General features: G+C 38.3%; 3 protein-coding genes across 4 annotated transcripts; 1 reads left to right on the forward strand and 2 right to left on the reverse strand.

The window, feature by feature from the left end:
- The first annotated feature begins 1,199 nt into the window (after positions 1–1,199).
- LOC114362756 (short-chain dehydrogenase/reductase family 16C member 6) lies at positions 1,200–34,458 on the forward strand. 2 transcript variants are annotated; one of them, XM_028318273.1, is made up of 8 exons: positions 1,200–1,360; positions 2,247–2,313; positions 28,393–28,552; positions 29,260–29,411; positions 30,695–30,872; positions 31,314–31,499; positions 32,079–32,261; positions 33,130–34,458. In XM_028318273.1, exons 2-8 carry the CDS (start codon positions 2,255–2,257, stop codon positions 33,202–33,204), a joined length of 993 nt encoding a protein of 330 aa, XP_028174074.1. In that variant the 5' UTR covers positions 1,200–1,360; positions 2,247–2,254; the 3' UTR covers positions 33,205–34,458. The 2 variants fall into 2 exon arrangements, with proteins under 2 accessions (XP_028174074.1, XP_028174076.1); XM_028318275.1 differs by having other exon boundaries at positions 1,239–1,442.
- Positions 34,459–40,199: 5,741 nt separating this feature from the next.
- On the reverse strand, positions 40,200–75,686 carry LOC114362754 (oxysterol-binding protein-related protein 2). Its single transcript, XM_028318271.1, has 11 exons — positions 75,467–75,686; positions 61,914–62,134; positions 50,237–50,352; positions 48,535–48,625; positions 47,521–47,636; positions 45,869–46,011; positions 44,957–45,157; positions 42,158–42,353; positions 41,699–41,815; positions 41,265–41,479; positions 40,200–40,308 (listed from the first exon to the last, which is right to left on the reverse strand). Exons 1-11 carry the CDS (start codon positions 75,499–75,501, stop codon positions 40,200–40,202), a joined length of 1,560 nt encoding a protein of 519 aa, XP_028174072.1. The 5' UTR covers positions 75,502–75,686.
- Positions 75,687–97,262: 21,576 nt separating this feature from the next.
- On the reverse strand, positions 97,263–111,390 carry LOC114362755 (oxysterol-binding protein-related protein 1). Its single transcript, XM_028318272.1, has 16 exons — positions 111,264–111,390; positions 110,163–110,255; positions 109,981–110,050; positions 108,954–109,148; positions 108,441–108,478; positions 106,655–106,799; positions 105,815–105,960; positions 105,027–105,233; positions 104,679–104,799; positions 104,183–104,322; positions 103,670–103,780; positions 102,250–102,342; positions 102,074–102,143; positions 101,466–101,585; positions 100,453–100,630; positions 97,263–97,356 (listed from the first exon to the last, which is right to left on the reverse strand). The coding sequence occupies exons 2-16, from the start codon at positions 110,187–110,189 to the stop codon at positions 97,338–97,340; spliced, it is 1,680 nt and encodes a 559-aa protein (XP_028174073.1). The 5' UTR covers positions 110,190–110,255; positions 111,264–111,390; the 3' UTR covers positions 97,263–97,337.
- Between the last annotated feature and the right edge of the window lie 2,562 nt (positions 111,391–113,952).

Genomic DNA, 113,952 nt, shown 5'->3' on the forward strand with positions numbered 1-113,952 from the left:
AGCTATGAGAAAAATTTACACATTTAATTCATTTACCAAAGTTTATTTTGTTTTTTACTATTGAGGCATTTTGATTTCCAGGATGAGAACCCGTGACTTTAGAATAAACCAGTAGATTAAATTTATAATAATATTTCACGTATTTAAGCGTTATGAATCCTAAGAATATTAATATTTTTCCTCAAAGAGTGGGCAGTAGATATTATATTGTGCTGTTATTGCTGCATAAACAAAACTGGAGCAATGTTAGAATAAATAAAAAATTCAATGCCTAGTTTTTTTAACGCAATTTATTTTATTAAGCAGCATAAACAAGTATTTAGTTTATATTTATTTTGGCCATTAATGGCTAAACACGTTTTTTGTTTTGAATGCTAATGGGGTCACGTCTTCTTACTTTTTATTTTAATGTAGTTAGGTTAGTAACATTACCTTGGTCGTGTTAAGGTACACGTAAGGACTTCGCAGAATTTATAAGATTTTAGGGAAAAGGAGAGCTTGCTCTTTGCTTGAATTTGTGCATTAATATTAAAACACTATTTTTATTCTTTAATTATTTTAGTTTTTCATTTCTTTTTGAGGCTTATAACTTTCAAAAAGTACTTTTAGAAATTGTTATTTAGTGAAATGATGACATGATGAAAATCAATGCTGATTTCATTTTTTAATTTCAATCTTCAAGATGCACTGAAGGAGGCAATAAGATTTGAACTGCAGGTTTAAATTAAAGGAGACGTCCAATTAATATTAATAGTCTGGGAAACGTGTGCTCTATTTGTTGTTCCTATGTCTATGTCTACAGATCAGTCTACGACTTTATTGATCATTTAGTTTCATTCACAAGCCGGTCTGCGGCTGCCTTCAGTGGAATATTTCGGACCTTGAATAATAATAGACTAAGAGCTATGGTGAACGCCAGACCTACGTTATTTTATAATACCTGAAAGTTTGTCAGCGTATGCTCCTAATATAGGTTAAAATGTTGGTGCATTATGAAGTTTGGCTTTGGCAGCTATCCTAAAAAATTGTCTGGCAACGAGTTGGGACAGTCAAAACTATCTGGCTGATGAGGAAACAACTTCTCATCATTGCTCAAACTTCATGATGCACCAATATTCAAACCTTTATTGGGAGCATACGGTGACAAACTTTCAGCTTTTATAAAAAGACGTAGGTCTGGCGTTCACTAGCTCTTAGTCTATAACCCAATTCGTTTTCCGAACATCAGATCGCAACACAGACAGGCTGTTTAGTTCGACTGTCTTTGCGTCTCGCGCGGACGCGTCGAAAGCGCGCGAAACGCGTTCCCGCGCTCGAAGTTCAAGACAAGTTTTTTTTTTCAAGTTGCAGATTGTTTTTTGTAAGTATCTGTGATGCCAGTGTTATTACACGTATTTAAAAAAAAGTATTTGAAACTTCTGAACTGAAATAAGACTGAAGAGGTGAGATTTCGAGATAAACATGAAACCATTTTAAACAAAAAAATCATATGAATCGAAAATTTAAGATTTAATGGGTAATTTTATTGGATGCTATAGCTCATTTCAATATTTTCAAAAACTTTTAATCTCATATTATTAAATTTTTTTTTACGAATTCTATAACAACAAACACGTTATTATGATAGGTGAATAATTAAAATAAAGAAATAGTTATTTATAACATAATAAGTAAAAAACAATGAAACCACTCTTAATAAATATTGCTAACAAACTTCTGAACTTCCGGATCCGGACCGATACTCTTAAGAAGAATAGATAAGTAATTATTAACTTTAATTTTTAGCTTACATAATTATTATCATATCTGTTTTTATTAATTGCAAATTTCATTTGTGCTATGTAATGGAAAAAAAAATACAAATAAGTAGTAGAACCTTTTTGGAAAAATACCTATGATAGTTTGATTTGTTAGTTTTGTATTTTTTCTATTTATGTGCCAATTATTATGGTTTTCTGTTTGGTATAGCGCTTACTCCACTTGCGTGATGACCTTTAGACAGACACAGATTAGTACAAAATAGTTACTATCCTTTAGAATAGATAAAATTATTGAATTTCAAAACGAATTTAAAATTATTTATTGAAGAACCATCTCTGAAAATTTGAAAAATTACCGATTTTTTTTTTAATTTTCGATAAAACTTAGATAAAATCATTAGCATTTCGTCAAGTTACTGGACTATCTTAGACAATTTTCTACTTTTCCATCGTATCCGACTGTAATAAAGATTCAACCTTTTTCAGATTAAACAATGGCGTCAACAAGAGATAAGAATGGCGTGAATCAAAACCTGATGACGAAAGCTCCATGGTAAGTACTCAATTCAAATCAAATCAAATCGAATCTCTTACGGTTTGATATTTATGAACTATAATATAATAAACTTAGTTACCTATTTATTAAGATCACTCACACTTCATGTTCTAAGTAAGTCGGGCCTTACAAAGAGCTCCTTTTTAACGGGTAATAAGCAAATTGACTCTTAACACTATAAATACTTTATTTATTTTCAAAATTTTCCCCATAATAAAGAAAGTCCACGATAGCTGTTATATTGACGAAGTGAGAGGCCTGCATTTTGCAATGTCAAGGTCAGCCCGGTGCGGCCGGTTTGGTAACATACATATTCATATTTACTATGTATGTCATTTAACGTACCTACGTAGTAAGTAGCGTATTTGATTACCACACGTCCGAAGTGGAAGTACTCGTAGGTAGTCAAAATTACATTATTAAGGGTCCCGTGCCTCAAAAGAAAGAAATTAACGGAACATAGGATTTTTTTAGGACTACTATTCCGGAGGTAGCGGGTTCGATTCCCGCACAGTACAAACATTTGTGTGCATGAACATATTTGTTTGTATTGGACTGGGTGTTTTATATGTGTACCTAATAAGTATGTATTTACAAAAAAAAGTATTATATCCTTTGTCTAGTACCCATAGTATAAGCTTGCTTAGTTGGGACTAGAAGCGCAGTGTAAAATGTCCAAGGATATTTATTTATTATTTATTTTATTTGTTGTCAATCTGTCAAAGACCCTTTATCTCGGGAACGCGTTGATGCAGTTGAGGTGTCAAGTTAAAATTAAATCATACACTCCTAGGTCTATAGACCCTTGAAGCTGTAAAAAAATCAAACTTCAAAACTAATGTCATCGGTGAAGGGGTCGGAGTGGCCGACTCGAGATCCGAGGAACACGGGTTCGAATCCCACCGCCGCCGCTTGACTATTGTGGTGAGCCCACTCGTAACACAAGCTCATTTAGCTTAACACGAGGAGCTAACGGGACTATTAGTAATTTGTGTAATACAAATTGCTAATAATTAAAAAAAAATAATGTGAAAACGGAACCCTGGGTGTCCGAGACCGCACTTGGTCGGTTTTTAAATGAAAAAACTTACGTACGTACATAAACATGTTATAAACCTCATAAACGAGACGTGTTTTATAAATCTAAATGCTTGGGTACCTGCCGAAGTTACGTTACGATCTCACATAAAGTTTTTATAAAAAAAACTAGTGTTAAGGAAAAGAACTTCTCGTTTTCCTGACAAACTGGTTCGTCCCTTGCTCAAAGTGCTGGCAACCTTGCCTTTGTCCGAGACCGGGTTGTTTCCACTCTGTGTCGTTTTATTTTATACATTTTGAGGCTAACAATAAGGCTGGGTTGCACCATCTTACTTTAATTTTAGCAAACGTAAAAATGTGTCAAACTCCATACAAAAAACACCGGTTGTTCAATGAAAATCAAATCACGTTTATCGCCACTAGGCTTCCCCAAATAAAACGACACTAGACTGTATAGTGATTTGAAACAACATACAAAAATAACCCTCCTTCTGGCGCAGTCGGGTATAAGCGATGTTACTAAACAAAGGAATCGCTTAGTTTTTAAAACTATTTGTCTACTTCGTTTATGATATTATCAAAATTATCATAAAACAATGGTTACTATTTTGACAGTGGGCATTGTTACGATCTTATAAGTCTGGATATAACTTTTTAGGGTTCCGTAGTCCTGATAATTTTCTCATCTTCTACCCCGTCGAGTGGGGTATCGTTGGATACCTAGGTCTTTTAAAATGGTTTAGGGGTTTCTAAGACTATTTTTCCATTTAGGGATCTGTTTGCAAATTATTAAAGTTCAAAGTGCCAATTTTTGTTCGAGTAGGGCGTCGTCGTCGTCCCCGTCAAAATTCCTTAGAAGAAAATATTAAAAGTGACTTTAGATGAAGTAATTGCTTGCTTCTGAAATATATTGTGTTAACGACGGACAACTACGGAACCCTACACTGCGCGTACCACGACACGCACTTGGCCAATTTTTATTTAATTAATGAGTACCTCTCCCAAACTCAACATTGAGGCCAGCCGGCCTAAATCATATAAGTAAATCGTGTTGGTTCCAACCTATTTTGTTGGTGCTAAATGAAACTAAGTACATACCTAGTAAAACGCAGTTATAAAGCATAATAATACGTCCCAGGCATAGGTCAACCACCGGATGACGCGTCGGTCTCCTGAATAATTAAAATCAATTGATTACAGGCGGCGCGTATAACTGTGAAACAATGCACATGTTTATTTATTATTACTAGCTTTCCGCCCGCGGCTTCGCCCGCGTGGAATTTCGTCTGTCACAGAAAAACAATATCGCGCGCGTATTTGCTCACCGTTTAGACCTACAGTCCTATCAACTTAAGCTGAGAATTGCATTTGTGTGAGTGATCGCCAAAAGTACCGTTAGTAAAACACATACAAATAAAATTAATGTTTTATCAACCCTTTACACACGAGAATAAAAAAGTGTCAATATTTTAATAAAACTTTACTTAGGGGTTATTTTAGAGTTTAAATAAGATTAGAAAAATACTTTAAAAAATTTTGAATTTTAAGTTTTCCTGAAAGTATGCCCTCACGATAGTGAGGCTTCGGTATAATTTGTTAGTCTCACGATAGTGAGTGTTATACTATTTAGTTAATTTATTTAATGAAAACTACTAATTTATGAGCACATAAGTATTCATTTGGTAAGAGACCCCTATAAGTAAAGAGTAAGCTATAATTTAACAAGCAATTAAACCTCTTTTAGCAAATTGTCTTACAAAAATCGAATTAATTAAAAAATATCCACCTTTTGACAAACTTGCAAAGTAAAAACCTTTATTAGTTTGTTTGGTATCAATATGAGGTCCGAGATGATTATTAAGAGATTGTAAAATAGAACAAAATTACTTTATAATTAATAAATAAAGAAATAAATGTCATTTTTATGGCTTAAGATGATATGACTGGAAACAGCTTTTTTGCGAGAAAGGCACAGGTAAACATCTCACTTAGCACATTTAATTTTTGACCAGCTAGAACTTCCTTCCAACATGTAACACCTCGGTGCTTTTTAGCCAGGTAATCGTTCTCATCTGTGTTATCATTTGCCTTCTGACCTTTAAAGTCTANAGCTTAAGTTGAGAGGACTGTACCCTGGACTACGACAAACATTTTAAAACCAAAATCAGCTCAATCGGCCCAGCCGTTCTCGAGTTTTAATCAGACTAACGAACATCAATTCATTTTTATTTTATAGAAGATTACTAGCTTTCCGCCCGCGGCTTCGCCCGCGTGGAGTTTTGTCTGTCACAGAAAAACTTTATCGCGCGCGTCCCTGTTTAAAATACCGGGATAAAAACTATCCTATTTCCTTTCCCGGGATTTAAACTATCTCTATGCTAAATTTCATCAAAATCTATTCAGTGGTTTAGGCGTGAAAGCAAGACAGATAGACAGACAGAGTTACTTTCGTATTTTTATAATATTAGTATCTTAGACTAGCGGCCGCCCGCGACTTCGTACGCGTGGATCCCGTTTTACCCCCTTCATCTATCTTACGCGGTTTAGATTTTTTCATCCAAATGTTTTTTCCCGCTAACTCCCGTTCCCGTGTGAATTTTGCAATATCCTGTTGTAACTAAGCTTTAAGTTTACTAAGATACCTGCATGCCAAATTTCAAGCGTCTAACTTAAGTGGTTTAGATTTTTTCATACAAAAGGATTTTCCCGCTAATTCCCGTTCCCGTGGGAATTCCTAAGTATACTATAACCTGCCCAGGAGTATGAAGAATAATTGTACCAAGTTTCGTAAAAATCCGTCGAGTAGTTTTTGTTTCTATAAGGAACATACAGACAGACAGACAGACAAAAATTTTACTGATTGCATTTTTGGCATCAGTATCGATCACTAATCACCCCCTGATAGTTATTTTGAAAATATGTTTCATGTACAGAATTGACCTCTCTACAGATTTGTTATAAGTAATACCTATGTCGTCAGGATAACAGATAAAACATTTTTGTTGGAGAATAACGTCTATTAGCACCTCGTTATGATGATAGAGCTAAACTCTATTTGATGTAAGTACTGTAGAACCTTCCTAAAAATTAGCAACTTTTTTAAAAATAAAGGACAACGACCAAAAATGTATGGAGTGTGGTCCAAATTTCCACCACTAACGAGACCTATGTAGTAAAATAGTCTACTAAATACTGATTCATTATAACCAAACCGCAATCAAAAATATGCTGTCAGTAAAAAGTTATGACTGAATGAAAAGTCTGTTTTTTACCTTTTCATCCGAAAATAATGTTCATGATATCATTCTATCCATTGCACATTTTGGAGTAATCTACGCATGTTATGTCATGTCGCATGTGGCGCGGGGTTATAGATGAACTTTATTAGATATTATACTAGTTGTGCCTACGACTTTGTACGCGTGAGAATTGTTAGAATAATGTTTCCCATTTTTACGACATTTGTCTTTACTGCTCCGCCCCTATTTGGTTGTTGGGTGATGTTATTTATCTTAAAACCATCCTTGATAAATGGGCTATCTATAACAAAAATAATTTTTCAAATCAGACCAGTAGTTCCAGAGATTAGCGCGTAAACTACTACATTTTTCAAACAGTCATAACTTTTTACTGACAGCTTATTTTTTTTTCGTCCCATACTGAATGTTAATCTCTATTTAATGGACTATAAGCCAATATAGGTCTTATTGGTGGTGGACATTTGGACCACTTTTGGTCATTGTCCTTTGTGATTAGGTCTATTTCCCTCTATAGAAGTTTCTAGAGAAATCAATTAGTTATTAGTTAGTAACATACTCGTGATTTGTTGTTTTTACAGTCATGTAAACTTATCAATGAGTTCAGTGACCTATCCGAATTGTGATTAGGCTCGCCAACGCTTCCTGTTCAATACAAAATATATATTTCTCATACAAAACTGGCGATAACGTTATCACACAAAATATTCCATTCAATGTATCAAATTATATAGAGTCAAATCCATTTTTATACTCATTCAATCGCTACATTTACAAGTTCGGTTTGGAGATAGCTTCACTTCGTCTCTAGTTACGTGTCTCTAACAAGTTTGAATCTATACTTAACATTTGTTAGGTATCGATTCAAACTCGATACCTAATAAAACTATTTACACTCATCTTAAAAGATTATTGAAACAAATAATTAATTACAGTGCACCAACCATTTTAAAAACGTTAATCAGCTATATTTCTCTAATTTTCGTATTTAGAGGTCCACTAAGTACCTAAGTATTGCAATTGGCATGCCGTGGCAAGCTATACTATACTAATATTATAAATGCAAAAGTGACTCTGTCTGTTTGCCTGTCTTGCTTTCACGTCTAAACCAATGAACCGATTTTGATGAAATTTGGCATAGAGATAGTTTGAGTCGATGGAAAGGACATAGGATAGTTTTTATCCCGGTTTTTGAAACAGGGACGCGCGCAATAAAGTTTTTCTATGACAGACAAAATTTCACGCGGGTGAAGCCGCGGGCGGAAAGCTAGTTTATTATAAATATCTTATTTTTTGGAGTTTTAGATATCTTTGATATCTTATTATGATTAAACAATCGATCGATCTTTAATTACCTATAATTTAACACGAAACTCACGCGACTGACACACATTTTAAAACCACATTTCTTCTCTGCTCACGTATCACCTCGTTGTAAACCAAAAAGCATCTCTAATTCGCGTAAAGGAAGGAACTGTTCCTGATTAAGCGCAGTTTAGGTGCGCGTCTTACGCAACGTGCGCACGCGCGGCACATTGACCTTACGCGTACCTACGTGTCGACGCTGACATTGACTTTTTGATTTAAATAAGTGGACCTGCCGCTAAGATTATAGGTCTTCATACAAATGTCTTTATTTATTTTGGCCAAGATTTGGGAGCTATGAACGTCAAATGATAAATAAAAAAAGAATTGGCTCATAACGATCCGTATCTCCGTATATTTTCGGCCCTACAGTGTTTAGAGACTATAGTAAATGTCCGACGTGGTGTAGGTACCTTATCTATTCTTGAAGGTATCTTTTACCTATACCTTTGTTTGTCACCTGTCATCCTGTCTTGTCAACCTGTCATCCATCATTGCACTTGATGGAGGTCAATCCTCAATTTCGACTCCTCCTTTGCCTTCTGTCTGATTAACTATGTTGCAGGTCCAATGACAGTTTAACTTTACCCCCGACCCAAAACTTGTACCCTGGGCTGAGTGTGAGTTTGTTTACAACAAACGCGCTCACTATGTATGAAAATTTTAGTTTTTGAAAGTTCCCGCTAGGGGCGCTGTACAATCCGTGATACATTTTGAAAAAAGCTCACACTCAGCCCTCTGCTTTCAGGGTTCCGAGAGGAAGAGGGGAGGCTTTAATCCTTTACATGAAACGAATGTCGCTATGTGGACTTTCTATGTTTGCCTTCACGTTTCACGAAGCGAATGTTTGTATAGGTAGTGATCATCACGTTTTAGGTTTGAACTGTTTTTCGCACGTTTTTTCGGTCTTTGGGCGTAAAGTAGGAACATTAACGACTAAGTTTAAAAAACATTTTAATCGCTTCAAACAACTAAAAGACGATTAGATGCAACCTTGATGGAGTGTAAGTTATATTAATTTCAAAATAATGGTTTTATTTATTCATTAAATAATTTTATAATAGATACATTAATTAGGTAACAAAAAACTTTTAATTATTTTATTCTGTTTTGTCCACAAAATTGGATTCATGATGTATTGAAAAACCAATGAATTTTAATCATCAAGCGTCATCATCACAAATAGAGTCATCCAAGTACTTGGCAATATCCTGGTTTAAAAGTCATTATTAATTTTTAACGTCATAAGTTCATGTAAATAAAAAAAACACTAAATTCCAAGGACAATAATCGTCTATAGACTTTGGCAAAATATTTGCTGAATAGGCGCGATTAGTCAACATTGATTTAAAATTCAGTAAACGTACATACTAAATCAAAAGCTGGAATTTACATAAGCCTGAGTGTAGAGTAATTCCAGTTACACTCCGTGGTTACTGTGCAGCTCTGGCTTTGACTCAATAAGGCTGGGGTGCACCATCTTACTTTGACTTTAACAAACGTCAAAAATCTCCATACAAAATACACCGGTTATCGTTATAGTCACAGTTAAAAATTAGGTGGTGCAACTCAGCCTTAAATTTGGCTGACCGTAATTTACAATCAAATAGGTCAAAAACGGTCATTTTCGGTCAATTTGATTTCAGTAATACTCGTAGTTTAATACTTTTTTATGTTTTTCAAATCAANATTTTGTTGGTGCCAAATGAAAGTACATAGTAAAACGCAGTTATAAAGCAAGTCATAATAATACGTCCCAGGCATAGGTCAACCACCGGATGACGCGTCGGTCTCCTGAATAATTAAAATCAATTGATTACAGGCGGCGCGTATAACTGTGAAACAATGCACATGTTTATTTATTATTACTAGCTTTCCGCCCGCGGCTTCGCCCGCGTGGAATTTCGTCTGTCACAGAAAAACATTATCGCGCGCATCCCTGTTTAAAATACCGGGATAAAAACTATCGTATGTCCTTTCCCGGGACTCAAACTATCTCTATGCCAAATTTTATCAAAATCGGTTCAGTGGTTAGGCGTGAAAGCAAGACAGACAGACAGACAGAGCTACTTTCGTATTTATAATATTAGTATAGATGTAGGTACCTATGACGTACAGTTGTCAGGTTATCAGACAAAGACATTTTGTTGGAAAATAACATCTATTAGCACCTCGTTATGATGATAGAGCTAAACTCTATTTGATGTAAGTACTGTAGAACCTTCCTATAAATTAGCAACTTTTTTAAAAATAAATTTGTGATTAGGTGTATTTCCCTCTAGAAAAATCAATTAGTTATTAGTTAGTAACATACTCGTGATTTGTTGTTTTTACAGTCATGTAAACTTATCAATGAGTTCAGTGACCTATCCGAATTGTGATTGTGACGCTTCCTGTTCAATACAAAATATATTTCTCATACAAAACTGGCGATAACGTTATCACACAAAATATTCCATTCAATGTATCAAATTATGTAGAGTCAAATCCATTTTTATACTCATTCAATCTCTACATTTACGAAGAGTTTGGTTTGGAGATAGCTTCGCCACGTCTCTAGTTACGTGTCTCTATCGATTCAAACTCGATACCTAACAAATGTTATAATTCCACAACAGTTTATGTGAATCAGTGAATCAATTTTGTCGAGACGAAACAAATCGTTAGCAAATAAAACTATTTAATACTCACCTTAAGGGATTAAGAATTTCAGTGCACCAACCATTTTAAAAACGTTGATCAGCTATATTAACTCTCAAATTTTCGTATTTAAAACTCCACTATTGCAATTAGCATGCCCTGGCAAGCTATAATTTATTATAAATATCTATTTTTTTTAGTTTTAGATATCTTTGATATCTTATTATGATTAAACAATCGATCGATCCTTAATTACCTATAGTTTAACACGAAACTCACACGACTGACACACATTTTAAAACCACATTTCTTCTCTGCTCACGTATTGCCTCGTTGTAAACCAAAAAGCATCTCTAATTCGCGTAAAGGAAGGAACTGTTCCTGATTAAGCGCAGTTTAGGTGCGCGTCTTACGCAACGTGCGCACGCGCGGCACATTGACCTTACGCGTACCTACGTGTCGACGCTGACATTGACTTTTTGATTTAAATAAGTGGACCTGCCGCTAAGATTATAGGTCTTCATACAAATGTCTTTATTTATTTTGACCAAAATTTGGCAGCTATGAACGTCAAAAAATTAAATAAAAAAAGAAGGGGCTCATAACGATCGGCACACGATTGGTGTCTCCTCTTTTGGGCCCTACAGCGTTTGGAGACTATAGTAAATGTCTACAGTCCGACGTAGTGTAGGTAGGCCTATATCTATTCTTGAAGGTATCTGCCCCCCTAGACAAAACGCACTTTTTGATCGAATCGAAAATCGAATCCGTCAAAACTCCATACAAAAAAGGGGCTTTTCGACCACTTTTCGACTGGTTTGCGATTATAATTTGCACTTTGTCTAGACCCACTGTTATCTATACCTTTGTTTGTCACCTGTCATCCTATCCTGTCAACCTGTCATCCATCATTGCACTGGATGGAAGTAAATCCTCAACTTCGACTCCTCCTTTGTCTTCTGTCTGATTATTGCGGGTCCAGTGACAGTTTAACTTTACCCCCGACCCAAAACTTGTACCACGGCTTGTAACCTGTGGGCTGAGTGTGAGTTTACAACAAACGCGTTAGGAAGTATACAAAATGTATGAAACTTTTAGTTTTTGAAATTTTCCCGCTAGGGGCGCTGTACAATCCGTCATACATTTTGAAAAAAGCTCACACTCAGCCCTCTGCTTTCAGGGTTCCGAGAGGAAGAGGGGAGGCTTTAGTCCTTTACAAGAAACGAATGTCGCTATGTGGACTTTCTATGTTTGCCTTAAGTAACGCGTCATGAACGTTTTTATAAAAACCATCATAACACAAGTTTCACGAAGTGAATGTTTGAATAGTGACCACGTGTTAGGTTTGAACTGTTTTTTCGGTCTTTGAGCGTAAAGTAGGAACATTAACGACTAAGTTTAAAAAACATTTTAATCGCTTCAAACACCTAAAAGATGATGCAACCTTGATGGAGTGTAGATCAGATAACATTATATTAATTTCAAAATAATGGTTTTTTTTTATTTTACTCTGTTTTGTCCACAAAATTTTAACCACCAAGCGTCATCATCACAAATACTTGGCAATATCCTGGTTTAAAAGTCATTATTAATTTTTAAAGTCATAAGTTCATGTAAATCAAAAAAAAAACACTAAATTCCAAGGACTATAATATTCGTCTATAGACTTTGGCAAAATATTTGCAGAATAGGCGCGATTACAAGTAGTCAACATTGATTTAAAATTCAGTAAACGTACATACTAAATCAAAAGCTGGAATTTACATAGGCGTTAGTGTAGAGTAATTCCAGTTAAAAATTCTTATACATACTGGTTTCATACAAGAATGGGGTAATTTCTATTTCTGAATCAAATGTACCTACTACCTACTGCTTTTTCTATTTATTTATATTAACCGGCAGACAGTGGTGACTGAGTTTGTTGCGGCGCTTCTTCTCAGCACTTGCCAAATGTTGGTCTCGAAGGTCTGGTAGGGTAAAAAGATTATGAGACATGTAGAGGCTCCTTAAGAGCAAAATATTTGACGATTTGTAAGTACTATTTAATAGTACACTATACAAATAAAGAAATTTTGACTTTGATAAAGATTAATATTTTATTCGTATCGTAATTTTTTCTAATGAGAAAATATTATTTTCTCAGCGTTTAATTTTTTTCTGAACTACGACAAACACTTCAAAACCAAAATCAGCTAAGTAGGCTCAGCCCTTCTCGAGCTTTAGCAATACCAACGAACCTTTCAGAAAATACTTAGTTCAACTTCAACTTATTACCTTCAGCTACATACTTAAATAAGAAAGAAAACTTGACAATCTTAGTGTTTGCCTAAAAATTCATGCAAAATTACTATGTAGGCACAGTCAATAGCAAATCAAATTTTGTAACACTTCTTGTTTGTGCTGAACAAATTCCGTGGTTACTGTGCAGCTCTGGCTTTGACTCAATAAGGCTGGGTTGCACCATCTTACTTTGTCTTTAACAAACGTCAAAAATCTCCATACAAAATACACCGGTTATCGTTATAGTCACGGTTAAAGTTAGGTGGTGCAACTCAGCCTTAAATTTGACTGACCGTAATTTATAGTCAAATAGGCCAAAAACGGTCATTTTCGGTCAATTTGATTTCAGTAATACTCGTAGTTTAATACTTTTTTATGTTTTTCTTAGACTTTGTTAATGATTCTTGAGTTTTTATTTAGTAAAATCCAGCTGTGATTCGTAGATATTATTAGTTACAATAATATTATATTATAATTTCAGTATGTTTCACGAAATGTACGTTAAATATATTTTACCTACTGACCTGTATACCTTAACGTAATTAAAGGCAAGCGAGGATTACCACCTAACTGCTCATGCACCACTGCGCACGTTACCAAGTACATATTATATGGCACAGCGGTTTTATTACCAATGTTTCGAAGTAAAAAACTAACGTGTCAAAGTAAATTTTCAGAATCAATATCGTCCTTTATTTATGTAATAATAAAATGCATAGAGCTCTGAATCAATAATTTGTGCTACCTTTTGTCACTAGAAACTTAAAAGGGTGAAAAATCTGTTTTGGGAATAAAGTGAAAATAAAAGTTCCTGTAGGGGTCTGAAATTCATGCGAACGGTTGAATCTGCCAAAAGCCTTGTCAAAAATAACTGAACATTGCATAATTTATAACTGTCAAACATTTGGTTAGGAATATACCGTATTGAAGTGAAAAAGTTGTTAGGATGTATTGTCACAATAATACGTGGTTTATATCTTCACATTATCCGCGGAATCTTAGAGCGTGTTAGTTTTATTCACAATACAATTAGCTCACACAAGTAGTATCGGAACGAGCACACGGGCAGGAAACTCGGGCCGCATCCATAGTAGAGTAGATGCACAATTTTCAACATGCATCCGTTGGTGTTGCGCAACACCAAACTGCATAGAGCCGCTGCAACGCGCACTAGTGAAAGTCTGTTCTAACGCGTTGCCCGCGCGCACCAACTTTTGTAGGTAACAAAAGTTGACGACTGATCAGTCCTATATTTTCACTTTATGTAAAAGTGACAAGTACCGGACACTGTGACGATGTGGTTTAACGTTGCCTTCGTCGGGAAGAATGGGCGGAAGAAAAATTTGTTGTTCTTCAAGTAAGTGTAGTTAGGCTTAGTTGCACCATCTAACTTTAACCGTAACTATATCGATAACCAATGTCAATTTATGAAAAGAAAATTGTACATCGAAACATTTTGCGGCTTTATAAATTTTCAGTTAATGTTAGATTAAATTATAAGTAAGTACATAATTAATTATTTTACAATAATAGATCTGACAACTGAAAAACATTAAATTACTCAAATTAATGATTAAGTACCTACCAAACATTAACGATTTTGATTTGCTGGGCAAACCTATAGTGATTTTTTTATTAACACTGAAATGCTTATACACGTAGCATTATTATAGTTATGATGCAACTAATGTATTGTGTAATTTATGTATTAGTAGCGTGCGAGCTATAAATAAATATTGGTGTAACCTATTTACTCAAGATATTTATCCATTTACGACACAAAAATACCCGATTTAGAAGATGTAGAGTCAAATGTTTAATACTAAGTATACCTACTAACGACTGCATTCAGATTTGCTGATATTTTTGGGGTTCTTATAGAAACTTTTAGCCTTACATCTTTTCTTGTGTTACTCGTAATAGTTCTACTTATAATATCAAAATTGGTTCAGTACGCCTACCATGAGTTTACGTTAGGTGAGCTCGCTAGCGAATACGTCAAAAAATTCTATGAATATTTTATTTCTTGAAAGTAGCCGCTAGGGGCGCTGCACAATATGTCATACATTTAAATGTCATTTTTTTACGCAGTCGCTAGCGAGCACACCTAACGTAAACTCATGGTAGGCACACAGAGGCTCTTGCGTTAAACGTAACAAAGAGTTAACATTCGTCTTAATTACTAAAAAACAAACGAATTTACCTACCAAAACTTTATTTTGTTCAATAAATAAATCTTTTTAATTAAAATCATTGTAGCACTATGATGTTACATGGCAATCGCACGTAACTAGCGCTGAAGCCGAACGTTCGACGGATCGACTCGTGCGCAATGAAGAGGCGTGAACAGAACATTGCACGAACCCTACGCGTCACAGAAAAAGTACACAGTTAATTTGCACCTTACGTATGAAGAAATAGAGGTCAGACAATAATAAAATTCTGCTGTACGTATGCCTTGACTCCAATAACTTTCATGTAGCTAGCTAGGATATTCGAAGGTTGTTTTTTTATGCAAGGGCGGTCAATGTTGTTAAGTCCAGTTTTTTAACAGGATTCAGTCCCTAGACATGATCTTCTGTGTCACGAATGAGTAACATTCGTTCTAGATTTGACTTGGTGGTCACTTCAATACTTGAGCTCTAAATATAGCTACAAAACAGTAAATTAGCATGCCAGTTAATGCCCAAAAACAAATTTTTTTTAACGAATAGAGTCGCTTCTCAAACTAAATTTTAAATAAACAACTTGAAAAAAGTCGTTCGATTTTTTCAAGTTGTTTATTTAAAACCCAAAAACAATGTTCTGCTATCTACTTGCTTGCGAGATAAAGGCATGCTAGTTAGCGTAACCTATACGCATGACGTTATTGGCACGTACTAAGAACTGGTATGCAAGAATTGAAACCAAAATCATAAGGAGAAAAGTGTGTCAACAGAGATGGGGGATCCATGCAAAAAATGCAATTTAGAATACATTAGGTCTTGATATGTACACATTAATTTATTTAATTTCGATTATGAAAGTCTACGTTCGATGAGAAAATAATCCTTGGACGGGCAAAGTGCGCTATTTTAGTAATATTGTTATGCAAATTTTATTAAAGTGACCACAATTAAAGGTAAATAAGGAATTTGAATGATAATAAGGTGAATCAATTTACTGTCGATGGATTTTTCCATTTCTTTATTTTTATTACACGAGTAGACTAGCTGTGCCCGCGACTTCGTACGTGAAAATAGTTTGAATAATATTTCCCGTTTTCGCAACATTTTTCTTTACTGCTCCGCCCCTATTGGCTGTTCTTATGGCATGTAGCCTTCCTCGATAAATGTGCTGGGCTATTCAACACAAAAATATTTTTTCAAATCAGACCAATAGTTCCTGAGATTAGCGCCTTTAAGTAAACAAACAAACTCTTCAGCTTTATAATATTAGTAAGTAAGATACGTTGCAATGCGATTGTAAATAATGCTGAAATATTGAATTGTGTAGAAAATTACTATGATAGGTATCTAGTGGTTACCAAACCACACTACCACAATACTACATACCTAAATAAGTATTTGCTCATAAACATCTTTGTGGTCTTCCCTAAGTACATTGATCCTTAAGTTTTGCTAAGCAGTACTTACCTAAGTGTTCCACGAGATCGTTTACCTGAGAAACAGTTACGGCACACCAGGAAGCCGACTCGTTGGGCAACCTAAGCCAAGTCTATCTTTATAGCGCGATCAGAAGTGACATATTAATATTGACTAACATAATATTAGTACTGGGCATCTTGTGCCATCGAGTAGCACATCTCCGCTTAGGTATTTTTAAATTACAAATTCTTTGATTTCCTCTTCATACGTCGTAGGTACATTACATACAGTTGCTGTATTTGGATGTCTACAAAACCTCCTGTTTTTAATCATTATCAAATTATTTTTACACCTGAAAGAAACGTTGGTGACCTGAGATTTTGATTCAAGAATTGAATCTCAATTTACGTTCATTATAAAATGATAAAGATTTTCCAGGAACACTAGCTTTTCTCGTTATCATTCGCAGATCTTACATTTTAGTTCAAAAATTGAATGTCAAGTTACATTAATTAGATATACGGACATTGAAGTAATATTATTACGTAGTACCTACATTATAACTCAATGTATATGCATAGGCACTTAGCACTTATCTTTAATCTTTTTGTATTGTAATATCTTATTGTGATCCGCGGGTGGGGGACCTGGAGGCCTGAAATACAGGGTGACCCTAGTTTAGGATCCAGATCGCACACTCAGAACAACAATTTTATTGTTATCTTCCAAAAATTTTTAATGTACTATAATGAGTGTCTGATAAAATAAACAATTTTTATTATTTATTTTATTTTTTTATGTATACGGAATAGATTTTCTCGACGTCATTCCCAGATATGTTGACCCAAAGAGGTATCTTGGGTTAAACTTTACCATCAATGAATCTAACACAAAAGAAATCAGTTTACTTAGTATCGAGGGTTCAATCTATTACACATAATTGCTAAAAATAATATTTTTTTTTTGTATGTAGACTGTAGAGTCTATAAAATAAATAGTGCGTGCAGCGGAATTCACGCCCCAGCAATACCAACATGCCCTTACGTCACTGCTAAGATGAATTGCTTATAGAGCTACGATTAAAAATTAAAAAATAATTAATAATTTTTAGCGGCCTGCGTCCAGCGCTTCCCTGCTACCTTTACGATGTCGTCGGTCCACCTTGTGGGTGGATGTCCCACGCTGTGTTTCCCGGTACGGTATAACGATCAACATGGCAAGCATTGGGGGAGGCCCTATGTTCAGCAGTGGACGTCCTATGGCTGAAATGATTATGATGATGATGATGATGAATTAATACTTAATTATATTCAGGAATAAATTAATTTAATAATTTAACCTACTAAAGTATTATCATCATCAAATCCACAATCTTGCACAGTAGACTTCGAAACGCGCGTTTTGTCATAAAGGAGGCAATGCTGTCCATTAGTTGAGTGTAAATTATTTTATTATGATCTAAACTTTTACGTTAGTCAATTAAGGCTGGGTTGCACCATCTTACTTTAACTTTAACAAACGTCAAAAGTCTGTCAAACTCCATACAAAAACACTGGTTATGGATTTTCAGAATATTTTCAGGAACCGAACCGTAATTACAGTAATGCTTTGTGGTACAATTCGTATCGTTAAAGAATGAATTTAAATTACAGTAAAGTTGCCCTTCTGGCAGGGAGAGCCCTACATAACCCACCGGAACCCCCGGACCGGTAGGTATGCATTTCGATACATTTTCCTGACGCAAAAAAAAAGGTGGTGCAACTCAGCCTAAGTAAGTAAATACTTGGAACAAATCATTTCCCCTTCATAAATGTGATTTTGAAATAATAAATTAACAAGTAACANCATCTCATCTGTAGCAAATTGAATATGCTTTTTTTGGTTCAAAGTAGTCATGTCACTAGGACGCATAGTTTCCGAGGATTAAGCGAAAAACCGAAAAGTGGCACCTTTAAACCCCCCTCTCCCCGTCGGCTCAAGGGCTAAGGACAGGGACTTTTGCTATGTTCACCTCCTAACTAGTCTAAATAAAGTCCTGAAGTCAGAAATTGTGTTCTACAGTTTTCCATCTATAATGCTTTATTGACTGGACTATACACGAGTAGACTAGCTGTGCCCGCGACTTCGTACGTGAAAATAGTTTGAATAATATTTCCCGTTTTCGCAACATTTTTCTTTACTGCTCCGCCCCTATTGGCTGTTCTTATGGCATGTAGCCTTCCTCGATAAATGTGCTGGGCTATTCAACACAAAAATATTTTTTCAAATCAGACCAATAGTTCCTGAGATTAGCGCCTTTAAGTAAACAAACAAACTCTTCAGCTTTATAATATTAGTAAGTAAGATACGTTGCAATGCGATTGTAAATAATGCTGAAATATTGAATTGTGTAGAAAATTACTATGGTAGGTATCTAGTGGTTACCAAACCACACTACCACAATACTACATACCTAAATAAGTATTTGCTCATAAACATCTTTGTGGTCTTCCCTAAGTACCTTGATCCTTAAGTTTTGCTAAACAGTACCTACTTACCTAAGTGTTCCACAAGATCATTTACCTGAGAAACAGTTACGGCACACCAGGAAGGCGACTCGTTGGGCAACCTAAGCCAAGTCTATCTTTATAGCGCGATCAGAAGTGACATATTAATATTGATTAACATAATATTAGTACTGGGCATCTTGTGCCATCGACATTATTTGTTCAATTCTAGTAGCACATCTCCGCTTAGGTATTTTTAAATTACAAATTCTTTGATTTCCTCTTCATACGTCGTAGGTACATTACATACAGTTGCTGTATTTGGATGTCTACAAAACCTCCTGTTTTTAATAATTATCAAATTATTTTTACACCTGAAAGAAACGTTGGTGACCTGAGATTTTGATTCAAGAATTGAATCTCAAGTTACATTCATTATAAAATGATAAAGATTTTCCAGGAATACTGCTTTTCTCGTTATCATTCGCAGATCTTACATTTTGGTTCAAAAATTGAATGTCAAGTTACATTAATTAGATATACGGACATTGAAGTAATATTATTACGTAGTACCTACATTATAACTCAATGTATACGGAATAGATTTTCTCGACGTCATTCCCAGTACCTCTAGTACGAAAAACTTTCGAGTTCGTTTCGTTGCGTATTCAAAGTGTCATCGAAAAATTTTGTATGAAAAATTAAACAGCGCCCCCTATATTATAGCCGCCTTAGGCATCAGTACCTCTAGTACGAAAAACTTTCGAGTTCGTTTCGTTGCGTATTCAAAGTGTCATCGAAAAATTTTGTATGAAAAATTAAACAGCGCCCCCTATATTATAGCCGCCCTAGGGGGCGCTGTTTAATTTTTCATACAAAATTTTTCGATGACACTTTGAATACGCAACGAAACGAACTCGAAAGTTTTTCGTACTAGAGGTACTGATATGTTGACCCAAAGAGGTATCTTGGGTTAAACTTTACCATTAATGAATCTAACACAAAAGAAATCAGTTTACTTAGTATCGAGGGTTCAATCTATTACACATAATTGCTAAAAATAACATTTTTTTTGTATGTAGACTGTAGAGTCTATAAAATAAATAGTGCGTGCAGCGGAATTCACGCCCCAGCAATACCAACATGCCCTTACGTCACTGCTAAGATAAATTGCTTGTAGAGCTATGATTAAAATTTATTAAAAAATAATTAATAATTTTTAGCGGCCTGCGTCTAGCGCTTCCCTGCTACATTTACGATGTCGTCGGTCCACCTTGTGGGTGGATGTCCCACGCTATGTTTCCCGGTACGGTATAACGATCAACATGGAAAGCATTGGGGGAGGCCCTATGTTCAGCAGTGGACGTCCTATGGCTGAAATGATTATGATGACGATGATGATGAATTAATACTCAATTATATTCAGGAATAAATTATTAATTTAATAATTTAACCTACGAAAGTATTATCATCATCAAATCCACAATCTCACTCGGACTTCGAAACGCGCGTTTTGTCATAAAGAAGGGAATGCTGTCCATTATTTGAGTGTAAATTATTTTATTATGATCTTAGCTTTTACGTTAGTCAATTAAGGCTGGGTTGCACCATTTTACTTTAACTTTGAAAAATGTCAAAAGTCTGTCAAACTCCATACAATAACACATAACACTGGTATGGATTTTCAGAATATTTTCAGGAACCGAACCGTAATTACAGAATTGCTTTGTGGTAACAATTCGTATCGTTAAAGAATGAATTTAAATTACAGTAAAGTTAGGTGGTGCAACTCAGCCTAAGTAAGTAAATACTTGGAACAAATCATTTCCCCTTCATAAATGTGATTTTCCAAATAATAAATTAACAAGTAACAACATTGTAGGCTAAACAAAACACTGTGTCACGTTAAGGAAACTGGCATAATCAACGCGATTGCCTGTTGAACATGACATCAGTAAGCTATTAGTGCTTATTAAAGTGCCTGTAATTGTGTCTTATAATGGCTGGTTGTATGACCTTCATTTTTAGCGGTGGTCATACTCATGACTATACAGAAACTCTACCGTGGTCACTTACATGTATAGTGCTTCAGAGTAATGGACTTCTGACACGGTATATTACTTTAGATTTGTGCATCGTTCGTTTCAGCCGAAAGCCGTCCACTGCTGGACAAAGGCCTCCCCCCAAGGATTTCCACAAAGACCGGTCTTGCGCCGCTCGCATCCAGGCACCACCCGCGATCTTCACCTCATCGTTACATCTTATTTAATTAAAACATTCTTAAATTACGTTAAAATTAACTCCAAAGAACTTACTATACCAACAGTTTCAACTTAGTGAGCATTGCCTTGTGCAATATTTTTTTAAATCAGTAAAATGGGTAACATTTTGGAAACATGTAATTTATGGAAGAAAATCTCCATGCTTAAAACATTAGCAGTTAACATGAAATCCTATCTTTTAACAATAGCATAATAATTTATTGATTTTATGAACAAACTTAACAGTAGACAAGATGGTTTATGTGCATATTAAATACATTATACTCTTTCATGTTACAAAATTATCCTTTGTGTAAAATTTTTACACTATATTCTAGAGGCTTTAACCTCAACCTTGTGCTATTTAATTAAAAAGGCAATATTTACCTATAAGAAACTATTCTTCGACCAATTCATGCGTTCGGGCCATGCATTAGCGCATATCCGCCGGATGTTTATGTAATATGCGCCGGCGCTGCTCTATCTACGTAGCCTTGGCTACTTCATTGATCAACTAATTTCATTTTGAGACTAGGTACTGCTAATTTGTTGGGCAAATGCTTTCCGAAACATTCAACAAGAACATCTAAAAAATTTTCAAATTAATTTCGTAAATTCGGTAACATGTGCTTTGTTTATGGAAAGATTATAATAATGTTTTAATACAACTAAGTACTACTTAGTTATGTATCTACTTGTTTTTGGAATTAAATTTGTAAAATCTATGTTGAATCATGGAACTGAAAATCAGTTTTTGCATTTGCAGTTTAGTTTAGTTTCATTGTTTATCATCTATGTAGGGATATTAACAAATGGTGTTTCTTTCAATAAGTATTACCATAAGAAGAGAGCATAGCTACGCAAACGCGCGCAACGCAAGCATGCAATGTCGCAAACTGTTGCCCAAAGCATTTTGAAACGCACAAATATGTTTATAAACACTGCGATTGCAGACATGACTGTCATTTAGAATAATATACTATTAGATGCTCGAATGCTCCTTGGTATTGCAACAATCGTCTAAATTCAGCCAAACAAGACGAGCAAAAATGTTTATGTACAGTGAGTGCAATTTTTTATTTTATTTTTATTTTTTTAGTGCTAAATAGTTCAGTACATAGGCCCTTTCCAGCCAGGGTGCTTAAAATACTATGTCCCTAATATTTATAGCTTGCCCTACCACCATTTCGAGACAACATTTATGGGCTGGTGCTGAGAAGAAGTGGCGGAAGAAACTCAGTCACTTTTGTCAGCCTCTAAATACCACCCTAATCCAACAAAGACATGTTGTGAACGTTTTGGCTTCTTTGGCTATCATGAACTGTACCTAACAACACTTAGCGCATACATACTAAGACAGATACCCAATTTTAGCCTCCTAAAATGGAAACTTCCATTAAAATAAATTTATTCTCAAACCTGACATAATAAAATGTTTTCCTGTAGTTAGAATACGATGTCATATTATTATTTTCTGAGAAATTACACATAAGTACAAATTTTTTATAGTTTTATTTTGTTTCTTCTACTCATAATAGGTTTTTAATGTATGAAAACATTTAATTTTCTACTTTTTGACTCATACATCTAGGAAAAACTGTGATATTCTAGTCATTATGATATCGATTAGTAATATGGTATCATAAATAGTACGAGTAGTATCTAGGGGGTAAAAGAGTGCTATTCAACGGCTATGCAACATTATTTTAATAAGTTGTACTTAGAGTTTGTGAAGTTACTGCGAGAAGTTAAGCTCTACATGAGATGTGAAATTTCACAGTCCAAACAAAATGATCTTGTCTTGGCAGCATTTTACATGAAAATATTATTAGCAGGATTATCGTTAAAGGTAAATAAACAAATAGCAATTTTATCAGCAAGTAGCCCCACTACATAAGTTCTCTCATATTGCATATTAGCCTACTCCGTGGCAGTTTGGGATAAATAATTATATCCTCTTGTAAAAAACATGACAAACCAGTTGGACTTCAAAAAATAAACACAGACAGTGATAATCATGAACTGGTTTGAGTGCAATAAGAACTTGTTATAAAGTAGCAAGACCAAAGGTCTTTATTTTATCGGTGTGTTATAGTTAAACCTCGAAGTTCCGGCACTCCTAGGTTTGACTAGTCAATCCTCAGGTCTGACTAGAAGTCTTAGCCAAAGCCCAAACATTTCGGCCTTTGACTAAATAATGTTAGTCAAACCTAGGAGTAACTAATTTGGTCAGGCAAAGGTCGAAACTCAATTTAATGAAATCGGGGTTTGACTAGTCAAACCTCAATTATGACTTTAAACTAAACTATACTTAATTCTGATCTCGAACTTGTTGCATAGGGGTTACGACGGTCGGTTTACACGCGCACGCGCAGCTATCTCTGGTGAAGGTACGAGTAACTAAACTTATACAGTACTGAGGTTGGTTGTCAGTGTTTCTAGATCGATCTTGATTAATTACTAATTTTTAGGGTTCTGTTACCTTAAAGGATAGAGTTTAGACCCTATTATTATGACTTCGCTAAATGTTGTCTGTCACCAGGCTCGTATCTCATGAATCATTAACTTAAAAAATAAATAATTCAATAAAATACTTAAATATTTAAGGGGGGCTCCCATACAGCAAACGTGACTTTTTGCAGTTTTTTACTTGATATTAATTAAAACGTAAACAGTTGAACCCTTGAAATATTCAAATAATTTTAGTTGCATTTTAAAAATAAATCATAAAATTAAAATGAAATAAATATTTAAGGGGGCTCCCATACAACAAAAGAGTCGCACGGAACCCTTCGTGAGCGAATCCGACTCACACATGGCTGGTTTTCTATTTGCCGTCTACTTTTGACCGAGTCTGTCAGTCGTTTCTAGGATTGACTAGGCAAAGCCCGAAACAGATATTTTAGTTTCTACGTTTGACTGAACCGTTTAGGCACTTCTAGGTTTGACTTAGTCAAAGGCCGAAATAAGAATTTACTTCGGGGTTTGCCTGAAGGCCTTGGTCAAACCTAGGATAGACCAGTCATTCCGCGAAGAGACTGCATATCGACCTTTGACTATGACAGGTGTCTATAATCTTCGTGCAAATAAATATTTGAATTTGTTTGTCGGTTTGTGTATTCTTGACTCCAGTTCACGTTTCAGTAAGAGAGTTGATGTCTCTTAACTCGGACGTTTGATTCTCAGATGGGTCATAAAATCACAGTATTTGTTACAAGTAAGATTAAGTAATAATAACATACTACTTAGTAAGGAGTTATGGAAAATAAGTTAGTTTTTGTCTGGTTTCTCTAAGTTTTCATTTTTCAATTTTCATTTTCATAAGAAGAAGCGATAATTTTCTCATGAAAACGAGTAAACCCACGGGCAAAGGAAAGTCCTTTTATACCAGTTTGTTCATATTTGGATTTAAACTAATATTGCTATTCAAAACCAGTCCACTTAGCACATGTTTACTACTTGTGAGTTGGCCGCCCTTGACCTTAATTGGCGTGGTCGAGAAAATAATTGGCATTTTTTTTATTAACTTAACAAATAAACAACTACTAAAAGATATTTTTAATATAATTAATTCAGTTTTTAGTAAAGTCATCGACTTTTTGCATGGTTTTCCACTCATTTTGGCTTGCATAATGTAGCGGAACATTTAGGTACTCGTATAGTTCTCATAAAGTCAACAAGACAAGCTTGTTCTATCATAATTTACCCCTATTCCACCCTCTTTTACCAAAAAGTAGCCTATAGAGTGGTTCTTAACCTTTATGTCATGAGGGACCATTTTACCAAATGTCTGTCTTGTCAGGGACCACCCCATAATCATAATCGGTCAAAAGTAAACCAGTTTGACTGCAAAAATCTGTTAAAAGTGGTTTTGAACAAGATGTGCAAGTGCACTTCGTGGACCACTTGGAATGCTTCCAGAGACCACCAGTGGTCCGCGGACCACCGGTTAAGAACCACTGCTATAGATAGATACGTACTCCTTTTCTGAGGTTTATCACCATACAAAAGTTGATCAAAATTGGCTAAATGGTTTACGCCCGTATTCACAAACGATATTTGCTTAAGTGAAACAGCAAATCAAATGCACAGCGTTGAATAGAGCTCTGTGATTGGTTCGTGTGTCACCCTGTGCATCCACGCGCACTGTGAGACCTCATAGAAATGTTTGTGAATACGGGCGTTAGACGTGCAAAGAGACAGACAGGTTACAAAATATTCCTCAACACCATTCTCTCCTTTTTTGAAACCAGCTCACTCCTAAAGCGGCTGTCAAGATGACCAGCTGTCTGACCTTGAGGTCTAAAGACGATGGTTTCGAAATTAACCGCATTTAATCGAATCGATAAAACAATTTAGTCTCCGACTTCGATAATTAAAGACGTAAATGGCATACAATTATAATGCGCCAGGAAACCATGAAAGGAGTTTAAGCTATACCATCTTCGTCACTTTTTAAGGAAATGGAAATTATATTTTTTCACTCTTCTATGTAACTGAGGTGAGAGCCATGTCAGTATGTAAAACTAGAATGACTTTCAGCTGGATATAGGATTCCTTAAGCAGATGCGATCTTTTTTTTTTGTTGACACTGGGATCAAATTTCTATTTATGTGATGTGTTAGAGCTCGCATATATGTAGTACAAAAGAAATTCAAACATAACTCCAAGACTCCAACTACAACGCAAACAAAGCCACGATTTGTTAAAATTTAAATTTTTAGGCCAAACATAGTCCTGATGCAAGCCCTGCACTTAAGTGCATTCAAATTTGAGCTTGTTTACGGCGTAAAGTTGACCTTGTGTGAAAGATGATTGTGCCATGCTCGAGTTACACGGCTAAGTTCAAACCTGATCCGTCGTGTCACGGCCGCCGTGTGCGACTGGTTGCGTTTGTAGCGAACAAGACAGAGCAAGTTGAGCCATTTGAAGATGGTTGGATAGAGACATGATGACTGCTAATGTAAACAGTGCGAAATGATTGGCAAGATAGATAAAATGGCAACACCGCGCAATTTTTGGATGATAGATGATGCTATTTTTAAAATTCTTGCAAAATCCACTTACCTTGCAAAATCCACTTACCTTGCAAAATCCACTTATCCATGTAGACAAAACAGTATTTAAAATTGGTAGCCCGTTTCCCATCGCCAAAGAGGAATGAACAAGAAATGCTTAGCGGATCGGTTTCCATGTACCGTTCATCGCTACATATTATGCAGCAGCATTCGAAACTACGTAGGGGACCCGCATAATAGAGGCTTGGATTTTGATTTTTTAACCTATTTCATCAAGCAATCCCAATTTCGAGATCACAATTCCCTGCCTGTCGCCTTCTTCGATTTTTTAACGTAATCATTCGCACTTAGAAATGCGCTTGAAAGTGGAAATACGGGACTATTCCCACCTCTCGTGCCCACCACTGCAACTCCTGTGTAGCCAGGATCTAAAGCTTGACCGCCACAAAAACCCAACCAATGAAGGTCAAGTTTGTAAAATAAAATTCATAAAATTCATTTATTTTTGCAAATAGGCTTTAAAAAAGCGCTTTTACACGTCCCAATATTAACCCTACCCTCAGANGAAATAGACGTCGTAGGATTGTAATATTTTTTTGCCTTATTAATTATCATAGCAGTAACCATCAAAAAAAATTTCGTGCCTCTAGCATCAATGTCCATGTTTTATTAAATCGGGACCACTGTGCGCCCCATTGTCAATGTCATGGATAGGACAGTTCAGTATTTTGGAACTATAACAGACGCGATTTTTTTTTTAATTGACGCTTGGTAGATATCGAACTTCTATGTGTTAGAGCTCGCATATATTACAAAAGAAACTCAAACATGACTCCAAGACTCCAACTAGATCGCAAACAAATCCAATAATAGGTATTGTTAAAATTTTAATTTTTGGACCAAACATAGTCCTGATGCAAGTCTTAAGTGCATTCAAATTTGAGCTTGTTTACGGCGTAAAGTTAACCTTGTGTGAAAGATGATTGTGCCATGCTCGAGTTACACGGCTAAGTTCAAACCTGATCCGTCGTGTCACGGCCGCCGTGTGCGACTGGTTGCGTTTGTAGCGAACAAGACAAGACAAGTTGAGCCATTTGAAGATGGTTGGATAGAGACATGATGACTGCTAATGTAAACAGTGCGAAATGATTGGCAAGATAGATAAAATGGCAACACCGCGCAATTTTTGGATGATAGATGATGCTATTTTTAAAATTCTTGCAAAATCCACTTACCTTGCAAAATCCACTTACCTTGCAAAATCCACTTATCCATGTAGACAAAACAGTATTTAAAATTGGTAGCCCGTTTCCCATCGCCAAAGAGGAATGAACAAGAAATGCTTAGCGGATCGGTTTCCATGTACTGTTCATCGCTACATATGCAGCAGCATTCGAAACTACGTAGGGGACCCGCATAATAGAGGCTTGGATTTTGATTTTTTAACCTATTTCATCAAGCAATCCCAATTTCGAGATCACAATTCCCTGCCTGTCGCCTTCTTCGATTTTTTAACGTAATCATTCGCACTTAGAAGTGCGCTTGAAAGTGGAAATACGGGACTATTCCCACCTCTCGTGCCCACCACTGCAACTCCTGTGTAGCCAGGATCTAAAGCTTGACCGCCACAAAAACCCAACCAATGAAGGTCAAGTTTGTAAAATAAAATTCATAAAATTCATTTATTTTTGCAAATAGGCTTTAAAAAAGCGCTTTTACACGTCCCAATATTAACCCTACCACTGCTTCGGGACAATAAATGGGCCAGTGCTGAGAAGAAGCAGCGCAAGAAGTCCCGGGGGAAAGTTAAACTGTCATTGGACCCGCAACGAAATTAATCAGAAGAATATAGGAGGAGTTCGAAATTAAGGTTCGACTTCCCTCCATTGCAAAGCGGATGACAGGTGACAAACAAAGGTTTAAAACCTTTGAGAAAAGTTTATGCACCACGGACAATAAAATTAAATATCAATTAAGGGGGCCTATCTTATGAGCATTTAGCAACTACCTGCTAATAATAAATTTTTCACAAAATCGCTTAAAAAAAATATTGAAAGTGGAAATAACACTACCTCCTCCACTAACATAAGAGTGAGTTTAGTTTGCTTCTAGCCTTGTATTAATTCACAACTTTTTGCCTGCAGGACGGACGAGCGCGGCATCGGCATGAAGGTGTACAACTTCGTGTCGGTGGCCCTCGAGATTGCGGTTCTGTACGTAAAGATGACGGCCATGTGGATCTTCTGCGTCTACCAGTTCTTCTTCCCCAAGGAGCCTAAGAGCATCAAAGGCGAGATCGTACTGGTAAGTCTTATTGTTTTAATTCTAGAAATCGTATGTTTTCCTTCTATAAATAATGGACGGATTTGATATTCCTTCATGGAAAAATTTGCTAGATGTTTGATGAAATTTTACAACGTTAACGTTATAGCATTAATCGCAAAGAAAAACAAACGAACAGGCCTCGTGCGCTTAACAGGACTTTTGCCACCTCTCGTTCCCACTGCTACAACTCCTGTGTCGCCAGGATCTACAGCTTGACCGCCAATAAAAACCCAATTATTAAAGGTCAAGTTTGTCCCAAGGGGGAAAATTAAACTGTCATTGCAACGAAATTAATCAGAAGAATGTTCTTCTGTAGGAAGAGTTCGAAATTAAGGTTCGATTTTACTCTATTGTAAGGTAATCGCGCTTGATGAACCTATAGTCTAGAGAAGGTCCCGGGAAGCACTGTCCTGGTCCTTGTGGAAATCCTTGGGGCAAGCCTTTGTCCAGTTGTCCAGCAGTGGATGTCCTTTGGTTGAAAGGACGAGCTTATGTAGAATTTAATGCAACTAAGAAATAAATAGCGCTTAAATAACGGCTGACAAAGGTAACCGAGTTTCTTCTGCCACTTCTCCTAGGTACTAGCAGATTGGTCGTCCCAGAGCGGTGATAGGGCAAGTTTCTTCGGTATTGGGATATGTAAGCCCTAAAAGGGAACCTACTAATAATTGTGATACTTATTCCAGATCACAGGAGCCGGCCACGGCATGGGCAAAGAGACCGCGATCCGCCTGGGCGGCCTTGGAGCTACGGTGGTCTGCGTGGACATCAACCCTCGCGGCAACCAGGACACCGTCAACATCATACAGGGGAACAAGGGAAAGGCGCACAGATACGAGTGAGAATCATTCACGTTATGTCCATTGTTTTAAAAGCCTATTATTTGCTTACAGAGTAGGTACAGCAGCAGTGAGCGTCAATAGTTCGTGTCACCCAAAATAGCCAAAAAGTTCGCAACATGTCTTTTAGGGATGTTATGGATATGTAGTTTCGGTTATGGATACGGTAACGGATATAGGAATAATATTTTACCGGTTTCGGTTACGGTTACGGATTTTTTTTTCGGATATTCGAAAGTTTCAGTTACGGTTACGGATTGATTGATTACTTTAAAATGCAATTTGATATAGAATACGGTCCAATACGGTCGGTAAATAACGGTAAATCCATGGCCGCACACTACATCGAATAAAAAGTAAATAAAAAATTAAAATTGGTAGGTACTAGATGATGGCATTATAAAGGTAAATCAGGCTGTTATGCCTTACATTATAATGTAATACAAAAAACAATTTAAACTGCCTACATCTGAAACTATCCGAAACTTTTGAATCGGTTACGGTTATGGTTTCGGATATTTTTTTATTTCGGATATCCGAAATTTTCGGCTACGGTTACGGATATCCATAACATCCTTGGTCTTTATTACAATTGGAATAAGGTTGAGTTGTTAACTTTTTGGCCACTTTGGGTATTACGAACTTTTTGACGCTGACTGTACCTACTTAGGCAGATTTTAAAACTTAATACCAACCGAACTAGGTGTTTATTATTTGATATGGAATTAGCAGAGCGTGACGTTAAATATCACGCGCGGCGTGTTGTTTTAACATGTTAAGTGACGTCACGAGATTTAGAATATCGATTCAAAATGTTTTGAGAATTAAAAGATCAGTACCTCTAGTACGAAAAACTTTCGAGTTCGTTTCGTTGCGTATTCAAAGTGTCATCGAAAAATTTTGTATGAAAAATTAAACAGCGCCCCCTAGGGCGGCTATAATATAGGGGGCGCTGTTTAATTTTTCATACAAAATTTTTCGATGACACTTTGAATACGCAACGAAACGAACTCGAAAGTTTTTCGTACTAGAGGTACAGGTGAAGATTGTTTATTGTGGTCAAAAATCATGCATGCATCCAAAATAAGAGCTCTTTGACATAAGTCCCATACCTAAAACTGTAGGGTGGTTAGTAATGGTAGAGCCACGTAGCACAAATTAAATTACTTCGTCACGTAGGTGCTGATTAGTCGAGGGATGGGTATACATTCAACTTCGCGTTGAACTGCCTGCCAACAAGGTCCGTCCTTTTCATGCTCAGACTTTGTTTTATTATCTCCAGGTGTGACGTCACAGACCGCGACGCCATCAACGCCCTGGCCGACAAGGTGCGTCGGGAGGTGGGCGAGGTCACGATGCTGGTCAACAACGCCGGCATCATGCCCTGCAAGCCGATCCTTGAGACCTCCGAGAAGGAGATCAGGGCGCTGTTTGATGTTAACATCCTGGCTCACTTATGGGTAAGATCTTAAGACGTATTTCGTGACATATTGCATAACATTAGCACCTGAGGGTAGGCAGATTTACTGACAGGATTGACGAATCATGGAGATTGTTGCTAGAATTGTTATCTTCAGCGTGTTCAAGATTTATGATTTTAGCCGAAAGATTTTTTGCAGAAATGCAACAAAAGCAAATAATTTCATTTTTTTAAGTACGATAAGTTTCTTGGTCCAAAAAGTTAAGTATGAACTCGATGATAACTCTTTTGGGCCTTATATCAATGTTTTATAACTGCCTCACCGAAGGTACCGGTACAACGGTTAAAGCCGTCTTAACAACAGTTTTATGTCCACGTAGCTAAGTATATTTTAATTGACTCTATTTTAGGAGTTTTGCGACTAAGAAAACACCTTTTTTCTTGTACCTTAAATAAGTATCCATGGTTTATATCCCTTCAGCTCCTCCAAGCCTTCCTCCCGCATATGATGGAAACCAACCACGGGCACATCATCGCCATGTCCTCCATGGCTGGTGTGGTCGGACTCCGAAACCTCGTGCCGTACTGCGCCACTAAGTTCGCGGTCAGAGGACTCATGGAGGCTCTGCACGAAGAACTGAGGGAGGATGCCAGGGATTTCAGTGGCGTGAGTTTTTCTTGACTGTAATTCCATAGATTTATTTTTCTGGCTTAGACTTTGAAGTGGAGGAAATTGATTTTTTTTTTAGTATAAGTTAGTTGTGTTCATCTGATTAATTTGACCATATACTCGTACAGTTTCTGTGTTTCTGATTTTTTGTCAACTTTGATTTTCAACTGATGAAAATACATTAAAAACGTTTTTTTGAAATCTGTAATAAAATCATACACCGCCGTTAAACAGTAAAACTAATTAACAGACACATGAGTAGTTCTTTGCGTTTGGTACATTAGCATTGTGGCGAAGTGTCCGTTTTTTCGGAATGTCTATATTGGTTCTACTGGTAGCCGTAAAGCAATATAGCAGCGAGCCCAAAGAAATGGCGAAGTGAACGCAGAGACATAAAGAGTTTCATTGTCATTAACAGTGAGATAAGTGGTTCCAGGCAGCGTTATAATAAATCATAACACACATTAATTATTGTTCTGAAACGGTGATGAAACGGTGCTTTAGAAAATGGGACGTGTAAAAGCAGTTAAGGCCTATTTTCTAAAAATATAAGACTGTTTAACCTTTCGTCTTCAGATCAAGCTGACAGTAATCTGCCCCTACATCGTGGACACGGGTCTGTGCAAGAACCCTCGCATCAAGTTCCCAGGGCTGCTGAAGATCCTCTCCCCCGCCCAGGCCGCCGAGAAGATCGTGGATGCTGTCCAGCGCGACTATGACGAGATCACCATTCCCAGCTCGCTTTACTATATCAACATGGTGAGCTAACGATCCCGACGTTAATAATACCAACGGAATTGAGAACATCCTCCTTTTTGAAGTCGTTTAAAAATGTGCAAAAATTGGCCAAGTACGTGTCATGCCACGGGCAGTGTAGGGTTCCGTAGTTCTCCGTCGTTACCGTTAATTACTTCATCTAAAGTCACTTTTCATATTTTCTTCTAAGGAATTTTTACTGGTTAATACATGAGTCAAATGACTATTACTCTTAAACTAAGTGATCTATCTTAACCGCTATAGTTTTCCTTGAAAGTTCATGAAAAGCAGTATCATTACGAATTTTTCCAGATTTTTTAAGCCAACAGTTTAGTTTTTAGAGGGGGGGGACTACCGTTATGTCGACATACCTCCACAAAATTACAGCTCTCTAGTGCCAGTTGTTTCTAAGCAAAACCTCGGACAGACAGACAGACATATCGAAACTATAAGGGTTCCTTGTCAGGACTACGGAACCCTAAAAAGTAGTTATATCGAACTCTTCATTATACAAGGTACGATTGACGCCTACCTTCCTCACCACCGCCTTTTGCAATTTTTTACTGATAGTCCCGTTAACCCCTCGTACTAAGCTAAATATGCTTGTGTTACAAGTGGGTTCACCGCATATTCAAACGTCGGCAGGCTTCGGACCAGCAGCGTTCATCGGATCGCTGCTGGTCCGAAGTCGGCCAATCCGGCATCTCTACCGTTCGGCTATTGTAGATTTAAAGTTTCAGCCACTAGTGAACATAAGTGGAAACCTGAGTGGAACCATAATGACCGGTTAGTAGCGGCCTGAATCCAGCGCCTTTCTGCTATAGCTTTATGTATTTAGAAGATTCTAACTCCATGTTTATTATGTTTCCAGTGGTGCAGAACCATGCCCAGACGAGTGTCACTGTACCTAAAGGACTTTTTGGACTCGGGCCTGGATGCGGACTAACTTTGACACGTTATGTACAGTCAGCACTATTGACTGACAGCGGCAACAACACCGGTACAGTCAGGTGGATAAAATTCTATAAACACTTTTTATAACTGGAATTAAAAGTGACTACATTTTAAACAGAATTTCATATCGAAAATTTCAATACTGAAATAACTCAACTCTTACCCGTAATTTATATGAAGAATACTTATCTTGTTTCATTGAAATTTTATCACTTGATTGTACCTCTGTATAGAGAGCCAGCCTGTAAATTAATTTTGCTGACTTTATAATTATTATAAAATAAGGACTTCAGCTGACTCAATTTTATGATACTATAATTTTATTTTTATTTTTAATTAAAATACAATATAGTATCTATCACGTTTGTTTATGTATGTATAAATTACAATTTGTGTAATTTCGGTATGTTATTATTAACAAAGAAGCTCTAAACTCTTTAAAAAAAAATTATGAAATAATAATATTCATGCTGCAATTTTTGTGTGATGTTTTAAATGTGTGTAATGTATTTTTTACACAGATCATGTAAATAACAATAGATTATCACGTTTTATGATTGGAATTGTGAATAAACGTGTGTATAATAGTTTTGTAAGCCAAAATGTGCCTGGAATACCAACAATGGATGTTCGCGAGTCAACCATATTGTTACTTTTAAGTCTCTTTTTAGATACTTTATAAGTTACCACCAAATAAGTTGTATAATAGTAGAGTCGCCGTAAAGTCCGGTTTTTAATTTGTTTAAATGTCAATTAATCGATAAATAACTCCAATTATTCTTAGGACCAGTTAAAGTTGAATCTCACAATTATTTCATAAATTCATATTTTTTATAATTTAATTTTTAGATACAATAACAACGTTTCAAAAACCTTATTAAAAACCGGACGATAGTCAGTTGTGGACCCTTTTACTTGGAAATGAACTGTGAGGAACAGTTTTGCATAGAAAATAGTATTAAACTATTTAAATATAACTTAACTTTCCTTCAGTTTAATTAATCGCAATTTTTTTTTAACGTTTTGATCAATAAAACTTTTTCAAGGCAGGGTCCATGAAAATAGGTTATATCCATTTATACAAACCCACCCTAGCCTATGTCTGGCCTTTGTTTCAATATTTGACATATTTTAATGATAACGGTTAAAACACGTCAATGTAGGTGAAACAATTTATATACAAAACATCCTATTACAAATTTCTGCCCAGTTTAATAAATATTTGATGACAAGTAAAAACATTTTCTTGCCTCAACAATTACTACTACCACAGAATAAGTAATAGTACAGGTACAGAAGGATTACTCCGCAAGACGATTTAAATAAATGCGAGTCTTGCTACGACGCGATACAGTGGAATTCAGCTCGCACAGCACTACGTACCTACAATTTTATTCACCTACAAGTTTTGTCTCTTTCTATCGCGTGCCTCTGAACTCTTCTTACGCTGTTAGGGTTGCTGTCTAGTAGTGTCTAGTAAAAAAATAATTAATCTACTACTTATTTGTAATGAGGTACGTATGTAGGTAAGTACGCATTCATTATGGAAAACCTTGGGAGAGGCCTTTGTCCAGCAGTGGACGTCATTTATTTTGGCTGAAACGAACGAACGCATTCTGAGTAATAGTCATGGTAGGTTAGGTTCCTATACTATCCTAAGAATTATTGATTACCTACATGGTCAACATACCTTTCAGCATCTTTGGGAAGGGAAAAAAAAGATAAATCCGGTAGATTTCTTTTCGAATTTAAACACCCGAACGCCGCACAATAATATTTCTTTCTCTTTATGTCCATTTTCAAATAATACTTCGATCATAGAATTAGGTACTACAACGCACGCCAGCGTCCTGACGGGAGCGCGCGTGACACTCGACTGATATAATACCCGCCGGCGGGGCGCTTCGCTGTAGGTAATTATCGGATGTACCGCACGGAGTGAGCCAGGCCTGCTACTACTATTGTAAATAAAAGTACAACGCAAAAAAATACTTCATTAATTTTTAATTATTACCTACTACATTTTTATGTGTATAAGTTTACATAAATATTTTATACATTTAGTATTGGACAGGTTGTCGAAACCTGTATTTGACTTAGATTGGCTGGCATAGCATCAGATACCTATTCATATAAGTTTATAGTATTTGTTCTAGTATCTGACAGTAACAAAAAAAAGGCGTCTATTTATAATACATTTTATCGGCAACCTGACAAACATAAACCTTCTGTTTATTTTAAGAAAAGAATACACGTAAAGCTAAAAGCTGGTAGGTATTTAAGTAAACAGATAGATTTGTATAAATTATATATTTTTAATTTATATGTGCCATCTATAATGGAAACAGAGACAGGTGACCACAGTTTACTTTTTATTATAACCTTTTAAATACGTTTAGAATTTGTAAGTGTTATTTAGAAAATGTTATTGTTAGGTTGTGATTGTGATGTTAGTTAAGGTTGTTTATTAAGAAAAAATTTACTGGGTTTTAACTTACTTAATGACATTAAAAAATTTAACTTAGTAGCACGTTATTTTATTACTACATTTACCTACTTTCATTTCAACGTAGCACTGAGAAAACGAATATAATAAAAACAGGTTTGCTAGTGTTTTCTATTTATTTATATAGACAGATCAGTTTAACATAATACACTTTACACAGTCTCCTACACATGCTTAGAAGATAATAATTTGCCTACATTTCGTCTAATTACATTTTAACAACAGCTTTCACAGTAAACGAAAGAAATAACTATTTTTGCAAAGTTATAATAAAATTATACTTAAGTATCCTTGTATAAAACGCGTATACATACTTTATGCTTAAATACAATGTTTGAAGGAGGCAGCACATAGTTAAAATGGAGCTTATGTAATAATACTTAATATGGAAGAATTCAAGAATAGTATAGTATGCTATTACTAAAATTATGTTACATTTTGTGTTATTCTGTTTTTAAACAGACAAATATTTCTTTACGATAAAAATAGATAATTTATTTTACATATTTAAATTTTAATAGCTACCCGCGTATATTTGACTAGATATTCAGCATCTTAGTGTCTAATTCAATTTTACAACTTAATTTTGTGTTCAAGATCTGTGTGTTTTATTACAATATTCCGCCCGCGGCTTCGCCCGCGTGGAATTTTGTCTGTCACAAAAAACTTTATCGCGCGCGTCCCTGTTTCAAAAACCGGGATAAAAACTATCCTATGTTCTTTCCCGGGACTCAAACTATCTCTATGCCAAATTTCATCAAAATCGGTTGCGAGGTTTAAGTGGGAAAGCGTAACAGACAGACAGACAGACAGAGTTACTTTCGCATTTATAATATTAGTTGGGTATAAGTACAGTCGCACATTAAACTGTTTGGTAAGTGTGCTTTATATTATGTGTATAAATGTAATATTAACTGTCATTAAATCTAAGTTATGTAGGTTACAATAAAACGAAGGCTATGACAATATTGGATTAATTCTTGGCAATAAAGCGAGCTTTGGCATACTTATTATTTTAAGTATTTTGCTATGTATTTTACTGTGGAATATTTCTTTAGGTTATAATTTTACAGACATCGACTATTTATGAAAATATTATGTTGATTGGCAGGTTCTGTCTATTTTACCCGATTGGGTGATATTAAAGTAGAGTAGAGTATTGTGTTTATTAGGTATTGAGTTCAAGGCATGAAAATAATAATAATATACTAGTTATTATCAGGGATCATTTTTTCATTTCATCATCTAAATAACAAGCTACAACATACCTATACATTTTGAGAATAGCTGCTACTCTCTACAAAATCTACAACATATACTTATACATTATTTGATTAGTAATTGACGTCACACATACTCATTATAGGTACATAATATTAAATAATAATATTTATATATTTTTTATGTTAGAGAATAATCCAGCGCTGCAGCGTACAGTACGTCCCTGTTTTCTAAAAAAAAAAAATGAATGTTCTAAATTATATACTTATTTTACTTAAACATAATATGTATTTTAAAAGGAAACAAAAAATACGTCAGAGTTTTAAAGTTATTAAAATATTTAACTTGTTTTTTGAGTCAATATCCGAACTAACAAACAAATGCGAATATTCCTACTTTATTCAAATTTAAGAAATGGATGAAAAAGTCAACTTAATAGGTATTTATCAAATACAAATACTTATAATAATTAATATTATTGACTATTAAGCACTTATACTATTTATTCGCGCCATATAAGTCGCCACTACAAGAAAAATATTGCATCTTCGATATAGTTCCTTTGCGTCTGGTCCGCACATCCACTCTAATTCATACTCAAGTACTTCTTAGCCTCTGACTTTTCATATTTTACATTTACCTTAATAAAATACATTTTATTGATTTAAATTATCGCAAAAGCTCAGATATTTTTGCGGAAAATACGACTTCTGTCGTAGGTCTACAATGTTATTACATAATTCTGTAGGTCTACGTACGTCATTTTTCTCGTACATTAATGCTTATTTGCATGCACTGCAATAAAAATATAATTTAACCTTTCTTAAAAGTTATTTAATTAATTATTAATAATATTATTATTATACATTCTACTCATGTTTTATCAATCAGTGTCAATAAAAATAAAATTCCTTAAAATTATTGTTTAAAATACATTACATCCGAAGATCAACTAAAAATATTTAACCTACGCTCAACTTAATGAGGAGGAGGTACCAAAATCGCCAACTGAAATCAGTTCTGAATAAAATACTTATTCAGTATGATATTATATGTTTTGTTGTTGGAACTTTAATTAATATTTTGATTTATTTAAGTGTCAAGACCCCCCCCCCCCTCCTATCAACCATTTAAATCAAAACTTAAGCTAAGTGTAACACTTTGTGTTACTTAAATTGTCACTACTTTTGGGTAACCATGACTACATTTTCCTTTTGTATTTACACCTCAAAATACATACTCTTGTATACAGCGTTATTAGTAATTCGAAGGGATTTTATTTAAGGATAAGTCTTGTAATTAATTAAAATAATTTATAAATAAGGTTTTGTGTAAAAGACCTATCCATAGATCTTATCTGTAAATGAACCATGAAGTATAGGATTTTTATAATTTTAAATCCGAAAAATAATATACCTATCTTCAAATTGCTCGACAAAGGTGGTTTTAAAAATACTCTTCCATACTTACGAAGTTAGAAATCTGAAATGAACGCATTGAATTACTAGCAACCCTATATAATATAATTACATTATCTCTACCTTCCATGATGTAGACTGTAGAGAACACCATTATAAAAATAATGTTGGTTAAATACATACATTATAACAGAAAAAGAAAATGGGCGTTACTGCTATTAAGCTTATAATGCATTATGTTTTATATAAAAATCTTGAAAACAACTGAAAATGATATTCGATATGGATAGCTCCAAGACTGTAGGTACAGATTTTGTTCGGATTTTCATACTAGGCAGCCTGAACTAATATCAGTTTGTACGAGTATATCCATGGTAAGTATGTAGTAAGATATTTGTAACAAAACCTTCTTGTTTGCTAAAATTAATATTTTTATGTCCCTTGATAATATCCTAATAATCTTTACAGTAATTTTAGATAACTACTTTCCTTATTATTCTAACTAATTCTATTAAAGGTCGCGCCGCCTTAGGTCTGCTTCGTCACTGTGCGCCCCGTCATGTTCTCTTAGAAGAAACAGTCTACTGTCACCAAGTAATGCAAAAGTAGTCGAAGTAATGTTCAAAATTATCATTGCTGGTGTTAAAATGTGAAAAAAAAACCTTTTCTTATAATTTTATTGTAATTTTAATTTTATAATTTTTGCGAATTCAGTAAAAAAAAAGTAATTTTAGCCAATTTAGATAGGTAGGCAACTTGTGTTGTAACAAGTAAGCTAGACTGAAAAGTTTGATAATAGAGTCGCAATTAAGACTGTTTAAAAGAAGCGACAGTAGCCCATTGTGTCAGTGTCAATCGAGAAACGGTGAATCCACTCGTAACTTAGGCATTTTACCTAACCACAAGGGGTTATTGGAGACTAGGTATTAGAAAATATTTGTACTCGTATTTACAAATTATATTATTGTTACTACTATCACAGAATAATAATAAGTACTACGTACAGAAGCTTTACTTTGCGAAGGTATTTAAAAAAATGTATGCTCAATGTCATTAGCAATATGGTGTAATTTAGCTTGTCTCAAGTGTCAAGCACCATTTTGTAGACAAACTGCAGAAAATGGCGGAGGAAATACATGGTTAAGCATGAATTATGAATAATTTTAACCACTTATTTACCTATCAGTGTCTTCAGGCAACTTAAAAAAAAATCTGTGTTTTTATTATTATTTAGGCAGTTAAATACTGCACAGTATTTAGTTCACTATTTCCTTTATTTTTTTCTATCATATTTATTTATTTATATTTATTTATTTATTTATATACAAGAATACGCGTGCGTGAGTCAATGATCGCTCGTATGTGAGGCCTTGTCGAATAGTAATCCTGTAGGGTGCCATCGTGCTTGATTTGTTTTCGATGTAAACTCGCGGAGATGAACAGGCCTGCTACTATTCAAAACTTGACGAAGCAAACTCTTCCTTCTAAAAGCTGATGACGGTTTATGTACAAATAGAGCGCTTCTTATTAAATACAATAATAACTACTCTCTTAAATTATTAAATGCAATCTTAATATCACTCTGATACGTACAAATCATGTCATGATTATTTTACTATAGCTAACAACTAACATTCACTTATTTTCTATGGAATTTCCAATGCTGTAAATACATACATACATATATTATTTATATAAATATTTAAGTAACTAAATAATATAATATACCTATATAAATATTTGAGTAACTAATATAATATGTCTTTTAACGCTCTATGTCGCTGCCTCAAACTTATTACTAACATTTAGAAGAGTACATATTATTATTATTATGAAATTACCTTAAAATATATCAACGTCTTTAAGATGTTGGTAGTTGCGATCCCAGTACCCGCCGTTGTACAGCCAGTCCTCCTGCTTCGTGTAGGGATTTGTGCCTTGGCTGAACCACCTGGGAATTAGATTAATGGTGGTTTCAGTGGGTCAAAAACTCTATAAACTTTTAATTTTAAGCAAAATAAAGCCATCGGTTGTTAAGTTATAGAGAGTGATCTTTCCTTTGCTATAATAAGCCGATATAGTTATTATCCCGACATTATTTTGATTCACTGGACTCGTGAAATTCCCCCAGGAAAGGATAATAAATATTAGTTGACTACAGCCCCTTATGATCTACTTTCTACTAGTAAAGTAGCTTAATCTGTAAGCCTAGATATAGCACGTCACTACCTTGTTTAATATACCACGCAATTATGTATACTCATTCTTAAAAGATACACCATACAAATGGCATGGCATGGTAAATTCAGTGAACTGCTCCTGAATCGAATGTACCTTACTACTGCTATTTTTATTTATTTATATTAACCGGAAGACAGTGGTGACTGAGTTTGTTGCGGCGCTGCTGCGTCGATCTCACTTTGTTCCAACAGCCTAACGTCGAGTCGAAGCCGGCTGTCCGTCGGGCAGAGCTGGCCTTTCATATCCCGCCAGAATGTTGTTCATGCTAAACTCACCTTTATCTCTAAGCGCTAAAGTTTCAAATGGCACTTACGTCTTGGATGGATGTATATTTATGTACCCTGGTACTTAGGTAAAAGTACCCTGGCACTCAGGCATAAATAAGTACCCTGGTACTCAGGTATAAGTACCCTGGTACTCAGGTATAAGTACCCTGTCACTCAGGTATATTTAAGTCCCTTGGCACTACAATCTCACCTGGGCTGCCACCCATCCGGGCTCTTCTTCAGAGCCTTCCTAGCGGTCCGCTGCTTCTCCTCCAGCCGGGTCTTCTCTGCACTAAAGTTTCAAATGGTAGTCTTGGATGGATGTATATTTAAGTACCCTGGTACTCAAGTATAAGTACCCTGGTACTCAGGTATAAGTCCCCTGGCACTACAGTCTCACCTTGGCTGCCACCCATCGGGGCTCTTCTTCAGAGCCTTCCTAGCGGTCCGCTGCTTCTCCTCCAGCCGGGTCTTCTCGGCTGCGGCCGCGTCGATCTCGCCCTGTTCCAACAGCCTGACGTCGGGCCGCAGCCGGCTGTCCGTTGGGCAGAGCTGGCCTTTCATATCCCGTTCTAGCTCGTTGAGGGACATGGCGAACTCCGTGAATTGGTAGTACTGGGGATTGAAAAGATATTGAGTGTTTTTATAAATTGTTTGACGTGTCTCTCTAGCTGGTTGGATTTTTATTGGTGGTTAAGCTGAAGATCCTAGCTACACAGGAGTTGCGTTAGTCTCTCTTTAAATATAACAAATTCATTTACCTAAGTACTATTTGATATACTTATTTGTATTAATTGATGCAAATTTAAAAGAATAGGAACAGGGATAACTTACTTGTGCGCTATTCGTAGGCCTGGGCCGTGCCTCCCAAAGCGTGACCGACCCGGGAATGTCGATATTGAACGAGTCGTCAGGTTTGGGCACCTCATCCGTGTTTTCTGGTTCGTCATTCTGAAAATTATATTAAGTTGATTTTAGTATCTAGAAAGATCTTTGCCTTTAAAGTCAGTTGAACGAAAATAACAGTCTCATAGTCAGAATGTTTTTTCGAGGGCGTCACAGCTCCTGCTAAACTTAATTTTGTTTTTGTGCACTTAAGTTATAAATAGGACTTACGTCTTGAATGGACATGGAGCGCAGGGCCCCGACCTTGAAGTTGTTGCGTTTAGCGAGCACTTTCTTGGGCGTGTGCGAAGGTGTCTGCCCCGTGGCTTCATCACCGCGCTCTTTGACCCACTGCTCAGTCTAAACTTACCCTTGTTTCTATGCAATAAGGTTACAAATGGCACTTACGTCTTGGATGGACATGGAGCGTAGGGCTCCCACCTTGAAGCTGTTGAGTTTAGCGAGCACCTTCTTGGGTGTGTGCGAGGGCGTCTGCCCCGTGGCCTCATCACCGCGCTCCTTAGCCCACTGCTCGTGAGCCGCCGCGCTGCAGCACTTGATGTACTCCGTCCACTTGCCGTATAGGAAACGGAGCCGCTTTTTGCTAGAAGAAGTTGAATAGTTAAATATTTCGTATGCTACTGTGGTTCCCATCCTACTGCTTTAGTAATGTTGTCCATGCAATACGAGTACCAACCTAGATACTTATAGGATAATAAGAACTGTGGTGTGTGCCTATAGAAGTTGCGTTTAGTCGATATTTTTTATTATTTTTTATCTAAATAAATAGAAGTCAAGCTGCCTTACAACAAGGTAGTACCTAACTCAATCACAAAACAAGACTAAGTGTTTCAAGAAATAACTAATAATCTATTCGCTTTTGGTTTGATAGAAAATAGATAGAAGTTCAGATACAAAGCTGCGAGAGTCCTAACTAAGTTCACACTATAATTCGGGTTTATTTTAACAAAATATCATTATTAAAACATTCATTCTGTACTCAAGTTCTCTCATGTATTTCAATTCCCCTGCCACAGGCACGTTAAGCGCAAACTTTACAGTCAGCTTTTGGCGGCTTGCCAGCTTTCCCTGGATATACCACTTTCATTCTCATCGGCCAAATAACACTACTATGACCCATATAGTTTACGTTCATTGGAATATGATGGACATGGATTTTGTGTTTTCCGTATCCCAACTAATATTATAAATGCGAAAGTAACTCTGTCTGTCTGTCTGTCTGTTACGCTTTCCCGCTTAAACCTCGCAACCGATTTTGATGAAATTTGGCATAGAGATAGTTTGAGTCCCGGGAAAGAACATAGGATAGTTTTTATCCCGGTTTTTGAAACAGGGACGCGCGCGATAAAGTTTTTCTGTGACAGACAAAATTACACGCGGGCGAAGCCGCGGGCGGAAAGCTAGTACGAAATAAACTAAATTATGTGGCTGGTCTTTTGTTCTATGGTGTAAGTTGTGTGTAATCTTATAAGCAATCTTAAAAGCCAATCAGAAAACAGAACACCTGTATTTTTGGAAAAATAACAATGTCATATGGAGCTGAGTGAGAGACTTAACCCTTAAAGTATCAGGGAAACCATACAATAAAAATAAATATCCAGATTCCAGACTGATTATTCAGGATTCAAAAAGTTAAGGCTAGCTTATATCGATTAAGTAATATACGCTATATCTATGTCCTTTATTGTTAAGTCCATATGAACCAGGGCTACAAACTTATTCCTAATACACAAACCTGTGGCTATCATCAATAATTTATCATGAAACGACTAGCTTTAAATGCAAATAATATAATAATATGAAATTGCAATCCGCCCGCCGCATTATTCTGCAGTTCGGTTCGTGCAGAGCACTCTCAACACAGAGTCAATAAAGTTGCGGGTAGATAGCGCCTGCAGTGGACAGATATAATATGCAATAAAGTCCGCTTTCAGAAATATTTTTCAGCTTTGGTGGTCAATTTCATTTTCTGAAAAGTCCTTAACGTAAATTGTTAAGAGCGAGATACACGAGTCAACATGGGAATTAAAGCCTAAACCTCTTAGTTTCGAACTGCTCTTGTTCTGTTCAAATATGGTGGAGAGTCTAAAAACTTCTTTCTGGGACAAAACTTGGCCTTCACTGACCCATCCAGATCGGGCAGTAGGTTACACGAGAGTTGCACCAGTGGAAACGATATGTGGGGTTGTCCTCACATATCGTTTCCACTGGTCGTCGAACTTACAAAAGAATGCAAAGTAGATTTAACAGACACTATATCTTATTCGAACTTACTTAGAGTCGGAAATGAAGCCATCGACGCGGTGTAGGTCCCGGTTGTTGAAGCCAGCCGGCTTGAAGTTGAGGCTGGCCTTCAGTCCCGTGCCGCCGTGGCACACCACCNGACACAGAGTCAATAAAGTTGGGGGTAAATAGCGCCTGCAGTGGACAGATATAATATGCAATAAAGTCAGCTTTCAGAAATATTTTTCAGCTTTGGTGTTCAATTTCATTTTCTGAAAAGTCCTTAACGTAAATTGTTAAGAGCGAGATACACGAGTCAACATGGGAATTAAAGCCTAAACCTCTTAGTTTCAAACTGCTCCTGTTCTATTCAAATATGGTGGAGAGTCTAAAAACTTCTTTCTGGGACAAAACTTGGCCTTCACTGACCCATCCAAATCGGGTAGTAGGGTACACAAGAGTTGCAAGAGGTCATTATTAGCGACCAGGTACCTACAGGCGAACTTGCAAAAGAATGCAAAGTAGATTTAACAGACACTATTCTTATTCGAACTTACTTAGAGTCGGAAATTTTGTTGAAGCCAGTGGTTCAGGCCGGCGCAGCCGTGGCAAACCACCTCCATAGGCCCGTACTGCTAGTTTACACCTTATTCCTACTTACTTAGAGTCGGAAATGAAGCCATCGACGCGGTGCAGGTCCCGGTTGTTAAAGCCGGCCGGCTTGAAGTTGAGGCTGGCCTTCAGTCCCGCGCCGCCGTGGCACACCACCTCCATGGGCCCGTACTGCTAGTTTACACCTTATTCCAACTTACTTAGAGTCGGAAATGAAGCCATCGACGCGGTGCAGGTCCCGGTTGTTGAAGCCGGCCGGCTTGAAGTTGAGGCTGGCCTTCAGTCCCGCGCCGCCGTGGCACACCACCTCCATGGGCCCGTACTGCTAGTTTACACCTTATTTCAACTTACTTAGAGTCGGAAATGAAGCCATCGACGCGGTGCAGGTCCCGGTTGTTGAAGCCAGCCGGCTTGAAGTTGAGGCTGGCCTTCAGTCCCGCGCCGCCATGGCACACCACCTCCATGGGCCCGTACTGTTCGATCCACAGCTTGCCCACGATCACATTGTGCACGCAGCAGTTGACGTTCGTCCAGGTGTAGGCTTCTCCCCACCTGTTTATTGGGGAATCATGGCTCAATTTACTGCAGACACAAGGAATACAATTATTCTCAAAATTAATAACACATTGCTTAATGATTTCACTCTACCTGTAGAGTGAAATATTAGATTGTCTCTACCTGTAAGTACTTTTCATATTATTTGGGACCTAAATCAATAGCTGGTCGATCGGAATTTCGTGGCAAAATGTCGTTCCGATCGACCAGCAGATCAAGCGCCGCAAGTGGAACTGGATTGGCCACACTCTCCGAAGGGACCCCGATCACATCCCTAAGCAGGCTCTGGATTGGAATCCCCAAGGAAAACGCAAACGTGGTCGACCCAGGCAAACTTGGCGGCGCACTGTAGCGGACGAGGCGAAGAAGATCAGCAAGACCTCGAGCGAGGTCAAGCGAGAAGCTCAAGACCGAACGAGATGGAGGACTGTTGTGGACGCCCTCTGCCCCATCTAGGGGACATAGGACCATAAGTCAAATCAATAGCAATTTTTTGTAGCATTCTAGAATACTATCACTTGGGTGACCACAGAAGCCCAGCGTCGTGGCATTATCTACCTAATGAGATGCTACGACATCATGAGTGACTGAGTGTATACCTTTTCAGTATCATTGTGTACATAAATTTTTAATGATCTGTGTATGTTAGTACGTGTAATGATATTGAATAAATATTTTTTCTTTCTTTCTTTCCCTCCAAACACTCACCTCGGCAGTTCAACGGTGACGTGCCCTTTAGGCTGTATCTCGACGCTCTTGCCGCAGAACTTGAGCTTAGGATGCACCGAGCCGTGGAACACGAAGTGCGGGCTGTCCGCGTGGAACGCAGACACCGGCGGGTGGTGGGACACCTGGGTTAATATAGAAATCATCATCATCACTACTCCAACACGAGATAGCAGGAAACCATACGAAGAGCTGTATTCACCTCTAAAATTGATATGGACGCCTCAACATCACTACGACCGCTCTGCCAAGAGCAAAAAGACTAAGAAGAAGATCATCACAGGTCTCCATTGCAGGAGGACTATTCTGTCTAATCTACTAGAGGTGTAGGATTTGGACTACACTCCTGACCACTTTGGTCAGACGGGTTGGGAATGTTTTACGCACGTGCACCTCCAATGACCGGGAGAATAATGCCCGTTTTACGTTCACCATCAATCCCTGATTTTTAAGTGACCCCTATCTTATGGTAATGGTAACGAATAACAGGAATATTGTTTACATAGGGGTCACTTAAAAATTTGGGATTGATTTTGTAAACGGGCATTAGAGACCTAAATCATGGACAAAATTTTGGTATTCAGGTTCAGAAGTGGCTAACAGCTATATTAGCTGGCGTTGATATTTCTAAACTACATCATAAAAAAAATGAGCCAGTCGCAGTCCACTTACTCATCAATCATGAGAATGAAACAAGCCCAAATAACCAAATAGCTTGATGTATTTTTGATTTTGTCAAAACTGCTTCCTCAAATGAACAATATAATAGCCAAAATGTTCTATACTAGCACTTTTCGCTTTAATAACACTTTTTTGGCACGACTTTAACTCTGAACATTGGTTAACATCTTGGCATTTTTCCAAATTACAAATGTTCGATTTGTACCAATAAATACCAGTCACCTGGTAAGCCGTTCTCGTTTTTCGAACTGTCAAGAAAAACTAAAAGCAAATTAATTCAAGGGGAATTCCGGACTATCTGCTACTTCACTCGCTAAAATTTAATACAAGACCATTAGGGAAATCTAGCCCCAATTGCTAACATACATAGTAGCTAAAATTGAAACATGAATAATTGAACATGCACTTTTACTCCCGTTGCACTGCGGCGGGGAAACAATGTCGATGTTGCTCGTGATTAAATCCTATTATTAAAGTATCTAGCATGTATTCTGATTTGAAGAGCGATAGCGAATATCTCTTCTCTTCAAACAAAGAAAATGAAACAGGAATGAAAAAGCGATCATCAAGTGTTCTAATCTTGAATAGGGGACCGGAGGTTTGTAGTTGTGGATTAGACAGTGTGACTGTGTGATGAACCCAAAAAACAAAGATTCGCGAAGAAAAGAACTTACGGTCTAGTAGGTATACTCGTAGATAGTTTCTCGGTGCCTTGCTAAATTCTTGGTGTGGAGAATGGAAGCTTGAACAGTTAGCCTGTCCCAAGAGCTTTAAGGACGCCATTGTTTCTTCCTAAACAAGTCTTGACCTTCATTAATTGGGTTTTTATTGACGGTCGCTGACGATCCTGGCTACACACGAGTTGCAGTGGTGGGAACGAGAGGTGGGAATAGTCCTGTCCTCAGCAAGTCTCATTAACATAACCTTCTAATTAGAAATAACATGTTTCTAACCTGCTCGCAAACCGCTCTAAACTCCTGACGCTCCAACTCGTAGGTCTCTCCCAGCAGTGGGTTGAAGGGCTTGCCCAGCCGCTCCCAGTTCGAAGCTAGCGCGCTCACGGCAAACGCTGTGAAAATAATCATACATTACTGATGATTACATTGATATTACTTATTATCTGTTACATAGATGGAAATTTTACAATATTGCAAATAAGTTTAAATATCATTTTATTCTTTACGAGCTAAAGGCTTCTGGAAATACCTTTCTCAAAGGTTTCCACAACGATCTGCAATACTCTGCCTACATACTTGTGCTTCTCGTGACTTTTATCAGATGATCGGTCCACCGAATCAGCCTGCTTGCTGCTTTATCTTAATAAACGGTGTGTAACGGCCATAATGTTGGGTTTTGTGAGTGTAAAAGGAATAGGTACTCAAGATACGATAAAAACGTTTTAAATATGTGCGAAATCAAAACAAAAGAACATTGACATTGGGCGATGAAAAATGAAAATATTTCTTAGTGGCCAGTGTCACATGGCCGTGTGCGTTTTTAAACAAACCTACTATGTTAAAAAAACGTGAATAGGCAAAACAAAAGAACATCGATATTGGGCGATGAAAAAGAATGTAGATATTTTCTTGGTTACCAGCGCGCGCGGCCAAAGAGGCCGTGTTCAATTAAACGGACCTACTGTGTTTACTTGTTATTGTGACATGCGTTGTTTCAAACTAACTGAAGGAAACAACCATAAAAGTTAACTTTATTTGTTTTGTTCGCCAAACTTGAACTGTATCCCTGCGATAACGATGTCAAACTCGGACCAAGTGCGATTATAGAGTTAGACCCATGAAAGAAACCCGCCAAGTTTTATTTTATGTTTTATTATACAGTGTGAGTCACGTTAAAGTGTACATATGAAAATAGATAAAACTAGACTTATTTTTATCGACAAAAAAGAGGTCAAAATTTTTTTGAGATTTTTTTTTAATTTTTTATCGAATTTTTTTTCTTCCAATTACTTATTGTAAAGAANTTTGGATGCACCGAGCCGTGAAACACGAAGTGCGGGCTGTCCGCGTGGAACGCAGACACCGGCGGGTGGTGGGACACCTGGGTTAATATAGAAATCATCATCATCACTACTCCAACACGAGATAGCAGGAAACCATACGAAGAGCTGTATTCACCTCTAAAATTGATATGGACGCCTCAACATCACTACGACCGCTCTGCCAAGAGCAAAAAGACTAAGAAGAAGATCATCATCATGACATTTGGTCTCCGTTCCAGTAGGACGATCCTGTCTAATTTACCAGAGGCAAATGCAGGATTTAGACTACACTCCCTGCGCTGGACAGTCGGGTTGGGAATGCTTTACGCACACCTCAAATGACCGGTAAGACACCTAAATGATGGACAAAAATTTGGTTTTCAGGTTCAGAAGTGGAAACGAGAGACTAACATAAGAGCTATATTAGCTGGCGTTGATATTTCTAAGCTACATCATAAAATGAACCAGTCGCAGTTCACTTAGGTACTCATCAATTATGAGAATGAAACAAGCCCAAATAACCAAATATCTTTATGTATTTTTGATTGTGTCAGAATCAGAAGTGCTTCTTCAAATGAACAATAGGCAAAATGTTCTATACTAGCACTTTTCGCTCTAATAACGCTTTTTTGGCACGACTTTAACCCTGAACATTGGTTAAAATCTTGGCATTTTTCCAAATTACAAATGTTCGATTTGTACCAATAAATACCAGTCACCTGGTAAGCCGTTCTCGTTTTCCAAACAGTCAAGAAAAACTAAAAGCAAATAAATTCAAGTTGAATTCCGGACTATCTGCTACTTCACTCGCTATTTCACAAAGGACCATTAGGGAAATCTAGTCCCAATTGCTAACATACATAGTGGCTGAAATTAAAACATAAATCATTGAACATGCACAATTTTACTCCCGTTGCACTGCGGCGAGGAAACAATGTCGATGTTGCTCGTGATTAAATTCCTATTCAAGCACTACCGCATTCACTGTGGATCTATTATTAAAGTATCTAGCATGTATTCTGATTTGAAAAGCGATAGTGAATATCTCTTCTCTTCAAACTAAGAAAATGAAACGAAATAAAAAAGCGATCATCAAGTGTTCCTATCTCGTAGAGAATGGATTGAACAGTTAACCTATGCCAAGAGCTTTAAGGACGCCATTGTTTCTTCCTAAACAAGTCTTGACCTTCATTGGTTGGGTTTTTATTGACGGTCGCTGACGATCCTGGCTACACACGAGTTGCAGTGGTGGGAACGAGAGGTGGGAATAGTCCCGTATTCAACAAGTCTCATTATCTTAACTCTGACTGTTGACGATGGCCACCAGAAGTAGGTACAACTTAGCTAGATTTAAATATTATTAATTAAAATGGCTGCTTATGAAACTAACTTACTAATACCTTACTAGATTTGCCTTTCATTTGTATGAATATGTAACTGATGGTGCCTGAATGTAGGCTATAGGTATTATTATTGACCTACTTAACTTACCGAAGTCCTGTGACTTACCTTGCATTTTGTTGCGTCACCCTCTGCGAACGTACTAGTGCGCACACCCGGACGCGCCTTCATTTTCAACGTACCTACCTGGACTTTCATTTTCATTCATCACCTACGTTCACCCATCGACCTACATCGCCTACACTGACCAAAATCAATATGTTTCTAACCTGCTCGCAAACCGCTCTAAACTCCTGACGCTCCAGCTCGTAGGTCTCTCCCAGCAGTGGGTTGAAGGGCTTGCCCAGCCGCTCCCAGTTCGAAGCTAGCGCGCTCACGGCAAACGCTGTGAAAATAATCATACATTACTGATGATTACATTGATATTACTTATTATCTGTTACATAGATGGAAATTTTACAATATTGCAAATAAGTTTAAATATCGTTTTATTCGTTACGAACTAAAGACGTCCGCTTCTGTAAATACCTTTCTCAAAGATTTTCACAACGATCTGCAATGCTCTGCCTACATCATGTGCTTCCCGTGACTTTTATCAGATGATCGGTCCACCGAATCGGCCTGCTTTATCTTAATAAACGGCGTGTAACGGCCATAATGTTGTGTTTTGTGAGTGTAGAAGGAATAGGTACCTACTCAAGATACGATAAAAACGTTATGTGCGAAATCAAAACAAAAGAACATCGACATTGGGCGATGAAAAAAGAAAATATTTCTTAGTGGCCAGCGTCGCGTGGCCGTGTGCGTTTTTAAACAAACCTACTGTGTTAAAAAAAACGTGAATAGGCAAAACAAAAGAACATCGATATTGGGCGATGAAAAAGAATGTAGTTTTTTTCTTGGTTACCAGCGCGCGCGGCCAAGGAGGCCGTGTTCAATTAAACGGACCTACTGTGTTTACTTGTTATTGTGACATGCGTTGTTTCAAACTAACTGAAGGAAACAACCATAAAAGTTAACTTTATTTGTTTTGTTCGCCAAACTTGAACTGTATCCCTGCGATAACGATGTCAAACTCGGACCAAGTGCGATTATAGAGTTAGACCCATGAAAGAAACCCGCCAAGTTTTATTTTATGTTTTTATAGTTTATTGTTGCGTAGACCGTATAATACTCGTAGTCCTTCTTAATAAGTTCATACTTTTGATGACCTCATTTTATGGGACGTGGACCAAATTTTCTTAAGAGTAAAAATAAGTTTAATAATCATACCTCACTTATGATTACCTACACCATAACATTTTTATGACTACTTTCAGGGGACATCCAGTATTTAATGCTAGACCTGTAATTGAAGAACCCAGGAGTTTACCTATGCAGCCTTGATGGTGGTCTGAATTTCTTTACAAAACTTTTGGTATGCTGAAGGTTGTTTCCCCTTGGAAAGTCTCAATATAAATCTTTTGTTTGTTATTTTAAAGCTTCCTACAGCTTATAAGTTCCTTTATAAGTAAAGGTCTCTCTTACATTAAACTAGCGGCCGCCCGCGACTTTGTGCGCGTTGATCCCGTTTTACCCCTTTAGGGGTGGAGTTTCGGAAAATCCTTTCTAAGCGGATGCCTGCGTCATAACATCTACCTGCATGCCAAATTTTAGCCCGATCCGTCCAGTGGTTTGAGCTGTGCGTTGATAGATCACTATGTCAGTCAGTCAGTCAGTCAGTCAGTCAGTCAGTCAGTCAGTCGGTCACCTTTAAGTTATATATATTTAGATACAATTTTGTATACCTAGTAGAGTCAAACTTCGCACGCCAACAAAATTACCTCCCAATCCGCTAAAGGTCTGACCTTTCTCGAGTTAGTTAGTGAGCAATCTAATTCCAATAGGCTCTTTGATGATTATGGTTAATTTGGACCACTATTCCCCTTACCCTGCCATTTGAAGTTAGTTTATTAGGTGTTTTGATGTTTGATGAATGTTGTTGGGGAAATGTTTTCAAGCTTTTCTAATTTCCGTTCATTAGTTGTGAAAGATTAAGTTCAGGAAATAATGAGAAAAAATGTATTTTATGTCAAAGATAAGCTATTTTGGTTTGAAAAATAATAGCTAAATAGTCATCTCATCAGATAAAATGTTTAGGAATCCCAACAACGAAACTGGTAACAAATGTAGGACGCAAAATTAGTAGAAGGAAATTCATTCTCTAATCATTCGGTCCATTTTTTGCATCTCTGGCCTAACTGCAAAAGATAAATTTACATTAAATTGAACACCACCGGTATGGTGATCTTGAAGCGTAGTCCTATGGCTGGTAATGATGATGAAGCAGTTGCTTAAATGCAATATACTCCATCCTGGCCACAGGGTCTGTCAGCTCCGAAGCCATCCTCAGCAGATGCGCGTATTCCAGATACTTCAGCATCCTCTAAAGGAAGGACAGCGGCTTGAACACCACCGGCTTGGTGATCTTGGAGCAGAGTCATATGGCTGGTAATGATGATGAAGCACCCGCTTACCAGCAATATACTCCATCCTGGCCACAGGGTCTGTCTGCTCCGAAGCCATCCTCAGCAGATGCGCGTATCCTAGATACTCCAGCATCCTCTGGAGGAAGGACAGCGGCTCGTTGAACATCCCCGGCATAGGGATCTTGGAGCGGAGTCCTACGGCTGATATTGATGATGAAGCACCCGCTTACCAGCAATATACTCCATCCTGGCCACAGGATCTGTCTGCTCCGAAGCCATCCTCAGCAGATGCGCGTACTCCAGACACTCCAGCATTCTCTGGAGGAAGGGCAGCGGCTCGTTGGACACCACTGGCATGGTGATCTTGGAGCGTAGTCATATGGCTGGTAATGATGATGAAGCAGTTGCTTACCAGCAATATACTCCATCCTGGCCACAGGGTCCGTCTGTTCCGACGCCATCCTCAGCAGATGCGCGTACTCCAGATACTCCAGCATCCTCTGGAGGAAGGACAGCGGCTCGTTGAACACCACCGGCATGGTGATCTTGGACAGCTCCTTCCCGACGCAGTTCTTCAGCACCGACCAGAGGGAGAAGTCGCCGCGACTGAATTGGGCCACTGGTAGAGATGTCCTGGGGACAAAGGGAACTAAGATTAGATGATAGTCCTACAATATTCATACATCTTAGTAGTAGGAGCACAGACTAATGTAGTAGTATGATAGTCAATACTACCATAGATTTTAATATACTACAAAAGATTGAAATTCATTTACGGCCTCTTTCTTCACGGTCCTATAGCTCAGAATTTAGAAAACTCGAAAAAATGTAGGTACATTATCTAACTGAGTAGGTATAACACTTACTGTTTCATACATTTTCCTTCTACATAGAAGACATAAATCACATGTACAAATATCTATATCCACAAAAACTTCGGTATTCCATTAACCTTTAGAAGTTGATATTCCATTAAATCAGGATTCATAATAGATGATATAATAACGTTCGACTTTTGTGTTGACCTTCAACGTTCAGCATGCACGAGTAATAACGACAATCACACCCCGTGGAGTCCTGCAAGGAGCCGTCCTTGGCCCATTTCTTTGGGTCGATATTTTCCCCTGGATTCCCCATTCACCCGTATACTTGATGCATATCTTTTTATTTCAGCACCCCCGAGAACTACCCTTTTACGCTTTCCTGATATTCTTAATATTTTTTTGATTAAGTCATCTCCTCCTTTTATCTTTCTTGATTCTGCTGCCAAAATAGTAATTTTTGAACCATACTTTTAACTTGCCAATTTTCAGCCTAAAGTTGTAGCTGATTACGTAAGTTACCTCTTCCAAAATATTTAGCTAAAGCGACCATATTTTAATTTGAACACAAATATCACCTTGTTAAGTGATTACTAAACGACCTAATCCATTAACTGATTAGTCCATTACCAGCTCGTTAAATGATTATTAACTGCTGATTGGTTTACATAAGCCTAATTAACCACTCCGGTAAATTAATTTAATCATAGTGTAATACGGCAATTAAGAACTGATTAATTACTCTAGAAGTACCTACTATCTCCAAGAATTCTCTTTTTTTCATAGTTTGTTTTACGTTTTTTTGTGTATTGTTCAGAGAGCTGAATTTTAAGTGAAATTTTTATGGTTTCAATTCAATCAGAAGTATGCAATGTGGTTTCAAATAGTTTTTAAATACAGTCATATTCATTAATGATAGAGAGACGTCGAAAAGCGCTTTAAAAAGGCTAATTTTGGTCAGCTACATTTCCCTGGTTAGCCCTGACTTTCTCCAATCAAATTGCAAAATGATTTCTCCGATGTAAATCCAATTAGTGCTGGTACTTCGTATAAGCCTGGGGCAGACGTAATGCAATAACTTCTGCAGATTGGACGGGAGTAGGCTTCGACTTAATTTCACCCCCACCCGCGCTGGGGTATGGGCGTAATGAGGGGAAGCAGGTGTTTAATCCCTGTGTGCCATCAACAAATACGTTCAGCCTTGGACGTTGATTAATTAGGTAAGGTATACAAGAGGAAATGGAGCATCGTAAGTACCAAAAAGGTACCGAACGAAGCTACTTGATGTGACATTCTTGTAAAAATGAACAAAATATGAAGAATCAAAAGATGAACTTAATATAGTCATAAATGTATATAATAGAGGTCGCAGACTTAGCTCTCATAAAATTCGACTCTCTTTCTCAAAGTTGTTCTCGGAGAGAAAGAGCAAGGCAATTTGAAGCGTCATCAAAAAAATCTTACTGATAATGATATTTGTAACAATAAGCTAAAATCATGCGAAAAACGCCCGAATACCTGTATGACACTAATTAACAAACAACCTAACAATTTTACCATTCAATTTAATCATTCTTAAATACATAGTAAGTAACGCTATTTAAAGCTTATTGTCTAAAATAATGTACCTGTTTATGTAATTTAATTTAATTTAATTTATGCGGCACGAGTACCTATTTAACATAATAGCGGTAACTTGAAAGTGTGTTTTGATGTTTCAGATCAACCCTCTTGAAAGGTGACTCATTCAGTAACGAGAGGGAAGATTACAACCGCCCCTTTCATGCCCCTCGAAGTTCAAGAGCGGAAACGGATGTCTCAAGTAGGGCTACCATGTAGTTTCAGTAAGCCGGATTTGGCAAGACAGGAAATAATCGTAAAATAGATGATGACTTTTAACTTTATCTACTCAATTAATGACTCTTGCTAAACTGATGAAGATATTTCTCTGTCTGTCTGTTAGGTACGCTTTCACGTCTAAACCATTGAACCGACTTAAGATCTTATACTCGTAGTAAGTACCTACTTTCGTTCGTTCGTTCGTTTCAGCTGAAAGACTTATTACAAAGTCAGTACTTATTACATAATTATTATTATAGCCTCATTATTTATGACTGTATATCTATAATGAGTAGGGGGGGGGGAGCTGAAATAAACGTGAAGAAAAATAATTAAGAAATAAAATAAATTTTACATAATTAATCTCTATTCGTACGAGGAGGTTCGAGGTACTTAAAGAAATATGGCCGCATGGATCTGTCATAAAGGATTTTGGAGCTACCTCAGAAAATCGATCGCCGCCAGATGCTGCAAACAGGACTCGTCCTTGAATGCTGCAAAATAGGGGGTTCCCAATCCCGCTGTCGGCTTTTTGGGTCACGGCCGCGGCGTCACCTTGAAACCGTGAGATCACAGCTACCCTCCGGATGATGAGGGTTTCCCGAAAAGCTTGTGAACAGTTAAATGTTGCAAGTTTCATCCAGAATCCACCTTTCGGGATTAGGCTTAAGAGTCGTTTTCCCTTTGAGCTAAGCCATGTATTTTGTTAACAGCTATCTTTTTTTCAGTGACCAGTAAATTGATTTATGTAACTTACTTACAATACACTAAAAGACAATCTGGATCTTCCTATAGTACTATTGAGCATTATTATGGCTTGCATTTACCTATTTTCAATTATTTTTAAGAAGCTTTTTAATTCAATTATTTTGTAGGGAACTCATGAAGGCTTCCTCGATTCTTTCAGCTTCAGTTTTCGCCCCTCCATGGGACTATCTCTCTAATTCTGTGCCCTATAGAGAGTAAATGGGTTTGGAATATGGTTAAGAGAGAAGCTTTTTTTAATTGAATAATTTTGTAGGGAAGGACATGAAGGTTTTCTTGATTCATTCAGCTTCAATTTTCACCCATTCTTGGGACTTCCCCCTTAATTATGTGCCCTTTAGAGAGTAAATGGGATCGGAATTAAAAAAAAATAAGGAACCTATAAAGGCTTCCTCGATTCTTTCAGCTTCAGTTTTCACCCGTCCACGGCACTTCCTCTTTAATTCTGTTCCCTATAGAGAGTAGGAAATGGGGAAGATGCTCAAGAAAGAAGCTTTTTTAATTCAATAATTTTGTAGGGAAGGACAAGCTTTCTTGATTCTATCAGCTTCAGTTTTCACCCCTCCATGAGACTTTCCTTTTAACTCTATGATCTTTAGAGAGTAAATGGGATCGAAACTAGGCTAAAAGTGAAGCTTTTTTTAATTCAATATTTTTGTAGGGAAGGACATGAAGGCTTTTTTTGATTCTATCAGCTTCAGTTTTCACCCCTCTATGGGACTTCCCCTCTAATTCTATGCTCTTTAGAGAGTATATGGGATCGAATCATGGTTTAAAGTGAAGCTTTTCTTAATTGAATATTTTTGTAGGGAAGGACATGAAAGCTTTTTTTTATTCTATCAGCTTCAGTTTTCACCCCTCCTCGGGACTTCCCTTCTATGCATTTTAGAGAGTAAATGGGATCGAAACATGGCTAAAAGGGAAGCTTTTCTTAATTCAATATTTTTGTAGGGAAGGACATACATAAGGCTTTCTTGATTCTATCAGCTCCAGTTTTCACCCCTGCACGGGACTTCCCCTTGTCTGTTTGCAAAGCACTAGTCCCGCCCGCGACGAGGCTTATTTGCCCTCGTCTTTGTCTGGGTACTTTGCAAATGTTTGCGTTTCTCGTCCGTGACGTTGTCACAATTTAATATAGACGTTGAGCTCTGGAAATTTAGCATTTGACAGTCAGTACAAATACTAATAAAGCTTAGGAACTTAATTTACCTACTGCCGATTTAGAACTTATTATTATTTCCATTAGGTACTAAATATAAGTCAGAACTTAATAACTCCAAACACTATTATGCTTTAAGTACCTATCATTTAGTAGGTATCTAAATGATAGGTACATTATTGGGCTCTTTTAACTCTTCTCTTCTAATACATTTCTCGGCTGATCTAGGGTGGTCCTCTTCTCTCCTAATGCCGTGCCCTACAAGGCCCATAATGTTCTAATTGTAAGTAATGGATGCAACAAAATGTTGAGTATTGAGTGTGATATTAATTTAGATCCCGCCTTCTTGTTCTTTTCAAGTATTTTCATCAAGTAGGTACTTCGTTTATAAGTAAAATTTTCTGCAAAAGACAGCCACAAGGGATCATTTGGTGTTTCAATGGAACCCTAAAGACAAGAACAGAATTATATTGGAGATGGTTTCTTTAAAAATCTTAAACCAAAAGTCAATAATGACTCCCTTTGTAACTGTAATCCTAGGCCTTTTGAGTAAGATTAAGCTTTTGATAATCTCGAGTTTAAAGTCCAGAGTAAAAAGATAATATTGTGGGGTGTACTCGCGATCAAGGTCGGCCGGATCAATACCGTCGCTGGGGCGGGATAGGGTGACCAGCGGTCTGAGTAACGGGGGACTCGCACCAACTCACGCCACTAAAGAGAAGGTATTTTAAGATTGGAAGACTGTGTGGAATTTATTCGCTGTGGATCTTAAAAGTATCGCACATCCCTAGTGTAATTACCCGTGCATTTAGACGCCCTTAAGTAACTCTTTCCACTCGTAAACCACATTCAAGTACTTAATTCTCAGTCCCACGCACCTCAGTTCTGCCTACTAGGCTATTTCTTAGATGACTTCAGATCTAGACTTCACATAGAATTAGTACCAATATTTCAACTAAGTACATAGTAGGTAACTATAATTAATCACATTCTGGTTTTGTTGATGTTGTTGATGACTTCAATTCTCAGATCTCCTCATTTCTAATTCCATTCTGAACGCAAAACCTTTTTTATTATTATTTTCCCATTTGAATCTCTCTGATGTTGATACGTAGTATTTGTACTGTGTAGGGTGTACCCGCGTTCAAGGGCGCGGGACGGATCAATACACGCTCCCGGGACCGGGACCGGGAATGAGTTGCAACGCGGCTCTGCTGATGTACGACCGGTATTTATGCTTTCTACCCACGCTTCTCTCTAAACAAAGATGTCTGTCTTCCCCTGGGTTTTAATTTTATGAAAAGAAACTTTAGGGTCTGGAGATAAGATTGTCTTTTGTCTAACGAGTACAATAAGGGACAACAGAAAATTTAATAAAATGAAAGACAGAGTAATTTTTTATGCACAGGTTAATCAGTCAGGTTTTGTTAGGTAACAATAATAATATGTAGGTACTGCGATTGGCTGAAATGTTATGTTTTCTTATTTATTTTCATTTAGGTATTTATTATTTATAGAAACCAACAGCGATACATTGAAAATTTTAGTTATTAGATTTGGATTCATTCACTCATTATTTCTACTCAGTTAAATATACCTACAGTTAAACACAAAATGATTAACTTTAAGAAAGTATATACCTACCTGAGCACCTACTCAGAGCTTTTATAACGTTACGTTGAGCTTACAACAAAGTCCTAACTTTTGTACTTGTCAGCTTGCAAAATAATAATTTAAAAGTTGAAAAGTGTTTCACACAAGTGCTTAAAAGCTGTGCAATCAAGGAAAGACTGTCAAAACAAGGTAATGAAGACCCGATGTTTAATTAAATCAAGATAATTTCATAACTTGCTGTTAGGAGCTGGGAAAACTACTGGCTAAAGTTATATTAAAGAAAAGTCATTTATTCATTATGCTGCAGAATGTAGAAACTGCACTAAATGACAGTCATGAATAATAGAAAGAGGTAGTCACTAAGTAAATTGAATTCATTGTCCGACGTCAAGTCTTAATTTATTTCATTGCAGAACTATTTGGAGAACAACGATTCTCTTACGGAATTTAGATGTACAAAAACGAACCTAAATAACTATGTCTTTCAAATTCAAATTATTTGTTAGTATGTAGATTGTAGGCCCTTGCACTTAATCCCGTCCCAAAACTGACCCTACCACGACTTCAAGACAACATATTATAGGTTGGTGCTGAGAATAAGAAAAGGAAGAAATTCAGCCAGTTCAGTCATTCGTCGTATCGTCATATCATCGTATGAAAGTTTAAAAAGCTTTAAAGTCATGCTGATACTAATTAGCCATTACTTTGTTGGAAAAGTCAAGCCTTACATAACTCAGGTTATTAATATTTTTTCTAAGCTCAAATAACCATGTCAATCAAATTTATCAAAATTCAGAATTACTTACTTAATCAAATCAAAATAACGATGAGCTTACCCATAATGATGGGCACTAAAGGCTACCCACGTCACTCGTAGACATAAAGTAATCAATAAGAGGCTTTCAGGCTTACACAAGTCTAGCTGATATGGCACCAACGTATCAACTTTTATTTGACAAAGTCTCACAACTTAGGTCACTATCTGTTTCACGTATGATTCTGGCATAGGGTCAGAAATTGTTCGTGTACGAAATCAATAATCAGTTTAACCTTGTTTGGAGCCGAAATTCCCATCCCTTTTTAGATATTCGGAAAACCTTTCATGTGAAAAGCCTCTGGGTCAGGAAATTAGAGTGTTTTTTCACGCTATGCCGGACCTTTTCTACGTAGGCTACTTGGGCGGGCGGTTTGGGCGGGCGTGCTAGATCATGCGCGATTATAGCAAATAAAGGCTTTTTTCTGGGAAGGGCAACGATCATACTCATTCCTATGGGATAGAAAAGGATTTTTTATTAGTTGCTAGTTTTGTCCTGTGTTTTGTCGCGAGATTTTTGTTTTGTCACAGTACAAGACTTGATAGCACGCGAAAGCAGTTTATTTTTACCAAAAATTACCTATAATAATATTATGTTGAGTTTTATGAGCCTACTTATTCCTTATGAATTAAAACTTCAAAAAGTCAAAATTCATCAAANTTCGATAAAAAATAAAAAAAAAATCTTAAAAAATTTTTGACCTCTTTTTTGTCGATAAAAATAGGTCTAGTTTCATCTATTTTCATATGTACACTTTAACGTGACTCACACTGTAGTTTATTGTTGCGTAGACCGTATAATACTCGTAGTCCTTCTTAATAAGTTCATACTTTTGATGACCTCATTTTATGGGACGTGGACCTTTGTAGAATTTTCTTAGATAGATAAAGTTTTATAATCATAATTCAACTGATTACACCATAACATTTTTAAGATTACTTTCTGGACATCGGGTGTAAATATCTATGCTGGACCTGTAATGGGAGAATCCAGGACTTTTACCAATGCAGCGTCGACAGTGCCAGTGGTCCGAATTTCTTTACAAAACTTTTAGTAATCTGAAGGTTGTTTCCCCATGGAAGTCTCAATATAAATCTTTTGTTTCTTATTTTAAAGCTCCTACAGCTTACAATAGTACCTTTATAAGTAAAGGTTCCTGTCTTGAATTCCATTTTGTAGAGTCAAACTTCGCACGCCAACAAAATTACCTCCCAATCCGCTAAAGGTCTGACCTTCCTCGAATTAGTTAGTGAGCAATCTAATTCCGATAGGCTCTTTAATGATTATGGTTAATTTGGACCACTATTCCCCTTACCCTGCCATTTGAAGTTAGTTTATTAGGTGTTTTGATGTTTGATGAATGTTGTTGGGGAAATGTTTTCAATGCTTTTCTAATTTCCGTTCATTAATCGTGAAAGATTAAGTTCAGGAAATAATGAGAAAAAATGTATTTTATGTCAAAGATAAGCTAATTTGGTTTGAAAAATAATAGCTAAATAGTAATCTCATCAGATAAAATATTTAGGAATCCCAACAACGAAACTGGTAACAAATGTAGGACGTAGAATTAGTCGAAGGAAATCCATTCTCTAATCCTTCGGTCCATTAGTTGCAACTCTGGCCTAACTGCAAAAGGAAAATTTGACCGTAATCAAGCCTTTACTACAATCATTCACCTAAAAGGTAGACAGACGACCTAATAAAGGTAGCAGGAAGGCGCTGCATGCAGGCCGTTATGAACCGGTCAATCTGGAAATCATTGGGGGAAGCCTATGCTTGAAATGATGAATTATTTAACCAAATTAAGGGTAGAATTTAGGACCCATGAATCAACGAATTCCATAGATGCGTTCGGTCCTTCAGTCGCTTGTCTCCCGCCTGAATGTAAAAAGAAAATTTTCCGTAATCAAGAAATTGCTTACCAGCAATATACTCTATCCTGGCCACAGGGTCTGTCAGCTCCGAAGCCATCCTCAGCAGATGCGCGTATTCCAGATACTCCAGCATCCTCTGAAGGAAGCACAGCGGCTTGAACACCACCAGCTTGGTGATCTTGGAGTGGAGTCCTATGGCTAATAATGATTATGAAGCAGTTGCTTACCAGTAATATACTCCATTCTGGCCACAGGGTCTGTCTGCTCCGAAGCCATCCTCAGCAGATGCGCGTACTCCAGATACTCCAGCATCCTCTGGAGGAAGGGCAGCGGCTCGTTGAACACCACCGGCATGGTGATCTTGGGGCGTAGTCCTATGGCTGGTAATGATGATGAAACAGTTGCTTACCAGCAATATACTCCATCCTGGCCACAGGGTCTGTCTGCTCCGAAGCCATCCGCAGCAGATGCGTGTACTCCAGATACTCCAGTATTCTCGGGAGGGATGGATATCTGCTCATTAAAACCACCGGCATGGTGATCTTGAAGCGTAGTCCTATGGCTGGTAACGATGATGAAGCAGTTGCTTACCAGCAATATACTCCATCCTGGCCACAGGGTCTGTCTGCTCCGAAGCCATCCTCAGCAGATGCGCGTATTCCAGATACTCCAGCATCCTCTGGAGGAAGGACAGCGGCTCGTTGAACACCACCGGCATGGTGATCTTGGACAGCTCCTTCCCGACGCAGTTCTTCAGCACCGACCAGAGGGAGAAGTCGCCGCGACTGAATTGGGCCACTGGTAGAGATGTCCTGGGGACAAAGGGAACTAAGATTAGACGCTAGACCTACAACATTCCATCAACATAACGACACTGTATCATCTCATTTAGTAATAGATAGTATGATAGTCAACACTACCAAAAGGTTGAAATTCATTTACGGCCTCTCTTCACGGTCCTATAGCTCAGAATTTAGAAAACTCGAAAAAATTTAGAGGTACTAACTGAGTAGGTATAACTCTTACTGTTTCATACATTTGCCTTCTACATGTACAAATATCTATATCCACAAAAACTTCGGTATTCCATTAACCTTTAGAAGCTGATATTCCATTAAATCAGGATTCATAATAGATGGTATAATAACGTTCGACTTTTGTGTTGACCTTGAACGTTCAGCATGCACGAGTAATAATGACAATCACACCCCGTGGGGTCCTGCAAGGAGCCGTCCTTGGCCCATTTCCTTGGGTCGATATTTTCCCCTGGATTCCCCATTCATCCGTATACTTGATGCATATCTTTTTATTTCAGCACCCCCGAGAACTACCCTTTTACGCTTTCCTGATATTCTTAATATTTTTTTGATTAAGTCATCTCCTTCTTTTATCTTTCTTGATTCTGCTGCCAAAAATAGTAATTTTTGAACCATACTTTTAACTTGCCAATTTTCAGCCTAAAGTTGTAGCTGATTACGTAAGTTACCTCTTCCAAAATATTTAGCTAAAGCGACCATATTTTAATTTAAACACAAATATCACCTTGTTAAGTGATTACTAAACGACCTAATCCATTAACTGATTAGTAAATAACCGGCTCGTTAAATGATTATTAACTGCTGATTGGTTTACATAAGCCTAATTAACCACTCCGATGAAATTAATTTAATCATAGTGTAATACAGCAATTAATAACTGATTAATTACTCTAGAAGTACCTACTATCTCCAAGAATACTCTTTTTTTCATAGTTTGTTTTACGCTTTTTTGTGTATTGTTCAGAGAGCTGAATTTTAAAGTGAAATTTTTATGGTTTCAATTCAATCAGAAGTATGAAAAGTAGTTTCAAATTGTTTTTAAATACAGTCATATTCATTACTGATAGAGAGACGTCGAAAGGCGCTTTAAAAAGGCTAATTTGGTCAGCTAATTTTCCCCGGTTAGCCCTGACTTTCTCCAATCAAATTGCAAAATGATTTCTCTGATGTAAATCCAATTAGTGCTGGTACTTCGTATAAGCCTGGGGCAGACGTAATGCAATAACTTCTGCAGATTGGATGGGAGTAGGCTTCGACTTAATTTCACCCCCACCCTCGCTGGGGTATGGGGGTAATGAGGGGAAGCAGGTGTTTAATCCCTGTGTGCCATCAACAAATACGTTCAGCCTTGGACGTTGATTAATTAGGTAAGGTATACAAGGGGAAATTGAGCATTGTAAGTACCAAAAAGGTACCAAACGAAGTTACTTGATGTGACATTCTTATAAAAATGCACAAAATATGAAGACTCAAAAGATGAACTTAATATAGCCAAAATGTCTGTAATAGAGGTCGCAGATTCAGTTCTCATAACATTCGACTCTCTTTCCCAAAGAGTTTCTCTTAAAGAAAGAGCAAAGCAATTTGAAACGCCATCATAAAAAAAAACTCAAAATAAATACCTGTATTATTACATACTAATCAACAAACAACCTAACAATTTTAGCATCTAATAGTTAGGTCCTAAATAGTGAGTAACGCTATTAAAGCTTCTTAAATCTACGTTGAATAATGTATAGATGACCCACGCTGAACTGTCCCCCCCAAACTCAATGACAGAGGGGCGCTACTATCGTTCAACTATAAATGGTTTCCAACATGGCAAAAATTGGAACCAGCGATCCGGTATTGACGGTGGCGCCCCGCTGTCAATGTCATGGATAGGACAGTTCAGTATTTTGGAACTATATCTCATAGAGGAATTAACGCCTCTATGATGTATCTATACCATTTATGTAATTTAATTTAATTTAATTTATGCGGTACGAGTACCTATTTAACTTAATAGCGGTAACTTGAGTGTGTTTTGATGTTTCAGATCAACCCCCTTGAAAGGTGACTCATTCAGTAACGAGAGGGAAGATTACAACCGCCCCTTTCATGCCCCTCGAAGTTCAAGAGCGGAAACGGATGTCTCAAGTAGGGCCACCAAGTAGTTTCAGGAAGCCGGATTTAATAAGATAGGAAATATTTGTAAAATAGATGATGAATTTAACTTTATCTACTCAATCAATGACTCTTGCTAAATACAACTGGTGAAGATATTTAAATGAAACTTTACATAGTTTAGGTATACCTCAATCACAACCCCTATCCCTACTAATATTACAAATGCGAAAGTATAATATGTCTGTATGTTACGCTTTCACATCTAAACCACAGAATCGACTTATAATCTTACACTTGTAGTAAGTATTAGGTACATAATGATTATTATAACCTCAATATTTATGACTGTTAAAATATCCTATAATGAGTGGGGGTGAAAGCTAAATAAAAGTGAAGAAAAATAATTAAGAAATAAAATAAATATTACATAATTAATCTCTTTTTTGTCCGCACCTAAGAAATATGGCCGCATGGATCTGTCATAAAGACTACTTTAGAAAATCGATTGCCGCCAGATGCTGCAAACAGGACTCGTCCTTGAATGCTGCAAAATAGGGGGTTCCCAATCCCGCTGTCGGCTTTTTGGGTCACGGCCGCGGCGTCACCTTGAAACCGTGAGATCGCAGCTACCCTCCGGATGATGAGGGTTTCCCGAAAAGCTTGTGAACAGTTAAATGTTGCAAGCTTCATCCAGTCAAAACACGCAATATTTTGGTTTGACCCTTTTTAAAAGCTCTACCACTATTTTTTGGCAATATAATGGGACAGATCTTTTCATTTTCATATTCTGTGCCCTTTATAAAGTAAATGGGATCGGAATATGAGATTAGTGAGGTTTTTTAATTCAATAATTTTGTAAAAGGAACCCATGAAGACGTCCTCGATTCTTTCTGCTTCAGTTTTCACCCCTTCATGGGACTTCCCCTCTAATTTTGTTCCCTATAGAGAGTAATAAATGGGGAAGATGCTTTTAAGAGAGAAGCTTTTTTTAATTCAATAATTTTGTAGGGAAAGACATGAAGGCTTTCTCGATTCTATCAGCTTCCGTTTTCACCCCTCCATGGGCCTTCCCCTCTAATTCTATGCTCTTTAGAGAGTAGATGGGATCAAAACATGGCTAAAAGAGAAGCTTTTCTTAATTCAATATTTTTGTAGGGAAGGACATACATAAGGCTTTCTTGATTCTATCAGCTTCAGTTTTCACCCGTCCACGGCACTTCCCCTCTAATTCTATTCCCTATAGAGAGTAAATGGGGAAGATGGTTACGAGAGAAGCTTTTTTTTAATTCAACAATTTTGTAGGGAAGGACATAAGACTTTCTTGATTCTATCAGCTTCAGTTTTCACCCCTGTACGGGGTCCTATTTTTGAAGCCTCGAGGCGGAATGGCAAGGCTCAGTGAGCTCGGTAGGCTCGTTGCCCCCGAGCTTAGCCGAGCTGCGAGCTCTCTGAGCCATGCCTCGAAGCTTTAAAAGAGCTCGAGCCTTAAAAAGAGCTCGAACCTTCAAAAGAGCTCAAACCTTCGGCAAAAAATAAAAAAAAAACATCACCTACATTGATTTTTATTATAAGATTTTTAAAATGTACCTATATTTTATTTTGTTGTGAAAAATTCTAATTCTAATTGTTTGTAGTCATTATTTGATTGTGTCCTGTTGTGAAAAACGTTTTTCAAATATGTATTTTATTGTAGGTATCAGAATTCCTGCAGTTTTATTCAAAAGAACGATCTTAACACAAAAGTTAACTGGGCTTTCAAAAAGGCTCGAGCTCTCAAAAAGGCTCGAGCTCTGCGAAAGACTCCAAGCTTCTTACAAACAAGGCGAGCCCCGAAAAAGGCTCGAACTCTAAAAAAGACTTCCGAGTCGTCGAGCTACATACAAACGAGGCAAGCCCTGTAAACGACTCTGAGCTCTCGGCAAAAGGACTCGGAAGCCTCGAGCCTTGTACATCACTACTTCCCCTTGTCTGTTTGCAAAGCACTATAGTCCTGCCCGAGGCTTATTTGCCCTCGTCTTTGTCTGGGTACTTTACAAATGTTTGCGTTTCTCGTCCGTGACGTTGTCACAATTTAATATAGACGTTGAGCTCTGGAGATTTAGCATTTGACAGTCAGTACAGATACTAATTAAGCTTAGGAACTTAATTTACCTACTGCCGATTTAGAACAGATGACGACAGAATATTTCCATTGCTAAATATACATAGGTACGTCCTTCCTTTGCTACTACATAATAGTGTGATATTAATTAAAGGTCCTGCATTCTAGTTCTTTTCAAGTATTTTCATCAAGTAGGTACTTCGTTTATAAGTAAAGTTTTCTGTAAAAGACAGCCACAAGGGATCATTTGGTGTTTCAATGGAACCCTAAAAACAAGAACAGAACTATATTCAAGATGGTCTCTTTAAAAATCTTAAATTCAAAGTCAATAATGGCTGCCTTTGTAACTGTAATCCTAGGCCATTTGAGTAAGATTAAGCTTTTGATAATCTCGAGTTTATAGTCCAGAGTAAAAAGATAATATTGTGGGGTGTACTCGCGATCAAGGTCGGCCGGATCAATACCGTCGCTGGGGCGGGATAGGGTGACCAGCGGTCTGAATAATGGGGGACTCGCACCAACTCACACCACAGCGGGTTCGCACCACGAAAAGTACCTAATAGACTCTGCAGTCTGCAGCGCTCATATTGGAAGTAAAGGGTGACTCACACGAACTTACACCACTAAAGAGAAGTTATTTTAAGATTTGAAGACTGTGTGGAATTTATTCGCTGTGGATCTTACTTAAGTATCGCACACCCCTGTAATTACCGTGCATTTAGACGCCCTAAAGTAACTCTTTCTTTCCACTCGTAAACCACATTCAAGTACTTAATTCTCAGTCCCACGCACCTCAATTCTGCCTACTAGGCTCTTTCTTAGATGACTTCAGATCTAAAGACTTCACATAGAATTAGTACCAATATTTCAACTAAGTACATAGTATAATTAATCACATTCTGGTTTTGTTGACGTTGTTGATGACTTCAATTCTCAGATCTCCTCATTTGTAATTCCATTCTAAACTCAAAACCTTTTTTTATTATTATTTTCCCATTTGAATCTCTCTGATGTTGATACGTAGTATTTGTACTGTGTAGGGTGTACCCGCGTTCAAGGGCGCGGGACGGATCAATACACGCTCCCGGGACCGGGACCGGGAATGAGTTGCAACGCGGCTATACTGATGTACGACCTGTATTTATGCTTTCTACCCACGCTTCTCTCTAAACAAAGATGTCTGTCTTCCCCTGGGTTTTAATTTTATGAAAAGAAACTTTTATGGTCTGGAGATAAGATTGTCTTTTGTTTAACGAGTAAAATAAGGGACAACTGAAAATTTAATAAAATGAAAGACAGAGTAATTTTTTATGCACAGGTTAATCAGTCAGGTTTTGTTAGGTAACAATATGTAGGTACTGCGATTGGCTGAAATGTTACGTTTTCTTATTTATTTTCATTTGTTTATTTATAATTACCTATAGAAACCAACAGCGATACATTGAAAATGTTAGTTATTAGATTTAGATTCATTCACTCATTATTTCTACTATGTTAAAAATACCTACAGTTAAACATAAAATGATTAAAATTAAGAAAGTATAACTTAAGCACCTACTCAGAGCTTTTATAAAGTTGCGTTGAGCTTACAACAAAGTCCTAACTTTAGTACTTGTCAGCTTGGCAAATACTAATTTAAAAGTTGAAAAATTGTTTCACACAAGTGCTTAAAAGCAGTGTAATCAAGGAAAGATTGTCAAAACAAGGTAATAAAGACCCTATGTTTAATTAAATCAAGAGAATTTCATAACTTGCTCTTAAGAACTGGGAAAACCACTGGCTATAGTTTATTAAAGAAAAGTCATTTATTCATTAAGCTGCAGAATGTAGAAACTGCACTAAATGAGTTATGAATAATACAAAGGGGTAGTCACTAAGTTAATTGATTTCATTGTCCGACGTCAAGTCTTAATTTATTTCATTGTAGAACAACGATCCTATTACGGAATTTCGATGTACAAATACGAACCCAAATATTCAAATATTTGTTAGTATGTAGGTAGGCCCTTGCACTTATACTCGTCCCAACATAGTACTTAGGGAAGCTATGTTCTTACCCTACCCTACCACGACAACAAAGTACCTATATAGCCCATCAGTCAAAGTCAAAATTTCTTTATTTGTTTAGGCTATTAAATAGTACTTACAAATCGTCAGACATATTTCTCTTAACATAGTATAACTAGGTAATTAATGTTTTTTTCCTAAGCTCAAATAAACTTGTCAAAAAAATAAAAATTCAGAATCACTTACATAATAAAATCAAAAATAATGATGGGCACTAAAAGCTAACCACGTCACTCGTAGACATAAAGGTAATCAATAAAAGGCTTTCAGGCTTACACAAGTCTAGCTGATATGGCACCAAAGTATCAACTTTTATTTAACAAAGTCTCACAACTTAGGTCACTATCTGTTTCATGTATGATTCTGGCATTGGGTCAGAAATTGTTCGTGTACGAAATCAATAATCAGTTTAACCTTGTTTGGAGCCCAAATTCTCATCCCTTTTTAGATATTCGGAAAACCTTTCATGTGAAAAGCCTCTGGGTCAGGAAATTAGAGTGTTTTTTCACGCTATGCCGGACCTTTTCTACGTAGGCTACTTGGGCGGGCGGTTTGGGCGGGCGTGCTAGATCATGCGCGATTATAGCAAATAAAGGCTTTTTTCTAGGAAGGGCAACGATCATACTCATTCCTATGGGATTGAAAAGGATTTTTTATTAGTTGCTAGTTTTGTCCTGTGTTTTGTCGCGAGATTTTTGTTTTGTCACAGTACAAGACTTGATAGCACGCGAAAGCAGTTTATTTTTACCAAAAATTACATATAATAATATTATGTTGAGTTTTATGAGCCTACTTATGCCCTTAAAACTTCAAAAAGTCAAAACTCATCAAATCTTTTGTACCTATACCTATAGGAACTACACTACTTATGTACAACTAAACTTTTAGCTACATAAACTACTGGTTACCTACAATATAATATAACATGTTGTACGCCATGGGTATTAGAGGGAAAGACTGATACAACATCAATATTAGCTTAATTTCCTAAGTTGTATGAAATCATTGAAATACGAATTTTGATGCTAAAATAAACACGATTCTCATAATATTATGATCAAGTTATAATACCTGGAAAATTATTTCTGTATTTCGAATAATACCCGAACCATATTATTTTTCCAGGAAAGCTTCCGTCAAAGACGCTTTCGTTTTCAAATGTAATCACAAAAAAATGTGGAATATGCTTTTACGAAAAAAGCTCCTTTCAGCCCAGCGAGAAGGAAACAATGGATAAACGGTGCCTTTGTTTATCGACCAGTTTAAGGAATGAATTTTTTTATTTGGGAACAATTTTGCAAGATTTATCATCCCATTTTTTATTATTGTAGTTTTGTAGTCACCAAAATGTTTCATCTATAATTATTATAATTTTTATTATATTATGGAATTTTATTTTTAGCCAACAATTGGCAGCTTCATCCAAAACGAAGGCACAGAATAACTAATACTCAGGGCCGGATTAACCATCTCGGGGCCCCTAGGCACAGCTTGTTTCGGGCCCCCCTTTTGTTGTCGCGGAGAAAATGCTTTGCGCACCGTCACCACTGCCGGGGGACAGGGTGGTGTGTGGGACTCCCGGCGCCCTAAAAAGGGCGCTGCTCCGTCCTGAAAAGGTATACCCAATAAAACCTCCGCGGCGTTCCGTCATCGCCAAAGTGGGGGTGTCGCGAGTATCCGGCCGTAGCCTTAGACTTCCGCGACACCACCGGCGACAGCTCGCCTACACGGCGGACCCTACACGCCCCCCTTGTGGGGGTCCGACGGGAATGGCCCGAAACGCCATGCCATTCCCGTCAGACGGAGGTGACAAGAGTGCCCCCACACCCCCGGCCTGCTGGCTGCCACCTGGGGGCAGAGTAGAACGGTCTGTGGGTATGTTGCTCGAGGAACAATTAATGAAGTCCGTTCATAGCAGTCGAAAATTATTTATTGCTTTCCACAATCAATTCACAAAGGAGAAACGGAGCACTTCAGTTATATTCTGTGACACAAGTATAAAGTAAGATTGATCGAAGAAAAAGATCGTTACACAGTTCGTACAACCGCCTTCTCCACCCCCTTCTCCGCCTGCGGAGCGATGAGGCGAGAGGATCATTCTCCCGCTCGCGCTCCGCTGCCTCCTTCTGAAGGATGACCTCTTCGCAAAAGGAGGCGACCGCCTTCCAGCATCCTTCACTTCCCAGAATGGTGTTGACCAGGCTCGGAAGTGAAAGATTCCGGCCGCAGTGAAATAAATAAATAAATAAATAAAATGCCCGGTCAGCACCTACGCCAGACGGAACGTGAGGAACCCGTGCGGTCGTTCCAACCATTGGTCCAGAACAGGACCAATGGCGTCCAGAGTGCGGCGGGCAAACTGCGCCCGAGTCATGTCTTCCTTCCAGCGGTCGATCATGATCTCGCGCTCTTCCTGCCTGACGGCGCCGCCCCGGTCCGGGGCCGGGCGCTTTCCACGCGCCTTCTGGTCTGCCATCCAGTGATAGATGACAGACAAGCTTCTAGCTCCCAAGGAGGAGTACCAACGAGGACGCATGCCGCAGCGTGCCCTACCGTGCGGTAGGTCCTTGCGACCCTCTGCGCTATGGCCCGCTGGGGTCTGCGCAGAAGGGCAGCATTGTCCCTCTTGTTGAGTGCGTCCGTCCAGATTGGGGCGCCATACAGCGCCATGCTCCTCAGAACGCCGGCATAAAGTCGACTACACCTCGTTTGTGGCCCTCCCAAATCCGGGAGGAGCTAACTCAGTGCGCCGGCTGCTTTGAGGAGGCGTGGAGCTATCCCGTTGAAGTGCGGTCTAAAATGCCACCTCCCGTCAAGCGTGAGGCCTAGATATTTCATCTGGCCTTTGACGTCAATCCTAACGTCCTCAACCACAATGTGGGCATCGAAAGGGGCGCGCTGGCGAGGCCCCGGAAAGAAGAGGGCCTCAGTCTTCTCCAGCGCGACTTTCAGGCCGAGGCGTCGTATTCTGCGAGCGACTAATGTGCCTCCCGACGACGCTAGCCGTGCCGCGGCTCCAAATGTCTTCCCCGGGTAGTGACCAGAGTGTCATCCGCACAGACCACAGCATATGACACTCATGCCCGCGAGAAGGACGCCCCGGAGGAGCCAGTTGAAGCCTAGGTTCCACAAGATAGGACCAAGCAGCGAACCCTGCGGAACCCCGCTGGCTACGCCGCGCCGTTTGAGCTGGCCGTCTCTGTTAACTTACAGGACTTCTCGGTCCCGTAAGTAATCGGCCAGCAGCGCTCGAAGGTACTGAGGCACTCTGTGATGTTGAAGTACCTAGATCGAATGATACAGCCAACACACCCTCACCCCTCTCCGTAGCCTCCGCAGTGAGGCTTTTTAGCCTCTGAAGGGCATCGACCGTCGACCTGTCATATAAACCAAAGCAGTAATGCCAACGTTACGAAAATGAATTAGGTTCCACAATATCGAAATAATATGTATGACGATTGAATATGTAAACCAAAATAAGGCGAAGTTTTGAAGTGGTTTGAGTTTTGTTGCATAAAAATAATCTTTAAGATTTTTTTTTTCTTTTTTTTATCGGGAGTGCTGGGCCCCTGGTCATAGTGGGCCCCTAGGCACTGGCCTAAAGTGCCTTATGGATAATACGGCACTGCTAATACTACCAGCTAACCTAATCTAAAATAGGCCTATTTCTCAAAATATAAACAGTTTTTTTTTATCCTTGGACATTTTTACACTGCGCCGCTAGCCCCAAATTAAGCAAAGCTTGTACTATGGGTACTAGATAACGACTATTAAAAAATATACTTAAATACTGTTTTTTTTTGTAAATACATACATATTATACATAGAAAACACCCAGACCCGTCACAGAAATTAAAATTTATCATTTCAATTTCTGCCCGGCCGCGAATCGAACCTGGGACCTCTCGGCATAGTAGTCCGTTTTGAACCACTACACCAAACGGCCGTCATAGTTCTTTCATACGGGTGCTAAATTTTACTTCTCAAAAGAAAACGACAGTAAATATCATTTATAACGTAACGACAGTAAAGAATATCTGACTCTGATAGCACTCGATGTCCCAATGCGATAAAACGCAGCTGCGTGCGAGGAGAATGGGGAAAAACGAGCCGACCTTGAGAATACGAGATGAATACCTCAGCAAGACCGCGGGACGCGGCCAATATCGGACTCTGGAAATATTCCACGCAAAAATGAAAAACTTCGCCCGAAGGTGGAGTGGGGAGTAATTACGTCCTTTGGAGTTTTAACGAGAGGGGGTATCGTTGGAATCGTGATCGAATTGTGTCCGGAATGACTAACGATTTCCATTGTTTGCTCTCTGAGGTAAAACAAAAAAGAGTTTTATTTTACGTTTTCAAGTTCAGGACATTAAAGGAATATTTTCCGAACTTTTCTTTGTGTAAGCGCGTATTTTAGTTTCTGAACAATAGTCCAGAACTCCAGAAACTAAAATACGTTAATTTCAATAGAACAGTTAATTAGTTAGGTAATTGCATGTTTGTGTGGGCCATATAGATCGTTGAATCTTTATATTCTACTCTTGAAGAATTTCTTAATTTATGAATTCTAAATAAATGTTACAATTATTTAGAATACTCCATTCTCAAATTAATTTTGTATTTTCTTGCTTCGTCATTGCAGTAGGCCTACAACTGCCTTCACAGCCTCGCTTTAAACTAAAATATGCGTCTGAACTGAATTAAATTTTTAAAGCTGCAAACTTATTTAAACACACTACAACTTTAATATTACACATACACGGTACTGCTGAGCTGCTAAAACACTAGTGAAATTCGCTTATAACTTTACACACGGCACAGAAGATTGCATTTTCTTTGTATACTTGTACACTAGTGTCTAATTTGAATTATTGAAGACTAAATTAAGATACTAATGACTAACATTGATCGTGGTCTTATTTTACAAGAAATAATATAACTAATTTTGAGCCTATTCTGAATATAAAATATGCTGACTTTATAATAAAGTTGTAATAATTAACACGGCCAAAGTTTAATTAAAACACGTTTAGAGCCATTCTAAAAGTTCTACCCACAATTATATTCCCAGTATTAGGTTTCTGGAGAAACGCCTGAATAATGGATTAGAATTGTAGCAGCGTGGGAGTCCTACGAATTCAAGGCAAATGCTCTCGAATTCCCTATTAAAATTTTAAGAAATATTTCCAGACATATTTCAATAATAATTTCACAGACAAGTAATGAACCACTAAAGTTTTGAAGCAAAGAAATTTAAAGTGCCTATTTGATCAACCAAATCTTCCTAATTACAAATGAATGGCTTTTAATAAAAAAAATATTGCGAGGCAAATTAAATGAAAAGCAATATTTCACACGGAATCAGAACACAATAATAATAAATTCGAGTAATGTTAATAAGTAGAGCAATATCTGAACTTGAGTTTCTGGAGAAATTTTTCAGCAAATAAATAATTGTGGACTTTCCAATTGTGCGACAGATGTCGCGACTCTCGGCATTTGCATCGTCTTAATTCAGCTCTGAAAGAAAATTAATTTAAGAATCTGAATGTAAGAAATATTGTAACAATAACAAAGCTACGTTTGTTCTTCCATATATGCCCAGAGGCACGAAAACGACCAAATGGTACAAGTTCTCTTGCGATGCCTTTAAAAGAAACTGTAAATATGCCAAATTACATAAAAAACTGAGATTAAAATAGTTTTGGGCATATGAAAAGTTAAGTGAAACCTTTTCCGTTACTATTATTAGTTTTCGAATAACATTTTTGGCAACGGCTCTACTCTGAAATTTTCGGTGCGCAAGTCACGTTTAGGGAAGCCTTAGTTTGTATTTCACGTGCTACAAAAGCAATGATCCAAAAATAGATTCTCCATCATTGGGTCGGATTGCGATACCTCATTAACCCGGCTTTCCGCTGTCTCTCACCTACGGACGTGTGATTATAATAAACTAGAAATATCTAGTGGAATACCAGAAATGAACCTATTTTATTACATCTGTAGGTGGTTGTTTACTGTTCTTTTAAATAATAAATAATCTAGTCTAACAGAAAAGAACCACAAGATGAACCAACAATAACCTCATAAAGGTAGCAAGAAGCAAGAAGGCACTGGATTCAGGCCGCTACAACCGGTGAATATGGAGGCCTATGTTCAGCAATGGACGTTCTGTGGCTGAAAAAATGATGATGATGAACCACAGAAAAGTTTTATTTGCCAAAATCCATAGCTAAATTAGCTTTAGATAGTAACTATGGGAGACAAGCAGTGTACTAACAATATCCACTAGGATAGCTATCGTTATTTAGTTTGGTAGGTACAATTATTATTACACAAAATAAGCCAAGTGAGAACTAACAACTTGTCTAGCAGGGAAAAGCTAGTCAGGACAAGTTTGATCGCAGATAGGCGGTATTTTCACATCTCATTAGGCAGAGCACCCTCGGCTTTGTCTCTCTGGGACACGTAATTAAAACTTCGCCTGTGTTCGACATCACAACAGCAGTAATGAAGGCGATAGAATAATGTGGTACCCTCATTTAATTTTCATGGACTCCTTTGTTTCTTTAGAATGGTATTGTGTTTGTATATTCGCGAATTTTATCGTACATTTTGTACCTGTATCGTTCAACCTGTATTTGTCAACATGTCTGTGAACACTTCTTGAAGACTTACGATACTCGGGAGACGGGATATATTATTGAAGATTGGGAGTTCAAATTCCGTCATCTGCTGAACTAAGTATTAAGGAGAGGTTAGAACTAGTATTAGTAATTTGAGAAAAACGAATTACCTACTAATAAATTTTCATCATCATCATCATCATTTCTGCCACAGGATGCAAGCCGCTACCAACCGGGCAATACCCATATGGAAAGCATTGGGGGGAGGCCTATGTTCAGCAGAGAAAGTCCTGTGGCTGAAATATTCTTAATAACAGAAAAATACCTGTTATACCAAATTACCTGTATTCCCAGAGAAAGAAAATCATCTAAGTATAATCATAAAAATATAGAAGTACAGTTAAAAATTAGAACATTTACCTGAATGTAAAAATCTGGTCGGCATTATCTTCCATCTTACACCTCCACTCCTCCGGCGCAGATCCTTCGCGCCTCCCCACTCGTGGCGGCTTCCGAACTGTTCCGAATATTCCCGAAGTGAGCCCGAACGAATGTCTGATTACACTAGTTTACACTTCTGTGTGCGATATTACTTTACTATTTGGTTTCCATCCTCTTCATATGTTACGGCTAGGAAAATAAACGGTTTCTTATGAGAAAGTGTTAATATAAAATTAACTGAAACGATTGTCCAATTTTGCCCGACCTCCTCTACAAAATCAAAACTGGGTTGAAAACACAAGCTGAGTTTAAACTGTTACTGTATATGCAAATGTGTGCCTATTTCTTTTTGTTTTTGTTATACTTTGCTCAATCCTCTCTGCTTATTCAAAGATTGCATTAAATTCCGTACGATCCTAATATTTGATAAAGCAAAATAACCAATTTGTTTGCCAATATGATTAAACGAATCTCGGTTCCCAACTCAATTCCGAATTCGCTTAATCCACCATCCCACATGTTGACAAAGTTATATCAGCGTTGTTGACAGCAATAATAATCACACGATTATTCTTGTCACTAACGGGGGATTACCCAGTCCAGTTGTCCATTCAATTATGCCCCAGATTTGTTAGAGCGAAAGTGTATTAAATATGTGATTAATTTATCAATGGAAAATATTTATAAAAGCATTCGGGATTTTGCATCAAATAAATTATTTTGTAAAACATTTTACTTATTAACTTCATAGAACACCTTCATTTGACTCTATCTCACATACCCAAAGTTACACACGTAGACAGAATCAAAGTCAAAATAAATTCGTAGTACACAAAGTAAATAATTTAATCAGTCAATTTAAGTAACTTTTAATCAATACGTCCTTATTATTTATGTACACACGACAGCACATCAGGCTACCCATTTTTGTTGCAATCTCGCCCCTATTACAACTGCACAAGAACCCGCAGTGGTTACGTTGACGTGCCGTACCTAATGTGACCCAATTTGCCCTGGTCCACTCCCACAAATGAAATAGCGCCCAAATGCGAGCTAAAACTGTGTCCTCTGATTGGACGGACATGCTCATCCAATCGCAATTTACACGGAATATTATCCGAAGCGAGAGCTTTATTCGACATCTGTCAACAGAATCTGCCGCGCCTGTACTAGCTTTTAAGCTCAGTTGACTTACGGAGTATACAAAATACCTACTTGAAAATTAGTTTAAACCTCAGTTGGCCAACAGCATTCAAATTACTAGAAAAGTCTAGTTTACTTATATCTGCAGTTAGGTAGAGCAGTTGACCGGTAGCAAAGGTCGGAGGTGCAAGTGCCTTCTGAGGAATCAGATTTTTTCAATTGAAAAAACATAATTTTTATTTGCTAAGAATATCGCCTACAGAGCTCTACTTTAAAAAAAAATACATAAAGAATGAATCAGGATAGTTTTGATTGATAGTTTCTGTGACCAATGTCATACTTATCGAAAATAAACGCAGGCAATGCCGTGTGTACTGTGTAGAATCTTGAAGGCCTAGGTAGGCTGCGCTGCTGGTGAAAATCCAGCTAGGTAGAGTGACGACTTGCGAAATCGCTGTCAGAAGCTACTACAAGCCGAAAGCCGAAGACTCAAAGTCCAGCATTGGACTGCTCTAGGCTGAACGTGATGATTTTGTGTAATGACAGCAAGAAATAACGTTAAGATTTTTCATTGGGAACATTACATCCAATAGATAATATTTTTTTCTCGTTTCAATTATTTTAGAGTAGGTAGGTAACTAGGTACCATTACATTGGAATAATATCTTTAGCGCAATATAATTGAGCCTTCCAGGCTGTTTCCATTTCATTACAAAAGTTTGTTCCTGTAATAGCCGCACGAATGTTTGAGTTACCCATAAATCGTGTAGGCAGTAGATGAATAAATTACAACGAATTACCTAAGTAAACGTTTGTCTACAATGTGGCTTTTTGATGAGTTCTGCTAAGCTTGATTTACAAGTAGGTACTACTTAAATTCAACATGGTAAATGTATTATGTTATTTCCAAGAGATACCTACTACCTATTATACTATCTGTGCTACTACCCTATTAGCCAGAATGTGTATTGTGTGTGTAGATACAGGCGACTCTGTAGATATAGTTTTGTAAACAAATGTTATTAAATTTATCAATCAACGAATGATGAATTTTAATTTCTGTGACGGGTCTGGTTATGTACCTACCTATATCCGTTAAGCTAGCACCCATAACACAAGCATATTAATTGCTTACTTTGGAGCTAGATAGCGCTCTGTGTGAAATTGTCCAAAGATTTTTATTATTATTATTTATTATTGATAATATCAATCAACCGCATTGTCAGTTTACGGGATTATTGAAACCTCTCATTACCACCACTACTGCATAGGATGTAAAGATCCTGGATAGGTGCTAATGTAAGTACGCAGTAGGTAGTAAATGAAATAAAGTTGTCAGCGAATAAAGTTATTCCAGAGGACGATACTTACTTAGTTAGCGTTAAACATTTCTACCCCAACGCATGGTATCTAACATACTTGTCGACTGTTTCGGATATGTTACACAGTATAAACAAAACACAGTAGGTCTACTTTTAGTAAAGCTGGTCACAGCCCGTTAGTTAAAGTGACGTAGGACTAGGAACATCCACAAGACCGTGTGTGCGAAATCATAAAATTAATAGTAAACTGACAGTTTTTTGGATATACGTCAGCTCAACTAGTCAGTTAACCTGATGTCAAGCATAACATAATCTGGTTGTGTTTTAATTCGCAGTGTAGTTGTGTATCTAGATCCTAGCTATCCTAGAGTTACGTTTATAAAAATAAATGTGAGATAAAACAGCACTTTTTAGATTGCATGTAACTCCTGGTTGCGTAATGTAGAGATGACCTACTGCACCAATTTACACTATGTACATGTTATTATTCAGTAGCCGTCCAGCATACTTAACCGCCTCCCCAGAGCCCAGGAAACCCCCCACCCACTACACGGGTAAGGATAACTTAGTTGAGCAAGAAATGTTGACGCCGGAATAAAGAAGAAATGGAGAACTGGTTTTTATATACTGTACCTTGAGGTAATATTACGTGTTAATATAAATTATTTATGTAGTGGTGAGTTGACTGTATTTTATTTAGTTTGAGCATTTTTCTGATTTATTTCAGTTTTTATAATGTCTACATAGATGTCATAGTAGGGCGGGTCACTATTGATTCAGACTATTGTTAATGTATTTCGATCATTTGACATTTCTTTCACTCGTTGACCTTTTGATGGCTATTTTTAAATAGACCGATTCTCTTTAAGTTTTCTTTTACTTACATGTGGACACAATACTTAATGTAGAGAAACCACATCAAGTAGGTACCTAATCTTAATGTTTAATACTCGAAATTTTTAGACACACTAAGTAGAAAATCACTTTTTGTAGTTTTATTTTTTATGAACTGAGGTTTCAGATGTTATGTGATGCCATTAGCGACATGGAAATAATTTATAAATGCTGATTCATGAAATCGTTTATAACCTCAGTAACCAACCCGACTTAAGGAGAATTTCAATTACTAAGCAGATTATTAACTAACATGGATTTACACCTGAAAGAATAGCAGGTAACGTTTTTATCCTTCAGCGTACCAGGATATTTCCTGGCTTAACCGTGCGTCTGCCATCAATAACTCCCGGAACCAGCAGCCAGCAATGATTGACGAGTGAACCTGGCAGACTACCCTCACTAAACCGCTGGCAGCGCGCCAACTGACCCAGACCGGTCGATACGGCCGGCGGCTCCGGCATTGTACGGTTGACAGGTGAAAATACACATTATACACAAAATATGTCGGTAACTTCGTCATCTTTAATATTGTATGTATTTTGAAGCTGAATTTTCAGGAGACAACAAGATCAAAATGTTATAAAATAACTGACAGTCTAATTGTGTTAATGTTTACCCTACTGTACTCTTGATAGAAATCCTTCTAAAGTTTTTAGATAGACTATATAGGAAAATATTAATGTTTTTAACTTTCAGCAGCCAAATAAGGAATGTTTCAGAATAGTGGAGATTTTACGACTATGTTTTTTAGAAGCAGTGGCTAAGTAGGTAACATGGTATAAATACAATAACTTTCAGTTACAGTAAGATCTACTTGTTAGTAGATACGAGGGAATGAATTACATTGAATAATAAAAACTCTACAAACACAGAATTTCGAACAATAACTCGCTAACATTCTCCAGTACATAAATCATTTTTGATCATCATTTATCATTTCTACGAATTACTATGTTATAACACATAAAACTCTTATGAAAAATATAATAAATCATACCTGACAGTTAATGTACCTACTAATAGGTACACACAGTATAAAGTCTGCTAATACCTACCATTTACATGTTAATAAAAGATAAATTACTATGAATAGTGCTGTGGAGGTGTACTCAAGTCAGTTCATATTATGTAAGTAACATTTATTCAAGTTCAATTCAAGTTATGTTTATCTGAGACATTAACCTGTGTATTGGGACGAGTACGTACAAGAGCCGAGCTTGAAAAGGATTTGAATTCGAATAACACGCACCTACGGCTTTTAAATTCATTTAATAAAATATAAAATTGTCAATCCTTTTTTATGATTTCAGCAAACATTTCGTCCAATCACAGACGGCTTGTCCCATTCTGTCGGACACCAGGCTTTACGAAATCAATGATAATTCTATTGTAGCAAAAGGGCGTCCCTTGTCAATCCCTGGCTTGACTGTTTTGATGACCTTGAGACCCTTAAGTCTACGAGGTATGGACCTAATACAATAAAGGTCGCGAAAGGTTACAATAATCTACCAAATGAAAAAGAAATTGTATCAACCCTTTTGGGTGACTACCATTTATAACTTTACAGTGAATGAAAAGTTGAAACTTTTCAGAACATGTTTTTCCGTACTCTGTACAAACTGGAACTGAAAGAGCTGAAGTCTCGCGACGAAATGTAGAGTCAATGTGATTATTAGGCCTAGTTATTTCTATTATTTTCTCAATAATATTAATCTATACTTATAATAAATCTGTAGAGAGGTCAATTCTGTACATGAAATATATTTTCAAAATAACTACCAGGGGGTGATTAGTGATCGATACTGATGCCAAAAATGCAATCAGTAAATTTTTTGTCTGTCTGTCTGTCCGTCTGTACCTATGTTCCTTATAGAAACAAAAACTACTCGACGGATTTTAACGAAACTTGGTACAGTTATTCTTCATACTCCTGGGCAGGTTATAGTATACTTAGGAATTCCCACGGGAACAGGAATTAGCGGGAAGATCCTTTTGTATTTAAAATCTAAACCGCTTAAGTTAGACGCTTGAAATTTGGCATGTAGGTACCTTAGTAAACTTAAAGCTTAGTTACAACAAGTGATTCTCGAAATTCCCACGGAAACGGGAATTAGCGGGAAAATTCTTTTGTATGAAAAATCTAAACGGCTTAAGTTAGACGCTTGAAATTTGGCATGCAGGTACCTTAGTAAACTTTAAGCTTAGTTACAACAGGATATTGCAAAATTCCCACGGGAACGGGAGTTCGCGGGAAAAATCATTTGTATGAAAAAATCTAAACCGCGTTCTTACGCGGTAAAATGGGATCCACGCGTACGAAGTCGCAGGCGGCTAGTCACTAATAAAAAGACTGCGAATGGTTGTGGTCATTTTTGGGAGAGGCTTTGTTCAGCAGTGGACAAAAGAAGACAAGACTCAAATACTCATCACATTAGTAAGTGAAACCTTCTGTACCTCTAGTAGGAAAAACTTTCGAGTTCGTTTCGTTGCGTATTCAAAGTGTCATCGAAAAATTTTGTATGAAAAATTAAACAGCGCCCCCTATATTATAGCCGCCCTAGGGGGCGCTGTTTAATTTTTCATGCAAAATTTTTCGATGACACTTTGAATACGCAACGAAACGAACTCGAAAGTTTTTCCTACTAGAGGTACTGAAAAGTTATTAAAATCTAGACTTTTTGATACCTCATAGTTTAGTGTTCAAATTGAATAACTTGTTTTAGCTATGACGAATAAATGCAATAGAATTGAAATACTGAGCAGAAAATATTGATAAAGTACTAGTTTGCCAGTCTGTCGTGTAGCATTGCAGTAAAAATAATGCAGAGTGAAGGAAAGTTCAATGCAGAATATGGCAAGGACTAGATTTTAGTAGAGTTATTTAGGAAAGGCTTAGGAAAGGCTAGAATTTCATGTTTCGTGATGAGACTTAATTTAAAAAAAAATACCTTAACAATTTATCATAATTCGAGGCCATTTTGTCGCCTACGTTTTTCCACGAGGCAAAAAGTGGCTTAAAATTTTCACTTTTTTAGTGTTGGATTATCTGAATAGAAAAGCTGTTTTAAAAGAAAACTCGACAGAAAAACTTTTTTTTATAGTAAAAAGTCAGTTTAGTAAGCGTTACTGCAAAAGTTTAAAACTAAAAATAAATAATTTTGATCCACGTCTCTTTATTGAGCCATTTGAAAATATGGGGTTGATAACCTCTTTTCAGAGTAAAGCTTTTATCCAAGTATTTCGGTTCAGAAATAAAGCTTCAGCTGAAAGTCGAAAGCACATCAAGCTGTACATTTTTGTTGGAATCTAGCATTTATATTATAACACAACTACTTAAGTTGATACGGTGTTTACTTTTTTGTTTACCTACTAGATTGATTATGTAAAGTGTAATTTCAAAACGGAATTTGCTTAGCTGGAGTTACAAACGTATAATTTAATCTTATTCCAGTCAATTCCAGTATTTAATTTTTATTACTAGAGTTCCTTTTTAGTACTAACTGTATTAATGTGATTAATCAGCGTTTACCTACCTACGAGTATTAAATGAACCCATTGGCGTTGTGTCATGGCGTGATTTACAGACATTTATTGGGCCGAAACTGAGTGATTTGGGCCGATGCCATTTATATTGGGCCTAGAATATATCTTGCCAAATCGGGAATTAGTCTAGCCACATTTTGATCGTGATTAAAGACGGTTGCCTATAGTTAAGTTTAAACGGATTGTTTATTAGAAACTGACAGATTTATTTCTATGTTAATATATTTATACTTCTCATTCGCTCGCTTTTTAAAATTATATTCGTGTTAAATCTGTGCAAAACCTTGTTAAAATTATTTCTCTTAACAAACTTAAAACTAAATTGCACATTTGCCCTGGCGTAAATTAAGCTGTTCTAATTCGTGGTTAAGCTAGCGGTAGCCTTGTCAGAATTTTGTCTTGTCAGTAAGGCTACACAATTTTCCTGCAAAAAAGATTAACTACCCACCGTTAAGTTGAGCACAGCTACAGCGAAAAAAAACATAAATAGAACCTCTTTCTTCTTTCTTAATCTGTTATAAATATTATAGGTACTTTTATTGTGTAGTTACTTAAGTATTAGTTAGTAAGAACTACTAATACGTCGTTTTTTCAATGTATTGAAATGTTTTCAGTTGAACCTTACTGAAGCACATGAATGTTTTGGTAAAGTTTAGCTCTACGTTAACATTTTTATTAAATAAAATGTAAGCTTTGGGTCTGAAAAACATAATTAGCATAGTCATTTCAACCACATCAGCATCACAAACAAGACCGCATAGCACAGGTTTACATAACTGTCCTTTGAAAACACGCAAATGAGCCAAATTAAAAACATTTCGAGCGAAAACATTTAAGAGGAACGACAAACGCGAAGCTCTCAAAGAACTGGAATTACTTTCAAGTTCGAATTAGAATACTGTGCGAAATAACGGTTCATTTCTTTTGATTTATTTTTTAACAAGAGAAATAGGTATGGAACGAATCGCTCAAAAACGTTTTCATAAAACAGTTGTTTAAACATTGATTTTAAGTAATAATAAGTTCGAGTTTAAAAATGAAGTTAAGAGTCTAAAAGTAGCGTTTTTCGGTTTACATTTTCCCAAGATCCACGATATACTCGTACGTAGATACATAGTTCTAAAATGTCTGGTTGGGTATTACATTAGCACATAAGGCTTATACATGTTTGCTGTAAAATAGCTCCTATAACAACTACATAAGATATCCCAGTGTTTGTCTTGAAATGATATCGTCTGTACGTAGATACAAGTCCATCCATCTTGTTAACTACCTCTCAAGCTGTCGCGACGTCGAGAAATACACTGGCATTTACTCAAATATACCCTTTCTTTTACCCTCTGAAAGTGATAGGTGATACCTAAAGTTGCTGTTTGGTTCTTTTGACTGAGACTCCAAATATCATCCAAGTCTTAGTGATAAAATTGAATGTTTTCTATCTTGTATCAATACAAGTATCAAACAATAACATATTATCATAAAGTTATTTTCTAAATGTAGATCTGATAAGAAGAATTTATAGATTTAATAACTGAGAAGTTCAGTAAGAAAAGACCTTTAGTTACTGAAGTACTGAACTGTACTGAAAAATACAGCGGAAACTTTGGTTTCCAACATATTCTGAAAACTACAAATTATTCTCATTTCTCAAAGCTGGAAAGTGGCATTGAGGAATATTAAAATATTTCATTTCCCAGAACATCAAAATTGACGTTATTTCTAGGAATAAGTTTTTCCTCATTTTCTCTAGAGAACCATTAGGATAAATTTCTTCTCGATTACTGGGATTTTTCAGCAAATCATTAACAGAAAACGAGGTCAAACTACATAGATGACCTTTGACACCCCTGAAGACCTTTAAAAACGAGGGTAGTGCTCGTCAATGACGCTAGTACTTCTCAATAATGGAAAACGAGACGAGAATCTTTAATTTGTTGTACGGTGAAAAAAATATTCCATATAATGTGGCATAGAGAAAATGAGAGCTATTATGAATACGTGCTCGCGTTTTCAATTGACTCAGAATCTGCGCGGAAAACAAAAACCATTAGTATAATAGACTATTACGTAGTTAAGAGCTAAACTCAAAGAGGGTATACTTTTTATTTGAGCGTACAAAATGGCATGACAATATTGGAAGATCATCTAATTAGGTGCATGGTTTAACAAAATCCGTGACGTCACAAAAATATCGTTGTAGTTAAGGAATTTTACACGTTTTCTTCCAAATGTTCACAAGCGAAAGCCCTCCCTTGCGGACTTTAATAAAAATTTAAATAAACAACTTGAAAAAATCGACCTGCCTAAGACGCGAATCGAACCCACAACCTTTTGCTGCGCTCGCGCTCTTCCAACTAAGCTACTTACTTAGACACTTATTTTAACAAAATTGATGCGCTTCTACCTTTTTTTTGAAGATTAATTTTAAAGACGCTTAAACTGTTTATTTAAAAAGGATTATCAAATTCTCCTCTCCACGTGTCCCACAACTTCTGGAGCTGACCTGACCTTCCTAAACAAACGAAATAATCTTAAAATAATCCACCCGACCGTACTGCGACCTTGGGAAGGGCTTTGGAGACCCGACGTTTAGACTCACGTTGTTCTTTAAGTAGGGATTTAACTTTACGGGCCAACAGGCACCAGGTGTTGGGATCTCGTCCCAGTATCAATAATTCATCGAAGATTTTCTCTTTTATTTGAATTTTGCCAAAGTATTTGACATACAATAAACCCTGAGCTCGCGTTCTGTACCTCTAGCATGAACAAATTTCGTCTTCGAATCGTTTGCGTAGTCAACCTTCGAATTAAACGATAACGTGACAATTTTGATTCTCAAAATAAGTTTCATTCAATCATTTCTCATACTAAGTTCACTTTGCGACATGTTCACATGTTGTAGTTTTCGTACTAAATCTTTTGATGGCGATTCGAGCACGCAAACGATTTGAACTCGAAAGTTTTTCGTGCTAGCCATACTGTAGTTTAGTTGGACTTCGAAAGAGATCCAGGCTTCTTTAGGTAAATGGTGGTCTTCAGGCAGAACAATATCGCCATAATAAAGTTGATATGCTAGCGACTCTACATAAATTGGATTTGTTAGACAACAATACCTTTATTCACTCTCTCAATCTCAGAAACGTCGTCGTAAAAAGTTCGGTAAAAGAATTTCAATATACGAGTAATAATCGAGACCATCCGTCTATGTCACTTATGCCATTATTGAAGGGCGAGACCGATAAAGTTAGCTAGAATATTTTTACATGAATACGATTTTATGCGAGAAAGAAATATTTTACTGAAATGAAAAAACCGTTCCTTAAAATTGTGCGTGCGTGTCACGTGTAAGTAGCGATTTGCTCCAAAATAACACTTATAATTTTTTAACAAAATGTACTTTAATAATAATACCTAATGATCACATCTCTATCCAATGACAATTAAAACTATAATGGTAGGGTAGGATTGGTGGGCATTATGCCATCAATAACGCATAGTACCATTAAATTAGATAAACCTGTTGTAAGTACCCATATCAAAGATCAGTCTTGTTTATATCCCAAACGATATAAGTTTAATACTTAGGTATGTGTCCAAAGGAATTTCCTTGCCTATATTATGTGCTAAGTAATCTCCCCTACTTTATGAATAATATTCAACTGGAAAAACCGCATTAACGAAAGCTCTAGATGGCTCTCATTTCTCGAGGGGCTCAAGTTTGACCCTGTATAAATTATGACCTACAGCTCAAGTCGAGATTTCCATCTTGAGTGAGCGCGATGTTAAGATTAGATGAGTGTTGGTGGAATATTCTACCGTTATTTTTGTTGCTACAGACGTCTGAAAAGTATATTATTAACTATGTAATCTCATTATCAGCCTCCCCCAATCCATAATTACTATGCCTAATCTATTTAGGATTTATTACTGGAAAATCTATAGCATGTTTCAGTAAATAAACATTGTCTAATATCAATTACTGCAGTTGTTTCTTCATTACATAAGTTAGGTCCAAATGAAAGATTCTATTGAAGTTGCCAAGGTTCTATAGGAAGATTAAAACCCGGACTAGAGTTAAGTAGAAACTGTTTCCACCCCAAATTTACTTACCTAACTTCACTAATGTAAAAAAGTATAACTAAAATTCTTTTCTAATCCAAACATTTGTACCGGAGAGACGACATGTAATTCTTTTGTTTTCCTCATTTCCCCTTCGAACAACATAATCCCACAAACGGTAATAACTACGTGATAATTCCCTTTAGCGTTTTGTGATTTTGGGTGTTACCCGAAAACCGATAAACGTTACTCTATTTCCTTTGCCAAGAATATCGAAGTTTCTGAAGACGATTGTGTTCCACAACGCGAATGCGAACGAATAAAAGGCGAAATAAAATTTGATTGAGCGAAATAAAATAGCGTCATTTGGGAAATGGGAGAGCGAGTCTTGTACCTATATACCGACTTTACATCTTATGTAACAATCTGGAGGGTAATACATTCCGAGTGAGTTGTGGGAGGGAATCATGTTCGCGCAGATATTATGATGGTTTATAACCCTCACTGCTTGTATCTTATGTAGGTACTAGTATATCTGTGTAGAGTTAGATGTGTGGTAGTTAAATAAATAATTTGATTTAGTAAGGTTGGAATCCAACCGCAGGCCTCAGGTGCACAGACACAGACAAGACCGCAGCGACAATGCCCCTGAATCTGGACGAAGATTCATCAATTTCATTATCATCATCATCAGAACATGTAGTCTCCATCCACTGCAGAAACCTCTCTATACACTGGCTAGACTGAGCTGCCTGCCGGGCTGGATGGATGCGCGCCGTGACAAATTCTTACCGACAATTAAACGACAAATGTATGGACTTATCGCGTAAAATCGATAAAATGGCGTGATTAACGCTTTTTCGCGGCGCGCATCCTAGGCCTACAGGTGTTCGCATATCTGTCGCTATTGAAGAGTGGTAGCCCTATTCTACTCTAACAAATCACACAACCACACGAAATCATTATCCCGACTTATTAAGTCAGTAGAGCGTGCCTCCGAATTCAGTAGCAAAATATAATATCTATTTGCTCCCTGCGGCAAGTTAAGTCACGCTCGGCCCGAAATACATTAGCGTAATAAAACGGCTATTATTCAAATAGAGCTAGACGATGGAACAAAAGAGAACGGCACTTAATTTGGAAGCTACGAGTAACTCCACGGTTTCGCCAGATTTAATACTGGAGCAAGAATAACCACAAAGGGGACAAGGGGCCGTCCATAAATTACGTCATCGATTTTTTCAGATTTTAGACCCCCCCCCCCCTACAATCATCCTATCGTCATTTCTTAATGACCCCCCCCCCTTCTCCCAAAATTGACGTCATTACCAGTTTGACAAAATTAAAACATTGCAGAATTGAGAAAAATANGCGACGTCGAGAAATACACTGGCATTTACTCAAATATACCCTTTTCTTTTACCCTCTGAAATTGTTTTAGGTGATGCCTAAAGTTGCTGTTTGGCTCTTTTGTAAATATTTAACAAAATTCACCGAAAAGGTTTTTTACTAACTGGGACTCAAACCGTCACAAAATATCATCCCAGTCTTAGTGATAAAATTGAATGTTTTCTATCTTGTGTCAATTCAAGTATCAAACAATAGCATACCTAAGTATTATCCTCAGATCATAGAACCCTTCTATGATCTGAGGTATTATCATAAAGTTATTTTCTAAAGAATTTATAGATTTCATAACTGAGAAGTTCAGTAAGAAAAGACCTTTAGTTACTGAAGTACTGAACTGTACTGAAAAATACAGCGGAAACTTGGGTTTCCAACATATTCTGAAAACTACAAATTATTCTCATTTCTCAAAGCTGGAAAGTGGCATTGAGGAATATTAAAATATTTCATTTCCCAGAACATCAAAATTGACGTTATTTCTAGGAATAAGTTTTTCCTCATTTTCTCTAGAGAACCATTAGGATAAATTTCTTCTCGATTACTGGGATTTTTCAGCAAATCATTAACAGAAAACGAGGTCAAACTAGATGACCTTTGACACCCCTGAAGACCTTTAAAAACGAGGGTAGTGTTCGTCAATGACGCTAGTACTTCTCAATAATGGAAAACGAGACGAGAATCTTTAATTTGTTGTACGGTGAAAAAAATATTCCATATAATGTGGCATAGAGAAAATGAGAGCTATTATGAATACGTGCTCGCGTTTTCAATTGACTCACAATCTGCGCGGAAAACAAAAACCATTAGTATAATAGACTATTATGTAGTTCAGAGCTAAACTCAAAGGGGGTATACTTTTTATATGAGTATGCAAAATGGCATTGGAGGATCATCTAATTAAGTGCATGGCTTAACAAAGTACGTGACGTCAGAAAAACTTCGTTGTAGTTAAAAGGCTTTATTTTAAACGTTTTCTTAAAAATGTTCACAAGCGAAAGCCCTCCCTTGCGGACTTTAATAAAATTTTAAATAAACAACTTGAAAAAATCGAACTGCCTAAGACGCGAATCGAACTGCCAAAGACGCAAATCGAACCCATAACTTTCGCTTGCCGGGTGACTGTTCTTCCAACTGAGCTACTAAGTCACTACCTACTTCAACAAAATTGATGCGCTTCTACATTTTTTTTAGGATTAATTTTAAAAACGCTTAAACTGTTTATTTAAAAAGGATTATCAAATTCTCCTCTCCACGTGTTCCACAACTGCTGGACCTGACCTGACCTTCCTAAACAAACGAAATAATCTTAAAATAATCCACCCGACCGTACTGTGACCTTGGGAAGGGCTTAGGAGACCCGACATTTAGACTCACGTTGTTCTTTAAGTAGGGATTTAACTTTATGGGCCAACAGGCACCAGGTGTTGGGATCCCGTCTCTGTATCAATAATTCATCGAAGATTTTGTCTTTTATTTGAATTTTGCCAAAGTATTTGACATACAATAAACCCAGAGCTCGCGTTCTGTACCTCTAGCATGAACAAATTTCGTCTTCGAATCGTTTGCGTAGTCAACCTTCGAATTAAACGATAACGTGACAATTTTGATTCTCAAAATAAGTTTCATTCAACCATTTCTCATACTAAGTTCACTTTGCGACACGTTCACAAGGGCGCTGTTGTAGTTTTCGTACTAAATCTTTTGATGGCGATTTGAGCACGCAAACGATTTGAACTCGAAAGTTTTTCGTGCTAGCCATACTGTAGTTTAGTTGGACTTCGAAAGAGTTCCAGGCTTCTTTAGGTAAATGGTGGTCGTCAGGCAGAACAATGTCGCCATAATAAAGTTGATATGCTAGCGACTCTACATAAATTGGATTTGTTAGACAACAATACCTTTATTCACTCTCTCAATCTCAGAAACGTCGTCGTAAAAAGTTCGGTAAAAGAATTTCAATATACGAGTAATAATCGAGACCATCCGTCTATGTCACTTATGCCATTATTGAAGGGCGAGACCGATAAAGTTAGCTACTAGAATATTATTACATGAAGACGATTTTATACGAGAAAGAAATATTTTACTGAAATGAAAAAATCTTTCCTAAAAATTGTGCGTGCGACACGTGTAAGTAGCGATTTGCTCCAAAATCACACTTATTTATTGTTAACGAAATGTACTTTAATAATAATAATGATCATATCTCTCCAACGAGAAAACTATATTGGTAGGCATTATGCCATCAATAACTCATAGGACCATTAAATAAATTAAAACTGTTATAACTAAGTAGGTACCCATATTAAAGATCAGTAATTTATTTTAGATATATCTCAAACGATATAAGTTTAACACTTAGGTATGTGTCCAAAGGAATTTCCTTGCCTATACCTATTTATGTAATCTTCCTCTACTTTATGAATATTTAACTGGAAAAACCGCATTAACGAAAGCTCTAGATGGCTCTCATTTCTCGAGGGGTTGAAGCTTGACCCTGTATAAATTATGACACTAAGTACAGCTCAAGTCGGGATTTTCATCTTGAGTGAGCGCGATGTTAAGATTAGATGAGTGTTGATGGAATAAGTATTCTACCGTTATTATTGTTGCTACAGAATCTCTAAGGTAAGTATCAAATAATCCTGCCTACTAATCCTACTAATATTATAAATGCGAAAGTTTGTATGGATGTCTGGATGTGAACATGTTTGTTACTCTTTCACGCAAAAACCACTGAACGGATTTTGATGAAACTTTACAGTATTATTGTTTATAACCCAGAATACATATTATAGGCTATAATTTATGACTATCTGTGAGAAACTAAATTTGACGCGGGTGAAGCCGCGGGCATAAGCTATTCATACATTTAAAAGCTTCTATTCATTCATATTAATTTAGGTAGCAGTTGCCAACTACGTACTTCTTGAAAGAAAATGAATAGAGTGAAAACTTCTATTCGAAACATCTGTGTACCGGAGACGACATGTAATTATTTTGTTTTCCTAATTTCCCCTTCGAACAACATAATCCCACAAACGGTAATAACTACGTGATAATTCCCTTTAGCGTTTGGTGATTTTGGGTATTACCCGAAAACCGATAAACGTTACTCTATTTCCTTTGCCAAGAATATCGAAGTTTCTGAAGACGATTGTGTTCCACAACGCGAAGCGAACGAATAAAAGGCGAAATAAAATTTGATTGAGCGAAATAAAATAGCGTCATTTGGGAAATGGGAGAGCGAGTCTTGTACCTATATACCGACTTTACATCTTATGTAACAATCTGGAGGGTAATACATTCCGAGTGAGTTGTGGGAGGGAATCATGTTCCCGCAGATTTTATGATGGTTTATAACCCTCACTGCTTGTATCTTATGTAGGTACTAGTATATCTGTGTAGAGTTAGATGTGTGGTAGTTAAATAAATAATTTGATTTAGTAAGGTTGGAATCCAACCGCAGGCCTCAGGTGCACAGACACAGACAAGACCGCAGCGACAATTCCCCTGAATCTGGACGAAGATTCATCAATTTCATTATCATCATCATCAGAACATGTAGTCTCCATCCACTGCAGAAACAGAGCACGATCCTCTCTATACACTGGCTAGACTGAGCTGCCTGCCGGGCTGGATGGATGCGCGCCGTGACAAATTCTTACCGACAATTAAACGACAAATGTATGGACTTATCGCGTGAAATCGACTAGGCCTACAGGTGTTCGCATATCTGTCGCTATTGAAGAGTGGTAGCCCTATTCTACTCTAACAAATCACACTACCACACGAAATCATTATCCCGACTTATTAAGTCAGTAGAGCGTGCCTCCGCATTCAGTAGCAAAATATAATATCTATTTGCTCCCTGCGGCAAGTTAAGTCACGCTCGCCCCGAAATACATTAGCGTAATAAAACGGCTATTATTCAAATAGAGCTAGACGATGGAACAAAAGAGAACGGCACTTAATTTGGAAGCTACGAGTAACTCCACGGTTTCGCCAGATTTAATACTGGAGCAAGAATAACCACAAAGGGGACAAGTAAGTAGCGCCAGAAAAATAACTCTCACTTTAACCCAATTTTGAGCCAAAGAATCAATGTTTTCCTAAAAAGGAGGCAAAATATTTTTTTGACCACCTGAAGTTTCGTAATTTCTTGCATTTCAAAGAGCTCCAAAATGTCAAAGCTTTTAAAAAGAGTACAATTGAAACTCAGTAAAAACTCAGAGTGACTCAACTTGATTGTGGAAGAGCTATGGAACGTTAAGGTTTTTTGAAAAGGGGACAAGACTTTTTTTGCGGACTAGACTAGACTGTTGTATAAAATTGTTGCTTGGTAGTGGAAGTAGACACGTGTAGATCTCTAATATGTCGAAGGTGTATTAAGCTTTGAATGCAATTCAAGCTCTTATAACAAAACTTTAAGATAATTATCATAATAGCCAACCTTAATTTCTTCCTTCGTAATTAAGTATATTATTGAGTCTACAAAGCTTTAGTTCAAGGCAAACTTATAAACAAGAAATTGCTGATCAAACTCCTTTCTTAATTCTCCCCACTAATCCTAAGTTTCACCCCCCATCTATTAAGTAAACCTACGAGTACGTTCTCGTATTTCGCTCGTGCTATTACTGAGTCACGTTGACTTTCACAAGTTGGTTGAATAAGCTGAAGTTTAACTTTGGATCTACCTACTACGTAGAAAGTTTATAATGAAACGATGTACCTACCTACCTTTGTTAGCTAATTAACTAACTATTTTATACTTTAACTTGATGCTATATTTTGTGCTGTAAATGCTGCGCAATTCATGCATAATCATGAAGCTAAGTTACCTAGAAGCTAAATTGCATATCGTCCCTATAGATCCAGTTCTTATTATTACAATCACGAAAGTAATATGTCTACCTACTGAAAAAGTATAACCAAAGCTAAGATAAACTAAGTTACAAGTATAAAGGTCCAAAAGTGCGCATCTGTTAGTACATGGTACATGGGACTAATTTTGGTCAACTGTTTTTACAGAAAGTAGTCATAATTTATAGATAGGGATGTCATTGGTCCGCAGCAAGCAGAGCATACGCATCAAGCTTCGGCAATACCGAACATTCTAGATAGGATAGCAATCTGAATGCAAATGGCCGACCAGTCGGCAACATTCGTTAATTTGGAACTGGATGGATACACACGATGTCAGCTTGCAGAGTGCCTTCTAGAGAGCCGTATTGTAGCAAATATAAGGCAAATCGATCTGCTGCGACGCCGAGGATCGGGTTCACTGGTCGAGAAACGACTGGAAAGGTTTTGGAATTCAAAAAGGATCAATTGGTATTTGGTACACTACAAGACAAAGCAACGGGTGAAAATCTTCAGAGTGAAATCTGCCTGATGGACAGCCTTTGGACCATTTTGTAGCCAAATTCAGACAGCCTGATAGCATGTGATTGCTTGAAGCTTTAAGTCATGGATAAAAGGAATTATTAAAGGTTCTCGCTGGTATAACGAGTTTTATACCTACTACTGACTGTGTTGATGATAAACATACATAACCACAGTAGATATCTTACTATGATACCTACATCCAGAGTGATTGATTTGAAAGCCTGCGGGGCGTGTTATGACGGGCTATTGTGTGGGCAACAGTTCTGTGTATTCAAGCTCAACCAATATGAGTAAAATGAAAAACCTTTGAAGCTTATCAGATACGTTTTCTTTTTTGCTGGGCTATAATAGCCAGTTGCCAGCCAGCTGGACTATGGATACTAGACAATACTACACATTACTTAATGCCTGGATCAATTCTGAACAAGTAAAAACCTTAAATCAACAAAATGAATCCGAGAAAGCTGCAACTTACTTAACCTAGGCAAAAGTATGTTTGGAATGTTTGGATCTATAAAGTGAATAAATTATACACGTGAGGCTGGAGACCAATGCCTGCTCCTTCGTAAATGGTCAAAAACCGTCCTACTAGAGCAGAATATTCGATTGGTCTGACAATCAGCCAAGTCAAAAAATAAATTATTGAATAAAGTCCAATATTCTTTGAATTTTATCAATTACGTGCCAAACTGTCCATGGAAACGTCTGAAAACTCAAATATTAACGTCACGTTTTAACAATTTAAGTCTAATTATGGTGTAAATCACGCTACGCCAACGTTTGAGCCGAACGCGATCGAAAGTGACTCACCATTCATGTCGTCTGAACCGAACGAATAAGAAAACTGCAGTAATTTTTAACTCTTTACTAAACCTTATATTTTATTCGTATTACATAACCAGAGAAATAATGTTATGTAGGTTTGAGTATACTGCGTTTGTTTCTTGAACTAATTTATACCTGTAGCCTACGTAAACTACATAACGGATTTTGCGGTATCAGCAGGTGTTACGGCACCGTAATACTTGTTGAAATATATGACAGGATTTGTCTCTATCCCCGGTATCAACGCTAATATCTTTTATACGTCTTATGAGTCTTTATCCCACTTGGAAAAAGCCTTCTTGCAGCTTTTCCAATATTATTATTTCTGGAAGTTTCGAATGTTTAGATTTTTTTTTGTAAATATGGAATTGATTTTTACCGACCGAGAAGATTGAGCAAAGTATTTGTGCTGTATTAAGTGAGTGTAATATCAATTTCATCATAACAGTGGAGGAGAGACATCTACAGTTCACAACTGTGCCGAAAATGCATAGCTACAAACCAGATCAGTCTGATTGCGATCAAGTTACTCCATATGCATTTATTGGTGTCTGTAGCCATGTTTCGTATTTGAACAGTCGTGTGTGATGCCAGTGAAAGCAATTATGTAATCCGGTCCACTCACGATTAGATCGGGCTTTTCATGTGTGGGCGAGACGCGGGCGCTACGCAGACGTGTGGTCGCGGCGACGGCTGCGGCGCAACTGGCGGGCGGCCGAGACCGAGCGACGCTGCCCCTTCCCCTCCATCCCGCGCCGCCGCAAAAAGGCAAGTTGGCGCCCAACGTGGTTTCAAACGTTAACGCGAGGTTTGAGGATTACACCAATTACATGTTGTTGGGATGGTCCGATGGAAATTTCCGTTAGTGCCACTCGTATTTTAATTGAGTTACGTGAGAGCTTAACCTTTTAGATTTTTCATTTTACGCGTCCTGATTTTTGATTGCCGGGATTTGTACGGAATTAGGTTTTAAATACAGCCTTTTTAGAAATATATCACATTGTTTTATTAATGTTTTAATACATTTTTTATTGTGACATTTGAATAAAACATCGACGGCAGTGAAACAGGTCTTGATCTCTAATTTCCGGTGCGGATCTATTGAACGCGTGATGAAGATCACCAAATCACCAATTACTTTTAGTATCTTCATTTTTCCCACAAAGGAAAAGATTCACAGATTTTGATTTTTCACAGGCTTCGCAAACATAGTCTGAGTAAATAGCTATATGTCACCGTTCAATCTGTAGGTTTACTCATAGTCGCTCTCCTATACAGGGTTTAAGTCCACATAAGTTTATAAATCCGCACCGTATTTACTCGTAGATTAGCTCACGTATTCAGAGCACGCGCCGTGTGTCACGTAAGCAGGTCACTTAAAGGAGACTAGAACGCGTATTTACTAAGTTGAACCTTTCAAGGGTCACACACACCCTGTATTATGAACGTGGAATCTAGGCGGTTCCATATTCAAAGCGTATGAAATATTAAATTCGGGTTTAATAATTCGACAGCACATCAAACTACATAATTTTGTTGCAACATCACACCTATTACAACTTACATAAGGCTTAGAACTGAGTGGCAAGTTGAACGCAACATGCGAAATGTTATCGAATTTGGGGCCAAATAGTTTTCACATCACGAAAAAATTTATATTGACAAAACTAAAATCAGTATCTACAAAATAAATGACGAACATCGAAAATAATAAAAACAAAAAATAAATTAAAATGCATTTATTTATACATAAACGAAATTAAAGTCAAATTCTACTTACAATATGTTTGTAATAATGGCAAATGTCCGTCACAACCATACAACTGGGAACTCGCCTTTCTCTTATTATAACTCCAATACGCATATCTTATACGTTTTGTTCGCATACTGTGTCCATATTGTATCCCTTGTTAAACAGAGAACTGGCCCAAAAGAAGGAAAAAATTTAAGGCGTGGTCATTCAGCGTCAAATTTAATAGTTCGTGACACCCAAAAGCATGAGTAACCTCATCTAGCCGTGTAGCATGTAATATATCAGATACTGCGTCAAGTGAGTACATAGGCACGAGCCCGCTGCGAGCTGCTCGCGCGTGGTTCGCAGGGAGATCGTAGCGACCCGCCGAGTGGCGGTATTCACTGCGAGCACAAAGGCGGCTCGCAGTAGGATTCAGGAGCTCGCAGCCAGATACGCGATGACCGTGGACGAGCCGTACTCTCTTGGAAGGTTGGTAACGTTACATGCTACGTTACGTGCTGCAGGCAGCACTGTGAGTAACGGCAGGTGAGTACCCAGCCAAAGAAGCCAAAAAGTTCGCACCACGTCTTTGTTCCAACGGAATAAGGTTGTATTATCAACTTTTTGTCCACTTTAGGTGTCATGAACTATTTGACGCTAATTTGAGCTATGGCGGATATTTGCCAACAAAAATTCTAATTCTAGAATAAAATGATATACAATCATATAAAATCATAATTATCACAATCAGTTACGTGCGCACTCATCTCAGGTACTTCGTTTCCTTTTTCCTTTATCAAGATCTCACCATTTTTAATAGTCTATTACTATTTTAATACTAAATTATTTTTTATACATAAATGCATATAATAATGTTGGTTCCATTAATAGTGGAATGAAAGATGAAATAAAAAGAAAAAAGTAATAATTATACTCAAATAAGTATAAACTAAAGAAAAATCTAAGCAAGCACTTAGATTTTGAATAAGAAGTCAAATACAATCAAGTCACTTGTAACACAAAATTAAATAATAACAAAAAAGACAAAACAATACGATCACAATTTTGTACATCCGAGGCTATGTAAAATGCATCTTTTATAATTTTTAGTTTTGACTAAAATACTTTTGCTTGTAAATACTGCAGACTCCTCAATTTTGACTGCTATAAATACCAAATAAATAAGTTTCTGAGATTCTTGTTTGATTAGATTTAATGTTCCATAGATTTATGATACCATTTTTAAGTCGTTAATCATTAAGAAAATTATACAAAACCACAACTTCTTTTCGCAGCAAGTTGCTGACTTTCTAGCATCATTCTAAATGTACAGCACACAATAATTCTACTGACACATGCTTGAGAGAGACACCGATATCCAAAAGCTAAACTTTTGTAGAGCGTTGTCTCTTTCATCCATGTATTATAAAAAAATATAAAGTTTGTGCTATGCTATTTTAAACTTTATGTATTTCGTATATTGTGCAGAAATTGTGCATAATTTGGCGAACCCATACTGACCCTATACAATCGCCTAAAGTGACCACTGAGAACTGAAACAAAAATAAATTGGGGCATTTTAATAACGTAAAAATAAAAGGATAACTAAAAAAATAAGATACAAAAATAAAAAGGAGGCATAACCAACCATGCAAGAGATAATGTTTAAAAAGGATAGATTATCTAATCAGTGAAAACAACATGGACGAATCCTCGTAGATTTAAAAGTGGTTTCACAATAATTTGTGAAATTATTTTTCCGTTCGAATTAATCCATTTCATTTCAGTTGTTAATAATAGAATGATTCATAGATAAATTCATCACCGTAAGGATCTTTAATGTTTCGTAACGTATTCACTATTGGAAACCAAATTCCTTCAGGTTTGTAATTTTGCTGTAGAGGCGCGAGTTACACGGCCTACATGGAGACTGATAGCTGCCACATACAAGCTCACCTCAGCTTAGTAGCCTTGCTATAAACACAAAACAGGACAGAAGGTAAACTTCATACTAAGCGCGCTCGAGCTATGCACACATAGACACCGCTCACGTACGCGTTATGTGGGACTGTCTTGGACGAATGCGAGCGCGACTGACGTTCGCTTGAGTCACGCCGCTCACGCGTTTCTCAGACACTCATGCTCTGACGCTCGCCTCAGCTGGATGGCCTTCCTGTAGCGGCGCGCATTCTTTGGTATCACACGCTCATATCATGGAGGCGTTCTCCTGTGCATCATGTGTGAGCCCATAGAGCCGGTGACACCAACCTTGACAGCTATCCATACGCTCACCTCAGCTTAGTAGCCTTTCTGACGAAGCGCGCGTTCATTTGTGTGATTGATACATCAACAATGATACGTCATTGCGGGTCCATAGAGCCGGTGACACCCACCTTGACAGCTGCCACTGTACACTCACTTCAGCTTAGTTGTCTTGATGTAAAGGCGCGTAATCTTCTGTGTCGCGCCAATGCAACGTCACTTTAGGACCCATACAGCCGGTGACACACCGTCACAATCTAAAGTCTAAAGCCTGACAGCTACTTGCACACACCTCAGCTTGGTGGCCTTTGGTGGTCAGGCGTTTCTCTGCGAGTGTGTCACGACAATACGACGCTACTTTGGGTGCCCATAAAGCCGGTGTCACAAGCCAATGACTCGAAGCGTGTAAACTGCCACGATACACTCACCTGAGCTTAGTGGCCTTGCTATAGGACCGGACGTTTCTCTGCGAATGTGTCACGCCAATACGACGCTACTTTGGGTGGCCATAAAGCCGGTGTCACAAGTCATTAATTCTAAGCGTCTAAACTGTCTCAGTTTGGTAGACTTGCTATAGTAATTCGGCCGGCCTTATAAGGCCGGACGTTTCTCTGTGTCACGTCAATACGACGCCACTGGGTGGCCATAAAGCCCGTGTCAAACAGTCACAGATTAATCAGTAGCACTGTCAACGCACCAACCGTGCGATGTGGAAGTCATAGGGGGGGGCCTATGTCNTACCTCAGCTTGGTGGCCTTGCTGTAGGTCTGGCGTTTCTCTGCGAGTGTGTCACGACAATACGATGCTACTTTGGGTGCCCATAAAGCCGGTGTCACAAGCCAATGACTCGAAGCGTGTAAACTGCCACGATACACTCACCTGAGCTTATTGGCCTTGCTATAGGACCGGACGTTTCTCTGCGAATGTGTCACGCCAATACGACGCCACTTTGGGTGGCCATAAAGCCGGTGTTACGCGGCCTCAGATTAAACAGCACCTACCATGCAATGTGGAAGTCATTGGGGAAGGCCTATGGCTGAAATGATGATGATGATTGTCAATGGCATTCCTCGGCCACCTGAGCTTGCTACTTTGGGTGGCCATAAAGCCCGGTAACAGATTAAACAGTAGCATTGTCAACGCACCAACCGTGCGATGTGGAAGTCATTGGGGGAGGCCTATGTTTGGGGGAGGCCTAGGCCTAGTTTTAGTGGTCAATGCTGGCCGTCGGCATGTGTCGGTGACATGCCATTATGACCCGTTCAGCATTACTATTAACGCTCGTTTTTCTATGACGCCCGACCGCTGCTCCGTTGAATTGACGTATGAGTGATATTGTCGGTGTTGACGGTAGTCAGCAAAAATTTTCACCGTTTGTTTTTTGTTTCTGTATTAGTTAAGGTATACAAGTGTAAATGTTACTGTATGTAAAACATACACACAATTCAATAAATTATTTGTATTTGTATTGTATTGTACCAATAAATCTAAACTACAAACTATGTCCAGCAGTGGACGTCCTGTGGCTGAAATGATGATGATGATTGTCAATGGCATTCTTTAGAGACTCACCTGAGCTTGGCGGCCTTGCTGTAGGGCCGCGCGTTGCGGTACACGTGTCCGCCCTGCGACACCAGCGTGCCGCGCGAGCTGGCCGGGCTCACGGCTGTATGCAGCGACTGCGGGGAGCCCGATGAACCGACGCCCGACCTGGACTACACTGGTAGTCACTCACCTGAGCTTGGCGGCCTTGCTGTAGGGCCGCGCGTTGCGGTACACGTGTCCGCCCTGCGACACCAGCGTGCCGCGCGAGCTGGCCGGGCTCACGGCTGTATGCAGCGACTGCGGGGAGCCCGATGAACCGACGCCCGACCTGGACTACACTGGTAGTCACTCACCTGAGCTTGGCGGCCTTGCTGTAGGGCCGCGCGTTGCGGTACACGTGTCCGCCCTGCGACACCAGCGTGCCGCGCGAGCTGGCCGGGCTCACGGCTGTATGCAGCGACTGCGGGGAGCCCGATGAACCGACGCCCGACCTGGACTACACTGGTAGTCACTCACCTGAGCTTGGCGGCCTTGCTGTAGGGCCGCGCGTTGCGGTACACGTGTCCGCCCTGCGACACCAGCGTGCCGCGCGAGCTGGCCGGGCTCACGGCTGTATGCAGCGACTGCGGGGAGCCCGATGAACCGACGCCCGACCTGGACTACACTGGTAGTCACTCACCTGAGCTTGGCGGCCTTGCTGTAGGGCCGCGCGTTGCGGTACACGTGTCCGCCCTGCGACACCAGCGTGCCGCGCGAGCTGGCCGGGCTCACGGCTGTATGCAGCGACTGCGGGGAGCCCGATGAACCGACGCCCGACCTGGACTACACTGGTAGTCACTCACCTGAGCTTGGCGGCCTTGCTGTAGGGCCGCGCGTTGCGGTACACGTGTCCGCCCTGCGACACCAGCGTGCCGCGCGAGCTGGCCGGGCTCACGGCTGTATGCAGCGACTGCGGGGAGCCCGATGACACCGACGCTCGACGAGGGAAGCCGCGGGCCTCGTTAGTTGGGGTTACGTCACCTGATGTCAAAAATATTTTTTTAAGTATAGTTGTTGCAATTTACGAAGACGAGTGAGCTTTACTTGTGTGTGTACGTGTACATGCACATAACGATAGTGTAATTGTCAATTGAAACTTTTTAAAAGCGAGCCACCACACATGTGAAGCTCACTCGGCTTCGTGAATTGCAAGAATTATAATGCCATACGAGTGCAGGCTAAAGTTTTCTTCTTGCGTCTGGCAAATTACAGAGGCCAACGACCTATTGATCGTGGGAAGCACCTGGATGCGGGAGCGTAGGATCAGTTGTTGTGGAAATCCTTTAAAGAGACTTATATCGTATTGAACGTCATTTGGCTGAAACGTTGAAAGCGTCGTCCTCCTATGGAGACTAAGTCGGCGTAGTCGCTGTGCCTGTGTGATTTTGTATAGTGCGGTAACGGCGTTTTTACAATGTGAAGGCAGACATCTGCTGTCACATGTAATACGAAATTGTCGGTAACCGCGTTTGTCACGCTGCAAATCCGTCTGCCCCGCCGTCACCAGGATGTCGTCATAGTGCGACCTGCAGGACACTAGGTGGGAGCGAGAGGTGGGAACAGTCCCGCTGTGACGTACTAGCCGGGCTGCCGAAAGGCGACCGGCGCATGAGGCCCCGCCGTCACCAGCGTGTCGTCGGAGTGCGACCTGCAGGACACTATAGTCTGGTCTGCGAGCACGTAGAATTTTGTCCGATGACCCCAAGCTTCCCATCCTTATCGCAGCAACATAATTACGCACGAGCGATAAGGATGGGTAGCTCGGATGGGGCTTTAGGTGGGAGCGAGAGGTGGGAACAGTCCCGCTGTGACGTACCGGCCGGGCTGCCGACGGGCGTGTGGCGCGTGAGGTCAGGGCTGCTGCCCCACGGGCTGAGCGCGCCCAGCGGGCTCGACAGCCCCGCCGTCACCAGCGTGTCGTCGTCCGAGTCGGAACCTAAAGGAAGACAGCATTTTAATAGCCATAGTCTGGCACTTTGCACTGTTCACACGAGCTCCTTTTTTGAAGCGCTGTGTTCGTAGCAAGAGCTTAAGGATTGTTTCACACGACCTGCGATGACGCCTCTGGATTTATATGGAAGTTATGGAACCTAACACACAACGCCGCGGCGGCGGTGGCTAGTCTTAGTACGGCGGCTTTACAAATCCAAGGGAGAAGGTGGCGGTATCGCTGCCGCTGCAGTATTGTGTTCAACCACCTTAAAAGTGATCGACACTACGAGGTTTGTGAGTTTGCTTGTTCGATACACTGCGTCACACCCTCATAGTGAGGGTCGATGCTAGTTGAGAACACACACAAGTAATTTTCAAAATGAAAAGTGTGAAAACACTACAAGGTGTTGATGTTTTTACAATATTAGATTATATATTTTTTTGTATCGGATTTTTTTAAAATTAATTTATGCATTTGAAAAAGTTAAATACCTTCAAATACGTCGAAGAAGTTTTCTTTGGAGTCATTCTGTGCCATAGATGACTTTTTCTTCCTTTTGCTCTACAAATAAAAAAACAATTTTTACAATACATTCTGACATTTACCATTAGCAATACATGCAAAATTGACCCCCATCCTGAAAATTAATAATAAAAAATTCGATTACCTTGGTGAGTTCTTCAGCCACAGACATTTCTAAGGCATGGTGTGTCCGCGCGAGGGCCGCTAAAGCCTCTTCTAATACTCGGTTGCGTTCAATCTGCGACACAAATACCATTTTTTACTAACAATCCTTTAAAGCTACTACCTCCTAAGAACCCGCGTACAAAATTTTGCACAAAATAAAATACCTCTGTCAGTCACAGCTTTGTAATAATGTTTTAGTCGTAACGGCCCACTGTGCAATTTTTTGTACATATTCTTTAAAGTCTTCTATTGTTTTTTCGAATCTTCCCGCGACTAGTTTTACTCAAAATGACTTGATTAGACTATATTGCCTATGGCATCAATGCTGCCAACCAAAAAAAGGTAAAATCTGTCAAAACCAGCTGTGACGAACGAAGAAACATGACATTTTGCATGGAGCTAGGTGATGCGCTTGCACAGGGCATTGGAGATGGGTAATACAGCAAATAATAACGTAGCTCCCTGTGCCAGGTCGATGACAAAACAGAAAATTGCGCTACAGCGTGGCAACGACCCAAAAATTTTGCGAAAGTGAGTCAACACACACAGCACAGTGAATTAAGTTGACGAAATTGAAGCTCGCTTCCACCTTTGGCCTGATCATCTTACTTACTTACCATCAGGTGAGATACAAGCCAAAAGCTTTCTCGTTGTGGATAAAAAAAATACACAGCGCGGCCACCGGGCATACACCTGTGGCCTAATCCACAAGGGTCATTTTGATAGAACGATTACTCAGTAGGATCGCAACTCAGCGATTTCTTGTCATTGAAGTTTTGTTACGTCGTCTCATTGAAAAACAGTTCTAAATCCGTATTCACAAGGGTCATTTTTGATAGAAAGATTACTCGATAGGATCGTAACTCAGTGTTTTGTTGTCGTTGAAGTTTTGTTACGTGAATAAGCCTACAGACCTTGTCTAACGTGTACGGATTCGGTGTATCGCATCATAATATGAAAATACGCAAATATATCATTACTAGCGGCCGCCCGCGACTTCGTACGCGTGGATCCCGTTTTACCCCCTTCATCTATCTTACGCGGTTTAGATTTTTTCATACAAATGTTTTTTCCCGCTAACTCACGTTCCCGTGGGAATTTTGCAATATCCTGTTGTAACTAAGCTTTAAGTTTACTAAGGTACCTGCATGCCAAATTTCAAGCGTCTATCTTAAGCGGTTTAGATTTTTTCATACAAATGTTTTTTCCCGCTAACTCCCGTTACCGTGAGAATTTCGGGAATTCCTTTCTTAGTGCACCTCTACGGTACCTAAGCTACGTCCCTTCCAAATTTCAAGTGCCTACGTTTAGCCGTTTAGGCTGTGCGTTGATATGTCAGTCAGTCAGTTTCTCCTTTTATATATTTAGATATGCAAAGAAAGAAAAAATGAAATCATTACCTCCCTGTTGAGACGAGCGGCGTCGGCGTCACGCGCCTGTGCAACTAGTGCGGCGCAATGGCGCAGCGCTGCCAGCGCTTCAGCGCCGGAACCGCAAGCATGTTGGAAGCGCTGCAGAACACATCGACATTACTTTCGAAAGCACGTTGATCGTACAAATGGAAACCATACTCGATATTGAACCGTATGCTTGGGGCATAAATATCAAAATTTATTAGGTAGTATGTTTTTCTTTTCTTACATTCTTCTGGAATATTTTAATTGCAGTTCATGATGGTTATTCAATTTCGCGAAAAGGACTTAAAATATCGAATCCTATCTAAATCTTTTTTTTTATGCAAGACAAGACAGGTATTTGACCGCAATCGCACCTGGTGTTAAGTGAACTACAGATAAAACTATTTCAAAGGGACAAGCTTCACTACATTTTCAACACTGTAGCTTGTTGCGGCTACTTGTATAATTCTAATTTAGCTTATTTCAGCATACGAGTCTATATCAAATATTTCTCACCATATACGCTGAGTGGTGCAGCGAATTTCCGACCGACACGCTCTTGTCCAGTGCCGTCAAAATGGCGGAACACTCCCGCAGTTGCGTTTCCAGCAAGGCCAGGCTATTGGTCGCTGCGGTCAGCGCGTCTTGCATTGAGCCTGTAACATAAATTATAATCTTTGACATCTAGCTACGTGTGGGAACGGTTAAAAACACGGGACTATAAAAAACATATTTTGGCTGCTCCTGGGATTTACTCCTTTACAGAAGTGACATTGACATAATGCAACCATTATGTCAATGTGATAGACAACATAACTGAATTTTGAAGAAAAATTATGTGAGTGGAAATTCAAAGTAGAAGAAGCGAGAAATTTGGAATACCTAACATTTATGTGGTAAAAAAGGGTTTCTAAACCTATTTATTATTTTACCAGATATCAAAGTGCCGTTTACAAAATCTCCAATGCTACTCATGCATTTTGCACCATATCCTAATTGAAATAAAGCTTACCTAAAGGTTTGCACTCATCTTCCAGATCTTCCGTGGCCTCACGGGCCGCGTCGGGCGAGGCGCCGGCCCACAGGTAGTGGCCTGAATACGCGATGTGCTCGTTGAATGCCGTTATCCATGACTAGAAAAGAAAATGATAAGTGAATAACTTTGCGTTGAACACTTCATTCTTAGGCAAATAATTACATTCGCGTTAAACTTATTTGGTGAATATTCAATTCATAGACCAGTAACAGCATTGGTCAGTTACTGCGTAGGTCACTTATTAAAGTGATCAGCTGAATGATCACGAGTCAGCTTGGCTCCGTCTCGTACCGTCAGCAACTTGCAATATAAACTGACGTCAACCTGTCTAGCAGCAGTGATGTTTTCCCCCTGCACGGCGAGGCGGTGCGTGTCTCCGTCGCTGAGGCTGATCACGATGAGCGCGGGTTCGGTATCCGGCGCGGTCAGCTTGGCTCCGTCTAAGTAGCTGCGGCTTCGGCAGCGACCGCCTTCCCTGGCGCCTTCGGCTCGGGAACCGTAGTAGAGGAGCACTCCGCGTTGGAGAACCGCCTGTGTGGTAAGGGAATAGGGTTGAAATCAGCTTGGCGTAAAATTAAAAATAACCGGAGAAGTGACTTATAAGTGAATGTTCCAAATAACTATAAGTTACCTGCCCCCCTAGACAAAACGCACTTTTTGATCGAATCGAAAATCGAATCCGTCAAAACTCCATACAAAAAGGCGCTTTTCGACCACTTTTCGACTGGTTTGCGATTATAATTTGCACTTTGTCTAGACCCACTGGGCCCAATGTAAATAAAACAAAGCATTGATCGGTTGCTCTCCCAATCGGTGAACATTCGTCACCTAAAAGAGTTGACTGCGATATTTGTAGTAGGTATGTAATTGAAATTGGAATCAATATGGCAGAATGCTGAATGCAGACCGCTATCAACCGGTCAATTTAAAATCATTGGAGGAGATCTATCTGTCCTGTGGCTGAAATGATGATGATGGATGAAAAAAATGTTTGTCAAATTATTACGTCTTTATACGTCAGCAGTTTTACATTATTACGTCAGCAATCCGCATTATGTTTGCCAAACCAATTTGAACCTAAAGATTATTAGCTTTAAAACTGCTTTTCTCACCCAGACCGGTCGCCAACCGAGGAACCGTGATCGCTTGAGCAGCGGGCCCTCAAACCGGGCTGCTGTGCGCTGCAACCTCTGCACCGGCCTCACGTTGAGAACTTCCCGCACGTCGTTGTCTTTGGATATCTCTATGGCTAACTGGCCTGTAGACAAAATTGTACTTTATCACTACAGTATAAGGTAGCTTTTAGTACGGCTGTAAATAGCAGCAGTTACATAGGCCTCACGTTGAGAACTTCGCGCACGTCGTTGTCTTTGGATATCTCTATGGCTAACTGGCCTGTAGACAAAATTGAATATTATCACTACAGTATTAAGGCAGCTTTTAGTACGGCTGTAAGTAGCAGCTAAACCGGCCGCACGTTGAGAATTTTGCGCACGTCGTTATCTTAGGAGATCTCTAACAATGTTGTCTAACTGGCCTGTGGATAAAATTGAACATTACTGTTGAAGAATTGAAGTAGCTTTTTGTACTTTCCTATTACTGCAACATACGTAGAGCCAGGCATCTATTGAAACCATCATTAAAGGTTAAATAGCTTACTGTTCATACATCTTATAAGAATAAGGTACCGCCATGGGTTTCCCGGTTTGCAACGGAGGGATGTCGAATTTCCAGAGAAGGTTGCGCCTCCTACTCTTCTTAGTTGAAGACTCCACAAGTTATAAGACTCAAAACATTGTTCTCTGGCATCAAATCCAAAAGGTCTATGAAACCTTAACATGGTCAATCATATCTTATGACGAGTAAGTAAGGACAACTTTTTAATATTCATGTGTGACGAATTCCACTTGAGTAAAGATCAAATATCATCTTTTATCTTATAATCCACTCACCGCAGTTGTTCCTGAGCGTGGTATCGACGCCATTCTGCAGCAAGAGCACGGCGAGTCGCGTATGGCCTCTATACGCGGCGCAGTGCAGGCACGAGTTGCCTTGCGCGTCCACGCAGTTGATGTTTGGGGGGTTGGGGCCGCTTAGCTGAGGGAAAACAAAATTGAAAATATACATTTTGTGACTCATTTTCATTGTTCGTTCCAGCTCGCATTCGAAGTTCTGTAATTAAGGGCTAGGGCTCGCATTTAAAAAAAACTCATAAAACTAATTTATTTTTGCAAATAGGCTTTTAAAAAGCACTTTTGCACGTCCCAATATTAAGTATTAACCCTACCACTGCTTCGGGACAATATATTGGCTAGTGCTGAGAAGAAGCAGCNTTTAGATAATAAAGTTAAAACATTTAAAAATAATCGTATGAGAACGTTTTCGACTTCTCCACGGACGAACTCGCGGGCAAAAGCTATTTGTAAAATAATTAGACTAAATTAATAAAAGTGCCTACCCAAAGTCATTATTCCACGCGGACGAAGTCGCGGGCACAGCTAGTGTTATTATAATCAGTCAGTCTTTATTTTTTTCTCTTTAAATTGCATTAAAATTGAACTTATAAAGTGCCTTTATACTCTAACAGGTATCAAATTATGTATTAAAAAAGAAAAAGAAGGATTTATAGTCTAGATTTTTTTTAGTACTCGCAATATTCAGGACATCTACATAACACATCTCATGGTCGGGTCTTTTACCTTAATAATTTCTCAAAACAAAATTGGTAGTACGGAAGTTAGTATCTACTGTACTTGCCACTTGGATACCTTGGTGATAAATACTATGCTGCTTTTACACTGCGCGGAAATTAGCCAAGTCAAGTCAAAAAAACAGAGGAGTGGGGATGAAATTCATTCATTTTTCAGCAAAGTCANTTGCGATCGCCCGCTCCATAATATACTATCATGTTGTTGTATATGTTACGGTTAATGTGATAAATTGAAAATTATGAATAATTACCGACAGTCGCGGTAAAAGTGATAAATTAATAACATTTAACAGTGATTATTTAATCATTCAACCTTAGTACTAACAAATATCATAAAAGAGAACAACATCTGGTGTACGTGCTCTTGTACAGCCAAAATTTTTGAACGTTTTGATATCATATTAATATAATTTGGCATAATGAGTTTGGAATGTTTCTTGCATAATATTACTTTTCCATGATGCCCATAACATAATGTTTTGATTTAAAGTGAAAAATAGGTTAAGGTGCGGCGGGGGTGGCCCTTGGGCCACCCCTATGCCGCCTATTTAGTTTTATACACACATAAATGATCTCATATTAATCATATTTACCAAATCATGCGGTAATTATTCATAATAACCGGCGATTATTCATAATTTTCACATTTATCACTTTGACCGTAACATATACATCGCTGCCGCTCCACCGTCGCGTCGCCAGTTTCGTGCCCGCAGACTAAAAGATAACTTTATGCGTGGTACTGATGATGGTCAACGACTTTAGTTCGTTTACGGATCTCCTCATTTCTGACTCGATCTCGTAAAGAAACACCGTGCATAGCCCTTTCCATAGCACGATGTGCAACCTTGAGCTTCTGTATAAGGCCTATAGTGAGCGTGGAACGTGGGACCGACGACATCGTAAAGGTAGCAGGAAGGCGCTGGACGCAGGTCGCTACCAACCAAACATGGAAAGCATTGGGGGAGGCCTATGTTCAGCAGTGGACGTCCTATGGTTGAGATGATGATGATGATGAATCGTGGTACAGTCAGGCCCGCCGTCACTGACGTGTCGTCGTCGGAGCCTGGTGGAACACTAGGTAGGAACTAGAGGTGGGAAGAGTCTCGTCAACGCTGTCACCAGCGTGTCGTCGTCGTCGGAGCCTGGTGGGACACTAGGTAGGAACTAGAGGTGGGAACAGTCTCGTCAACGCCGTCACCAGCGTGTCGTTGTCGTCGGAGCCTGGTGGGACACTAGGTCGGAACTAGAGGTGGGAACAGTCTCGTCAACGCCGTCACCAGCGTGTCGTCGTCGTCGGAGCCTGGTGGGACACTAGGTCGGAACTAGAGGTGGGAACAGTCTCGTCAACGCCGTCACCAGCGTGTCGTCCGAGTGCGACCTGCAGGACACTATAGTCTGGTCTGCGAGCACGTAGAATTTTGTCCGATGACCCCAAGGATGGGTAGCCTTATCGCTCGCGCGTAATTATATTGCTGTCGCGACTGTGCGACGGGTGCCCGCAGTGAGTGTGCGAGCGCGACAGCAACATAATTACGCACGAGCGATAAGGATGGGTAGCTCGGACGGGGCTTTAGGTGGGAGCGAGAGGTGGGAACAGTCCCGCTGTGACGTACCGGCCGGGCTGCCGACGGGCGTGCGGCGCGTGAGGTCAGGGCTGCTGCCCCACGGGCTCAGCGCGCCCAGCGGGCTCGACAGCCCTGCCGTCACCAGCGTGTCGTCGTCCGAGTCCGACCCTGGAGGAAACAACTTGTTTGAGAACCATAAAGTTTATACCGGGTGTGGTTTTGTAAAACTCACTCAGGGGTGGTAGTACACATTGTCTAGTGTAATAATGACAGGAAAAATATAAATAAAATTTTAACTATAATTTGGTCGCTGAGCACGTAGAATTTTGTCCATTGACCCCAAGCTACCCATTCTTATCGCTCGCGCGGAATTATACTAATTATATTGCTGTCGCGACTGTGCGACGGGCGCCCGCAGTGAGTGTGCGAGCGCAACAGCAACATAATTACGCGCGAGCGATAAGGATGGGTAGCTTGGGGTCATTGGACAAAATTCTACGTGCTCAGAGACCGGGCTTTATTACTAAAAAAATGTTGTTCAAACATCTCCTAAAACTTTCGAGACGGCGCTTGTTACCGCCCGCATCACCTCTGCGTGCCCCGCTACACCACCGAGCACATGCGGCCGCCGCTGGATTTTTCCATGAAAATTTAAAATATATTTTTTATATTTTTTTAACATCAGTCTCGTGTATACTCCTGAGACGGGCGTTGTTTTACATACCACACCATGTATAAATAGCGGAATAGAGCCACAAAGAACTGAGCGAGCGAGATTCACTAGCAGCAACACTGTGATAAAGATTCGAGATGCCGTCGCCGTCACGTCAAACAGAACCGTTTTTTGCGTCTATTTGACAGTTCATTAGCACTTATTGGCACGCTAAAAATATAAGCTCTGAGATTTTTTCAGATTTTACGTAAGTGAAATGGTGTAGGTATGTTTACACTAAAATATGGTAACTAAGTGCGATAGTTAATAATGTTATAAAAAATATACCTTCAAATACGTCGAAGAAGTTTTCTTTGGAGTCATTCTGCGCCATAGATGACTTTTTCTTCCTTTTGCTCTACGAAAAATAAAAACAATTTTACAGTAACTTCTGACGATTACCTGAAAATACATGTTAAACTGACCCATCCGTTACTATCACCCAAAGCAAATGTTAAAATTTCAATTACCTTGGTGAGTTCTTCAGCCACGGACATTTCCAAGGCATGGTGTGTCCGCGCGAGGGCCGCTAAAGCCTCTTCTAATACTCGATTGCGTTCGATCTGCGACACAGATGTTTTTTAATTATCTTACAGTCAAGTCAACGATTAAACGATCAGATAAGTTACCACTACTACCAGGCCTGTTCATCTCCGCGAGTTTACATCGAAAACAAAACACGCACGATTGCCCCCTACAAGAGTACTATTCGACAAGGCGTCACATACGAGCGAACATTGACTCACGCACGCGTATTCTTGTGTATGATGGAAAAAAATAAAGAAAATGGTGTACTAAATACTGTGCAGTATTTAACTGCCTAAATAATAATAAAAACACAGAATGTACTTTTTTAAGTTGCCTCAAGACACGCCTCAAGGTAAATAAGTAGTTAATATTATTCATGATAATTCATGCTAAATCATGTATTTCCTCCGCCATTTTCTGCAGATTGGCACCTCACGTCACATCATTTTACCGAAGTCAGCCCTATAGCTTCGGCGCAGTACCGATCACTGACGTTTGTCAACAAAACTTCTGACAAACTTGCTTGACTCTTGAGACAAGCTAAATTACACCATATTGTTAATGACATTGAGCATACATTTTTTAAATACCTTCGCGAAGTAAAACTTCTGTACGTAGTACTTATTATTATTCTGTGCTACTACTATCAATACACTTAGAACTAATGTTTACCTCTAAAGGCATTCCTATCTGGGTAGCTTATCAAAACTTGGGTTAACTCTTTCGCAGTTCAATGAATATTGTATCAATATGGATCAATGGATAAATAAATATCTCATGGTACTTTTGAGTAAGTGAATCAGCGTAATGAACAAACCGTGTTTAACATGAACGTTTACGTACTACTACGCAAACAAATACTATATTACTGAGTAAATAAAGAAAATAAATGTATAGTCTGGCTCGCACACTCACTGCGGGCGCCCGTCGCACAGTCGCGACAGCAATATAATTGCGCGCGAGCGATAAGGATGGGTAGCTTGGGGTCATTGGCCAAAATTCTACGTGCTCCCGGACCAGACTATAGTTTTTTATATTATTACCTCTCTGTTGAGGCGAGCGGCGTCGGCGTCACGCGCCTGCGCGACAAGCGCGGCGCAATGGCGCAGCGCTGCCAGCGCTTCAGCGCCAGAGCCGCAAGCATGTTGGAAGCGCTGCAGAACACATTGACATTACTTTCGAAAGCACGTTGATCGTACAAATGGAAACCATACTCGATATTGAACCGTATGCTTGGGGCATAAATATCAAAATTCATTAGGAAATATGTCATTTTTAGCAAGGGTGTTTTTCTTTTCTTACATTCTTCTGGAGTGTTTTAATTGCAGTTCATGATGGTTTTCTAATTTCGCGACAAGGACTTAAATATTGAATCCTCAGACCACAGCCGCCGTCTGAAAATCAGCGTCATGTGGTATGCACTTGACACAAGCTGAGACGGGGACCTTTTTGCTGCTGCAACGCCGCCTAAGTAACGCTCCTGATTAATTTTAATTATCATTCTTTTGACTGGTTTTGTAATGTTGACCGTTTTATGTATGTATGTGTATTCATGTGGCAGCAAAATAAACGTTATTCTATTCTATTCTTAATCCCAGTATGTCTCAGTCTGAAATCGATGTTTGAACTACAGATAAAACTATTTCAAAGGGACAAGCTTCATTACATTTTCAACACTGTAGCTTGTTTCTGCCACTTGGTTATGAATCTAATTTAGATTGTTTTAAATACGAGCCTACAAATATATCGAATCCCAGTATGTCTCAGTCTGAAATCGATGTTTGAACTACAGATAAAACTATTTCAAAGGGACAAGCTTCACTACATTTTCAACACTGCTGCTTGTTGCGGCCACTTGTATAATTCTAATTTAGCTTAATTCAGAATACGAGTCTATATCAAATATTTCTCACCATATACGCAGAGTGGTGCAGCGAGTTTCCGACCGACACGCTCTTGTCCAGTGCCGTCAAAATGGCGGAACACTCCCGCAGTTGCGTTTCCAGCAACGCCAGGCTATTGGTCGCTGCGGTCAGCGCGTCTTGCATTGAGCCTGTAACAGAAATTACATAATATACTGGTCATCACAAAAATCGGCCCACCTACGTTTTACAGGAAAACTCGTTTCTACTGACACAATCATGGTGCCCCAACAATATTGGTGTTATTTGAAAGCCCAATAAATATACCTTAAGAAAAACACATTTAATTTCTTAATAAACGATTATAAACGATTAACATTATACAATAAATGATACTTGAAAAAATACTTCACTTTGGGCTCACCTCTGGGATCAATTAGACCAATTTTTATGGTTATAAAACCAAATAATGATCTCACGTGTCCTCTTTAACAGATGGATAGCGACTAATCCCAACTTAACAGTTTTATAGCCATAAAAGTTGGCTCAAGCGTAACTACCTATTGTTTGAAAAAGTTACTCTGGATTCTTCTACAGACACATTTTTGGGGTAAAAACCTTTCCTTTAATGAAATGAAGTTTAGAACTAGGCTTTTAAATGGTGCCAATATTGGTGGGAAGTGGGGATGCATAAGTTTGAACGTGCTTGTCGCGGGAGGGTCGATTTTTGTGATGATCAGTGTATTTTAAACTTTCATGTTGCATTTTTCGTCGTTGTCGTCGGGAAGGTAAAATCCCGTATTAGTAAGAAGTTCACAAAAAATATATTTCATAATTCAAATGAATTAATCTCGTGATAGCAACACCTTCATAACAGTGTAGAGCTAAATACGCGATGTGCTCATTGAATGCAGTAAGGCTGTGGTCTCTTATAAACGCCGCAGGCTGCGTGACAATCCTACTATACTGTTGTGGTATCTTTCAGGCGTTGACGTCGGCGTATGGCGTCGATAGGAACGTTAGACGCTGACTTCAAACGCCGCGTATAGCGTTTAATAGGATACCGTGGCTTTTGGGCCTTATTACAAAAAAGTTAAACACGGGACGAACACTAATTTAAAATGACATTTCCAAACTAAATGCCAATTTAAACCAGAGTCTAACTTTTTGTAATAAGGGAGTTTAAGTTCAATGGAATAAGATCTTACCTAAGGGTTTGCACTCATCCTCCAAGTCTTCCGTGGCCTCACGGGCCGCATCAGGCGAGGCGCCGGCCCACAGGTAGTGGCCTGAGTAAGCGATGTGCTCGTTGAATGCCGTTATCCACGACTGGAGAACAAAGAAATATTCATATGAGTTTATTTTGTGTTTAAATGTTTTAATGGTAGCAAATAAGTACATTAGCATTATATCAAAATCAAAATTTTTATTCTGTTTCGACCACAAGTGGCACTTATGAACGTCAAAATGTAGCAAAAAAAATAAAATAAAAGGTAGCCCTTATGGGGCACTTTACATGTCTCCTTATCTTTTGGGCCCTACCAGCGCTTCGAGACAAACATATGGCAAGTGCTGAGAAGAAACGCCGGAACAAACTATCTTATTGATATTATATCCCTGTGGTGAAATCAGTATCAAAGCCAGGCTGGCCATTTGGCGACGGCCAGTGGGTTATGTGAGACTCGAATCCCCCGGCAGAAGTGCCGTCCACAAGACGCCCCGTCCACTAAAACCCGACGGAGCCATTGAAACGTAGCCGCGATTTATAGGTTATATTGTTCATTCGTCCACGGCTCCGTTTCAGTTGTTATAATATAAAGTAATATTATTTTGTCTAGCTTAGCTAGCTAGGTCAGCTTGGCTCCGTCTA

This window comes from Ostrinia furnacalis, unplaced genomic scaffold, assembly GCF_004193835.3.
Source record: "Ostrinia furnacalis isolate ACB-3 unplaced genomic scaffold, ASM419383v2 OfSCF6703, whole genome shotgun sequence".
In the NCBI taxonomy this organism is placed as follows: domain Eukaryota; kingdom Metazoa; phylum Arthropoda; class Insecta; order Lepidoptera; family Crambidae; genus Ostrinia; species Ostrinia furnacalis.

Coding starts and splice junctions, on each gene's coding strand:
- LOC114362755 (XM_028318272.1), bottom strand. CDS start 110,189: ATGTCCGTGGCTGAAGAACTCACCAAG. Junction 110,051..110,162: donor TGGCTGAAGAACTCACCAAG/GTAATTGAAATT, acceptor TATTTTTCGTAG/AGCAAAAGGAAGAAAAAGTC. Junction 105,234..105,814: donor TCGGTTGGCGACCGGTCTGG/GTGAGAAAAGCA, acceptor CTTACCACACAG/GCGGTTCTCCAACGCGGAGT.
- LOC114362756 (XM_028318273.1), top strand. CDS start 2,255: ATGGCGTCAACAAGAGATAAGAATGGCGTGAATCAAAACCTGATGACG. Junction 29,412..30,694: donor GGAAAGGCGCACAGATACGA/GTGAGAATCATT, acceptor TATTATCTCCAG/GTGTGACGTCACAGACCGCG. Junction 32,262..33,129: donor CGCTTTACTATATCAACATG/GTGAGCTAACGA, acceptor TTATGTTTCCAG/TGGTGCAGAACCATGCCCAG.